The sequence below is a fragment of the Melanaphis sacchari genome, unplaced genomic scaffold, assembly GCF_002803265.2.
Source record: "Melanaphis sacchari strain LSU unplaced genomic scaffold, SCAv2.0 Contig141_pilon_pilon, whole genome shotgun sequence".
Lineage (NCBI taxonomy): Eukaryota > Metazoa > Arthropoda > Insecta > Hemiptera > Aphididae > Melanaphis > Melanaphis sacchari.
This window is the reverse complement of record NW_020270600.1, coordinates 120,463-250,382: the sequence shown is the minus strand read 5'-3', so window position 1 is coordinate 250,382 and position 129,920 is coordinate 120,463. Positions and strand designations below refer to the sequence as shown.

Below are 129,920 nucleotides of genomic sequence, written 5' to 3'. Positions count from 1 at the left end.
TGCTGCGGTCACCTTGTAGTTCTTGTATCCGGTCGTGGTCGTCGCACTTTCTCCGCGCTGTTTTCGCGTCGTCCCGTCTTGTTCTCAAAAATACCGCTCCGTACGGTCTGGCGCCGTCACCGTTTCTTGTTCGCCATTTTTAAAGTTTGGCAATGAGTATATCCAGTGAACGCCCGCGTTCATGTACGTAACGTGGTTGGCCGTTAGCCTCTATACACCGTGTTGTCGTTAGTCAACGTGTTGACCTTTACCGAACCTCACGTTCACCGACCTCATCGCCCTCGGGACCGAGTTGTTCCCTGCGATCGAGTCGCTACGTAACGAACGGCGCGGCCCGCACACCCCGCGGCCAAACGCTCGTACCGGTGATCTGTACCCAACAACTGTATTATAACAGTACATTTTTATTCTAAGATATTATACCTAATACCGTTTAGAACTATTTAATTCTTAATTATTGTTTAGAATGAAAAGGTTCTAATTGAAATTTCTCGGTTTGCCCGTTATCATTCGTATTTATATGAGTTAGAAACTTTCATTCTGAGTATCTCATTAAATAATCATCAAATCGATACGATTTTAAGATTGATTTACACAAGAATAAAATATTAAATAATATATGCAAAACAACCATTAAAAAAAAAAAAAATGATTTAGAACCTTTTCATTCTGATACGGCACAATATATTTTTGATGACTTATAAATGTAATGTTTATTAAATGACCGTATAAAATTTAATATATTATAATATATCAACTACCTGTAGGTATTAAATTGATTCAGCATTATTTGGACATTATAACTTCTTATCACGTTATTTGAAAATTTGAGATAGGTAATTTGTAAATCAGATACTTCTAAATAAAAATTTAAAATTAATTTCTTTTTTTTTTTATATGTATTATTAGTAGAGTTATGGTTTTAAATTTTTGAACTTAATTGGTAGTTAAAAATCTATAATGAGAATAAATAACTCCAAAAATAAACATGAAAAATTTAACTTTTATAATATTTTTAGAGATGATAAATAAAACTAATTATTTTAATATTTTCATTTAACCATTTAGATACAAGATGATTAAATTATTTTTGGGGAATAAATACGAAAAGACATATGTTTATTTGTTGTTTAAATGTAACAAAAAATGACATTCAGATATTATCAAAAATGGTTAATCTATGTTAAATATCCGACAGGTTTTTTTTTTTTTTTTTATGAATATTGATATTATTATTATTAATTGGTTTTGTGAATAACCTAACTAACAAAAATGCCACAAATTCTTAAGAGAAATCAAAATTTTGTGTAATTTTCTAAAATCATCACCATTTTTGACATAGACAAAATTAATAAAGTTGTAAAGATGTATGATTACTAACTAGTTACCTTTAGCAAAAAAATATATCATGACACATAATAATTTAAAGATAATTAACTGTGTATTGGAAATATAATAGTGTAATCTTAAAAGAAATTATAATCAATATTTTTTATATTATAATTAATTTATATACATAGATAATTTATTATCGTATTATAAATTATATAAGCATATTGAAATACATAGTAAATTTATTGGATTTGAATTTAGTTTTATAAGTTATAGTGAATTCTTGAAATCCCATAACAATATTGTTTGCAGGCTGACATCAGTAAATAAACAATCGTCATACCTATTTCTAAACTTTAATAATCTAAATTTAATACTCAATAGCAGATAAAATTTTTTGTGTGACAATTGAAAATTTTAAAATTGTTAGTCAATTTAATATATTTGTAGGTTTAACATCATCTGACTTATCAATTAAATGTTATACATTTAATACGTGTTATTAATAGATATTGGCCAATATATTCTAGGAATTTTATTATTTGACTAGCCATTTTCAATAATGTTTAATATCCACGGTAAAAATTTTATACATTAAGTATTGACTTAACGTGAAAAAATAAAGCAAAGTACCTACAGGCCTAATTAAAATTTAAAATTAATATTTTGTAAAAAATATGAAAGTTAAGTTATATTTATATGCTTAATAAATAAAAAACATTCATAGAAATTGTCATTACATTATTAAAATTTTACCCAATTGATATTCAATTCACATCAACGATTTTATCATTAAAGCGTTACTTAAATTATATTTATTACTTATTGTAATTGTATATTTAATTATATTTATAGTTACATATTATTTAAATAATTAAATCTAAAACAAAATATAATTTTTCAAAAAATAAATTTAAATAATGTATTTAAAGATATCTTTTTACCTAGCTTACATAGGTTTGGGTAAGGAACAATAATAATAAAATTAACTCTAATGAATAATGATAAATATCAACATTTCTTTAAGTGGTATACAATTTCACTAAAATATAAAAATAAATGCTTTTAAAGAATTATTATTTTATTATTAAGTTTGTTAAAAATTATTCACATATTATATTAAAAATTAAATAGATTTATTGTTTGCATTGATAGTATAGACATTAGACGGCATGATACTTCGGTATGTTTATAAATTGAAAATGTTTTCAATTACCATCGAGTTTCGAGTTATCTATACTGTGTACAGTGCATTATTATATTATTATAATATAAGCATACATCATCATGTACCTACAATGAGTACAATAAACCATGCGGTTATTCATAGTAAAAACAAAAACAATTAACCATTTTTGACATCGTAATTCGATTGTTGGTAGTTACCTAGTACGTATGCATGCGATGTAATACCTAGGCATTTATGAGTATTTTAAAATTCTTAGTGCTATCATTCAACTAAATATTGTTAATATATATATCACAAAATATATATATACACAAATTACCTATAATTATTATTTAGTGTATGGTATTTTTAGAAATTAATGTACGCGGCTCTGTTTATTTATATAATACATTTTTATATCAAATAGTACAATCTACAACGTGCATTTATAGGTGATGCGGTGCAGGTATTATATTATTATACATATGTAGGTATACAATATTATTGTATGTTTATTACGTATGAGATTGACACCCGAAAAAGAGTACATTGACCCGCGTGAAATGCATTTTCGTGAGCGGGTCCTTAATGACATTGACAGTGAAGGTCTAGCGCGCTTTGTCGTGATCCTTTATTGTTATTGGTATATATTATTATATAATTTATGTCCATGTTACAAATTACGAATTATAAATAAAAAGAATAGTGCAAACACATTATATCGACATATTTTAGGTATATTGACAGGTACAGTAATATTTATAAATATATAATACGTCCAAAATCTAAATGCAGAAATTATATATTTATTTATTTACCTGATAATTAAGAAATGTAACTAAATAATGCTAAAAACTGCCTATTATGAATTAGAAAATTCAAAACAAAACGATATGTATGGGATTTATTGATTTAGAATGATAATCTATGGACACATAATACATCAATAGATGTCGATATAACTTTGTTAGAATATATATAGTGTAGGCATTTAACTCATTCTATCTGATATTACATTATTCAACATAAATTAAATTGTCTTGTTATACAGTGTAGGTACGTGGTTTTGTTTCAAGACGTTTTCTGCGACGATGTAATCGAGTATAACAAAACTAATCGAGTAAGCAAAAAACACTTAATGGATATGAAATACTGCACATAAGACATAGATAAACATATAGTAATATAAATCATTTATTTTTAGTATATTATGTAACATTCATATCCATTAAACAGACAAAATTAGTTTACGTATATATCATAAATTATAATACATTAGTTAAGTAGATATTATAACGATCTCCAATAATATATTTATTCTTATTTATTACTAATGTTCGGAAGTCGAAGTTGGGTATTTATTTTTTTATATGCTCTCATATTATACCAGAAAAAGCACATACAATGAAGACTATAAAATTCAAAAATTTAAAATTTATAATATTTAATATATGTACTTTGATCATTATAAAAAAAAAAAATGTATATATTTTCATCACCTGTGCGCTAAAAGTGCACATTTTTATGTACATGTAGAATGTTCAATAAATCTAGAAACAGTCTTTAAACTAATTGAGACTAATATAATATAATTAATGAGGTTATTAAATATTTTACATTATATATGTAAAGCATTGTTATCTGCTATTGTTTCAAGTAAGTGTTAAAATATGCATAGATACAGTTATTAGAGTTTTCAAACATTTTGAACACTTAGTATAATTAAATGTTTTCCTCAAACATTTATATTTATATTTTATAACTTACGTTTTATATATAAAACATCATAAATATTGAAAGTATATATTTTTAATTTTTATTAATACTATTTACTATTTAAATGCCTATATAATTTGTTTACTTTAAGAATTAACATCAACCACCGGTGACCAGTTTTTCAAGCGTATGATTATAGATAGGTACATAAATATATTTAACGTCTATATTTTTATATTTCTGCACGATGATATGGTTAACATCAACCGATGATGAATGATGATATTTGTAGTATCCGAATTGAGTCCTAGGAGATAATAACTACCATAGTTACTGGTATCAATTTAGTCCTTTACTTCTATTAAACATAATTGCTTATTTCTGAAAATGATTTAAGAACAAATCGACATTTTTCTTACATTTTTATTTAACTAACATAAAGAAAATAACACAGATTTGAAACTTAGGTCTATAACTTCTAAGGATGAAGTTTGAATTTAAAAAACAAACGAAGAGAGGACGTGGAAAAAGAAAAAATTATTAAAAAAACAATCACTGAATTAGAAAACAAAAATACGTATATCACGTCTTGATTTCGTTCAAAAAATGGCAAACACAAATTTACCAATACAAAAATGATATATATTATATATAATATATATATATACAATTAAAGTTTTTAACTACACCATTTTATAAAATCAACATAACATTTTAAAACAATAAATAATTTATAATAAGCAATTACAATGTTTAACCACACCAACTATACAAATGACAGTCCTCAGTCTTTAAAATAGTGGTAAGGAAAATATATATATTATTAACTAGTTAATAAATTATTAACCAAGACACAACTTTACATGTCACAAGAAAATCGCAGACGCAACTAAGCAACTCGGATATCGCGATGTATATTTTCGTATTTTAGGATGCAATTCATACGCAGCCTTAAATAAATATAATGTGATTATTATAACTAAAGTTTTATAGAGATAGGTTCAAGTCGTGTTTAATGGATAGTTATGACTATTATTATTAAAATATATAATCGTTTGTTTCGTTTCAAGATTTGTCGTAATTACTTTATCAATCAAAGAATCATACATTTATATAAGTATAAAGTATATCGTATCATAACCCTAAGAATTGATATATAAAGCGTGTTATTTAATATTTTATATTAAAAATGGAAAATGATAATAAAATTTATCTATATGATTTATATATGATAATAATTTCATAATATACTATAATAGATAACGTTTTGGTTGATACACTGTTAAATTTCATGAATATATTATTATATATAGTTAGGTGTATCTAATATTATAATAAATATAAATAACAATCATTGATTATCAGAGAAGTAAATGGCAAAATTACGGAATTTAAAAATTATTTAACTATTTAAATTATTCTTCAATCGCATTTAGTTTTAATTTTAGTTTATTTAGTTTGTTAGGTAATTAAAAATAAGATTTGTATAAGTTAAATTTTCTGTTTTGTTATACATAAATATAGTAGGTAATAAATAAACAATAATACCTGCGTATAGCTGTATATACATTAAACAACGACCTGTTGATGTACATAGACAGTAAATAAATAATATTTCATCTGTATTTATTTATATTGCATATAAAAAGCACTAGTTATGTATACTAGACTATTATTACACGTGAAAAATAAAAAATAGGCTAACGTTATGTCAGTATATTTAGATGCATTCTAAATATTATACATTAATAATACTTTAGTCGTTCAGTTTTTAATAATTTTCCTTACATTGTGCACCGGTAAACAAAAATGTTGAATTACGAGCGAATACATAAGGAATATTTAAGTAATAACTGCAATGAGTGTAGATAATTATATTAATTATCTTTATCCATGCATATATTTTTAATACAAAATTAAAAAAAAAAAAATTAAATAAATAAAAGCAACGAGTCGAATTGTTTACTATATTTGTATATATAATTACCTACCTATATACACAAACAGATTACGCTTTAATAATAACGATAATAATAAAAAGAATAATGATAACGATATAATAACTACACAACTATATTTACAAGCACATTACATACATATATATAAATCATAATATTATCCTTATAGTTAAAGCAAAGAAGTATATGAGTCCATCGACTGAACTGCAGCTATATATTACGTGCAATACACTATTGTGAAATCATGAAAATTACTGTATAAATATATCTATACATACAATTTTCTTATAAATTGCCGTTTTGTCCTATAAGAGGCACGTGAGCCTAAAATAGGTATATATTAAATAGGTAAATGTACAACTTATGTGTAAATTAAAATCATGTATAAAACAAATATTATACTTACCTTTTATATTATGTATGTAGGTATAAATAATAGTTAGGTATTATAGTTCAACTTTGATCGTTGGAGCGAAAATATTAGAGTAGTATTATAATTTACATGTATACGTATAAATTTAGGAAGTAGGGTATATTCTATACTTAACTATTTCATAAATGTGTTCATAAATATGTATATAAAAAAAATTTATTAACTATATAAATTAAATCTCGTTAAACCGTTAAAATATCAATTACTTTAGACAACTTTGTAGCGGCAACATGGCAACAGCAATATTATTATATTGTATGATTTATCTACACGTGGTTTTAACGTAAGTATGTTGTATTTATTATAATTTATACTATAGACTTGACCTTGTGCAATAAACAGACGGTTGGCGCAACTGAAATGCATCTCATACAGGTGTTATAATGTGCAAATTAAATATCTGCCTTTGAAAGTTAGCATTGTACCTATTTATAATAGTTAGGTATATTAATTTATATTATATGCCATGGACGCTTTACGGACTAGTAATAAAACAGTATTGGAGAACTATTTCAGTTGCAATGTCCAGGATGGAGTAGGTACTTAAAAAAAGTATACATTTATGATTGTTTGTAATGTATGAAGAATAATATACTATAGTAATCAGAACTCGAAAAGCCGATACCCGAATAGCTTTAAATTATAATTACTTATTTATAATAAATATTTTGTTTGGTAAATAGGATTAAAAAATTAATATATTTGTCCTATGGTAGTACTGTATATCATATTATAATCTCTACAGACAGAATTGAATCCAGACAATTTCTCTAGAAGAGGGCTCACTTTTTTGTATTTGTGCATTTAATAAATAGGTACATTTTGTTAAAAGTTGTATTTGTCATGGGGTGTGAAAGAAATTTCTGGGGGAGGGGGGAATTTGGCCCCCTGCAGTATAGCTGTATTCAACACTGTCTATAGGCCATATAATATATTATACTTATAATTTTATTTTGATCTTTGAAATTTTTAAAACTAGGTAGGAAACAACTATTGCTTGTAGTATAATAATTGAAGGTGTTGAGTTTTTCAATAAAATATTAAATATGAATGACAAAAAAAAAAAAAAAATGAATAATACAATACTTTAATTAATACAATTTCATAAAAATAAGCTAAAAGTAAATTAATAAGTATAGGCCAATTAGTAGTTACAGTAAATTAAAACCTAAGATACAGAGTGATGGTATATTATTGACATTATTATAACTTTAAATTAAATTAAATAATGTATGATTAACAAAGTAGTGGTTAAATTATCCGTATAATAAATAATGTTTAAATTGATGGTAATTAATGAAATTTTTATATTATTATAATATTAGTTTTTAAATTTAAACAAAGCGTTATTGCACGATTCAAGCATTTTTTACGGCCCAAATGTTCACTGTAATAATATTATTAGTATAATTTATTGCATTCATATTTTCGTAATTATTTATTGCTAAATACTTTTATGCTTGAAATTTAATAGTAGCATAACTGTATTTATTTATTTGTTTATTCAAATTGAATAGATAGATAGTTTAATTTTGTTATGCATTAAACTTGATTTTTTTTTTATTTAAAAATTAAACTATAGTTTCAGTTATACCATATTAACTTTTATAATATATGTATACTTGGTAATATAGTAAATCATATATCCTAATGTGTTTTTTGAAAGAATAAAAATATTAGTGAGGGATTCAGGTTAAAGATTACTTCAAAAATTACACATTCTTAACAAAACATTACTATGCTTAGTTAATTTAAATATATACTTTTAAAATTTTATCTTTATCACTGATTATAATTATTATAGTACAATAATTTAATCTTCTTGTTTAGTTAACTAGACAGTTTGGTAAAAATCTTAATCATTTTTTCATAAGTTATAAAAAGTACCTGTTTATAATATTATATTGCATCCAATAAGTTAGATTAGGTTAGGTATAAGTAATTATCTGTATAATATCTGAAACGTGTTTTATTTATGACTATTGATTATACTATGATGAACTAATAAAACGATTATATTATAAATAATGTGATACTGGCGATACTGCAGCTTAGTAGGCACCTACTGGCTACTTAATATAATGTCATGTGGAAAAAGATGTAGAATAATGATGAACATGTGCGTGCGTAAGATCGTATGGGTAACTATTATATATATACAAATGTTATGTTCGAAGAGAAAAAAATGAACATTGATAAATATTTGCCGACTTTTAAATTAAGCCCCGAGGAATAAGCGTGCCACGCAGATAGTAAATATATTATACATGTATAAATACTCTTAAGCTTTCGACCCGTATATCAACTGAGCGTATATTATAATAATGTATATAAATATATATTACGTGGTACCTGTGTTCCCGAATACGCAGTATTTATTCATTCAGAGATTTTTCAAGCAAACAAACATAATAATTTAATATTACAGTGCAATGTAAACAAAGGTTTTTGCGTTATATCGTTGAAAAGCGTAGAACGTATTGTAATAATGACAGAATCTGTCGCACGACGTCCATTTTAAGTGTTTATGTCCATATATTCCTATATTAATACACATAATACAATAACACATATAATATATTGTTGTTGTCTCTTCCTTAATTAAAAAATATATTTGGAACAAGGAAAACAAAAATTAACTTCAAAGAAGACATATACTCCAAGTGATTGGCATTTCAATAAAAAAAAAAAAAAAAATAGTAACGTAAATGTCTGAATCATAAAATTAAGAATAATTAGCCAGGGAAAAAATTATCATTTATATCGCTGTATAACATTAAATTATTGTATATTGTATATTTATTTTTTTAATGTTTTAATATATAATAATAGGTGTATATGTATTAAAAGTTTTGATATTTATAATTACTATATAGTATTTTAAAATTTTTATTTCTATAGCTTTTAGACATGTGCGTATTTGTATAATAATTAAAATAATTAAAATGTATACATTATACGCAACAACTGTACCAGGAACGTATGGCAATTTTAAATTTAATATTTAGATTAGACAAACTGTTAAACAATTTTTTTTCAATCGAAATGTTTATTTAAATATTTAAGTATTCATTAATATTATTTTTATCATAATTCTATAATTTTCCATTGACAAGTTTTGTAAATCTTAAATATTAAAATTATTTTCCAATCATTTTTGAGGTAATTAAGCTGTATTTATTATTCAATTGAAGCCAATATTATACAGCATGTAGTTACGAGACAAATAATAATCTTCATTGTTTAGAGGTGTTAAATATTGTTATTATTTGTTTTTAAATTCGCACTAAACTTATATTAAATTTATTCCTGGTTGAGTAGGTATATTATGAACATTATTACAGTGAATGTATAAACTATATAGTATGAGTTATACATTTTTAATAAATTGACCATAAGTAGTTGGGCAAATGGTCATTGATCATAATACAATATTATGCATTCAATCTTCGTATCAGAAATTGCTTAAATTCATTTAAACATTATTTGATATTTTAAAATAATTGTGTTTTAGTATATAATGTTGGTTAAATTAAAACAGATACGAAACGCTCACTATAGATTACAGTCGTACAACTCCAATAAGCCGCGCTAGTACCTATATTTATATGTATATTTCATACTTAAAGAGGTAAACTACATTTATGTTCTGTGGAGTGTAACGTCCTCTCTTCACCGAGTAGCAGCGGACCTTGCGTCCGCTATACCGATGGAGTTATGTTTTTATTAACGAGGTCTCGGGGACTCGACCTCGGTGTGTAATATTAATATACTATAAATCAGGGTTACTTTATTCGAGTAAAGCACAGTGTTAAAAATGTAACGTATATTAGGTTTAACAGATAATTTGTAATTAATATATATAATATATAGAATATTCGGATTACCGATACGGATAGATTTTGACAAGCCGTGAGTGTGTATTGAAAGTGGCCGCATGGATCGTTGCAGAGGAGTCTTCTTCACTTTATGTCTCTGCTTCGTGTCGCACACTCTTTCTCTATACGTATTGGTAACAGTTATATATCTTAGACAGCTGTTTAAAGCCTTAAGTCAGCAGTCGGCCCCGTTTGCCATTCCTCACACTCAGCATTTGAACAACGTGTGCCCTACCTATAAGGAATAATGTATATGATGTCGATAGACGGCAATCGTTACATGAGATAAAAACTTGTGTTTTCTAAATGATAATCTCTCTTTTTTATATACGTTTATATTATCAAATATTTTACATCTCAAACAATAACCTTTGATAGCTTATTGTTTTTCCAATTAACTAACTACGTTAAACCGTATTTTTTTCCTATTTATATCACCAATGTATCTATACTATTTAATTTTAATAAAATATTTTTTATAATGTGTTACCCAATCATTAAAAATTAAATTAAGATTTAACAAATTACATTTTTGTATTGTATATTTGGTATATTATATATCTTACATTTTTTGTTTATGGAAATTTAAATAAAAGTAATAAATAATTATCACTGCAAAATTAAAATTAAATATTAAACTTAATAAAAATTTTATTTTACATGTTATGTATTTTTTTGCATATTTGACTTTTTTTAGTGCATTATGTTTGCATGCATATTTTACAATTTAAAATGCATACAAATTCGGTCTTTAATTATGTCTATCCAATAGTGTTTTTCGATAAGATTATTTTATTTTATAAGTTACTCATGTTTTTGTACCCATGACTTAAATGTCTACGTTAGATAATCAGAAATTCACTTCAATAGCTGATATAGCTATTATAAATTGTACCTAAATTTTAATGAGTGATTGTAATACGGGTATGCGTGTGATACAAACTGTTAAACAATTTTTTTTTCAATCGAAATGTTTATTTAAATATTCATTAATATTATTTTTATCATAATTTTATCATTTTTCATTGATAATAGTTTTGTAAATCTTAAATATTAAAATTATTTTCCAATCGTTTTTGAGGTAATTAAGCTGTATTTATTATTCAATTGAAGCCAATATTATACAGCATGTAGTTATGAGACAAATAATAATCTTCATTGTTTAGAGGTGTTAAATATTGTTATTATTTGTTTTTAAATTCGCACTAAACTTATATTAAATTTATTCCTGGTTGAGTAGGTATATTATGAACATTATTACAGTGAATGTATAAACTATATAGTATGAGTTATACATTTTTAATAAATTTACCATAAGTAATTGGGCAAATGGTCATTGATCATAATACAATATTATGCATTCAATCTTCGTATCAGGAATTGCTGTAAATTAATTTAAGAAGATAAAAACATAAATTAAAATCAAGCATGGAAAATATTTGATTATGCTGATTACGGTACCAGCTATAGGTATAATAATATCAACTATAACGTCTATAGGTAATAGATAATATTAAAATATTATTTTAACAATTTATGTGAAGAGACATGACACGTTAAAAACAATTGCGCGCAGAATTTTTTTTTATTACAGCCATAATAAATATAAATGTTCATATATTTAGATATATAATATTCCACATTACACATCATTTATATTTGATTTATATGTTTTTGTTTATAATTCGTTTACTTACTTCATTAGATAACGTATAGGTATATTTAATTCATGATGTGTTGATTTATTATTTTATTAACACCTGTGTAGATACTTATACATAATATTAACCTGTTGTATAAAAATTTTATCAGTAGAAACTGTTATTTTAAGGAATTATTTTTAAAGCTTTTATTTTATCATTGTTTATTATTTGATATTTGAATTTTTAAATAATATGTTTATCGATGATAGAATAAGAATAATTAAAAATTCCTTTTAGTATATATTATCATCATAGTTGATATTATGAGATATTAATATTTAAGCCTATACTTATACTATACCATTTAAAACAGAAAAAATATGATTCAATCATAGATTAATATGTTGATATTATCTATACTATAGGTTGAATGATGGCTTAGCTATTGCGTACCTATATGTACAAATAATATCGCAAACATCTCCTAATCATCGTCTATTATAGATTTTTTTTTTTTATACCTTTATAACATATATCTCTCCAAAGTTTTATGATTACCTATATTTTGAAAGACTTAACAATGATACTAGGTGTACATTATTGTATTACCGTTGTCTGTATAGGTTAGTTTTTAGGTGGAAATCGTATGAATGATTCGAAAAAATAATTTCATATTTTTATAAAACCTTCACCTAAAGATATTGATATTTCTCACAACCAAGATTAGCCGCTTTCGGGTTAATTAATAAAATTTGATAGAATTATCGTCCAACGGTAATTTGTGATTGGTTATATATAAGTAAAATACGAATATACATTCACATGATAAATTTATTCAAATTACAAGATACATTTTTATGCCAAATTTTATTATACCTGTTTATATTTAAATTTAGTCTTATATAACGTGTCAATGAAGAATTAATTACTGAAATACTCACTCATCAGTCATCACGATATTAAAGCATGAGACGTTTTATAGTCGTCCTGTTTTTGGTTTTATTCCAACACTCATTTTCAGATTATACTCGATTTATTAGATGTATACAATTTTAGTTTGAGCATAGATTAGTAATAAATGTAGCTCATTAGCGACTTAAGTATGATAATAATATTTAATTGTACATATTTATTTGTATATTAAACAGTATTTACTATCTATTAGACGGTTAAGTTACAAAAATGTTGAAAAAAATTGAAGTATCAGATATTACAGATTGCAATACAACGACCGGACAAAAATGATTATACGATATCTATATAGTGCGTGTCTTAAATGTTTCTACTTTTTTATCTATTATTCAATAAATAATTTTTTTACAAACTACAATAATTACGCGTGCAGAAAAATGTTAATTCGTTTTCGTTACTTGCGTTTAATATGTTTACAGGTAATTAGGTACAATACAATATCAATTATATACTTATATTCATATAAGTACATATTCACAAAATCAATATGATTGACGATTGTTTTGGTATAGACATACATTGATATACGACAAAGCTACCCATCCTACTGCTCAAAAAAAGACCTACAGTAGGTACCCAAAATAATCAAAGTGGTGAGAGTTTAGTCAAGGAATATCTAAAATTCTACACAGCCCATATAAAAATAGTAATATATATACATAGATATCATCGATCGCCTGCAAGCATGTAGTATATATTTATAAGGTATATATTATAAGTATACCTACGTATAATGCATTTGTTTATATTCCTGTGCAACCAATGATATATATTTATGTAAGCTCTGAATTTCTGTATATATAGTTGGATTTATTTTCAATAAAAAAAAAAAAAAAATTGTTTCGATGCTCGAAACGTACGTGGAGTTTTTGCAGAAATAGTAATTGCGTTATAGTTTATAATATTTAAACAATATACCTGTTACGCATATAAATATTATAAAACTTAAATTTTTTTATCGGATGGCATATTAGTTATGTATAGTGTGCACTTGAAATCTGTAAATTAAAAATTAGCGCGTAATACCTATATAGTTTATGCATATCAATAATATCGATATATACACATTTATAATTTGATTATTATATTTTATATTTCATTATTTTTATAACTATATAATACACATGATACATTGCAATATTAGCCAATATAATACTTGATGTTGTATAGACATTTTTAGGAGAAAAAATAAACACTTGTATAATAGTAATAATAATAATAATAATATATATTTTTGTCGATTATTCTGCACAAAAACGTACGTCCATACAATATAATACATAATAAATAATACATCGTAAGGCGTACAAAGTTATTATTATTACAAATAGTATTGCCGTATCTACAAAATACACTCTAAAAGATAAGGACTAGTAAATATTATCAAATGTCTTATATCAGATATTTTTTTTTGCATTTTTTTTTAATTTTTGATTAAGTCGAGAGAGAAATGTTTACGCGCATCATTATTGTACACACATACATACGCGCGTGTTTATATATAATATAACTTACAATGTTTGTATAGTATGCCTATGACAAATTATATATATAATATAATATTTACATATATTATTATATACGCACAACGATCACTGCAATAATGAATAACGCGTATCACGTGTTAAACAAAACATATTTTATATACAATAATAATAATAATAATAATAATAATAATAATAATATAATAATTATTAAAAACTCACTATAAATTGTTGTTATATTGCGTAGTACAAGATAATAAACGTATCTATCTAAAATAAACTACTCATACCTATTTACAAAAAAATATTTCACTAGATTAATATGATATATATATATAATTATATATATATATATATTCAAACACAACCTTTAATATGTAAAAACAATGTACACATAGCATAGGTATATATTAAAATTAATAGTCGTATATAATGTTTACGCGTACTTGTCTCTACTCATTTCTAAATAATATTATGTAGTATAATAATTAATGTATTCTACGATAAAAATAAAATAATAATAATGTTCTTAAGTAGAACAGCCATGACGATATAATATTAATCGTTTATAATAATATTTATAAATCGTAATAATAATAATAGTAAATATTATAATAAATATATATTAACAAAAAATGAATCACATATTTTCATACATCGTATACGTATATGTAATAATCTTAATAAAGTTTACATAATAAAAATTCGCTTCGTAAAAACTGTAGGGGTTGAGGGTGGCGGGATCACATTATATAATCGTAAGTCGAGTCGCATATATGAGTAGTATAATAATTGAGTACTTATATTATGGAATACACGCATATTATTAATTAATAACTATATTGTACATACAGTGACGATGATGATGATGATGATGTTAAATGTTTGACTTGAGCACCAGAACGAAATAAAAAAGATTGCTACGTGGACTTTACAATTAAATTCTTAAACACTTTATAAAAGTGATCGGATATAATATAAATAGTAGTGGATGGTGAATGAAAGGGGAAGACGAGCGACAGGCGAGGACTGATTATAAGAGTATCGTAATGAAAACGTATCATACCACATCAACCTGGTATGATATTATAATAATATTATATAGTTTACACCACGTTTGTGCGGCATCTACCACCACCAGGGCGGCGGTACGGGAAATCGCTGGTGGTGAGGCGCGGGTCGAGGTCACGACGTGGCTGCCTGCGCGCCAGCAGACAGGGACGGTTGCTGCTGGTGGCTGTTCTCCGCGTGAGCGTTCCGCCTGGTTCGAGAGCTGAACACCATACCGCACCCGGGCATCTTGCACCTGTGCATTTCGTGCATGTGCAGCTGTTCATAATGCTCACGCATGCCGTTCTTGTCTGGGAATGATTTGCTGCAGAACCGACATGCGTACATGCTTCCGTTCTCCTTGTCGGGTGTTGCTGGCAGATCCTCGTCGGCCGAGTACACTAGCCGGGTGGTGGACGGTGGTGATGTCACGTTGCCACAGCCGTTGGCTGCGGACGCAGCCGCCATCGCCATCGCCGCTGCAGCGGCGGGTAAGTGTCTGAACGGCGAGCCAACAGACGTGCCACCGGCGAACTGTGGCGGAACTTGCATCAGTCCATTGCCACCGGCGAACGCCTGGAATTGTTGTTGTGAATCGGCGTACAAACGGGCCAAGAACTCAGCATGCATGCCATACGGGTTATCAGCAGCAGCCGCCATGATGTTAGCCGCAGTGGCGGCGGCGCTACTGACTGCAGGCACGGGCGCTGGATGGGTCTGTTGTGGATGATGCTGCGACGACGGTGTGGGTGGTGGCAGCGAAACCGAAGGCTGTTGGAGTTGCTTCTGGACTGATTGTTGCGATGACGACAACAATGGGGGTTGACGCTGGTGAGACTGTTGACGAGGTGGTTCCACTGTTGACGATAACGGTGACGAAGTGGACAACAATTTCCGGTGCAGGTTTAGGTTGGAACTGTGTCGGTCCCGGCTCCGTTTGGATGGAAACGTCGCATTGCAGCCGTCGACTACACACTTATGCATTAATTTCAAATGTACGCGCTGGTAATGGGACTTGACACCGAAGTGGTTAGGAAACGTTTTGCCACACGCCGTGCAGGTACATGGATTTTCTTTGTCCACAGGCACGTCGTCCGTGGCCACAAACCGGCCGTTTTCGAATACGCCATATACCCGATGGTTGCCGTCGCTATCCGAGTCGCACTCGTCCAAGTCGTCCGCATCCTCATCCAAGTCGTCGTCCAAGTCTAAGTCATCATCCACGTCGTCATCCAAGTCCTCGTCTTCTTCCAACAGCCCGTCGTCTTCTTCGGATAGTAGCGAGTCTCTCGAACCACCACCTACTCCTTCTGCCACCGATTGCCTGCCACTCCTATCACCGTCACCACCGCCAGTTGCCGTTACGGGACTGGGTGATGACCGTTTCCTGCTCAAGTTTAAGCAACCGTCATCTTCGTCAGTTAGATTAGGTTCCAATTTGCATATGGCGGGAGTTACTTCGTTGTTGTTATCCTTGGGTGACGCGACCGAACCATAATCGTCTGCGCAAGACATGCCTTCATCGCTGAGGTCAGCTGCGGCCGCGAACCTTGTAGGGTTCATGCTCTTTCGTTTGTGTACGTTCTTGATGGCTACTATTGGTGGTCGATCGTTGTTGTTGTCATTGTTTATATTATTATTATTGTTTAAATGGTGATGATTGTTCTGCGATTCGGCAGCGGTGCTACCACCGTCGTCTTCGGAATCTTCAGACATTCGCTTACAGCTTCGGTCGCTTCGGTGCTCTGAGTCATCTTCATCGTCGTCCACTGCGTTACCATCTACAACGATGCCGTCTTCTTCGTCGTCCATGTACTCGTCCATATTGTCCGATGAAAATTCTGCCGAGCGGCGTAGTTCTTCGGCCAGGTGTAGACCTGACGCAGAACTGTGTTTTGATCCGGTAGCTCTCAAATCAGTACCACCGGTCAATAGTGGGAACGCTCCAAACGCCAGTTGATTCATAGCAGACGCCTGTAGTGGTGTTATAACCATCGGGTGGTGGGCTTGTGAGCTGCGCCCGTCGTGTGGTGATATTTTTCGACGTAAGTGTGGTGAGTGAAGTTTAGGATTAGGGTTAGCGCTATGCCGATTTCGAGAACGTCTAGAACTAAACATCATGTTGCACCCTTCTACGGTGCACTTGTGCATCTCACGCAAATGGACGGCAGAAAAGTGAATTTTCAGCGCTCCTTTGTCGCAAAACGTTTTCAGGCAAACGTTGCATTGCACGCGTTTTTTTCCAGTAGCCGGGTTAATGAGTTGAGTACCTAAATTTAACGGCAATCCAGCTGATCCCCACTGTCTTTTTAATGGCTGTTGAGTCTTGCGAACGTGGCCCCGGTGCGGACGTAACGCTTTCGGAGCGCTGTCTTTGCTAAGGTTCAATGCGCTCTGTGAGTTTTCTTCCTCTTCATCACCATCGTCAGAGCCGAAATCACTACTACCAGCTAAGCTATCGGGTGGACCGTACTTGTTATTGAAATCGTTTTGTTGTTGTTGCTGTTGTTGCTGCTGTTGTTGTTGCTGTTGTTGCTGCTGTTGCTGCTGTTGCTGTTGCTGTTGCTGGCTTGGGCGCGGAGGTGGTGGCAATAAGTCAGTCGATGAGTTGTTTGACCGTCGGCCTGATGGGACCTGTAAAGGCTTGCTACCACTAAACCCAGATGCAGCCGACTGCATCTTTCGGAAGTCAAATGGTTGCATGTTCTGTAACTTGTTAAGTGGTGATACACTGCTGGTAGGGCTACCGACCGGTGGCGAACCTGCTCCATTACAAGCATTATTGCCAACTGGTGGAGGCTGCAGCATCGGGAGTCCACCGGGTGGCTTGGCAAATCCAAACACTGGTTTTGGTGGTGATGGTGGTGAACTGCCTAATTGAAGACGTGGTGTAAGTTGCGGCAGTGGTAGCGGCAATAATGGTATTGATTGCGGGGGAGGTGTCCGTGTCCGGAACTTATTAATGTCGAATCCGGACTTATGGTCATTGTTCAATTGCTGTTTTTGGCGTTCCATTAATCGTTTCATGTCAGTCTCTAAGGCAGGTAAGGCTCGAAAATCAGCACCTAAACCGTGCAACAACAATTGCTGTGTAACTGCTCGGGTTTCACCGAATCTCAAAAACTGTTGCAGCACGAGTGGTTCTTCTTCCGGGCTACATATGTTCCAACGTTCCAAAATTCCACCACCAAGTGGTTCCTATAGAGATAAAATCAAAAAATGTATTAAACAACTGTAGTATATTACCTTATTAAATAGCAAATATCTGATATTTTAAAAACTAAACATAACATATTTCAATATTTACATATTGTGCATCAAGAATTATTTGATTAAATCAACTATATTATATATATTGTGTAAAACGTAAAGTTATTTTTATTTTTCGTGCCAATTGTCAATCCCAGGAGTCTGGCTCTTAAGTTTAACGCCTGCCTGGGGCACACATAGCGTAATGACCGATGGTGGCCATGTAATGAAAACAATAGTTAACGAAGTAATGTACACGGCTGCGTATATTCGCAAGACAGCTAGCCCCAGGGACTTTTAAATGTACGCGCCTATGTGTGTGTGTGTAATTCAATCATCCATTACTAAGTAACATGTATATATGTGTACATATAGAAAGAGAGAGAGAAAAAAAGAAAGTCAACTTACGAACACGACTCGTGTATTACACAAAATTATTGCAACCCTTTCAGGTTGGTTTGTTTTTCCCAAGCCCTTCACACGACGTTCACGTCACGTATCTACCAACGCCACGGACAACCCCAAAAACAAACATCGATATAGGGTCGTTTTAGTCGTTCATTAGGAATCTATCGATGCGTTTTGTGTGTTTAACCCCTTTACCATCCGGAGCACATACACTAGTTTATATAAGCACATTTCACATAAGGTACTATTACGCAATATTTTCACTATACAGGAGAGATAGGTATATATATATATATATATATATATATATATATATAAATATAACAGCATAAAAAAAAATATAAAAAAATAACTATATTACAACTATGTTTTTAGCATATATGTATAAACTATGGCCATAACATTACCTGAAGTATATAACCCCTGGCGTAATCTTCATGCGTCCAACCAAACCCTCTGAGCACGGCTGACACTTCGTCTTGACGGAGAACGCTGAACAATCGGTCTAACAAGATCTTAAGTCTAATCGGGAGTGCCTGACAGCCGTATAGCACTAGACTAGCGATGTCGAAAGCAACGTTTGGTTGGATAGGCTCCACAGCTCCATTTCCCAAGGAAGCTCCACCGAATCCCAGTTTGTCAAGAGCTGTTGAATAAAAAACAAATATACTTGTTAAAAAATATTTATTTTATACAAATAATTTTTTCTAATTTTAATTTTTAAATTATGTAGGTAGAGGTACTTATTATATTATAATTAACAAAGAAGAAATTGTCGCATCATAAACATAGTTGGATGTTATCAATATATAATTTATTGCGCCTATAAAACAAAGTTTTTGTTTAGGGTCAATGTACCAATTGTGCTTCTTAAATTTTAGGGTCAGTATACCAATTGCGCCCCTTCTATTTTAGGGTCAGTATACCAATTGCACTTGTATTTAAATTTTCCTATCTTCAGATGTGAAAATATTGTATCAACATCGATATAGTTATCTTCAAATTATAATTTACATTTTGAATGATTGATTATATTTATTTATTTATATTATATACTCGCAAAGGTTAGTTAATATTTATTTATTTTATGACTATAACTAACTAATAAATTTTCATTAAGTGTTTTAAAATGTTTTGAGCGCAATTGATATATATATATATATATACTCGTAAAATAGCAATTTTAAGCACAATTGGTTAACTCTCAATTTATTATATATAAACAGGTTGTACTAACTTATAAAAATACCGGAAGGTTTAAAATTAAAATTTAGAAATTAATTATTACTATGTAGATTACTGTTAAAACTAGAAATAATATTTTATTATTTAAACATTGGTGCTCATGATAATAAAAATCCCTCTTTAAAGATATCTTTCGATCATTACCCTGCAATATCCACGTACAATAAAATAATAAATGAAACACCCGTGGGATTGATGATGACGAGCGTGGTTCAGTGCAGTACAGATATATACTCTTACGTGCACATGGCTTATATTATTTTTATAAAAAAGGGACGAGACATAATTTTCTACCTGACCTATTCACCACATCCACAATAGGCTCCAATTATTAAATATAATAATATAATATTATATAAATAATGCATTTTCAGCGGCACGGTGGCGTTCCAACGAACGCTAACAATAGTTTTTTTTTTTTAATTTGACAACCGATCATATTATACGTATTGCGTATTTCGATTCGTTCGACCGTTAGATTGCGTTTAGTCCCAAAATCAATCGAACTGGAATGAAGCGCCGCAGTCTCAGTTAACTAATAATAATGAGAAAAAACTTATCAATTGAAATATTCTGATCGTATTTCCTGTTGTTGATTTTTTTGTATACATATATAACAAGGTAGGTATACCTACCATTATTGTTAAAACACAAAAAGATCATATACAAACCTCGCAATTTTTATATCTTATTGTTACATAATATACATTTTCTTTAGTATACTGTATTAATGTACCTGAACACAATTTCCCCACCCTGTCATCATATTTGTTCAGAATGATATTATTTAATTTCAAAATGGCTGTCGTCATGATTATAATATAATATATTACATATATTTTAGGTACGGACGACAAGACATGAATCCATGATCAAATGTTATATATATTAGGTATTATATGGTGTAATTTTAGCAGTATTGTCAAAAACAATAAATATAGGTATACAAAATAATTTATATAGTTTCGTCAAACCCAATAGTACAGTTAAACCTATTATAGATACCTACATATAATTTAAACATATTAAAATATATTATATAAACTTACGGAGCATAAAATATATGTGTGTACTAGAAAACGATCGGGTGACACATGATTAATAACGATTGCTAGCCGCGAGTATACCTATACTTATTATATACCTCTTATTTATATACTTCCTATACATATATATAAATATACCTATATTATAATTTAAAAGTAACATATGACGATGATTTACTTTCCTATCTATATAATTTAAAAATGGACTACTCGTCTACTCGTCGTCGCGGTTGTTGATTGAGTGCAACGGACTGCCAGCAGCAGCAGTGATTAAACGCGTATTTTTCTGATATTATGAAACCTGTCAACCGTATACGATGGCGGTTCATATCTATCGTATACATATATATTTATATTATATATAGTCAAGCACAGCGATGAGATTGAAAACTTCTGGACCGGTGCCCGGTGCGTATATTATTATATATTAATAGCGAGCATTGTGCTCGTCAGCCGCGATTGCAGCGTAATACACGCATACTACAGCAAGCAGTGAGTCCTCTAGTGACCGGGAAGGGTGGAACGAGGGGTATAGTCATTATATTCGTCTCGTCATTGTTGAAAACGTATATAATAATCTACCGAGTGGTGCGTATATTGTATATACATATAATGATATAATATGTAGGCATATAATATGCACTTTAAGGTCGTCTACGATGCACGCGCGATGACGCGATGACTACATCGCACACATACACAAACGTATATAGGTAGGTACTCCGGGTACTCGTGTGTGTGTATATATATATATACTTTGAGCTCACAATGCGCTAATGGCGACCAAGCGGTGATCGGTGGGGAGGTGGGTGGTTGAGAGGTGGTTTGACGACCGAAGGGAGCGCTTATATTATGTAGGTACGAATGTACGATAATATTATATATCTCGCGATCGCGAAGGGACTGGAACATAATACGCGCCATGCACAAGTACACTGCCACACTGGCACGCACATCACAAGCGACCCCCTTTAGAAATAATAATAAAAACGCGTTCTCTATATTATTATAATATATACTTATATAATACATACGACGACGATCCATTTTCGTATTATTATTATTATAAAATATAAATAATAATCCGTGGCGTGAGGACCATGATAATATAATAATATGAACGTCGGATAATAATAAAAAAAAAGCAAGCAGCTGCAGTACTACGTTCTCGACGACGAGGACTGCGCCACCGCCGTACTGTTATTGGTTGGCCACGGGGCCCTCGGTATTAGCTATATAATAATAATATATTTTGTTATTATTATTATTATTATTGTCGTGCACTGTTTGTCTTCGGACGGTCTCCCTGAACTCAATACTCAACCGTTGGCGGCGGTGCGTCCCATTGGTCGGCCGGCTGTGTCATACGCTGTGTCAACCACCGATCGGCGCTCCGCCCACCGAGCTGCGACAAATCTCCTCCCACCGACGACAACAGTGACACACGCAACGCACCGCACCACTTTACTGTAGTTGCCAGACGACTACATATTATACAAATACATAATGAAAAATATACGTTGTGGCACAATGAAAATATTTCCGCCAGTAGTTTATGTTAAAAAAAAATGGCATTTTATTGCATGTGTGAATAATGTATATATATGTTTAAGGAAAAAAGTAAATAATTTACAAATATCCCATAACAAGTCCATTATCTTATATTTCGTATATATAATATATATATATATATATTATATTATATATATATAAAGTATATACGTATATAGAAATGAAATTATGTTATGACGAGCGTATTACCTACGATTTAAAAAAAAAATTTTATTGTTCTTTGTATACACAACTGCAAACGATCATCGTTTTTCCCATCGGTACGGACGGCGGCGATAATATATAAGAGGACGCGCCAAACATCTGCTGCTGCTGTCATATACAACAAAAAAAAGACGCCGCGAACGATATTTCATAAAAGAAAAATTACGTTATTATTATGACGACCGTTTTCGATACCGTCGGTTTATACACTAATATACCTACGCCGTATTAGCAGCTATATGTAGGAAAAGGTATATAAAGGTAAGTATAGATGATACTATATACATCACTTACTTAAGTTATATTATAGTAATATAGTATATATAATATTTTTATGTATAACAGCAAGTATATTATGCGGGTATATTTGATATAAATATAGTTGGAGCATAATGCTGCGTAAATTTTTCATGGATAAAAAGTATGAAAATTAGTACAAGTATAGGTAAATTAAGTATATACATATGAATATATTCCTACGTCTAAATTCAATATTTGTACCTATATATTTTGTGTGTTAGTATAATTTTTTATTATATTATATATTTAGATTATTTATCTTCAGTGATTAGTATAGATATAGATAAATAAATATAAATATATACTCGTACTAATACTATATTGTATTTATGTATGTTATAGATTATATAATATAAAGGATATATTGTGGTATATTTTAATTTTTATAGGTACCTATACCTAATATCTAAAATAGGATTGTACGTCGCAAAGTATAATTAAAAATTAACAAAAAAAATCTGTTAAATACGTATAATTATACACATGTATGTAATATAATATAGTTAGTTTAACGTAAGTAATAGGTACATGCGTAATAATAAATTATACTTACAAGTAAAAGGTAGATTAGGTTAGGTTATGTACCTACTACAACTATGCCTGATATATTTATACCATAATTCCTGTATACCCTGTTTGTTATTAAAAGCGGTAATTAATAGAATATTATTATTTAAAAAATTGAATAGTTCTAGGCCAGTATTATATATATATATATTTATAATAAAATATTTACCATAATAACGTATCATTGGGTATTGGAATGTTGCGATAGTCATTATATGGATTATCTTGCTATGCAAATTGCAGCTGTACCTATAGGTATTTATTATATACTTATATTAAGATTGAAGTCGTGTTTACTTGCGTTATTACGAACTATATTATACGTTTAAGTATATACATAATATAATAGATATACCTATAAATATAGAAGTGAAATTTATCGATCCTTGGGTACCCAAATATACCTTTTATATTTTTGTGACCACAACACCTGTATTATCATTATTATACATACAGTACACACACACACACACACACATATATATATATATATATATATATATACATTGTATTAGGTATCTATCTACATATTATGTTGTAGTATAATATACAAGAAATGATGGTCGTGTGTCCTATGCACAGCCCGCGAGTACCTATATATATAATATAGTTCGAAATTATAAAACCGGTCACATACGTATTATATTATGGTAGTGCCTATTTATACGCCTCGTTTTCTCACGGACAAAAATTACACACACGACGTATTATTACAATTACGACATTACGCGCTCATAATATAGGACTGCAAGTTTTATCGCTGCGGTCCGATTGCGGACCGCAAGAGAACCGCAAATGAGCTGCGTACTTCAGTGGTGGAAGCAGCGTTTTTCCCATCATCCACGAAGCGACGCCCAATCTGCGTTTTATTTTGGAGTATCTACATAAAATAATATATAATGTATATAAACTATATATATTCTTTTATTTTTCGAATAGGTAATATATTATAAATATATATATAGGTTAGGTACGCTACCGTACTAGTAGAATATAATCAAAACATACATAATATATATATTATATACTTATATAATCTCTAGCTATTGTACTATGTAATATTATGTATAAATATAGCCACAATTACGTTGCACACTGTGCCAAACCAGAATTTTCCATGTACATCATTTCTGCTATAGGTATTTGCATCAATTTATTCATGCGTACCTATTACAATACCTTTTAAACGCGTTTCCGCAAGTTCTATACAAGTTCTTAAATTATTTTAATATTTATTAAAACGTCACGGAAGGGCAATTTTAATAGGCAACTATTATAATTATGGCTAGAATAGTAATTTGAGTCTACGGAAAATTATTTAGATGATTATTATTGTATTTTATGCGGTACCGCTGCGTCATGACTGGGCAAAAATTATTATTTTACGTCGGACACTGAATGTCAATGCACATGACCTGCAGGCATCATCACTGTATCAGGCGCGTAAAACGATCATCGTTACCCTGAGGCAATGATGGATAATTTATGCAAATTTAGTTGTCTTAATACTGTGTGTGCGCGCGAGTAAAATAGTAAATATATATTGCATACATCGTCACCACTAAAGCCAAGTAAATTACTAAACTGTTGACTGTATATTTATTATGTCTCACATATTATATAGGTACCCTAACCTACCTATTATATCTATTATGAACAACACGACGCGCTATACGCGGTTTAAACGGGAAAACAGCCGATAAACGCGTTCTCATTAGGTATTTATATCTATATGACCATACATGATGAGTAGATACATGGATAACTCTAAATTGTATGCGTATAATTAGGTATATAAGGTACATTCGTGGACTGCACACGTTGCTATAGAGATATGCGTCAGAGAAATCGTCGAAGACTGTGCGCGAGCGAAAATAATTGAAATATAACCGAAACAATAATAATAATAACGAGTCGCATATACACATAGTTATACGTTATATACCGACCGACCTATAGGTGTATAAGTATAGTTGTATACATCGGTGTTATAAAAAAAATAAAAATTACTGTTTTAAACGCACGAGTATATGCACATACCTATATATATATATATAATTACGATGTATGTTTATTAACTACGTGGTGTCGGTCAACGGTCAAGTAGTATAGCTAGTATGGGCACCTACACCTATATATCGTCAAGGTCGAACAAAGATTAAAATAATATTTACCATCTCCTGGCAACGACAAAGCTGAGTTGTGATTTTTTAAAAAAAATGCAAGTATATTATTATGAGTAAGTATAAGCGTTCACCGTGTTTTTTTTTTTTTTATTCACCACTTGACACACATCAACTGCCAGTCGTAAAATAATACACAATACAATATACATATTAAACTATAGCCATTTTATACATATTATTAATTAGCGAACAATATATAGGTATATAATATACCTATATTATATATTAGGTAGGTATACTCAAATACCTCAAGGTAGGTATTCGTTTGTCGCTATTAGAGTTATAATATTTATAAACTTATTACAGTAGAATATTTTCACATAAATTATATTAAATAAGTCTAATATATTACGTACATTGCAAACAAAAAATAATAGGTATATATCATAAAAATAAATTCGTAGTTATTCTCATCCAACGGTCATGTATTCAAAGTTTATTATCGATTTATACCGTACCAACTTATAAATTATATCTAACCTGTCATAACCTTGCATATGTGTTGTGGCAGTATGTATTATAATAATTTAATACTCAATTGTACATATATATATATCATTCGTATATTATATATACTATATACACTATATAAGTAATTATACTAGAGTGAAGGGGTTAATTGGTTTTTATGGATAATTGCCTGGTGGCCCTCTGACAAAATTAGTTTGCGAGGGTCGACGAGGGTAAATGACAAAAAAAAACTTATACAAATGTGTAATATAATAATCGAAAACGTAATAGCTGCGGTTAGCATTTATTTTATATATATATATATATATATACTCGTATAATGTGTACCTATTATGGTACATGAAGAGTATGGCGTCTTTGGTTCGTTAATAATAATTGAAAATGTAAATTCCAAAGGGCATTATATAAACGTGGTGGCAGCGACGATGAGCTCCATAACAAAGGTCCCTTTGCTGATGACAATGCCGACCCGAGGGCAATTGAGGTAATTTAAAATGACACCCCTTCGCGTTCGTTGCTCATCGACGTTTTCAGGCTGAGAGCTTGTCGTTGTCGCCGCCGCGGGGGCTGTATTGCCAGCCACATCAAAGGGGCAAAACGAGCGTTTTGTACACTAGCCGTCGTACATATAATCGCTAAGAGAGCGCAGAAACCTATATTGTTATATTCAACCGACAAAATATACTGCATGTATAAAGGTAATGATTTTTTTAGTGTAAAAGGAATATTTTAAATTTTCCACCTATATATGTGTACAGTGTAGTTACATTTTTGTTATAATAATACATGCAGGAAAAAGATCTTTTGGGAATTGCCGTCATGATGGGCCAAGGACGCGTGATCCCCGCTCCGTGAATAAATCGAGCGTTGTCGCCCTTGAGATGCGAATAGGTAAGTATTCAATATAGGTACGCGCAAACGTTTACGCCACGACGTTTTACATATTATATACCTACTTCCGGTTATTCGCGCGCAAAGAATATCAAATTCGTTGTTTTTTTTGTTTATTGTCGTTCCCGATTAAATAGCCGACATAATATAAATATATATATTATAATGCTGCACAGATGGTTGATGGCCGGCGTGAGAACGAATACGTATCTCGGCTGTGTAGCAACGACCAACGACGACTGCAGCAATTAGCAACACGAAATTATACACAAATAAAAATCGGTTAGCCGGGAGGGTAAACAACGAAAAAAACAACAAAAACTGCGTTTATAATAATAATATGCATTGTATCCGCAACAGTAACAGAAACAGAGAAAGAGACGGTGACTGGTTTGTGTTCCGCGTGTAAATATATAAATTATATACTACATGCACACACACACACACACACACACACACACACACACACATATATATATAATATACCGTTTATCCATCTCACTCGTATCTTTTATATGGCTCATTTTGACATTCTGTGCGGCGGATTGTGTGCTGTGTATATAATAGTCATCTTATATATATACGCCTATTATACATAGGTATAGGATATTATCATTATGTGTTTATAAGAACGTGTAAATGTGTGCGGCGCGGTCATCGAGCGGCGGTGGATGCGGTCGTTTAATAAACCGTGACCAGCAGCGGTTCCGCACGATTTCGTAAACAAATGAACCTTCAAATGGCCGTCTAAAAGCGATCAATTAATCGATTGACGAACTATACGCCGCCGCACCAGCGACGATATAATAATAATAACAACGTAATGGAATGGTCTGTTTTTCTATATTATTATTATTATTATTTACCTATCCTCCCGCTGTTGCCGTGTGTGACGAGTCCAGTCCCGTTGTTCAGATATTTTTTTGTGATTTTTTTGTGTAGGCATCTATTAAATGTATGTGTACAAGCGTCGAGGAGTATTTTTCACAGATTTATTTTAATTTGATTTTTTTTAAGGACGATGGAGACTATTTACTCAGCGACGGCCGCCGCGCGACATCGTAAAACTGAAGCGGAATTTTTCACGCCCGTCTCGAAACAGATTTATGTATATATAGACATATCAAACACACACGCCTACGCTCGCAAAAAAAAAAACAGCTATCTATAAACGTAATAATATTTATACTTAACACTTACAAAAGAATTATTTGACGTGTATAGAAAAAAACTAGTTTAAGCTCAAACCGACTAATGACAAAAAACGAATAAAGGAAGTTATAGGCATAATACGATTAATTAAATATTTACTAATTTTAACATTTAATATGAACCATACCTTATTGTTATTACCATTACACCAAACACATTATGATTAACCAATTAAGTACGATAAATTCGGAAATACTGAAAGCATGGCTTTCTACTAAACTGAAAAAAACAATAGATGCAATTGAATTTAACATAAGCAAAATATCATGTAATATTTTACTAATATAATACGTTATAGCTGTGTATATCGTTATGACGACGATGATATAAGATTATATTACCAATAGAATAGAATATTTTACGTGAATATTTAAAAAAAATCCATTTTAGTTTATATAATTACTGTGGTTCATATGCGATAAACATATTTAGCAGTACTTGTAGATTTATAGTAGATTTGCAATTAATTTTTGTCGAATGTTATTGGTGAATAGTGTTTTGTAGTCGATTACGACAAATATCGATAGTTTTTATTTGTATATATCTATGCAACTTTTTGTTGATCATTTTCAAGAATAGACCCCCAGTTTGAAGTATAGTGTCTTAAAGTTGAATAATAATACACGTTACGATGCAATATATATAATAGGTATAACTTAGGTACATAACGCGTTGCGAGTACCTATATATACTTAAGAAATCGTTTCAGATAAAACTCAAATACAATGTTAGAAGCTGCGGCGGCTCGGCGCAGAGGTCAGAGATGCGTAAATATTATACAGTTGTAGAGTTATTATTTTCGGATTCTACTGCATGGTTTTGGCCCTTAATGTAACTTTAACGAGAAAGATATATCAAGTAATATATACGGTATTTGCGACATACATATAAACACGCACACACACACATACACAGACACCAAGAAATACACATCACTTGGCGGTGTACGTCCAAAGCGCTCAAAAACTTATACACACACGTCTTACCTATATATTGTGTACGCGCATATTATGAGTCTATATATTATATTATTATATGTGTTGTATGTAAGCGCCATTGATCACTTAAACCCGAGGGGGTCCCCCGTGCACGAAGGAATAGTATATACATATATATAGACGGAACAGATACGCTCGCGTTATTATTATACACATACATACACTTGTGTGTGTCAATAACGCATTACTGCGACCATGGTTTATGTAAGGTCGTTTATGAAAAGTAAAATATATAGGCACCTCCAAGCCGCCGTGAATATACTGATGAGAAGCATTTGTCAATTTTTTTTTTTAAACCAGTCACTAATATGTATATAAATAACAATATGTTGGAACCGTACCTATATTTGTTTATAATTTTCCACAGTTATTTATTAGTAGGTTAGTAAATATATTATTATACTATAGGTAAGTACTTACATACGTATGCGATCATAAAGGTTGTCGGTTAATAACTCATAATAATATGATTCGTAGCGTTTGCGTACAACACTTAAATAACACTGAAATAAGACCCTCATATCGTCTCTGTGGCTTCGTAGGTATAACATTATATATTATAAGAGCAGAAACAATAAAGTCGACGAAGGGAAAAAACCGGCGGAAGATTAGTCGTGTAAGTGTCAAAATAATAAAAAGAAAAAGAAAAGGAAATCTTCTTTTATCGGCCTAGGGGAAAATCGCGCGTCGTAAACGTTTCCCTCGGACGGATTTACCCTCTTTTTTATGTTTTTTTATTGACTTTTTTGTATCGCGTGGTGGTTGTCGCTTGTATACGAGGGGAAATAAAGTGGTTGACATTGCCGCACACAATGGGGCACTTTTACCATTTACAACTATATGTCTATATATATACACGCTCATTTGAAGAACACTTGTTGATACATCGTTTTAGTATAAAAAAAAAACAACGACAATAATTATTGCGCAATTGTTTACTGTTGTGTAGGGACATGGTGTCAATTATTTAATGTCGAGCGTAAAAGACCATTTATATAATATTAGGTTTTACCCCCAGGAATGAGTTTATTGAGAATCGATCGTCAAATTGAGAAATCCACTCATTATAATATATTAATTGTAATATACCAGTATGCTATCAAGTACATATAGTATTCTAAATCCGACGAGCGACAATTTTACTACGACAAAGATTTATTCCGTTTACTGTGTTCGTCGTGTTGGTTAGCAATGTACTTTAAGAGACGCTTAGAAAAATAAGAAACTTAACAAAAGTAAATTATAAATGTTTCTCCAAGTATTATTATTGAAAATAAAAAGTAAGTAATACTCGCCCTCATTTAATGTCTTGAGATTAAAAATTTCAAAACTTGAATTAAATTTACGTTTATAGGATTATATGCTACGTAAGTATTTCTATCTATGCTGACATCGTAAACTGTATGTCTTTATTGTACAACATATCTCTCAGGGAATTTATAAAACGAATTCACAAAAAATGCGACTCTACTCCAGGGCCCAAAATTTTAGCATACTTGGTTTAAGCTATATAAGATATAAAATACTTGGTTATTCTAAAAATAATTCCACTTACTATCGTTTTATCAGTTCTACAGAATACAGTGCTTCCAACAATACTTTCAAACTTTCCTATTTGCCTGAAAGACCCTGCTTTTAATAATATATCTCATAACAAATAATACGTATTTTTATTTTTTGTTGAATAGTGTTTATATTATGTACCTTTAAGGTGCATATTATATCGTAATATACTATACTGATAAAAGTATATAATAATATACCATATAAATATATGTATTAGTATTACGCGGTTCGATGCAAAATTGATATGTTCTTCGCACCACTACATTATAAGGTTAAGTTAAGTTATTCTCGCGCACCATGTACATAAACGATTAAAATGTATATGTTAAATATTATTATATTAATATCGCCGCCATCGATAAATATGTGTACGTAAATATCGTATATAAGAAAAAAACCACTTATAGATTAAAAATCGTTTATTTTTTAATCAACCTCTACCGGGCAAGGATGCAGAGAGGCTATTTCGTTGGGTTTTTTTTTTTAATAGCCCGACGAGCGGCGGCGCGTATTGTGTACGCGCGTATAGTGACACCACTGCCGCCGCCGCCGTTATATTATACAAGACCCGGCGACCGTCTGCAGCGAACAGGTAACGCCCAGCTATACGTGCGCGTCCGTAGACCGAAACGACACAATATTATTAATATTATTTTATTTTTTATTTTCCATCGTCTCTCATCTCTCCTATAGTCCCTCCGCGCGCAGTCCCCCGCAACAACAACAACTGCACACGCACGCACACGCACACACATAAATATTATATAGGTAGGTAGGTAGGTATTGGTATACTCGCGCCGAGTCCTATTAATGCGGTTTCGAAACAATAAATAAACAGCGGGAATGACATGATTCCAATTTAAAAAGAAAATAGGTGCGGTCTCTTTGACGGCGGCGGCGGCGTCGGCGACCAACGGGCGCCCCCCGCAGGGTGGTGTGTCGCGCTGTTCGCCACGGGAAGTCCTCTCGTCGTCGTAGTCGTCGCCCCCGCACACCCTTTCTACTACGCCAGTGTGTGACAAGTTTGTCGCCGCATCGACCGTGAGAGACCGACGCAAAGATGCGTCGTACCTATATATTATTATCATAATATATGTGTGTGATATATACATATATGCACAGACGTTTTATTTTTAAATGTTTATTTCGCGACCCGTCGCCGCCAACAATTATTATTATACGACGAAACGTAAATCAATACATAAATATTATTATTATACTCGTTGGTATACTGCAGGTACACCGTGCACGGCAAACGACGTAAACGTGTGTAATAAAACCCACGTTTGTGTGCGTGATTGGTTTTTTTTTCTCGTGTGCGCGCGCGCAATTAAAACGCGCTTTTAGTAGCAGGCCGCTACGAGACATACCTATATGCGCGCAGTAATTACCGCGGCAAAGGCGGTGAGTAACGGGGAGACACGCCGAGAGAGAAAGAGAACGACGCGACTAGTTTTTCTTAATCTATATAATATAATAAATATATAATGTGTGTGTTGTGTCCTGCTCGCAGTGCAGGCGTAGGTATTATATTATATATTATTATAAAATATAGTGACTTTTTCTTATATGTGTACGCGAGTAATGATGACGATCACAATCACGGCCGCGTGTGTGTGATTTTGATGTGTCCGGATCGTAAAAAAATAAAAAACTGACTCCTTATACATGTAGTAAGTATTATATATAGATACGTGGTCACACGCGCGCGCGTGTGTGTGTATGTGTATGTAATGCTGCCGGGACCTGCGGCCGCCGCATTCCGAGTAACGCGAGACCATTATTATTATTTGTCAAAGTCATAACGTTAATTACACGACGACTCGCCTCCGGGGTCGTACGCATACGCACGCACACGTATATAATACCATATACATATAAATATAAATGTATGTATAGGTACCAGGTCGTCGTATGATGTGATGTGTATGTATTATTATTATTATAGGTATACAGACTACAGTGCCAGCGGTGGTATTAAAATATATGTGTGCGGTACGACGACGACGACGACGATGATGATGATGGCTGTTGGGCCAGTGGTCATCATCACGATCGGACCCGCGGACCGGACGGGGCGCGCGACGGAGGCGACGCAAGAGACGCGATAGTTCGCAACGAAGGCGAGGCGGCAAGCGTAATAATATCATGCTATCATAATATACGACTGGCGGTATACATACGTCAGCGGCGGAGGCTGTGTCACGATCGGACGATTTTCTATGCGGTTCAGTTGCTATACTTGTTATTATTATTATTATTATTATTATTATTATTATTATTATTGTAATTGTGATTACGTTTTATCGGCGTCCATACCACCATAACCACAACATGTATTTGCCACCTTCTGCCCGCGGATGATTGTCGACGATCACGCCATTATTACAATATATTATTATTATCATATCGTTATCATTGTATCACACGTATATTGCACGACAACTATTACCCGATACAGTTTAGACACGTTCCAATGTTTTCAACATGACGTATAATATGATATTATTATTAAATGATGTATTAATTTTATGAATTTGCATTAGCTAAAGATTTTTAAACATAAAAATTAATAAAATATTGGTTTTACAATAATCTTTTGGAAAAATCAAAAATTTAAAATGTTTTTTTTTATCTTTTAGTTTTTATTTTTATTTCAAATTTGTTTTAAAATAAGATTTAGACAAGTACTTAAATTATAGCTCACAGGTATACGATGTTTTATAATTTAATAATGAACAATGCTTGATATAATATTCCATATGTATGAATTTCACCTCTACTAAACATTTGATTCTAGTAGTATAAATTAATATTGTTAATATTGTATACAAATATAATATTTATTAGGTATATTGTATATTAAATAGAACGGTGAAACTTGAATCTGCACACAAATCACCTTGGTTTCATCATGTTTAATACTCAAAAATAACAACGGTGTACAATATTATTGCAATACATACTACCTATATTTAAGTATTATAATAAAAAAAGTGATTATATCGTAATTATATAATATTATAAGAGCTATCAAGATGAGTTCTAAAGACGATTATTGGGTGACAACGGCGGATGAAGTATACGGAAAATTAAAAAAATAAAATAATGTGCGATCATCAGTTACGGTAATTATTTACTGACGTTTTTTTTAGGACTGTGGAAAGCGACGTGATAAATGGAAACGTCACGAGTTTGGAGATTTTTTAAAGGAAAACTGCGTGTCAGCGGCATTGGCTAAAGCTATTCTTGAACTCTGCCGTGCCGAGAAAAGACCGGACAATCCGATAGAGTATATATAATATTATTCACTTAAAATTAAATTTTTTTGTTATTGACTTTTTTTTAACATCGGAATACAGTCACTACATTTCAAACATGGTTTATGGGCCCATATGAATTAAAAATTATAATTTGTCATTCACTATAAATTATAAAATATAATTTTTAATTTATATTAAAGGTTCATTCGTGTGCGCATGCTACCAAACAACGAGGACTTGATAGAAATCCAATCGTACCGCCAAAAGATTGAGGATCTAAAGACAAGACTTGACAAATTACGGTTGGAAAGGGGTCGGCTTTTAGAATCAAAGCTGTGGATAGAATCGAATTACGTTCGCCAGCGGTGTGACGACGCCGATGACTCGGACACGACTAAGGATGATACGTCAGATTGAAACATTATCGTTTTATTTCGTGCAATACATAGATATTATATACTCGTTCATATACGAAATGGTTTGAAAAAAAAATAATTTCAGACCCATACATGCAAAAAAAAACGGATTATGACGAATTTTTTTCTATATATACATATAATATAATACATATTTTAGTCACATTATAATATTATAATGTGTATAACATTATAAAAATTTTCATTTTGGGACCGAAACAAACGGTTTAACAAGCACGTCGAAAGATCATTGACAAAACATTACACTGCGTGGCTCAATTTGACAGCAGCGGCGGGGGCAGACAAGTAGACCGACAAAAGTAGTCCTCTTCTAATCATCTTATCGTCAGAACGACGGTGTATAATATTCGCTCCGGCAAATTACACGGTATGCGTATATATACATACATAATGTACAAGGATTGAATGTATAATCGTATATATATTTTACGTGTGCACCGCGTATATAATCTACACATGGGTGATCATCATGCAAGATAATCCATCGCAATCTGCAATTTGCGCTCGTTCGACCAATTTTCTTTATTTCCATATACGTTAGATGTTTTTTTTTTTTTGGTTTTGTTTCGCAATAAGTTCGTTTCCCTCGCGCTGGTCATAAAAAATACATTTCGCTTAGACGTTTGGGAATTTTGAGAAAGATGAAAAAACCTAACCATCACATTATATAACAATATATTATACTATACCTACTCGTACATTTGTCCAGACTGCGCTGACACCTGAGTCCGCATTATTTTGTGACAAATAATATGTGCAATATGCATATTATAAAAAACGAAGCGAACATATAATAATGTTTATTTTTATAAATATATTATTGTACCGTTATAAATAAACAAATTAGCATTATCTGTATGTGTCGTTATATATGTGTACAAATATAATATAACTATAGGTATATATAAATATAAATAGATACTATATTATTGTCTTGTGCAAACTGTTAATTATTCAACTAAAGCGTCGTTCCTGTTCGTTTTTGAATACAATTTTTGATTTTTAAGTCCATAAAATTACGTTTTACGCATCGAGGTGTAAATCGTGGCAGCGTTTACATAATAATATAACGTGCAGTATGTGTACAATGCAGTAAACGAGTTGTCAACCCCGAGATCGAAGCCATTAATAACGAAACAATAGATCTCGGGGGCCGTTAAAATACAACGACTGCAATATATGTATATATATACTTAAACATAAAAATGATGATAATAATAATAATAATTCATAATATATAGAGGTACAATGATAATATTACCCGCGGTGTACAAGTCTTCGTCGTCTTGGCATTTGTCTGTTGGCGCCGGGCGCTTAATTAAAAAATATATATATTATATCTTGCACGTTGTAATTGTAATATATATACTATGGATATATTGTTTCGACGACGTACAGCATATAAAATATTATATACAGGTAGGATAAATGCGTAGTTGGAGTCCACACGACAAACGAAAATATTGTGCGCTTTTATGATGTGATGCACCCGCCCGCCATCACCACGTCTCTGGCGTGACCGTGTCTCGCTCTATCTATCTGCGTATATAATATAATACGCGTCTCTGTCGTAAGGTAAACACATACACATACATAGGCACACGCGGAGACCTTGAGGAATGACACTTCATTAATAATATTTGATATTTTTTTTATCGTTCTTTCTTTCCTCGTCTTCCAGTGCGCTCGTGTTATAATACTTTATACGCGTATATACACCGCGTTTAAAAAAAAAATTTTAAATTACTAGTGTGACTTGGCCCCGTCTTGGCGTGTACAATAAAATAATAACAATAATAATAATAATACATATACTTACAACGTCATCTAATGACCGTATACGCGACGGCGGTGACAAATCGAGCCGAAAAGCCTTTGGTTCACAGAGGACTTTAATATTCACTCCCCCCCCCCCCAACAAAGTCCCTTCGGCGGTGATCATCAGCATCCATCGTCGATCAGAAATAGATTTCGTGACCGCAAACCGGTTTGTCCTTCAGGGAAACGAAGAAAACGACGACGACGACGTTATTATTATTATACTACACGAACCGTCGTCGTAAACTTACGACGTAGGTATATAATATACATATATATATATATTATTATACACGTTTTACAATAATGACGACGATAGTAGTATTATAATAATAATAATCGCCCCGCGGGGTGTTTTTGATGACGGAACGTCGCCGCCGCACGACTAAAGGTGCGACACGACCATCACGGTGTTTCTCTAGTCGTCTCTGATATTATTTTAAAATCGTAAATCCAAAAAAAAAATCTAGACGAGTATAATGATATCGTAATTTTTATATGATAATATATAGGTATATTAAGTCGAAAAGTAGACACGTTGTCTTCAATTTTTACACGCTTGCCATGCGAATCGTTCACTTTTACTTTTCCCGCGTGAATTTCGGCCAACCATCGTCACGACCACATGTGAACTAAAATACAAACTAAATGATCGTAAAATGATTATGCTGTATGCAGATATCGATCGAGCATTAATGCAGTTTAATTCTCAAACAATGTTTTAGAATTTTATATTTCAAAATGTATGTTTACATGATTAAATTGATAGCACTTTCAAAAAATTCGCTAAAACTTACTTTGAAAGTTATGATCAAAAATTTCAAATACTTGATTTTTCGAAAATTAATCATATATCTCTATAATATTCGTATTATATTAAACACCCTACAGTCACCTGTACTCTCGACAACGGTAGAAGTGTGACACCGTCGTAACACCGGTTTGTTTTATTATTATTAATATAAGCTCGTCCTGACCACATTTCTCGGTTAACGACAACGCCCGAGGCCGATATTCGTGTGCTGTAGCTGCCCGCCGGACAACGGAATGTTATAAATAAGTATAATATATTATTATAGCGTCAATACAACCGTGCTGGATTTTAGTCGCGTAATATTATATTATTATTATGAAGTCTGTGTATGCAACGATGAATAAAATTTATAAAAGCATAGTCATGATGCAGTGACAACTATTATAGTCATTAGTCGCGGAATGCAATAATGCAATATAGACATTATGTATTTATACTCGTGTAATGTATATGTTGACGAAAAAAATTAAATACTCCATAAGTGCGGGATGGCTGATGTTGAAAGTTTCGAAAAGCCTTTGATCGACGACCTGTGAACGCGGGCACCCGCTCTCAACGATAATATTAACATTCCACCGATGAGAGACACGTGGCACTGGACTTTTGTCCGTTTATGTATATATAATTAATTTGTTGTGTTTATTCGTACATTATACATATATACACAAATACTGTGAGTTCTAAGCGGAATAAAATTAAAGTCTCATTTTGGGTTTAAGATTTTTTGTTGTTGTTTGTTTTTTTCTCTTTTGTAGTCTCTTTGATTCAAGAAAATTCTTTGGTAAAAGTAATAATAATAATAATACACAAAAACGTCGGCGACGACGTCAAAGTTTGGGGGTGACCGACAAACCGACTGGAAACATATTTTTATGTATAATAGTAAACGATATCATATTATAATATAATACTCGCAGTATTATAATTCATAAAACTTATAATAATATTAAATGTGTACAAGACGCTCTTCGCATGGTTCAGTGCATATAATTGTATATTATTATAGTATTTAAATAAAGTATAAAGTTTATATTTAGCATATAAAATATAAATATATATAATATTTCTTAAGAACTTGATGTATCGATCAATATGTTGTGCAACAGTGCAACACGACAAATATATTATAAATCTAATAATTATGACCGATTATTTTTAAACTGTTCAATAGTTGAATAATAAATTTCTTCCCTACATAAGTTATGTTTACTGTACAAATTATTTTCCAGTATGGTTTAATATATTGATAATGCTCTAAAACTACTTGAGGTACAAAAATATCTTTCAATAAGAAATATATTAAAATTTTACAAAGAGCTTAATTCTACCAATGCGATACCTGTAATAGTAATGCATTTGGTATTTTTTAATCAATCTGGTAAAATTAGTCTCGCCCTTGTGCAAGCAAATAAATACGATAAACCGTATAACGATAGTGAAATGATGTATATTAAATTTGTATACAAATGAATAAGTATAAATATAGATAAAATTGTATTGAATAAATTTGGGTCTTATACATTTTAATTCAATGTCAACCACAAGTTAGGTAGGTACTTATATTAAAAAATATATTTTTTGTAATTTAAATAATAAAAATAATCATTTATGACCAAAATTATTGATAAATTGCTATAGTAAACCAGTAATGTTATAAAATATAAGATAGATACATCATAATATATGAATTGTAATTAATGTATTTATTATAATAATTAATAAGGTTATAGATTTATTGTTAAAAATGTAACTCTATACATATAAATTAATTAAAAATTAAAATACTTTGCGATTCTATTTATAAATGTGATTATAACGTATATTTGGATTTACTAGGTATAAAAATATATTTTCATCGGTTTTTCTTCTCCTGGAGCGCACTTGGTCTTCTATTAACTTGCTTGGATAATCCGATTTTCTTTCGGGAAAAATCATGTTGTCAATACAATACGTATAATATGCACGCGTATTTACGTATATGCTATATTATAACGTCATCGTATAACTGCGGCAACGTGACTGATATGACCGAGTAGTTTCCCACAGAAACCGGTCGTGCCGACACAGACCGCACGAAAATGATAGAAGTGAAAAAAATTGAAAAATAAAAAATACACCGTGGCTGGTACGTATATATATATATATATATATATATATATATATTGTATATACCGCGTTACAACGATATATAATAACAATAATTCGGCATGATGCGTATACGCGAGCGCGAGCGTGTGTATAATGTTATATCGTGGAGGTGACGGCAGCGGCAGTGTCGACGACGACGGCGACGATGATCGGCGAGGCAATTGTTTGTCCCCTTGGGCCGGCGGTTTTGTCGTGATACGCGTCAAAATCCTTGTCACCGTGTACACGACTACGACCACGACGAAGATGATGAAAAAAAAGGCGCGCACACACACACACACACACACACTCACACGCGTATTATATAGTTGTGTATATCTACCTGCGGCCGAGCATGCGTGACAGACGACGGCATGTCAAATTATTATTCATGAGAAAAAGCACTATATACTTCGTCGTCAACGACTATTATAATCGACTATAATATTATTATGATTTTAAAAATATTATTATTATTATTATGTGCGGGGGCGAGGTTGCTCGTACCGTTCACTTGAAAAAATCGTCGTCGTCGAGATCCGTCAGTCACACGGATTAAGTTGCGAAATTTTTTTTCACTTCTTAAAATATTATAGTCACTCGCTGTGTCCATCATAATAATAATACTGCAGTAGATTCCTATTACGTTGAATGTCGTTATTTCAAATATTTAGTAATAATTCCGAACTTTTTTTCTGGTTATTTTTGATTAAACTATAATCAAAATTGATTCGTATAATAATAATACACATAGCTGGTTTGCGCCTAATCTCGATTTATCGATTAAACGACATGGCGATTTCAACAATAATAATTTATTAACTATCTCCGTTCTCGTTGTCGTCGTTTTCCGCACGTGTGCAATAATAATAATAAATTAAGCAGCGTTGGATATCATAATCGTGTTTATAGTGTTTATACATACACGAGGCGGCGAATAACGAGTTTCAACTTTAATTCGCTCGGCACTGTTATAAAACGTTTCTCCTATGCATATATTTTTTTATTATGCACATAATAAATATATATGTGTATGTCGGTTGGAACAACCCGCAATGACGACATATACGTATATTATATATACATTAGGGTTTTTGTTTGAAATATAATTCCAATAAATATATATTATATTATATAATATACAATAACGTCGATGTGCGTGTGCGGTATGTTCAGTCACCATAAGCCCGCATACGGCCTATTGGAGATTGACAACGAACGAGGGTAAAAATAATTAATTAAATCGTATACGTATAGTATAATATATATATATATATATATATTCAGGTCTGGTGGCCGTCGCAATTTCGCATTTTCCGCGGTTATGAACACGTCTGCATTGACCCAATCGCGGACAACACAAATGCGGTCCCGACAAGAGTCGACTTGACGGTGGGTTGCCTCCTTATACCTCCTATATACTACTACTTTATAATACTATACACGACTAATACTACTACAACTCGTATAATAATACTATTATACCTGTCCACCGCCGATAAATCATCAGGGTGGTTTCTTTTGTTGTGCACCGATGTTATAATTACATACGCTGATCCTTTTCTATACACATACACACACACATCATGTATTTGTAAAAAGGACAACAACGACGAATTGAAAGACGTAATCGATAAAAAAAAAAAAGTGAAATATGATGAATAGGTACCCTATATATATATGTGTGTATATGTATATATATGATGGTACTTTGTATCAACCGTTGCATCACACACAAATATCGATTAAGAATAAATACAAAATCATAATTTGGAACGAAAATAAGGTCCTATTATCCTTGAGCGCGCCGCATCGTCAAGTGTATATATCGGGACCTCACAAAACGGGCCAAAAAATCGCGCAATTTCTCCTATATTATGATCATTGAAGTAGAAGAATGCTCCGGAAATATGCCTTTTAGATTTCCTATATGATAATTATTATTCCGCGCACCGTAAACGAATACCTCCCACGTGCACAGCACGTAAGTGGTGTGACGAGCTGACCAAATAATCAGAATTGTAGGTAGGTTTATTATAGAATACATACAATTTATGATATAGACTTTAAAATGTACAGAATGTATTATAATAACCTGGCATATTCAAATGTAATTTTAATGTAAAATTACCATATCTCCATGTTATACTGCGTATAGAATCAATATATTTATATGTAATAGGTACTATAAATATAATTAAAAGAATATATCATTACAGAAGTTTAATTTTGTACTTATTAAAACATTTGATTATGGTTTATTTTAATATAAGTGCATTATAATAAAGCACGTGCATTTTAGTGTTGTAGTATTTGGTCGTTATCGCACACATTTGACGCGATATTATTGGCTTTTTCACACTACCGCCACCGCCACTGTCCGCGCTACTATACCGTCAATAAGCTTCCTGTCACTAATGAGGTCGAAATATCATTACGTCGTATATTAAATAGGTACGCTTTTTTTCGACACAAAAAATACAACAGTCAGAGAGTGCGTGTCAAGAACTAAAGACTACATAGATAGAGGTCAACCGCCAATTAAACGTGAAAAATAAAAAGTACATTATTATAATATTATCATATCGGAGAAAAATCGAGTACGAGTCGACATTGAAGTTGTTTATGACAGCACATATTGATAAATACAATTTAATATTATAATGATATCATCATCGGACACGACATAGAACGCGATAGATAAGACTGACATGTAAGTATAAATAATATATAATAAGTGTTATTTTCGGAAAACAAAAAAAAAGTGCACATTAAACGGATATGGTGATGTAGTTGTATAATAATTCTAATCATCATTCACCGACAACGTGGTATCGGCATGCAGATAACCTTTGGCGAGTTAGGAGAATTTTTTTTTCAATCCAAGGTACGAACGCGGCGATTGGACATCGATGTTTGATGAAAACGATAAATATCAAAATAAATAATACGCATATCTGTGCGTACACACATATAGTTATAATTTGAAAATGTTAATATTACCATAATATAGCATTCGTGTATAATAATATAATAACCGATCAAACGTTCAAAGATAGTGATAAGATGTAGAGCGACACACGCGCGGTTGCGCAACAGTTTTTAATAATTAGAACGCGGACGAGAGAGCCAGCTGTAGATAGTGTTTAATATATTTTCTTTGGCGGCGACGGTAGCGTTGATAACGACAACAACAACGAATGCGATGACGACGACGTACTACCGCTACCACCGATTCAAAAGAAAACATCGATTTATCATTTTGGACATAATGGACTACTTATATGCGCGTGTAATAAACGTCACAGAAAATAAAAACTTCCCAAAAGTCGTATACATGAACCTTCAGTTCATAGATATATTTTAAATGTATAATAAATAATATAATAACGCTTAATTAACATTTTGACCTATTCATTTATATATTATATAATATTATCAAACGAAAACACTAGTGGCATCATTATACACGATTTTATTTTTATTTAAAAAATAATCTCCGAGTAGTCTATACAATATTATTACCATTATTGTACTATGAATACTATGTGGTCGTATTTCAATTGTGACTTTTCGTTTTTCTTGTCGCTTTTATGTTGAATAAGTATATATAGTCGACACTCAACGACGAGGACGATGAAGATGGGGTCTCCAACGTCGTCCCCTGCTTCAACGGGTCGCTGCCGTCTCTGCTGCTATCATAGAGTTAATGATGCATCGCTTCCTCGTAAATTATATCGTATTCGTTTTTTACTATATTTTTTTTCTCGTTTATGCTTTGCTCTTAACCGCATAGTGACCGTTAAAACGATTTCATAGAATGCGAACGCGAGTGCGTCGTTGTATTAATCAATCTCGCGCGTACGTGTCTGGTCGGTCAGTCAACGGAAAAGAGAACGAAAAAAAATATACTGTGGCTCGAAAATAGACTTGATTTAAACGACTTATAGGTATTATTATCGTATCTCGTCGTATCGACCGAATTTTATTTTTTGTTTAACGGCTTTTTCACTAAAACTTAACACAGTATATTTTTCTGTTTGCGACGTATACAATCGTTCCAACTTTAAACTGCTGTAGGTTTTTTTCTGATAGATAAATATACCGAAAAACGCGAATTCATCATAAAAATATATGTACCTACAAATATAATATAATGTAGACATGATCGTATAGATTAAACCATGCTTTAATAAATAAAAAGTTACACATATAATATTATTGTATATACGAGAGAAGACGTATATTATTGTGATCATATTGATTTTTTTCTCATATGAATAAAGTGCGCGGCATGTCCAACCGACGTAAGAACAAGAACAACATGTGTGTACGTTATAAACACATTTCGGGCTATGTTGATGGCGTTCGCCTCGGGTCATTCGTGGTTGTATTTTATTATATTATCATATATTCTTTTTCTTCTTCTTTATCGTCGTCTTGGGCACCGTTCGTACACGCAGTGCGTCAAAAATACTGAACGACCGGTCGACAGACGCGCGTGTGTCGTTATTAAGTGGCATATACGAGCGCGCGCGTCCGCTCTCGAGTAAAGTGAAACGGAGTAAAAGGGTACGCGGGGCCATAATGAGGGGGGCGGTGCTGACACATAAAACAATGCGCGCTGCCAGGAATGTCAGTCTCCTGTAGCCAAAGACGTTCTTGACGATTCGATTATACACACTTGTCCTTTTCCTCGTCCACTATACTTCTCCGCATCGCATCATGATAATGACTGTCGAAATGAATGATATAAATATATATATATATATATATAGAGAGAGAGAGAGAGAAAAAGAGATAAAAAAGCGATGTTTTAATACATTTTTTCCCTTTTCCAAGCGCAAGTTAATTAAAAATCTCTCATCTAATTGGGCAGTAGTGGCAGCGTTTTCCGTCGCGCACAACGAGTCGTATATACATATAATAACGCGCGCAAAAAGAGCGCGTCTCGCGTATACGATTTTCCCCTCAAGACTTTAATTATTATTATCGTCGTCCGTTAGAGAAAAGTTTTGAGTTATGTCCGGACTGCACACTGCAGCACCGCACACTATGTTCGCTTATACATATTATATGCCGTTCTCCGTGCACCCTTTCGCAGCTGATTATTCAACATAAAACAATTCCGTCGCTGCCTACAAAAGTTCCTCACATTTTCATTAAAATTTCAAAGTTATGTATAGACGTCTTCTAAAACTCTAAATGCGTACACGCGCGAGTTGGGGTGACTATACGGTACAAGCGGATTGTACAAAAAAGAAAACCGGTTTATCCGTATGAAAAAAAAAAAAATAAATAAAAACTGAACGAACGAATATTACATTATGACAATTTATTACATGGTCGTTGTTGTTTTATATTCGAATTGGAAAACCGTACGGGGTAGAGGGGACAACGGATTAAAAATAATAATATTTTTTTCTATTCACATACTCGTTTATAGTAGGTAACTGCAGCATAACAGCGCAAGATCCGTTGGATTGTATAATTATTATTTTATCTGTTAATGGATGCCGCGCTCGACCGAAAAGGGGGCGGTAGCAGCGACGTACAAAATTACGCGGTTATAATTAAAATCATAATGAAACACACATACTCGTTTTTTTCGACCGTGTCCCGAAAACCACAACAAATTATTATTTCGGAAATTATGACTGTGGCAGCCGAGGGGGTTATATGTGCGCGCGCGCGTGCAATTGTACAACATATATTATACTCACCGCCAACACGTGTACTTATATATATATATATAAATATAATATATTTATGTTTAAATTATACATGTATGTGTTTGCGTGAGTACGTGTGCGTAAGTGACATAATAATGTGCTAGCCACTGCCTACGGGCTAAATTAAGGGCACTCTTTGCGCACATGAAAACCACTGACGTGCGATCAAGATAATCGTCGGCGATGGTAGAAATGACATTAAAGAAAAAGTTTTTATTGTTTTTTTTTATTTTAGTTATTGTGCGTAAAGCTTTTAAAAAAAGGGTCTCGAAGAGACGGGCAGGTGAATGTCATCGTCAAAGACTGTATAATGATAATATATATTAAAGCGGTGTAGTAGCGCATGTTTTACACACGTATATTTGACGTGTCCCGCAGGAGCGAGCACTGCACGCTAACCTGTCACGACGATACACAGCGCGAGTAGATCCGATAATGACCGGAACGGGCCCCGCGGGGTTCGATATCGATCCGACGTTAACGTTATGTTTAAATGCTGTACGTGCACACATTGATATATAAATATATTTTTATTATAGTGGTATCCGTCGAAAGACTAAATAACGCACACCGAAACCATTTAAATATATAAATAACTTTTACATTTTTTTTTTTTTAAATAAAGTGGATTTTTTTATGCATACATACGATAAATTACATATCGTGATATATATGTAATATGTATATATTATATTTGTTCGGATTCGTTGGATTTTTGTAAAAGATGAACTCCAATAAGTTATTCTAATGTCTGTTTTTTCGGTCGCGTGGCCAAAATTTGTCTCTAAAAATATACACATACACACCATTTACAAGTGGTGGCGCTCATGCGTCTGGTTTGTGTTTCAATCTGAGGGGACCCACTTGTGATAAAACTACACTTGGGAGATGATCCAAATCAATTAATTTCTATATTTTTAGATTCTCGCGTGGCGTCATGTCCGATAATCGAAATTGATGGCATAGTGCCTTCTCACTTTTTTTCTTTTTGATGGATTAATTTTTCGTCAGTATACTGAAATCTTAATTGCGGAAGTCTTTGCTAATAATGAACAACGAAAAAAAATCTACGTGAATAGAACGACGGAGAATCAGAGGAAAAAGAGATCCCGCCGCCTGGGGCTAATTTCATAAGGAACCGTTTTTCTCTCTTCCGACGATTAACCCTTTTGTTAGGCCTTTTGTGTATGTATACCTCTTTTCCACTCATTGTACTGTAATATGTATAGTCGCGCTACCCCCTCTGAAAAAAGCAAAGCGATCCGATTAAATCGTCAAAACAACAGGGCATTTGATGTTTCAAAAGAAATCACAGCGCGCCCACACATTGCTGCTGAACAATAGGCCGAAATTAAAAGCAATAATAAAATCGTAAATATATAATATACAGACAAATAGTTGCAAGATCATCGTCGACTTTAGTATACTTATATAAACATAACACAACAGTATCATAAGTTTATAATATATGCAATTAAATTAGGAGGGAGAAGAATTTTAAAATAATTTTTTTTCATTCGTTTATAGCGTGCGGCGCGCGTACATTATGCTTATACCATATATTATGTTACGAATGCCAAACACTGCGCGCACAATCGACTTGTCCACTGTAAAATTTTAATTAATATAAATTTGAAAACTTTTCTTTAGGATTGATTGCAAAGTACGATGGATTGTAAATAGTTTCTATCAAACTTTCAGTCATCAGTGGTTTACGGTCGAAAGACAAAATCACATCACGTACAATGCGATACTGATAAGGGTGATGTTGATAATAATAATGATAATAATATATAGGTGCATTATGGTATTACTCAACGTAATGTTTTCGAGAACTTTTGGTTCATTTTGATCCGTCTTGGTAGCGCACATTGCTCTGACGGACTGTGACGAATGAGGGAGAATAAGGTGGCGTTTATTATATTAATATACAATATATCGGTAAGGCGGTAACGCGGTGGCTCTGCGAATATTATATACATGCCCGTGTTGTGACACGTCATTTAACACTATACATATATAAATATACGCACGGACGTACCTACAGGATCTTGCTCGCACACGGTTATATATATATATATATATATATATACGAATATGAGGGTCGTGTATAATATCGCAAGCGTGCTCACATACATACACACAACTAATGTAACGGTATAATAATATAATGCGAAAAAAGGGCAACGGCAAGAGAAAAAGACGTGTTATATATTATTATTATTATTATTATTATATATACGAGCGGTGGCAAAAGATAAGAACCATTTCCCGGAGGACCCATCGATCGTCCGACCGGCCACCCTTGCGCTCTTTCTTTTCTATATTTTTCCCAATCATGCAGATTTGACCGTCAGGACTCTTGTTCATATTATTATTATTTTTGTCGGGTAGCTCTTCGCATCATACATATATAATATGAAACCGTTGCTTGTTTTTTTTTCGATTTTTTTTATGCCGCAAAGTGTACGGCCGATATATTACACACATGCTGTACACACGCATGAAACCCGTGGCCGTACGTGATCGAAATACCGGAGACGAGATGTGCGATCACTATGAGGACTTACACGAGGAAGACGAGATGACGACGATGATGATACGCACGTCATGTAAACCGCTGACCAACGCTCTTTTTCCTCAGCAGTGCTAGATGCGCCGCATACATATAAATGGAAACTTATAGCCACTGCATGTGAATATTAATTTTTGAAAAACCTTCGGAGATTTCATATAATGTATTACAGGTGTTACGATATGATATGTATTGTGAAGTTCACGATTTTGCGGCTAAAATACATATACCTACAGCAATCGTCGTTATAGTTATTTAGCCACTACCACACCTTATTATATCAATCGATTGTTTTGTTTTCTGTAGATATGTTATTATATTATGTCTATATACGTGCAATTTTTACTTAACGGAAAAATGATACGTTTTATGTCGGAAATCAGATCGTCAGTGAGCCACGTTTTGCGGTCGATAAAGTCCCACGAAGATTGTCGAAGAAATATTTTAATATTATTCTGTAGGTTTCTTATAAAATACCACGACTATTTTGTTTTTTAGATTTTTATTCGTCGGTGACATGGTATATACTTTATTGTAATATAATTTTTTTACAGCTATTTCTAGTAAGGTGCAAGCTATAATGCGGCAATTACAATTTATACATACACGTAATACGTGCTAATTACTTAAAATATAATAAGCCAATATGACGTTATACAGTTCGTGTACAAAAACTCGAAATTTAACTCAAAAGTTTAAAAAAAGCATTAGCTTTTTTCTAAATATTTTGAATTGTTAGCTTACTGGCGGCCGAATCATCATAAGTGAGTTGATTATATACATTATAAATATTATTTTTATTGAATAATTATCAATACTTTGATTGAAAATAAAGATTAAAATACCAATATTATAATATATGCACTTGTGAATATTTGGATTTTCGCATATTAAACTGACGAATTTATCGTTCAAAGGTTTGAGTATTATAGTGAGCGCATTGGAGTCAACAAAATTAAAAAAAAAAAACAGTTATATAAGTATAACATAATTCTATCATATATTATAATATTGTTGATATCTATTATTGTAATATACTTTATTCTTATCTGATTAGGACTGTGTGCGATCAAATTGCACGTCGTTACGAATTACACTCTACGTCATACAATATAGTAATATATGTTTGTACAATTGTACGCATATTAATATACACTTTGAAACTCGTAAATTGATCTCGTAATCCGCCTGAGTCATGCGCCATACTGACCATTTGGGGTCGGAATATTATGTAATATATAATAAAATGTGTGGTATTTACAAATATCAATTACGTAGGTAGTATCTACTTATTTAAGGAAAATAAATTGGATTTTTATTGTGAATAACGCGCGCGGCTAAAACAAAGTAAATGTGCATACTGCATATTGTGTATGTAATGTATAATATTAACATTTACGTCAATCGCAATATAGTACATTAATGCACGTACCTATTTATAATAATATAATATATATATTTATAAATACATATAGGAACCACACCACGCTCAAGACGCTCTCGTGGATTATCGATTTCTGCATTGTATGTCAATAACTTTGACACTGACGATGTATATTACGTGAAATAAGTAATAACGGACTGTTGGACTTTCGTTTGATAATATTAAAATTGCGCTGTAGTCGCTCAATATCATAAAACAAAGGTCATCTTCATCGTCGTTTGTAATATTAATAAACCGGATACAATCTGTGAAACTAATGTTTACTTTTGATAGTGTGCGTGTGTAAATTTGTTTCGTAATTTTTGTTAATAATATTGACGTATGTAATATACATATTAAATATAGACGGCGAAGACGACGGGAATAAGGGAGTAAAAAACATGCTTATAGAAAAAAATATGAAGAAAGAAAAACACAAAATCCGTATATATTGCATTTTATACGTTATATTATATAATATTTTTATGGAAATGCAATAATTTGCTGAAAATAGCATTTTGCTTTAGTAATGATGGAGACGAGGTGGTGGCTGAGTGAATCTACAATGGGACGAAGACTCGAAAGTTTCAAACAGCAAAAGTCGACGGTGATGGTAGGGAAAATGTTTAACAACAAAAGCCGTGCAATTATAACGTAAACACAACAAGAAACGAGACGCTGACGTAAAATCAACAGAGAACGCGTCGTCCTCCCGGTTCGGTATGTTTGTTATGTATATAGACGGTTAGGACAGAGAGTGCAAGTAGCTTATGATAATAATAATATCTGCCGAGAATTATTATGGGAAAAGCTAATATTTGACGACGATAACGACGATGATGGCGACGACGACGATGAATATATATATGTACTATATTATCGTCGACGTGAATATAATTGAGTTATTAAAATATGATCTTTTATAAAATAGGTACAAAACATAATGCCATAATAGAACATAAATAATATTGTAATCTATAATATATTATCATTAGTTATAACGTATATATGTAAGTACAGAAGCAAACAAGGCATTTTCTATACGCAGTATACTTTTTGGCCAGATTCACCGTGTTTTCTCTCATACATTTTCTCTAACCACCCCGTCAGCCATCATCCCGGCCGGACGTTAATTGAATCTTTTTTCACTCACCACTTCCCGCATCCGCTGCAAACCCTTCTCTTTCATGGGGTCATTGCCGCGTAGTAGCTATAATATATATATTATATATTGCGTATTGTATACCACGGCGGCGGCAGCTTTTCGTAATACATTATGGTTGTGTGCGTCCAGTTAGGAACGTATATAATTAATCGACAGAATCGGCATTTGGCACAGAGAGGTAGAGTGGAGGAGAAAAGGAGATGCAAACAGTGTGAGAGGAAGTGAGAGAGATCGAAGGGGTTATGTATATACAAGGAACGGGGTAACCTACCATTAATCACGGGGCTTCTAGAGGTACGTCATCGACAGGGCCAGGCTGTATATATATATACGATTACGATGAGGTGCGTAGTTGTGCGTTCAGAGTGTATGTATATATGTATATAATATATATATATATATGGTTTATAATATGCCACCGACGTCGTATTTAAAATATAAATCGAAGGGCGTGGAAATCACTTTGTCATTCGAACGTACTGTAGTGTGTAATATTCTGCTACAGCAAGGGTTGTGAGCGCAAAATATAATTACACACATTTACACGCATTTCGGTATTCTGGTCCTGGTAAACAATAAGGAGATTTAGATGGTATCTTTTACATATATGTTGATTGGGTATCCGTTGGAGTTACTAACTGCTTTTTCAGCTTTCTCGATATACTATACGGTTGATTATCATATGGTGTTAATCTAATATTATTATAATTATTATTAGTATCATTTCATTATAAATAATATAATATATGGTTAAATTGGTGGTGTGTAAACACATATATATTATGAAAATGTATAACTCTTATAGGATATATATTTATATATACGATTTAATTTGTCGTCAGGTTTGGTCGAGAGAGTAGCTGCGTTCAGTTGCGAGATTTTAACATTTTATTTTTTTACACGGGTGGATGGGAGTTTTAATTAATAGGGAAAAAAACGAAATATGAAGCGATTTTCTCATAGCTGTGATCGCGGTCGTATATACAACAATAATGTAATAATTATACAACGCCATGGTGCGCGTGTGGCCAATTTCTTTTGTTCGGACGAGATTCGTCGTCGTCATGGTTAAGTGACGAACCGAGTCAGTCAACCTCACCGCTACAAAATAAAACGCGAAACTTCACAAGCAGAGAAAATAAAAATAATTTAGGTAATATAGGAGGTACCTACGTTGTCCATCGTATATGCAATTTACGAGAGTTAACCACACCTACAACAGCTATAAGTCTTCCGCACGTGACAAGCTTATGTTATAATGTTAAAATAGTTAAATATTATGTATACAGGTAAGATATACGCGGCGAGAACAGAATACTATGAGTACTAAATAAACTAATATTATATTAGTAATATATATATAATATATATCTATATGTTAATACGGTACAACGCACAACAGTATAGATAATTGAACTGTACGAAATTGATGTTTCGAAAAAAATAACTATCTGACCCACGGTAAATCTGTGAAAATTTCTCAAGAAGCTTATTATGTCCCGTTATAGTATTTCATATTATATGTGAGTGATACATAAAATAATATAACAGCTGACAGCCGTCTGAATAATATATATAAATAAACATTACCCAGAACACCGGCGCATACCTACTGTAAACGCGTTTTTAATCTGTCGAAACTTTATTATATACACACCGACTATATTATATTGTCAATCTTATTTTGACTTGACGGATAGGTATACCGTATTAAATTTTCAAAATGTCATTCCCTCGGCGGCGGTGGTGGTGGTGGTGGCGGATGTCCCCTTTACAATAATATAAACACGTATATTGGTTCGATTGCATGTAATCAATCTCTGCCGATTGCGCGGAAAGTCGTTTGACTGTATACATAGTATATATATAGGTATAACCTAACATCGTACTTCGTTTAATATGCGCGGATACCGCTGCGCCCAAGTCGACCGACATTTGTTTGCTGGAGTGTGTGTTACATATTCAATTGGCATTTGGCGTGGAAAACCTATACGGCTGTAAATATATATATATCTCAAACACAGTATATCAGGTATATGATATAACCTATAGCCCCTTAGATGGCGATTTATTTATTACGCACGTATATATGTACCTACGTATGTACGCTATTTCGTATAATATGTATAATATACATTGTACAAGCGCGTTTATATATTGCATATAGCGAACACAGGTACAATTCATTTACATTTACATATGTATAATGGTATATATATATATATTATTTCCCTATTTTCCTTATATTTTTTACGCCTTTTGTAACTTTTGGACGTTTGTTGTACATGTAATATGTAAGGGTTTATGGCACAGTTACGCGATGGCGGGTCAGAAAATGTTCGAGCATAAAAAACACTAAGTATATTTATGCGGTTTTTATACGGACCCAAGAAAACGTTATGCTAACAACGGTACTATACGCAGACCGACCGACGATGTGCTCATTTCCATACCGGTACCGGACCGCCTGATAGTGATAGATAATATTGCACTGTGGGGAATCGACTGTTTGTATTATAGTTTTCCATTTGGTTAATTGCGTACACCCTTAAGCCATTTCTCTCACGATCGTCGCCGCTGTTGTATTTTTGACACAACACTGCAGAGCAACGGGGTATATAATATACATAATACGCATATAAAACACTACAGAAACATCGTATGTTTTGCATATATAGTATATAAGTAAACAAAAAAAAAAAAATAAACCGTGGAAAAAAAAAACAATTGATTTCAGATTCAGGTCACTTTCATTCTCTCTCTCTCTCTTTCTCTCTCTTTCTTTGCCGCCGTTCATTTATGCTGGTATATAGGCTCTAAATGCCGAGAGTAAAATTTTGGGGGCTGGCGGATGGGTCGACTTTGGCCAAATCGATTTTCGCTTCGTCTCCAGGGAACTCGGCCTGTCCCCACCGCCCGCCATATAAACTAAACTGCATGTTTTATTAAACAGAAGCGTACATGGTTTTAGTCATAAAGCAAAGAAAAAAAAAGCAAAAATAAAAAGAAGAGAACAACGAGTGCAAAGGGTGTTAGGAAATATATTACCAGCCCCGCGGAGACTTCCGCAACCCTAAAAAATATAATAATAATAACAAAAGGGGTCTTAGATCTACGAAAAGAGCTATGGGATATGTAGGAGGAAAACGTGTCCATATATATAAGATATAAGTTCATAACGACCATTATCGGTTTGACCTAAGTCTAGGCCATAGCAATTTGTACGACGTGATGGTGTTTGAAAGAGATTATAGAAGTAATATTATAGAAGAACTTTTTATTATAATGAGATTTCTTAAAAAAAAATACTAAATGGTTCACTTACCGTGTGGGACCCATCCGTGACCGCATGCGTCGCAGAATCGTATGTGAAGTTTGCCAGGCGTAAAACAATCGCACACACATCCTGGTACCGTACATCTGATGGCCTGCAAAACAGTAAATTGATAATTTTTTTGTCATAATAAAAATAACACATAAACACAAACACACGCGTGCACAATACGAAATATTATATGAATCATTTTATAACTTTGGCTCACAAGCTCACATACCGTGAGAGCAAATGTATTAGATACGGTGATTCGTTTTTTTTTATATAACATATCTACGTATAACTATGTATACTAGCTATATACTACCACCAAAATAACAAAAGAATCGAAAAACAAACTGAGTTTCTTCGCTAGCGTATTATCATTATATTATTTTCTTTCTATCCGTTTCTCCCTTATTGTTCCAAACGTCAATCTGTCGTTTAATGAAGTCTCCCGAAGTCATTGTAGTACATACACACATATGGTTATAGATAGATATACATGTGTGTACACGGTAGATCGGTTTTGGAATAGGTGTGAAAAATAATAATAATAATGACGAAACGGCCCTCTTATACCGGCCCTTAATGTCGTAATAACAGACCGAGACTAAGATGATGGGTCATTGTCATTTGGTATGTGTTTAGGGAACCTATTGTGCCCCTTTTTTCATGTGTACCTATCTACCACTATATTTTTTATATATATATAGGGACTGTTCCGTCGCCATAACTATTCAATACGATTATTCGTTTTCGAAAATCATCATCGTTAAATAATAATAATTCGATATCACGAGTATCACCTGTCACACATACACACACACACATTATAAATGTATTCAGGAGACCAAGACACAGCGACCGTCCCGCGTAAGGCGCGCAAACAATAGCTTGTACCTAAGTATATTTAATAATATAATATATCCATAGCAAATAGGCTGTCGACGTTGATTCCAACTTACACGCTTACGATGTTTGTTTTAAATTATATACTCGTTGATTTGATTATTTATAAAAATAATTATTTATTTTTAATAATGCTTTATATTATAATAAGGTATAAAGTTTTATCAAACATAGCTTCAGAATAGGTAATATTATTTCATCGATATGTCATCATATTATCGAAATGTTTTATGTATTTACAATTTACCAACCAAAATATTATTATTATGATTTTATAATGAAAATAAGTGATAATCTTATATTAATGACTTGGTGAATAATTCCCTGGTTTATTGACGAATTTTTTATAATTTTTTCGCCAAACATCTTTATGCAATAAGCGGTGTGTATATTTTCAAAGCGACAGTATAAATAACAATATTATAGAATTATTAAACTACAATATCACCTTTCGTATAACTTTTTCATCTTACATATTGGTGTAAAATAATATAGATTTTACATGAGTTTTACAAGATTTTTCTTAAACAACAAAAACGTAATTGGCGTTAATAAAAGTTGTTATATTGTATTACGTATATATTATACATTATAGAGTTTTCTGGTTAAATATTTGGAACTATGCAGCTGATATATGATGGGAATATTATGCACAAAGGGTTGAAAATTACAGTCTGAAGAGTATACGAGAGTCCTGCGCAGGGGAGTCTGTGGCAGACGTGGAATATTGGCGCGTTACCCTCAGGCGAGAAGAGACTTGGATGAAGTTATAAAGCCAGTTTTCATCAATATATATACACATTAAATACTATAACCATGTTTATATTTTAAAGGTATATAATATATGATGCATATAATTTACACAAAAATTTAGATAAGAAATAAGAAAAACATGATTAAAACTATAATAAAAATCAAGTATCACAAGGAATCAAAACAATAAAAAGGATGGCAAATGGTTACCACTCTGCTGAACATAGTAGGTGTCGAGCGGGTTACTATTATGGGTAAAATTAATTTAAATTCAATGATGTATAATCATTATATACGAAAAATAATTCTGAATAGAAACACATTGTCAGCTTATATCACTAATATATTTCACGATTTTATTTTCGATACTTATAAATATTATCATATATTTTACCTTTAGTATTATAAAAATTGATATATTTTTCCGTAAATATCGTATTTATTATATTATTAATATTTATATATTAATATAATACATATTTATACGACATTTAATTAATCTATACAGATCAGAATTTAATAATATCTTTCTATAAATATCGTAAACAGCAAAAATGCATTCATGATATAAATAGATGTTATCCTTAAAAAAATTAAAAAAGTCAATGCATACAGTAAAATTTATAATAATATAGTATACGCAAAGTTTCCATGAATAATATTTTTAAATAATAACAAAATAATTGTTATCATTATTTATTGTTTAAATAAGTGATTTACCCAAATTTGAACTTAAAATGTCAATAAAAAATAGTTGTAAAAATTTCAAGTACGTATCTATGCTTATTCGTTTTGAATTATAATAAAAAAAACAAAAACCATTTGGGAAGAAAACCCGTTATTATATTTAGTGAAATTCTTCGTATAAATATTAAATTTAAACATTCATAAAAAATGTATTTGATCTTTTGGTAAAAATTTTTTTTTTAATATAATTTGCTAAACGTATAAAAAAAATTTGTATTAAATTTTTAAGTTTTAGGTATAAACAGAAAAATTGTAATGAATTTTTAGCTACAAAAGTATATTTTGTAATTTTCGAATTTCGTTAAATTCTAAATTTAAAGCTTATAAAAATATTAAATATTTAAATTGAATATTTTTTAATTAGAAAATAAACCAATTGTTAAGAACTTTGTATTAAATTTTAAAGCATTTTTTATCATTCATTATTTTTTTTATTGATATTTATAAAAAAAAAACCGAAATTAAATCAAAAATTTAATTTTTCTAAAGTTAGCTTGAAAAAAATCCATTTTCTAAATTATATCATAAATAGAATATGATTATAATATAAACACTTGGTGAAAATTTCAAGTTTTTGTTGTCATTAGTTTTTTAACTATAACAAAATAAACAAAATAAAGAAATTAATTTAGTTGACAACTATAGTTTATCATAAAAATTCTCATTTTTTCTCGTTTTCCTAATCATAAAAAAAAATATAGGGAATTTTTAATTTTGACCTCATTATAGTACAAACTAAATCCAATTTTCTATTTAAAACCACCGTCAAAGTTGAAAAGCATAGCATTTTATTTACTATTTATCGTGTACACATACATTAAAAAAAAAAAAAAAAAACATAACATACTTATCGCTTCGTTCTGAATCTGAAATTAAAATATCAAATATATTTGATACTTTTTTAATAGATGTCACTTCGAAGAGCGTGTTATCAATGTTAGACTATTAACAAAATAAAATAAATCGAAACAGATTAATATGTACTTTTTCACGTATTCATAATATAAATGTATATATTTTTGATGAATTTTAGTTATAAGAAAAACTGTTATATATGTTTATATATATTATCTAATATAACGTTATACTTTGTATGACAGTGGCGGTAAGTAAAATTTATTAAACACAGCAAAATAGTAATAATGCACAGTGTGCAGTATAGAGGCGGATGTATATTATATCTTTTCGTATAATGTATTATTATTATTTTTATCATAAATATAAATTGTATAAAGGTACATACGAGATATTAACGTATTATTATTATGTACAAAGTCGGTACAGACGTAAGTCAAGGGAACAGAGTCGGTAAATTAAATTCCGTTTTTCTTTGCTCTCTCGCGCATCCTTTAACCTCGCTGTCGACAGTAGACCGAAGAATATATAGGCATTAGTAAAGTTGTGGCGTTATGCGAAAGTAATAAATTCAAATATACACTTTTTATTTCTGTCTTTTCTCTCCCTCTTCTCTATCTTTCTCTTCTAACGACGGTGACGACGGCTGCTAAAAAGTATAATCGTCTCATACGCACGCTGCAGAGGGAGAAAGATTCACCAACGAGTCGGTTCATCAGCACCTCCAGCTGAAGTTATTTTATATGCAGTTCAAAGGGACGTTTTTTTATCGTAGCTATAATATATTATGATTATTGTGTTTTGCGAGAATGAGACACGTTGCTTGCTCAGTTTAAACTCGTTTATTTCTAGGGTAGGTGACGTATAATATTATATAGTATATACTATATTATATTATAGTATATACTGTTGCAGACTCGTCGTTTCTGTCCAACTCCCCACATATATCCTCGTCCTCCGACTATTCTTTTATATTTGACAGATTAAAATTACCCTCGTGGGGCGACCGTGACAGCGTAGCAACAACAGAAGCAGCCAATGTTGGAGAAACGAGAGCGCGCGGTGTAAATACGTTTATATATATGAGGTCAGTGTCAAGTAAATGATGTCTCTTCCACCGCCGCCGACCCCCAGCGTGTACGTTCCCTGGAGACTCGGCTGCTATGATTTATGCAAGTATATATTATGTGGCTATATATGTGTAGAGGTTTCCGAATATGTGTGCCTCTCGTCCTACAACTCCCGCGAAAACTATATGTCGAGACGGCAGACACGCGTATATATATGCATCATACGCATAATATACGTACGCGCGGGTGTAGTTTTTCAATTTATATTTCCGAGAGGGATTATTCGGGGATTTGCGACAATTGGCTGCAAAACGTTTTTATCGCCTCTATATATAAATAGTATAAAGAAAGGTACGCTTAGTATTTATATATAGGTGAACACGTATATGTGTATCTATATTATATAAAAGTACCTCATACCGATGGTTTAAACATTGATCGTCCTGGTGACTTATTACATCCGTGATGGCATAATAATAATATACAGCCGTACAAGAAAAGCGTTGACGCCGTTTTCCATCTGTCGTTTGCGGTGCCTATAATATACCTCTACACGATGTTATGATATGATAATAATATATATATATAATATTATAATGCATTGGGTTTGCACGAATAATGATCCCCAGAAATTCTTCACGGAACTGTGTATTTTATTTTTTTTTTTATAGCAAACTTGTACTAGGCTTTATAATTATATTTGCAATTACCAGTACGACATGTATGGTATGTCTTTACGTGTAATAATAATCGAAGGCGTTCAATGATTGAAGGTATATCTATACGACTATACATCTATTGGAGAACATATTGATTGATTAAATGAGGTATTTATTTATAAAGTAATAATGATATTTGTTGTTTAAGCCGTTTAAGAATACTGTACACGCAATTACCATCATACTATACCTACTATTGTTATTTATTATAATGACTTAGAATAATGAATACCAAAACTAGCATAATATTATAAAAACATATTCTCCATAGTTCGCTCTTTCGTGTAGTTATGGTACTAAATTTAATATTTTATTACAACGATAATTGACGAATTCGTTTTTTTTCAGCCGTTTTTGAGTGGCGAAATTAAAAAGCCATCGTCGGTCCCCACTATGTCTTGTAGAGCATTAGCATAGGGGTACGTTATTATATTATATAGTATTATATTTTCTCATAGTCTGCATTTTCCCGGGGCCCACTTGACGTGGCGGGCGTATAAAGGTATAAGCTGCACTATATAAGTATATTATGTATTATGTATATATAATATTATATTATACACAGCCACCCGTTGTTTACTGAACACTTCATCTCTACTACTTACTCTACCGGCCACGGTAGTTCAACGCTCAACCCTTCGATCAACAATGTAATTACGCCATTTTGACTTTTGCCATATTCTTCCCCCCGCGCGACGCGTCCTCACTTTTACCATCATAACCACCTCCAATCAGGGGATATAAGTTTTAACCCTATTGACGTGACGGAAAATTTGCGGTCATACAAACAAACTAGCTTTTTAATATTATAGTGATGGCTGTTTATTTTATTTTATTTTTAACCTTAACGTATTTGAGACATTTGTGTTTGGAGAATGTAATGGAATTCTTACTTTCTCAACATACTTAATACATACATTATTTTCAGATTAGCGTACATGTTTATCGTGTTTACTTAGCCACCGTATACCTTTAAGCGACAGACGCAAGTTAAAAAATAATATAATAGATATATGTAATTCTTAAATGGTAGATAGGTACAACGTGATTGCCGTCACAATCACTGATAGACGATTTAAGTATTTATTAGAATTTATAATATACGATGCTAGATAATTATTTCCGATAGGTAGTATAAATAAATTGAATAATTGATTAATATATTATGAGCAAGTCAAGAGTATAATAAAACATTCAGTTCCAAGAACGTAGTTGTCGCGATATTATAATTGCATCGGTGATGTCAACCCATCCATAATAAAATCTCATTTTATTCCCACGGAGACAACTTTTACAAACACGATTAGTTTATGATCGTTGGCCAAACCCCAAACCATAAATATATATAATAAATTTAACTGGAAATTGGTCAGTTTGCAGCGCGCAAAATATTATGTAATTACTTTTTTTTTTTTTTATGTAATTTATTTTGTGAAATGATTTTATGGTGAGAGATGAGATGGTATACGTAATACATGTAATATTTTTAAGTATAACAAAAAATGGTTTACCTTGTGAGCGGGGCAATGTTATCCGTGGCCAAGGAAATCTAGATGTGACGTTATTATATGATATCCATTTTTATATGCCATATGGCTATACGTGATAACGTGATATCATAAGAATAGTATTATACAAATATACATTAAATTTATTTTTATTTTTCAAATTTTATGGCGAATTATGAATATTTAATTATATAAATCCAACGTAATTTCACTTTCTATACAATTTAACACGAATTTTTGATGGAATATACTTAAATTTAGTGCGTATCATAATTTTATTTCTAATGTATAAGATATTGTATATATATAATTTATTAATTATTTAACTACTACACATATGTTATAAGATAATATACGTGGTATTTGTGTATAATGCGATTTTTGATTGAATAATATTATTGTCCTCATTGGATGATCTCTGTATTCAAAATCAAGAAAAATGTTTTAAAAGAGAAACAAATAATAAGTGTATATAATAGTAAAATGATGATGATACGAAAAAAATAAATACATACGACGGTTTGATGATTTTTAGAAAAATCGAAATTCGATGTGTAAAAGAATGCGAGACGATCAGACACGGCTACCATGCGACGACGACGAATTTAAGGCGAAGAGGATAGGGTAGTGGGAATCATATTTTTATACCATTATTATATTTATATATACATATACAAAAAGAGCTGACTGTCGTTCGATATTATTGCAGGTAGTACTCGCAATCATAATAGAAATATTATATTATTATTATTATCTGCGTCTGTACGCTGTGAACACCTATAACCTAACCCAAACGGTATATGTTTTAAGACGTAACGATTTGTTATTATAGGGTATCGGTGACCAGCCGAGAGCCACTCCACTCGACTGTTCGACCGTGCTACACGAGATAGCAGCGGTGACGGTATTCTTCGTTCAAGTGCATGCGTGTAACGATAGAAATTGCGGCACAGAGACCAATAGAGTCGAGTGATTGGCACATTTCTTTGTGTCACACCTATTGTGCGACAGTGCAGTATATTATGTAGTGTATATACGTACATATTGTATGGTGTACTCGTGCCAACTGACTGAAGGCCTTACAAAGGGGAAATCGAATTACTTGGATCGTCATCATCGCATTAGCGGAAATCTTCTACACCGGGGTGGCATAGATGGTAATCATATAAATATATATATAGGTACACACAATATACATTCATGCATAGGTATATATATATAACGTAGGTATATTCAGGTTCAGGAGCACTTTTGTATCCTATTATATACATTAAGGAGTGAGAGGGAGAGTGACATCGAATGTATTATATTATGCCGATGCGACCATAAAGGGATGCAAGGTAGTTGTCGACAGCGACAATGACGATGTATATATAATATAAATAAATGATTATTAGCAAATTTATAGGTTTATTTATATTATACCTAATAATTTATAATATTTTAAAACGAGTACCAATGTACGTAATATATGCATATTAACGTGAGGAAATTGTAATGGTCACGACTCAGTGAAAATTTGTATATTATTGTAAAATATATGTAGTACCCATATTAAAATATACTTGTATATTTATAAATTATAAATGTATTACAATATTGAATATACAGATATGAAATATGAGAAGAAAAGTATAGTGTACCGAGTGTAAATATAGTATAATAATATATGATACTAATTATAATATATTACCATTTAAATTCATTGCAATCTGAAGACCAAATCTCGCCCCCATACAACCTACGGGGCACATGACGAAGCTTTTTGCACAACGATGGATCTAAAGTGTACATTATACACTATGCGCTCGCGATACATATATGAGAAAGCATGTTTGCCGAAATCTGTACGACACATACGCTCACTATAGAGCATGATATATATGAATAATCACAATACCATGATATATATATATATATATTATATGTAGACACGGCGATAGCAACTGTAAAACGGAAAGACGATGACTGAGCATAAAATATTATAATAATTTGCAAGTATTATATTGTATTTGCACGCAACTGACCGTCGTTTGTTCGTTCGTGTGAACTTCTCAATTTATATTACCCTCGCACGACAGTTTTTTTCGATTACAGAGCAATATGCCAATGCATAAAAATGTATTATTAAATAAACGCAATACATTTATTGATAAACGGTAAAATTTCAGGGAAAAAATATATTTTGCATAATATAAATTATATTTGCAAAGGAAAATTGTGTTATATCATTCACCACGTGCGCAAAAATCATCGTACGCATGAGAAATAATAAATAATATTATTATATAAGTACCGCGGTATGTGTATAGTAGTCAAATTGTTTAGGCGTACATTATTGTATCATTATTATATTGTTGTAGGTATACCGCGTGTAACGCGAACTCCGCATGACACCTTGTTCTCCATAATATTCGATTAGGTATGTATACGTATATTATAATATTCACTTTTAGTTAGCTATAATTAATATAATATTATTATTATTATTATTATGTATGTCCACCCACGCGGCTACGCACGTTCCTAACGGAAAACATTTTCTATGACTGGCACGACACGCGCGACGAACATACACACCGGAATTACCGTATCTGTTTGTTTTCCGAACCGGCCCGTCGGAAGGATTTTTTTAAAGGGTGGTGGAGGGTTTTCGCGTGAGACGGTGGGCGGGACAGAGCGATAAATTAAAATAAAGATTTTCCAATCCCTTCCCTCACTCCTGAGATGGCGTGTCCTAGCGCAGTTATAACCATACTATATATTATATATAGATACGTTCATTATGTATAATATATACAGTATCTGGTTATAGGTATATAAAGGGGTACGAGTGGCTTGTATGCGATATGGTCGGTCGCCGCGCTTGACACACAACTCACTCTCTCCACCGTCGCAGTTATCTGAGTCGTATATACATTATACATTATAAATGCGCGTGTATTTATATGCAGGTATAAAGGACGCATGACACGGTAGGGCGGTCAACCCGCCCCATTCTATATATTTATATTATAGCAGATTGTGTGTATGTGTAGGCGTTAACTGCACTGGTGTATAATACGCACGTCGCCACGCGATTTCCATGTATTACACGTCGACACGACACGGTATCCGACGCCTCGTCCTACGTTCCGATGAGGCGAGAGGGTGTGTTGTTTGCGGGTTGTTGCTGAACATGTTGTAACAAAACGGTCGGTGGGCCGATAAAACGACCGAGATTATAAATACACGCGTTTCATGGTAAAATTTATACGTTTACCTATAACAGTGAGCAAGCGGACAAGTAGGTGTTGTGTGGTGGTGGTGAAAGAGTAGGGTGGACACACGAAATCGTAAAGTTGCGGGTTTTGCATTGAGAGAAATTTAATATATATATATATTCAAAAAGCGTCCGACAAGAAACCCGTTGAAAAAAAAGCATCGCAGTCGAACACGATTAGATATTACGAACGCGTAAGAATGCGCTTTGCGTGGAATGAGCGAATTAATATATTTTTTATTATTACTATTATATTATTATTTGTGCATATTATATATACAACTATACACTCGTTTATTATATAATACGATATAATAACATTATCATAATCCCGATCACGCGGTGGTCAATTAACGATAATAACACGCGCTTTGTAATAGAAAACTGAGCTCACAATAAAATAATATTATAGTTTAGATTAAGCCATTTATATATATATAGGTAGCTTATACTATGGTTTATCTCATAAGCGCAAGCGTGAGAGGTCTACGTGCGCGAATTTTTTGGATAATCTTAAATGATGCGGTGATTTTCAATGATCGATTTTACATAATATATATCATCAAAATGAAATAGTATAATAACGTTATCATAACAATGTAAGAAGAAAATTGAATGTTGTTCAAAAATGACAAGCACGGTCTTTGATGTAAAAAAAAAAAAAAAATAAAAAATTAGAAGAAAAAAAACAACCACAGTTAAATATTATATTTTTAGAACAATCTGTATGACGTATGTATTAAGACGTATTTTTAAAAATGATTGTAATTTCTTCTTTGTCGGTCATATTCTAGATATTTCTACATAAAATTGTACATACATTTCTAAATAATATGTGTATCAATGTATGTTATGGTCTTACAAATTTGTCGACGATTCATTGTTAATTACCTAGGACGTTTGGGGTTTTCGTCGTAATATTATGATCTATGTCTCTCTCGCATATGCACACCGCGGAAGATTGTTGTGTAGGATTGATTTGTGATCGTTTTCATCATTTTCTCACGGTATCAACATAACTTTCGTCGCACGCGCTTTGTGTATATATTAATATATATTATTTATAGGCCTACACATAGACACACAAGTTATTTTCACATCGCGTGACGACCGAACGTGAAACTAAACAAGAACAGCCTCATCTTCGTCACTGATATACGTTGTGTAATGCATATGCATATTATCTTATAGCGTAGGAATACCATTTCGGTAGGTTCTAGGCGTATATTATGTACATAAGTAGGTACTAAGTATACATGTAAATGTATATACTATTTTTGTATTAAAGCGCACGCGGGTTTGTAAACGACGAGATAGTATTGTATATATATATATATATATAAGCTTATACATAAATATAAATATTTCGATATCCCACGTATATTAATTGTAATATATATATATATATATACGAGTATACATCTATAAGGACTACGACACACACGACGAAGTATTCTCGGAGTGTATAAATATTTTTTTCGCTTGGCAAATAATAAACAGCAATGCTGAGTAGGTATCACGGATGCGGCGAAGACCCTTGTATAAAATAAGTTTTCCGTCCGGACTTTGAAGATGGTAGAAGTGGGGATTGGGATTGAAGGAAATATGTATGCTTGCAATATTTTAATAACAGTTATAATATTCGTAATTAATCTCTGGGAAATTCCAGTCCCAGTCTATATGTACATTGCGCATACATATTCAAAAATAATGAGCCACGGGGACATGCCCAGTAAGAGGAGTACGCTTATTATATATATTATATACATATTATATATAATAATATATAGGTACACGAAGAACCTTCGGGTTTGCTATGCGCCGCATTAATTAAAAAAAAAAAAAAAATGTATGAAAATAATAACAACAATGATGTTTGCCAGCGGAGAGTTCAAGTGGCTACGGAGTACATTTAGGCGAGTCAGATTTATACGCAATAATATTGTGAACGTATTCGTAAAAGCGTCGTTACTGCTGGTGGTGAGGGGGGTGGGAGGGACATGCCGTTTTTTTGATGAGTATACACGGTGAAAATCGTACATAATATTCAGTGCGCCTATTTTAAGCTGTGTCCATAAAAAATATATACCTACATACGGTCTACAGATATAATTTATTCAATACTACAAATTATTTTTATTTTTTTTTTTTGGAAAGGGAAAAACTCGACATATTGGGGGATTTCGAGTAGCGATTGTTAAACGGATAATGAGTGCGATGATTAGCATATAATTTGAATTGTTCCCGTTGTCGTTACGTTATAGTTAACCGAAATTCTGAAAGATATGATGTGTGGGTTTTCTGTTGGCTTAGCATCGGGTGTAGGTACTCGATTATTTCTCCACTTACAATATTGTTGTGCGGCGATGTCCAGGTTTACACGCGCCCGCACACATGCATACAGACAGACACTGACACACGCGCTCACCATTGTATCCCGCTTGGCTGACTAGTCCTGTGGTCGTGATTGTATCAAGGACTCGTCGTGAGACAACCATCTCTGTAGCTTAGGACGATCGATTTGTATAATGTTAATGTATACGCGTTTGAAATCCATATATAATATAAATATATAATAATTTTATGAATATTACTTTACGTCGCCGCGCTTGCCGTTTTTCCAATTAGTTTCGATTTGTTTTTTCACTCGAAAATACGAGACGACAATTAATTTAATAATATATCGCGTGTATCATACAAGGCACATGCAATACGCCCGCAGCGTTCCATAACCGGGTGTGGGGCGGCGGACACCACATAAATCAATCACGTGGTGACCGTGCAACGTGCGGCAATGACGCAGATTGACCGAAATCTATTTTATTTTTAAATGGATTCTTTCTATACTACAGTCGCCATGGCTATAATCACATTTTTAACATATAAAAAGCCCTGCTTATTTCATAGCTGTCGCATGAATGGAATAAATATTATTATTTAGATATAATATAGATCCCTCCTATATTATAAATGCTACTCATCAATTTGAGTTAGGTACAGAAAGTATATATGTATAATATATTATTATAAATTATAATTTTATATATTTGTTTTAAAAATATAGTCACCGTGTATTTCGTTACGATATAATATAATATTTTTGCAGTGAGGTATCTTTATATAATTTATAGTATATATAAACAACTATAATATAGGTACTGTATATTATAATATGCTCACTCACACGCATATTATAGGTATAAATAGTATGTGCACCATAAAATGTAATTTCCATATACGTAAAGGGTTGCGGACGGCGTCGCCCCCTCTGCTGACACTGGTAGGTCGGTCAACCTATATTGTAATTTGTATTATTATTATTATTATTATTATTATTATTATTATCCGTTATTGTTGTGAGCGCGCATGGAAAGAGCGTATATTAACCGATAACGTGTGGCACGAGGGAGAGGGATTTGGTAATACAGAGAGAATGATTTAGTAATACGGGGAGATGGACTTGGTGAAAGAGAGAGAGAAAGAGAGAGAGATACAACTGCGCAGAGTGACTAAAGCAGGATAACCTGGAATGATGCAAGATGGACGGTTATATATCGCTGCGATAGATTGGCGGCGCAGGAGATAGTTGGGGGATATTGACCTGTCAACGGGGACCGGATGGAATTAATGCTGAACCCTTTTGCACACATACCTAAGTATAGTATATATATATTATACAAAATACACACACTCACTGTAGTTATATATATACACACAGATACAAGCTGTAGTGGCCATCACGTGCCGTTTTACATGCGCGAGTGCAACTTTACTGTGCTGTTTGTGGTAATGGGTAGGGGTAAATAAGGGGGGTACAACAGGCAAATTATAATCCCTTCAGTTTCTATGCCGGAAGAAGGGTCTCCATACCCACTGCATACAGCGTCACGAGTTTAGGGTTTATAGTAGCCCATACTACTAATATATTATTATAATGCATATTATGTTCACTATATACGTGTATATATATATATAAACGTGTAACATATTATCTTTAACTTTATATTATAAATGCACGGTAAACTCGTTCAGATTTTAATTTTCTATCACATTGGATCGGTTTTGCGTATTAGAGTTGTTATTGTACAATAATATTAGAAGTAGTAACAGTAGTAATAATAAGTAGTAATAGAATAGTAGCGGCAATAGAAGTGGTGACACGTATAGTTAACATCACATAAAAATATTTCCGCCGTTACGGTCATAAAAGGTTCATATAGATTATTTAGTATAATATTGTAACGTATTAAACTTATCTATAAAAATGCTCGTGTGCGTTTATAGATGTGATATTATGGTCGTTGTCGTAGTGTGGCATAGGTTTTAGCGATGAGAAAAGGAGACAAAGAAAAAAAAGGGGGTGTAACGTCATATTTTGGCGGCGATAGAAGAGTCGATGCGGCAGTGGTGTCCGCCTAGAGATAATGATCTTCGAGAGACCGCGGGCCAAGAAATATATTACATTATTTATACAAAATTGGTTGCAGGTGTTTCATCATTTTTATTATTATTACACACATACCGCTTTTTTCTCCTCCTCTTGTACCTGCCTATACCAGTACCTGTATATATTGCCCGGCAGTTATACGAGAGGCAATCTGCGGCGGCCCCAGTGACAGACACCCTGTAATCAGCCCCGAGATGACAGTCACGTACCTTTTATATATGTGTGCATCTCATCTCCATAATAATATGGTACTACTACTATTACTACTACTACTACACATTCACACATATATACATTATACTCGTCGATCGATGTCCTCTAGTGTGCAGGTATATACATACTAATAATATACGTCGTGTGCACATACCGAGTGCTTTAGTCGTCGTCGTCGTCGTCGAAGTCGTCGTAGTTCGTCGTTCAACCGGTCCGAGCACGGAGCTCATATAAAAGTAAAAAAAAATAAAAAACGCCCACAGGCCTACCGGTACCTCTAATCATAATGTAATGTCCGGGCCACTCAAAATTGTTACTGTCATTGGCATACCCACTCGCATACACACACACATACATGTATATATATATATTCGATGTCATAATGTCAATTTCGTATGTATATAATTTCTACCCACCGTGTTCGGCCAGTATCTCTCTTTCTCGCTGTAGGTAAATCGAAAAAAATATCATAACCGCAACGCACGTGAATCGAATGTTATTATTATTAGTATATAATGTATGTAGTATGTACGTACGGTGAACGATTGTCATACGCAATAGACACAAGTATAATTATTGCTATACGACAATAAGGTCCTAAATATAATTGGTAGAATAACCGCAAGGTCGTCGAGTGTAATGGTGACGAGGACGCATCTGAACGGTAAAATTCGTATAATATATATATATATTTCGTAGCAAATGCACACACACACACACACACACACACACACACACACAAAACTGTCATATTATAATATTATATGATATATTTATTAATGTGGTGTATTATACAACAGACGTTAAAAATGTCAAGTGCTTCCGTCACATGTTATTGAATTTAATATTGTCGCGCATCAATTAAAACCCAACTCGATATCGTTAGGTTTTTCTATTCTATCGTTGTGTCCCCTCGTAAAAATAATAACATACACACTTGCCCAACTCGCGCGCGCGCGCCTACACACACTCGCTCACACACAACACATGCAACTCCCTCGAAAATTACAAAATCGTGGCGTTGTGCGGTGCTAGGCACGACAACGACGACGACGTCGCGACGCTGTGTAATTGAAATTGATCGAGCCGATCGGGCGCGACGCCTGTCACGGCCCATTAAAAACGAGCGTCAATATATATATATATGTGTATAGATAATGTATATGTGTATAAGTGTATATAAGTATAACGAGGGAAAACGACACTACACGCGGGGCACATACACATGTACGCAGTCAATAGGGTATTATATTTACACCGTAAAAGTGTGTGTGTATTTCTAGTGGTCGTTATCGCATTGTTATGTATTATATTATTATTATACATTTATAGTATAGCTAAAGTGTGCGCACAAGTACGCTATAATATTGTAGTGTAGAAGACGGGCGTGTAATGTAAATGTAAATGTAAGGAAACAGTATTTGTAAGTGTAGGTATATAGTTTTTTTAAGTTTTACGCAGTGAATTTAAGAAAACGCCGTTGAATTTCATTCTAGCCTATTTGTTTTCCTTATACCATTGCCACGACCTTTATATATATGATATGTTATAAATTATAATATATTTTAGGGTATACGTAACGTATCACAATTGGATTTATAATATAATACAATATACGTGACTACACGACCAGGCAGTAGTAATATATATATATATATATATATAGAGCGAAATCGAAATGGAAATTATGTAAAATAAAACGGGTATATTATTATAATATTATAACCGATGTCGGGCAGCTATCGCTCGGCAGAGGCTGTCAATATCGGCCGGCAGATCGATGGGTATTTTGCCGTTTACCGAACACTGTATAAATTATTATTTATTATTATATTATATATATGTACGCATCAGTCTATCTTCACTTCAAATGCAAATCATAAAATCTGACGTCGGTATTGATGGATGAGCAGCAGTCGAAAGGGGGGTGGAGTGTGGAACCCGTCAACGACGACTTTACGACTATTACGACGATGACGACTATACGCTATTACTGCGGCGGTACGAGCGTTTCACTCTAATAGGTCCACATTTCATGAAAAAAAATCCTTCAGCAGAAGCTATATATATGTGTGTATGTCGTGTATGTATATAACTGTAAGAAACCCGATAGCAATTATTTATTTATTGTTATTATTCGTATACACTATACGCATATAATATAATATTATAAAATATAGTATTCTAACCCGGCATGTGAATATGTGATAGTGTGATACGAATAGGTTTACGTATATAGTTTAAGTACATAATAATGGTGGCAATGACGATAACCCAGTGTCCCTATAGCTATATCTCATATAAATTGAAGATCCGTTGCTGCAATAATGCAGTGAGCGGTGTGAAACACAACAAACAACACGTTTTTTTGCACGGAAAAGCGTATAATATTACACTATGAGAATAAAAATGAAATTAATTTCGTATATCAAGCGTGTTCATCGTATGTTATATATATGAAAACGAAGACGTCGATATTATATTATACCTATTCTATAAAGTATATTTTTATCGTATCGTCTGCCGTCGCGTAGAGATAGCGATGAACATATCACTTTATTCAAATTATATACTCATACCCAATAATTCGTCAATTACTTTTTAAATCGTACGAGTACAATGTTATATACTATATATATACATAAATACCCTTCGCAAAGATAAACATAAATAAGTACGCGTCACATCAGTGGTACGTATATATTACTCTGTATGTGTATGGGTATGTGTGTATCGTAAAATAATGTTTTTTCTGTACGTACAGTGCATATTGTTGGAGGCATGGCCATTTGCGGAGGATCCGAAGACGTCCGGGAAGGTCGGATGGGCATTGGGGGTGGTTGCGGTACGATCGGCGGCACGCTGGCTCCGGCCATCTCAGGCCGCAGAAACCACGATGCAACTGAAGCCCACTGGAAAAAACAAAAAAAAAAAACCGTACATAAGTTAATTGTTATAAAAAATTATGATTATAGTAAAATTATGGAAAACAAGGTGATAATTTATAAATTTGATTTTTTGTACGTATTATAAACGGATAATATCAGGACAAATTGCTTGCGGTAAACATATTTATGTACATATATCTATAACGAATTATTATAATTATAATTATTGTTGTTTTTTTCAAGTGCGGGATACGCATCAAACGTAACACTGTACCTGTCACTATGTTTAGGTTAAATACGTATCTTTATAGAAAATATAATATGCTATATATATATAACACACATTAACAACTTTCCGGCTGTTAAAAGACTTGATTCAAACGTCGGTTAATTAGTAAAACGCATGAAGGACACTTGATAGTTTGTTATACATATTTTATTATATTATATATTACAGACTTACTAATGTTTATATATACATAGAATTCGATCAACTCTGCGAAGACTATCGACAATAATATAGTACATAACATACATACGAGTATTAAAATCATTAGCGCAGCTGATTCAGTATTTTTTCTTTGTAACCGAGCCACTTGTTCGAAAAGAAACATAAAGAAAAATTGTATATACATAATATAGATGTATACAGTAAGTACAGCGAATAGCACTACAATATAATAATTATGTAATTGTAATGTTTGTCGATGCTACTGCATAATTTATGTTATAATTTTTTTTCTTATACACCTTCTTTTCCGTGTGCACATCGAGATTTAAACTGCACTCTTAACATTACTGTTACATTGATTTTTGAGTGTTACGGCCCTTTCAAGTCCATTGCCATTAGTATCTGTGGACATCACTCATCACTGCACTCCATTAATCTCAATAACGTAATCATCTGTAGTACTTTAAATGTATTTGATATCCATTTCATATATTATGTACCTACTTATACTTAATGCAGTAAATATCGCTTCTTGTTCTTAAATATTGTTAATTATTTTATGAAATTAATAAAAAATTAGATTTTGTGACTTTATTTTTAAGCATTTAGATACCCAATTCATCTTCTCTTGTACTTATTCTAGATAGATCCAATAGTAAATATAATCGATATAACATTATATGACATTATATAATCCCTTTACATCGTATCTCTAAATGGTGTTCGTAATATTCTTAAGTAGTAAACGAAAAATTGTTTTAAATAATTCGTTAATACACTGCACATAAATCGTAAACAATAATTATGTTATCAATAAATGACTGTGGTAATTAACTTGTAGAAATTATGATTTCTACGTGATTTTTTATATTATTAACTATTAAAGTTATAATACAATATTATAATATATTATAATATAACATCAAATAATAATGGTTTTATGTATATACAAAATATGTATAACCGTGAAGATAAGTTTGAAATTTTACATTAATAGGCTAATTACCAGTACCTAATATACATAAACATACATAAATGTATACAGAACGATTTAAAATGTATAGTACAGTTATTTTATTACATACATTTAAAATATTCATAATAAAAAACAATTTTTAATATGAAAGTTTTATTTATTTAAAATGATTAGTAATTTTTATATATTTTTACCACATTTTAGGGAGGATTTAGGAGTTGGCTAAATAAATTAAAATAGGAATCTATACCTTTTTTACAACTATAATTTTAAAAAGAATTCTTAGTAGAGAGATATTTGGATACAACAAATTAAAATTTGAACGAACAGCTTATGAGATAAATATACTTAAAGTTTTAATCAGATTGACTAACTTAGCTGTAATATAAATTTCGAATATGTTGATCTGTATGTATAATTAAAAGAAACGACGTTTATTTAACTCGGGTAAGCTTAATAGTGCTTTTACGTGATATTAATAAGCAATTTTCTTGTATGTGTGCGTGTGTGTTCGTTTATTGTGTACATGTACGTCAATAACAACGGCAACGTGGCAATGGCAGTTTATCCAGTGTATAACGGTAGCGAAAGGATAGGGCGAGAGACGAGCCGAAACGTTCTCGCGAAGCAAGTGTATAAAATAATATAATAGTTTAATACACTATAATATATAAGTACTGTGCACATATAAAATGTCGCGTGTCCGATATAGGGGCCAAAAAGGTCAAAGTCGCTGCAACCTAGCAGGAGCGGCACGATAGTAACGAAATAATGACAGCAATAAAAAGGAAAAAAAATAATAAAAATAAAGAGAAAAGTATGTTATATTAAATATACGCTGGACACGCGAAAAACTTGGAGAAAATATTGTATATTGTACATTGTCTACATGGTTGTTGCTGCTATTTATGCTATTATAATGGTGCTGGCGATAGAGCACAGCGCGTGTGTATGATATTCTATCTATTTACAGAGTAACACTGTAGGTACTTATAAAATCTATGTTTTGGTTGTTGTCATGCGGAGATCGACAATCAAAATCGTATGATCATATGAATATAGGTAATATAATATAATATTCTATTAAACCAATATGTAGTTTAAGCCATAAGGAGAAAAAAATATTTGCAAGCACTCATTTTGTTTTGATTAATTTATTTATTTTTTAAGTGTGTTCTTAAAAGGTCAAATCTATGTATTTATATATCTAATTACGCGGAAAGGGATGGACATTATACAACCAACGAGTATAACATTATAATAATATTATTGTACACATCAGAGGATCGCGTGACTTCAAAAAATTCCGTATATATCAAAAACGAGACGCCTCGATAGTATGATAAAAATTAAAATGTATACCTCTATATGATTGTAATGTATATTTCCTCCGGTGTATACACATATATACATGAAGGTACAATATAATACAAGCAGGTCTATATGTGGGTACTTTACTCCTCTATAAAGTGTATTATTATTTAATTTGTCGACGTTATATAATATACCTTGTAAATAAAAATAATAATAAAACGAAGCCGATGACGATGCCGCACGGTGTGTTGGCCATAGTTCAAAAAAACACACAAATACATCTATATAATATTCTATAATATCAAAAAACGTTTATCGTCATAGCGGAAAACACGGCTGTAGCACATGGATATTCCGCGTACGTGTACAGCAGAGGCGCCGTATATTATATACACGTATATAAATATATATATACTAATCCCTGTTCGCTATACTGTTTTCCGCGAGAGAGTAGCGGTGGTTTTTCGTCTATTTTTAATCTCTCGAGACCAGAGAAATTGCGGTTTTACGACACCCATAAAAGTTTGCGGCAACGTCGACGACCACATGGCGGTATATATACAGCAGCATGTTCAAATCTATATACGATTATATTATTATTATTATTATTATTATTATTATTATAACTACTATAGATATATAAAATAATGTACACACACGCGTACATATAATATAATACATAACGACGAAGTATATACATACACAAGCTGTATATGTGATAATCGACGAGGTCATCCATCCGTGTGTTTGGGTGTGTGTATGCGCGTTCAAAGGAGAAGTATATATATATATTGTGGGAGTATGTATGTATATGTGTGTAAGAGTTCATCTGGCTAAAAGCTTCTTCCCGCCCCCTAACCTCGTCGCATAAACCTCGAGTCTGACGTATGACAGCGGCCGGAAAAAACAGTTCCGAATTAATGAGCGAGAAAAATAACGACAACTATGCCGCCTTCGCCATCACGACCCTGTGCGCGCTCCATATTATTATTATTATTATACATTATATCATTTATATATATATGCCGATTTATAACCGAACGGTTCCCTGTAAATAACATGTAAACCAATAAACGTTCTGATAGCACGTATATAATCTGTAGTTATTCTTTCGTTGCTGTGTTCATATAAAATACGCGGGTAAATCTATGTGGCTCACAAACATTAATTAATATTTTACACCATCCAACAATCAGCAGTGGCGACCTATAGAGACTGAAACGCACCCCAGAGGGATGGCTATTACATTTACGCAGTCCCACCAACTATATAATATGATATTATTTTTATTTTTTTTTTTGATTTAATTGAAAATTATTACATATTTTTGTATAAACCGTTTTATTATTATAAACCTATAGTAGGTTTATTATACATTATGATACCGTCGTCGTACATGTTCAACACATTCGTCCCACGTTATAATTTATTGACGCCCCGAAGTCAAAACACACATAATATGCGTACAGCTGATACGTCTTTTAAAAGACCGACCAAAACGAAATAAATGTGCTCGCAAACGATACTAAATCGTAACTGCGATACCCGAAGTAATAATAACAATATTAATTAATTTTTCTAAGTGACAAACGGCACCGTAGTACACTCGAGGTTGGGGTTACTCGAATTCCATTATAATATAATATTATATGGTAGATTACTTGTACAACGTGAAACCGTTTTGAAATCAAAGTAATTATATATAGTTTTTGAGGGTTATAGTGGGCGCGATTATACCTACAACACGAAAAGGTTTTAAATTTAAAGAAGAAACGTGAAAGTAGTTATTACTGAGCGTGGAGGGGTTCTGCTGTCTCGAATATATAAGTATATATCAGGTAAATCTTAAATATATATACGCACACACATTGTTAAAAACCGTTTAATCTTTGCTAGTCTCCAGATATTAATTAGTTTATCGATATGATTACGCGATAATTTATACATAGAGACAATTTACATATGTACATTTGAAATGGAAAAGCAGGTATATACGTATAATTTTATATTTTGCAGAACAATATTTATAACAATAATCTAATAGCTGTTACGACTGTTTAATCTGTGTATAATAAAATAAAATATATTAATGTATATGAATATATTATACACAAGACTTTATCCTAATTCAAGATATTATTTAAAGATGCTCATTTAAATATTTTAATATAGTTGTTACAACTTCACATTAGCACACATAATACAAATTAGGTAAATTGTAAAGTATATAACTATAATATTATATAAATATTATGTAAAAATATTTAGAATACAAACATTGCAAACATTATATAATTGTCGCAAAAAGTTATGAATTAGAATTGTAGCAAGTATCTATGTATATAATAAATAATAATATTACCTACGTATGAAATTATCGATTACATATTTTTAGGTGCCTGCAAAAAATGAATCGTCCGAAATGAATTTTCAACGAAAAAAAAACAGTAAAATCCTCATAATATACAAATGCCGGTATAAAATGTCATGTGAATAATAATATATTATATAGGTACTATGCTAAATATGATTGCTATAATTATATATTTTTATATCGTCTTTGCAAGTACGTTGATCTGTTAATAAGATTTTTATAAAATGGTTATATACTAGTTGCGTTTCATTTTGGAGCGCAATTCGACTATGTTATATTTTTTCCTACCAGTTATAATGTCGTAAGTGAATTGCGTCTATAATATAATATTTGACAATACTATTAATTATATTGTAAGTTATGTCTATCATCTAAACGTATTAAAATCATTTTAAATTAGCATTTAGATACCTAATTATTAATTTTAAATAGATATAATAGAACATTAATTATTGAAATAAAGAAATTAAAAAAAAAAATTCCACTTTGAAGTATTAATGAAACGTTTTACTCAAATGTCAGCTCACATTAATTTAACTAAGTAATTAATGATCTTTTGTGTCATGACTTTAAAAAAATTCAAACTTTTAAAATATTTTATTGGATAATTTCTAGTTTACTTTTTTTATTTTGTATAATTAAAAATTAATTTAATTTTTAATTTTAATATAACAGATCTATAATTTTTTTTAAGTTTGCCAATTCACGATTTTAATATAATACGTAATAATAATATTGTTAAATCTATTATATATTATATTTTTTACGAAAAATTTATGAAAATATATATTATGCAAAAAAATTGTAATATGTTTATTTACATTTATTTAAAAGTGTGATTATAAAATGTACCTAATATAATTATTAATCATTTTAATGATGTAACAGTTTTTAATATATAATTTATGTTATAGTAACTATCGATTACAACTCGGTTGTCTAAAAAGTAACTATTAAACGGAAATAGAGGCTATGACCTTTTTTAGTGGGACACAACTCACTTACTGATAATAATCTCAGACACAAGTAGTATGCAGTGTATAATATAAGTATGTATCTGTGCGTTGTAATATGTATAATATGATATAATAATAATATATGCATGTTTAGGTATAACGATGGGCCGCCGCCGCCACTGCTAATGGCCTGCGATACCTCCGCGCGTACTCTGCAAGTCTCTTTAAGGTCAACCATACCCCGAGGAGGCTCCTACTTAAGTCGTCTTGTCATATCTGTGTGATTATTATTATTATTATTTTCAATACTTGTTACTCGGTCCGCGCGCAGTCGATCAGTGACAACCGGTTCCCCCCTACACACAGAGACCTCACCTAGAGGCTAGGAGACGCGATAGCCGCATGATATATAATATATATTATACACATATATATATTCAATTCTATACTATACATGTACAATCACTAAAATAATCACTATATATATTATAATACTTAACAACAAACAAATAATATATGTTTATTTTTATTATATCTTGTAAGTTATAATCGTATACAAAATAATAATTATTATTTTACGGATATTATAATAACATTTTATGAACCAATAAGGCGTATAACACAATATGATATATGTAGGTACGTCGATTATAATGTTTACGATATTATATTATATAGTGCCAAATGTTGTTATAATATTCGTTTATTTATAATGAAGCACGCGCATGTACAATATGTGAATATTTATTCGAAAAATGACGGGCAAACGGCCGCCACTGTTGTTGGAGGGGAACGATCTGTTACCTAGGAAACTAATTAGCGGATCTCAACCCTATCGTTTTACTTCACTTTTCATGAATATTTATTATAACGAGCTACCGCTGCATCTTCTCCGTATCCTTCTTCTTGCTTAGATGGGGTGAGTTCCACCGCAGTGACGACGGCGGCGGCGACGAAGTCTCAATTATTATTATTATTCAAAAGAGAGCCGTCTCGTCATCGTATCTCTCGTACTATATATAACATTATAATATAATATTATATGCATGCGAAATCGATACTTTGCGAGTTCCCTCTATGTGGCTGTATCTCTTATATATATAATAGGTATATATATGTATACTGGTATACAAAACACACTGTGTTACTAAAAATGAAGAAAAATAAAAAATAATGAATCAAGGTGGGACGCGTTATAAATGATCGAGAAAAGAGGGGGCGTCGTTTATATTTACGCACGACGACGTATATTATATTGCTCGTTGATATAAAAAATTGTGCACCCTTTCCACCACCAGCAGCAGCTGCGCACGGTTCCGAGTGTTTTTTATTTATTTTTTTCGTGTGTACACGCGTCAACCAAGCGTAAAATTCTTCAAAATGCTAATATCGGAAAATGCACGGTAAGCCTGGAGTCCGGGGAACAAAAAGATCATAACGCCCCGACGGCGATACTTTAACCCCTTTTTTCACTCCAAAACTAACACAAAAGGAGGCTGTACCCCGGTGGGGTCGAAGCATCATCGATTCTAATTGGCCGACCGACAACGACATTTGCACAGCGTCCCCCCCCCCCTAATGTCCAGGTCGATGCACAGCACTTGGGGAGTGGGGAATTTAAACGCTAAATAATAATAATAATAATAAAAAAAAGTGGGATGGACCGAAAGTTTGGGATTACGCATAAACACTGAATATATACGTATATATTAAAGGATATTAAAAATTGAACGTGGGGAACTCCATTAATTAAATCGTTCGCGTGTGCAGTGCTGCAGGACGACTACATTATTATTATTAAACTTGTTAAAACATAACGCACGCGTGATTTCATTAAAATCGAGGCACACTGTATGTATATAATATTGTATACATGTTAGCGCGGCGTCGCTGAGTTAATCTGACGATCAACAATGAGCGAAAATGAATCTATGTGCACGTGCAGTATCATGTACCTACGCGCACGTATAATAATATTACCGTATGTACGTTATATATCTTTATATATGTGTATATTTTTTTCAATAAGATGGTTGAATTTAAGTACAGAATAATCTTGTAAAATATGTTGCTGTCTGTTCCAAAAGTATTTTGATTATAAAAATGAAAAAACTAAATCAAAGAAACATGAAACAATAATATAATAAGACACTATAACCACTATATGCACGGAAAAAAATATATTTTTTAGTATAATGTAAAATTGATACGCACGCATGATGTTTCTAGAAAACGACTGTCATCGCAAAAGATTAAGAACATGGATAATGAAATGATCCAAAAAATATTTTGAAAACCTCCACATTATTGGATATAGACACCATAACAATTACTGAAAAGACGGCTCTAAGTATCAGATACTATTTAATATTTATACATATTGTCAGGTTATATAAAAATGTACTATATAACTTATTGATTTATAAATTACAAATTTTAATACCTAATATTATAAATTTAATCGAGCTTAAAATTTTAAGGTATTTTTAATGCAAATATAATCTAAAAATATTTTTTAAACATTCTATTAAAAACTGGTAAAATATGGATTTATTATATATATATATTTTTAGATTGAATCAATTTATTATTTTATTATGTATTTAAAGTTTACTATATTAATGATACTTAATAGTTTTATGTACTATTCTAAGATTGAACCCAGTTTAAAAATCAAGTCATTGATAAAAGATTTGGTCGAACACATAACTCATAAATATCAATAACACAGACACCCATGAGACGTCAAGAGTAACGAAGATTATTAGAAAAACTGAAGTCAGGTTTCGAGATAATTTTTCACTTAAATCAAACACAAATTGGGTCCACGGTGTATTTGATAAAATACTTGAATTGGACCTGCGGTAATATGATTTGAGCTTAAAATGTTGTCGATAACGACGAAACCGGACGGTTATTTATACCGCGGCCGAACGCGGTCAGAAAATATAACTGAAATTTATTGAAAAAAAAAAAAAAATGCAATAACAAGTTAAATATTTTTATAATATTTTTATAGACGAGTAAACTAACAAATAAAAAATCAATTTCTAGTCACTTAATATGATGTTTTTTGAATAATGTCTATAGGTTGGACTATCTCAATTTGAATTTTCCAAAAATAAATGAATATTTCGGAACCTAATTATTAATGCCGTTTTTTTAAATTTGGTACCCAAATTAAGGTTATTCAGATAGTCAATTTCAAAAAATTTCAAATTATAGAAATGTATAAACAATAATTAATATTTATGTTTTAAACAAGTATTAAACGATTTTAATCTGCATAATTGTTTCATATTTTTTTTTTTTTTTTAATGAATTGTTATTTAGGAAATGAACAATTATTATATTTTTTTTTATACAGATAATATATAATAAAATATAATAATAATTTAAAATATGAGAAATAAGCTAAATTATCTTAAAAAATGCTTAAATATGCAAAATACAAATTTGTTGTTTATGAATTTACTATTTAGTAATCAATAAATCATTCACGTTTTTTCCCTATTAAGCTGCATAGGCCGGATAAATATGTGTATGAAAAATTAAATAAAATCTATTAAAATTAATAATTTATCAGTGTATTAAGTAGTATACGGTAATAGTCACAATATATTGATATTTATTACATTTATACATGTATGTACAGTAATCACTCATCATGCAAAATTACCAGTAAATATCTACAGCACATATGTTATAGTACATAGTTGAAACTTGCAAATTACATAAATATATTATGTTAATTAAATTATTCTTGTACACGCATATATACACCAGTGTTATATGTATATTTTATATATATTATTATTTTTTGCATACGAATGTATGACAAATGGTAGATAACGGTTTCAACACATTATTATATAATAACCGTTTAAGAAAACGCCACACCTACATGTGTTATATCCGTCATACAACATAGCAAATTTTCGTTCAAGAAAATATATTTTATGTTGTTGGCTTTAATGTTAGAGTAAATTTACGTATTATCAAACTTAAAGGTTAACATTTTATCTTGACCATTTCATAGATTTTTAATTTTTATTGATATTTAAATTTTATACTGAATTAATGTAAGATATTAATAACTCACTTTAAAATTATAATATTAATAAAATCTTATGTGATGACCTAACTGAAATACTTACATTTAAGTTTGGTAATAGTTAAATTTATTCTAATATTTAAGCTAACAACACAAAATTAATTCTGCTGAATGAAAATTTGCTATATTGTATTCATGTAAGACTGAAATAATATTTGCAGATGTAAGTGTGTAACGTCCTTTTAATTACGGAAATGTCAGCACGCGCGTTCATTTCAACAATGTCTTGCACTCTTTTGAAGTTGCGTCCGTTGAATTTTTTCGGCAATTTGGTAGGGTAATTGCCGTGAAAATGTACACTTGCATGATATATACCTTATACATAATAACAAAATAATATTATAATATTGTACACTTCGCTTTTTTGTTTACAGCAATGGATAACGCGCGCTTGTCTACCATCCATGTATATATTTATACTTAAGTAGATACATGCTTAGATAGATGCTTTAAAAATACATCCAAAAAGAAATTCAACATACGGCAAACACATTTTGTTATAAAAAAGTAACTCGACCTTGGTCACGATATTTTTGATTGGAAAAAATGTTAAGTATAAACATAGGTAATGCTAATATTGCCCGGTACAATTGAGATTCACGAGTGTCATAAAGACAGAAAAAAGAAAATTATAGCAAGGTCAAATATGACCAAATTTAAAATATTTTTATGGTAAGAAAAAATATAATCTGTCATCGGTTTTGTACGCATCCATTTTTCGGCCTCCACACGATGATATGTACAATACTAAAATTTACACCATATATACACGTCAAATATGTACTTCTATATACAATATAAGTGTGAAAACAACTATAAAACTACTGTTGACGTGCGTTGGAATAACGACGACGATGATGTCTATATATATATTATTACAATGCACACGTATATGCATGTAAGATTCTGTCACACGCACAATGTAATACTGACAATTTGTTATCATATATCTATTGTTTGAGAAAAAAAAAATAATAATAATAAATAAATAAATAAAATACCAGCGGAAAGAAAGGATAACACCGCGTTAACGCAGCAGGTATTCTACGAGGACGCGTGTAAACACGACGGCACGGCGACGGCGGTTATAATATATTATTTAATAATAATATAATACCTAACAGCGGCGTTGGCAGTAATATAGTTAACTGTCGGGTTGTGGCTGTTTTAATACGTTTATATACATATATATTATACATTATTGTATAGGTACCACGATTTTGTTTTAAACGGTCATCATAAGTATATTAAAGGGTCGCACTCACAGTTTAAAGGAAAGCGGTTATATCATTTTTTTTCGAAAATTACGCATGTGTAAATGCTTATTGTGTACAAATATAATATGAAGTAAATTGTAGGTAGACTCACTTGAACAGAAGAAAAAAATATAACGCGCGCCTATAATTTAAGAAAAAACGAAATTAAATCGTTCGTTGTATGATTATTATTATTATTTTAATATATACTTATATAATAAAGACAATGAAGGCTTTTTGGATTTATTTAATATTATTATTATTATTTTTTTTTTTGTAGATCCGTGAAAAAGAGGGTTATTATATTATTATTTATTAGTTTATATATATGGCTATTATATACACCACCATCATTGACGATGATGCAGTCGTCGTTTATGGTGGTTATATACCAAGATAGCTAGTATTTATTTTATTAGGTATCCTACGTATACATCGCAGCGTATACACACAAAATCTGTCATTGTTCGGCTACAGAGTGCAATGTAGTCCTATAATATTATGGAAAGACATCGTCGTTTACGGTGCACTATAATTTTAGAGTATCAAAAAAATAAAAATAAAACCGTTTAACACGTTGAAGACTCATAAAGTTTTATATATAGTTACTACCCTACAACTGCAGTTTAACGAATTGTACAAGAGAAAGAGATACACGAGTATTGTGAATTTATATCTATGTACAAGTGTACAATAATAATGCAAGGATCGTCATCATATACATTCAAATCGCATTGATTTGATTAGTGGGAGGTGGCGAAATTACACGGTTGTTGGTTGCGTGAGCGTGTCTCTTTCTCTCTCTATGTATATTATTATACAATATAAAAACTAATTCTTTAGACTGTTAGGCGGTGGCGGCGTCGTCGTCATCGTCGTTTTGAACACGACACACTATATTACATTATTACGTATATACAGCGGCAGCGGTGGCGGGGGGACCTTGGCTGGAAAATTATAATGATAATAATAATAGAATACCGAGATAATTTTAGGAGTTTATAAAAAAAAAAAAACCATTTACGGACATACCCCTCAAGAGACCGCCTTCTCCCTCACGTGTAATTACACCGTCGCTGGGAGAAACGTTTAATTTGTACAAAAAAAAAAAAAAAAAAAAATGAATAAAAAATAAAAAAAAGATCGTGACACAGAGGACGGACGACCGGTTTTTCATGTACGTGTCTACTGTACAGTTCACCTCCCCCGTTGAACAGCCGACCGTACGACTGGTGTAATCTCCTCACACGGCGTGTAAAGGATTTGGGAATTTGTTTTTACCGGCTATGTATTAAACATATAGAGAAACATGGATGTATTCGTGACTCGTCGACGACACTGCTGAAGTGTATATGTGTGTGTGTGTTTGACTGTTTTTTCTAACACGACGTTAGATATATCATATAAATATACAATATACAGCAAAGCGCTGTAGTGGTGAGTACACACGTTTAGACGGGTTGTCGTGCGGATGCGATGTCGTGACCGGCGCCCATTACCATCGTCGCCGACGCCGCCGCTGCTCCGCGTCGAATAGCCGACCGAAGCGCATCGATCGTTGCACGGCGGTTAACTATTTTAATATATATATTATCATATACATATTGGTATTATGTATACGACTACACATATATTATATATAAATATATCTATTATGTACTAGTAAAGTGACGAAGACGACGCCCACGACACCGGATATAGAGTCCATTAATATATAATACGAAGAATTGCATCCCCTTCGAGTAAAGTCCATTAATACACGACAAATTTCATCCCCTGAGTTTATATGTAGGCATAATATAGTCTTTGTTCTACAATACACATTGGTTTATATATAAGCGGCGTTTATATTTTATATTATTATTGTATCCGCCGGGAAAGGTAATAATACGATAAAAGTACCTACGCATATAATTAGGTAAACGTATGAACAAACGGGTATATACCATATAAAAATTATAAAGGGTCAGTACAGGGGCTATATGTAGATATATGTATATGTATATTTACAAGAGTACTACATCAAGCATGCTTAACTCCTTTTTATTTTTCAATATTGCAATTATTTAAAAATCTGAATTTTGAAACTTTTAATTATGATATCATTCACAAAGGCCATATTTCAAAATTCTTGAATTTTTTTTTTTTTGTATCATTCCTTAAAGAGGTGAACAACATTTATGTTCTATGGAGATAAAAACTTGTGTTCTCTAAATAATAACCTTTCTTTTCTACTGTAAATTATTTAGTAGATATATAATTATTTAAAAATTTTAACGTATAAAAATAAAAATTTAAACAATAGTAATTTTTGAGGTATTTAACTTTGTGTATTAAGAATGAAAGGTCTATCGTCTATGATAATGGGTTTGAGATAAACAGATCTGAAGGTTAAAATCATTTGAAACGTTTTATTATTTATAATAATTTATCGATAAATATAATTAATTAGTATAAAAATAGTCTGAATATAATAAATATTAGATCAATAGATCCGATAATACGTCATTTATATTATAAATATTTTTATAAAACCATTTTTATGGAAAAATTATTCTTAATATAAACATTTCAATAATTGAGAAAGAATTTGATTCCAAAAATTAAAAATTGTATGTAATTTGGGACTTATAAATAAATAAAAAATGGGGTAAGCATACTTAGTGGATCGCACTGATTATAATATTAAAAAAAATATGTTTTTATTGACGTTTCTAACAATTAGCAAATAGTTGTATAAATAGTATAGAACTTTGTTGTATCAACCACTATAGTAAATAATTATCATGATTTTTGTGCATTTCGAGAATCTCAATTTGTACTTCAAGTCAAGAAGTTTAATGATCTAATTTTTTCCATTGTTGACAAAACTTAGATTGAAAGATAACCGTTCAATACTTTTGTAGAAGAGATTTTGATATAAATATTCCTAACATGTATAATAGTATAATATATAAAATTATATCTTAATATACAATATAATGGTATGGTAAGTAAATTTCTCGATTTTCCACAAATTATGTAGGAATTCACTATCTTTGTATATATGCTAAATAACTATAGTAATATAGATATAAATATATAATATAAGTTATATATAGGTTTACCACATTCGTCTAAACTATGTTTTTAATGCAAACCATAAAACCACGCATAATTCAAACATAATATAATATTATGTTTTTTGTTTATTAATACGCGAGGGGGCATATAATAAATAGATTACTAATCTGCTTTATTTATAAAATATGAGTATATACCTACGCGAGTATTGAGACAATTTTAGAACAAAACAACCTATTTTAGTTGATTTTTCTACATAAATGTGTATAATACATAACTACTTATATACATATAAGGTTGACCTTTATAAAAATTTATGGATACAAATTTATCGTGGAAAATGGCCAATGGCCATTAATTAAAACACATACAAATATATTTTTATATTATTCTATACCTACACGAGACTGAAAATATAGTTAATTTATATTTATTTGTTTATATACATTATATATTTCATATATTTGTTTACATGCTGATATCAATTTGCAATTTCTACAGTTTAATGTTATATAATATTATATTAAAGACTCTACAGATTACAATGTAGAGTATATACACTTATTTGACGAAATTTAAAATAAAAATATGTTTGCTATGCATAATATTTATATCTATACTTATACCTGTGGGTAAAATTTATGGTAATAATAGCACCTATGTATATATCTCGTAGCACGCACAAATTACAGGTGTATCATTATTTTTATGTTTTTTATTAGATTATAGATTTGATAACAAATAATTCTATATAGGGTAGTTATATATACACAATAGAAGTGAAAATGAAAAATTTATCGACGGTAAGTATAATTCCACCCCAACGCGATACAATTATATATACTTATAAAATTATATACCATTGATTGCGTTATAATATATATATTATTTTTATCATAAAATTAACCGTACACTAGTTATATGTAATATCTACAACTATAAAAAAATAAATACATATCATAATTCGATACGAAGTTGCCATGTTTGGATGCGCATCTAAGTATATTATTTAGTGTTCTGCAGTGTGGTAATAGTGGTGTATTATAATCTTTTTAGGTAAAATACAAATATATTATGCACATTTAAATGATTACGGATACATAAATGACTACAGATATACTGTGTATTTTGGTAATAAATATGCTTCTTGTGTATAGTAAAATTCATATTCAATGACCTGCAGCGCTATTTATACATGTACAATTCTTAACTATAGCATTATGCACTGACAAAGTATCTCCATTAGGAGGTTTCTTCATTCCGTCATTCCTGTTATAATATTATTTTATCAATCAAGCTTATTGTTTTAGATTGTAACAGATTACTAAATAAAGAATTAAGTTGAAAAAAAAAAGCATTATGCACTACAATAATATTGTATGTGTATATTTTTCCATGGTATACATTTTATGGACTAAGAACTTGAAAAAAAAATACGGGAAACAATTAGTGTCATTTTAGAGCTTTTTCTTAAGTTTTTTAATTATTTATCGTATAAAAATACTTAAATGTTGGTATGAGTTATTTAATTATCAAATTTAAATGCAGCTATATAAAAAGCTAATTTTTTTAATTCAAAAACAGTTTTTTTCTGATATTTTGTGGAGTATAATTTAGAATCTTCCAGCTGTTATGTAAATATCATACATTTAAGGAAACTAGAAATCTCTGAAAAAATGTAATCTAATTTTAATATTATACCTAATAAGTAGGGAAACGAAAATGTATAATTTATATATCTGCTTGTCTTTAGGTCACTAAAATAATCTGAGTAATAATAGGTAGGTACTGCACAAGTATAGGTATATTGGTAACTGGTATACACACGCATAAGATATTTTGAAGATGATTATTGACTCAATAAAGTATTACTTATAAATGCGTTAATGTCAAATGAAATGAAAAATTCTAGCTAAGATTTCATCTAATCATCACACAAACTTTTTAATCTATCAAAACGCTTATAATGATGTGGTGTATCTATATTTATATATTACATTTTATATAATAATCGTACATATTTTTATACGTTATGGCATGGTCGAGTATGTTGGAGGTAAGGGGAGTCCTCAAAATATATATATATTACACATATATGTTCTACAAGCGAATCTATACAGAATGTCTTACCACCTCCATCATGAGTCCGGCACTAGCAGCGCTCGGCGATTGGTCTTCTGGACGGCGCATGCGTAGCGGGGCACCGATCACTCTGCCATTACCTGTGTACAACGACAACGGTGAGTTAAAAAAAATATATATATATAAAAAAATAAATAAATAAAAACACACAGACAAATATATATCCCCATACCATAACAATGAAATCATATATAATATAGTATAGGCGTGTCGTGTGCGTGTGTCAATGTAGATACTTATATGTTTTCGTCATATTTATAAAAAAAGCCACCTAGACTTACTAAATATATATATATTTAAAAGATATTTTATAGTATATTGTGTTAAAACTGTAGTTACTAATAACCAACATTATAAAATATATAATTTACATAAAAACTATAAACGAATATATTAATAATATATATATATGTTATAGGTATATATATATACCTAATGAACGATACCATGTTACCACACTTGCATTATAGTATAGCTGGTTATAAAGTTTATATTATACATTTTCAATTTTAAAAACTCTGTTCTTTATAAAATTAGTATTGTCTATATACTATATATACCTAATAATATTTATGTTGTATAAACTATAAGTAATTGTTTAACAATATAAACAACCAATAATTTTTTCGGTTGAATTGTATGATTTTTAATTTACATAATGTACAATAAAAATTTGAAACAACAATATATGATAATATATATTTGTATATAAAGTATTTCATATTACAAACGCATAGTATAGCCACTTATACATTTAAATTATATTTATACCAACGATTCTAATTTTAGGAATGTTAGAAGCATTTTAAGGATTTCCATATAGCGATTAAAATTCTGGAATATAAACTATATAATAATTAATAATATAGCGTAAATGTATGAAATATATTTATATGGCTTCTTGCTTATTAGTATATATAGATATATATGATATAATACCTACCTCCTAATAAATAAAAAATATTTATTTTTTTTTTTTTTTGTTAAGTTACAGTTAGTCAAATGAATCTTTTATTGATATTTAAGTATAAAATTATAAAAAGATGTAACTATAAAGAAATTTCTCAAGCTTTTAGCGCCCTCTCCGCTCCGCCATTATCTAAATTACTTGAATCATAGAACCCCCGTGGTCGTGGCGGTTGCAATTATTTATACACCACCTGATATATATCTATATAATATGGTACTTAAGTAGCTATATGCGCATGTAATATATGGTAGATATACAAATTATTTCATATTTACGCGCACCTATAGAATAATATACATTTATATTAGGTATACTCACCTGTGCACGTATAAAAGTCTCGTCTCAATTAACGAGCTCTGTATATTATATACCGCATCTTATACTAACTTAATAACGCATTATATAGACTATGAATACGTATATATGATATAGATACACTGTAGCAGTGACAGATGCAATCATAAACCACGGCATGTGTATAAGGGCATTGAACGATAACTTAAATGTTATGATTATTATACTTATAATAAATAGATAATGCAATCGTTGATCAATGTTTAGTATAATTTTATTAATACTATAATTTAATATAGATACAGACTTTATTATACCTTATATTTTTCAATTTTTTTTTATAACTGTTTCGCGAATGTCACAAGTTATTCATTATTTGCGTCATTTTAATTATAAATATGTGATCCCGATTATGGTTATAATTCTCGTTGTTATTATTACACATGTAGAATTATTACTCATAAGTATATCTACCTAAAAAACATTGATAAAGATATTGTATGTATTATATTTGTAAGCATGAAAAGTACCAATAGGAATGAAAATTCATTTACATATTAGGTATACCTATATGCAACTATACTTATTATTTTACTGCGCGGATACCTAACCTAATGCATTTGCTATTGCTGATATTAGCCTTTTTTTTTTTTAAATAAAGTTATCTCAAAGTGATACATTTACCTATATTTTAATTAATTTTATAATGTTACGCAACGTATTAGAATATTAAATTTGTATAAATATACACGCAAATTAATTTTTATTAAAATACATATGGTATTTATTAAGTACCTTATACATTTATTCTGCATAAAACAATAAGTTAATAGGAAGAGTAAAGATAAAATACCTATATAAACTACCTTTACTATTATATATTATATAAGCAGTACCTACCTACATATTAAAGATTATCAATTACATAATTTTTCATTTAAAATATGTAATATTGCTATAAAATATATAATAATATGTATTATTGTACAAATGCATATACATTAGGTGTGAATGACTATATAAATATATAATATTATATTAAGAACAAATATTTGTATTTATATATTCTACCTAGATCTAAATTTTATATAATTACTTAAAAGTTAAGACTTTATGTATGAATAATTTAAAAATTTAGTTTGTAAATTACAAATGAGATTATATTGAAAGTATATCTCTGTAATTGGTATATATAGATATGATAAGCTCTATAATGCAATATTTTATAAATTTTGATTTAATCCGTTATCTTTTGCAAATCATATGGAAAATCAAAACTGTAGATGAGATTTGCAAATCGTACATGCGTAGTCTTATATCTATCTATCACTATCTGTGATAAATGTAAATGCAATCAACCGTAAAAATAATAACATTTGCAGTCAATCAAAATCTAGTTATAAATGTAATATAACAGTACATTATTCGCATATGCATAGTTAAATTATTGCAATATTTTTTTCGTTTCTATTTTTAATGACATTTATCAATCTACGAAGTATATGACATGAATATATACTTACTATTGAACCTATATAATAGATACATACGCGTGCTATATATAGCTATATTAGGAATATTATACAAAATCGTTTTATGACTGTTATATGGATAAAAACTTATAATAAATCGTTTATGTTGTATTTATATATATATATGAGCTTTATAAGTATGTACAATTTATACAAGGCATTACCAGCTATACTATATATATATGTATATATCATACAAAATCAAAATTTTAACATATAATATAGAATGTATATATGTGATATATATGTATTTGTACTGCTATAAATAGATATGTTTATAAATTATAATTTGAAATTTATACTTGAAGTTGCCTACTTATAGAGAAGGAAGTCGTAAATGTTGACAATGTAATCATTAAAATAATGTTTTATATAAAATAAAATTAGATGTGATGAATGATTAAAAAATATGTATGAATTTGATAGTAATATAAGAACTAATAATATTATAATAATTTGTTTCAAATTTAAATTGTATTTTATGTATCAACAGTGTTAGGTACCCATGTGGTCATGTCTTATAATAAATAATATAAATAAATTATAATAATACGTTACAGTGTACGACCGTTAAATAACACGTCCTGTTCTATACAAATGGCGATAAACGCAGATAATCGAAACGTATTTAAATATTAAAAATGCGTATAAATGAGTTTCGGTGATGCGACGCAAGGGGATATTATACTTAATATACATAATAATATTTAAATACTTAACGCCGTAGGCGCATTTAAGATTATTATATAGTTATTATAACATAGTAGGGTCTTTCTATACATATTACATATCTAAAATATTATAAATATATGCTTATGCACAAATGTCTGTATATATATATATATATGATCTAAATGAATAATAAAAAAAAGATGTTAAAAATAAACTCGATCTTCACGTTTGGATTCATAGCTGGTATATTTATACAAGAAAATCACCGTGTCAATATTACATAATTTTTAATTTTTAGAGAATATATTTCTAATACACTTCACATTACCTATATAATATATATATTTAAGTATATAGTATAATATGTAATAACAATACATATTTTATGTACCTATAATGATATAACCCTCTTAATTTCGACAGGGCAGCTGTCGTCTTTCGTAAACAATGCACGTATATACCATTGTTGTAATAACCGGCCCCGGTTGCCGGTATAGTCATCCTCCGTATAGGTAGGTACCTAAACTACATATCGCTATATGTATATGGGTTCAGGGTAAAAAAATAATATATCAAATTAAAAACTGTAAACACAAATTTCGGATTAGTCGTCCGCGAGTGTGGATGTTGCATACTCATGGGTATCTACGTATATATTAAACAACATATGCGTGAGGTAAACTGTAGGCTGTGTAATAGTAATAGGTACGTGTGGGTTTTGATAAATTACGTGAGATAGATAGGGGCGGGGGGATGACAATATTAATTGTCATCCTCGTTCGACACGCAGCAAGCGAGACGATGTGACGGCAATGATGGCGCCGAAAAATCCATACTCACCACCACCGAAGTGGTACGACGGCCGTGGCCGCCGTTGCTGCTGCTGCTGCTGCTGCTGCTGCTGCTGGTGCCATTGCTGCAGTTGGTCCATGAAGCGGGCGGCGCAGGGCGTGCGCCCCACCCCCGTCCCCCGCTTGTTATGCCCCCCCGGATTGATAGCGGTGTGTCCGTAAAAAGGGGATGGAAGTGGTGACGACTATAATACGGCGACGACGACGGAGGCGTTGTCCGGCAAAGTGGGTCAATCGATCGAACGCCAGGCGGCGGCGCTATAGCGTAACGGTGATAGAGAACAGGTCCGCTATATAGGTGAATATATATATATATGTATATATAACATATATAGATGTGTGTGTGTGTGCGTTGTGTGTGTGTGTGTGTGCGGGCGGGTGGGCGCGCGCGCGCACATTTATAAATATAATAATATTGTGTAGAGGGCGGTTGTCGCAGTGGCGGCGAAGACAGAGCGACACGGAACAGCCGCACGCGGAAAGCGGTGGCGGCGCGATTCGTTTTCGCGGCGTGCGCGTTGTGCGTGTGGCGGCGTTTTGTTCGTTGTCGTCGACGGCGACGGCGGCGCTGTTCTCCTGCACACGAGCGTCACGCGACAAGACGGTTACCGAAGTGTCGCCCGACCGGGATACTGTCCGCGCGCGCCAGGTATGTCTCCGACGCCGCCGCGTCCCCGCGAGCGATTCGCATGCGCGCGCGCTCTCGTCGCTTGCAGGCGTCCGGCCCCCCGCGTGCGCTCGTCGCGTCCCGGACCGCTCGTTCGACGTCTCCCCCGGGCGCCGCGACAACGCGACACCGGACCCGCCCGTCCAACGGGAGACGCACGCGGCGCATCCGGACCACGCTGCGGGATCCGCCCACAGCTGTATATAGTCGCGTGACAATCGGGCGACACTGGCGGCGGCGGAGGTAGAGACGCGCGCGCACCGGCCTCGCTGTCATTGTGCGCGCGGCAACGCCGGCCTCCCCTTTTTTATATTCTTGTATTTGACGATAATATATTATAAATTATATTCTCGTATAATATAAATACTATCCTCTGAATTTAGATATATGTATACTCTGACAGAAACGATTTTTTTTATAATAAAATTAAGATAAAATATCTTATATAGTCATTACTATAGCATATTATGATTTATGTTGAGTGTAGACTGTAGATATACCGCTATGTATTATACTTCAAAGTTCTTTAAAATATTTTCCAAATTTTCCGTTTTTTATCAATTATCTTTAGGTATGGTTGTCTTTCTACATTTTATAGAACGCAGTAAGAAATTTACAATTGATTTTGACCTATATAAGTTCTATGATTTTAACAGAATTTAAAAATATCAATATTTAATATGAAATAAAATTTAGGTGATAATTGGTTGTTAAACATACCTATATATATTCGTTCCTAGAATTATTAATTAAAATTTTCCTGATAACTATAAGTTCTCATCACAATATAACCAAATATTTTATAGCAATAACGTCATAAAAACTGAAAAGTTATTTATTTAATATTTTTTTGTGTATAATTATTATTAATGATTATGTATTAAATAGTATTATAGTATATAGTGTCGTAAATAAAAGACGTTTAGATGTGTTCGCTTATTACTATTATACAGGTAAATATAAATTTAAAATAAATAAAAATGAAATCTACATTTTTTTTTCTAAAGAAATAGTTGTTAACATTAATGAATTATATATATTATTTATGTACCTATGTAGTAAATACATTTTTAAAAGTCAAATATCAAAAAATATAAGTCTAATAACCATATCATATAATACAGATATATACCTATATTATAAATTTTCATGATAAAAATATTTTGATAACAATGAAAACTTTATGTAATAATAGAAAAACTATTTAATATATAAGGTTATGAAGAAATAAAATAAAATAAAAATGAATCCTAATTTAAAAATAAACTTTAGTAGGTATATTCTTTATATCTATATTGATTATAGAAGTGTATTATAGGTATCTACGTAATAACACATTTGTATTAAAAACCTAAAAATTATTAAATTTAAATAAATTTCTATCATGAGAGAATTATTTCAAATATATAATGAATCTGATAATACATATTGTTACACGTATATAAATATAGGATACCTAACTATTATATAGTTATGTTATATAATATATTATATACATATAGCAAATTAATGCAGGACACATATACTATTTTATTTGTTTGTAGGTCTAGATATACTAATAAGTAATAGGTACATTTAGTATATTTAAAGAAAATGTGGAATTTTTTATTTTCATATAAATATATATATATATAATATTACTGTAGGTATAATATGTATTAATGGTTATAAGACACTTTAAAAATACATTTTTAATTTCTTTATTTTCTAAAAAAAAATTTAAAAAAAATAGGTGTTCAATTATTATTATACCTATAGGTACCTATCTATATACTTTAATATTAATATATTATATACGAAATGCCTTTTAATTGTATGTTTACATGATATGTAGGTACCTACATATGTATCTAAGTAAATTTTTGACAACTGCAGGTGTATAAAAAAAAAAACTATCGGAAAAAGCATAATATTATTATACTTCAATACACTTCAAAATAATGTTGTATGGTAAATTTTGTGGAAATTTCGTTGGACTTGGCGTGTGATATACTTATTTTTGTTACACGCCATTTTTGTCATAGATCCAATTGTATTTAGCTTAGTGAATATGTAATAGTAGATATAGATAAAGGTTAAACAGCAGTGTTTAAATTTTGAGCGAGTTCAAAAAATCACAGGTCGATATGCCAATACATCTTTTATATTTATTATTGTAAATCCTAAGTTTATATGTATTTACCTATTTTATAAATTACGAGTATATCTATATTTACACCAATATAGGGAAATTTGTTATTTAGTTTTTAGTGGTTATGTATGTATATATAGGTATCGCGATAAGTCAAAACTCCGTGTCATCTACATTATATTTGAACATATTATAAATTCGCTTGTTTTATAATATAGGTACTATAAACGTGTGCAGGTAGGTATATTATACAAAACAATTAATAATTACCGGTGCCTAATAGTTGAACACCGATATACCTACTAATATTAATTAGCCTAATTAGCCAGAGCCCAGAGGGAGTACTTCGTCAAAATTTCAACACTTATATACCTATTCGTTACAACGATAAATAGGTACACTGTATACAGTCGCGATATATAATAAAATAATAATTAAACAAAATAATAATATCAATGCATAGAAATGTGTGTATAAAAATTTAAACCTATATCGGCTAATAAATAACATTAAATTTATATAATTATGATGTACTATATAAATTGTATGTATATCGCACTATCCGCACCAATATTATAGGTATGGGTTATGTAAATATTTCATACTAACCGGTATTGAATAACGATTCAGTGGTCCGATGAATGTCGGCTGGAGCGATTCCCGTGGCGGCTCCGTGTATAACCATCAAACAGTCGAAATCAGAACACGCGCGCGGAATTCGAGTGGAATTTCACTAACAATAACTCGGAATTGGACCTAATTTTTTTAACTTTTAACCGTTCTGCGGCACTGATGTGGGTGGTCGGCGTCGGATGATTCTCATTAGTGTGGGTAAAATGGGTTTAGGTTAATGTACGACAAGTGACACGGCGTCAGAATAAAACACACTTCCGAGCGAAACACGAGCAATTTTTTTTTTAACGTAACAAAATAACTATGGATCCAAAAATTGTATTTTCTTTAATTACCGCACAATAATTGTCGAATAATATATAAATAACGAATTAATATAACATTATTATACACAACAACGAACGCGAATATCGAAGATAATATTATTGTTTCCTCTGAGTAAACGGAGGAGGAAACGCACTGAGAAAAATAATGCGTGACAACGGAAAAAACAAACGGTGACGACGACGCGTTGTAACGACGTACGGCCGAACACAACAGACGGCGGACCGCGTACTGAAGCGGTGTGTGACTGCTGCGCGCGGTTCACGGTGGCGGTTAGTTGCTGACACTCGCACACACAGACACAGACGTGCGCGCAAACGGGCACACAGAAACGCGGACGACGACGACGACGGCGGCGGCGGCAGCGGTGACGTCGTATGGGCCGTGCGGAGAGCGACGAGACGGTGCGATGCGGCAGCGGCGGCCGGTGTGGCAGTGCGGCCGCAGTGTCGCTGCTGTTGCGGCGGCGGCGGCGGTGTCCCCACATAGTGGCCGGACGGCCCCGTACGACCGATGTCATTTGTCGCTGAATGCCGGATGGGCGGGGCGTCGTGTGTCACCGCCGCCGTCGCACAGTTCACGACGACGCCCAGAAATAATAATAATATTGTCGTCGTCGTCGGTCGAATTTGAGGTAGGAGTCAGGAGGTACCTATATTATAGTATGCAATATTATCGTTATACCTTTACCGTATACTGTGTATATTCGATACATTATTAATTATTATCGTTATACGTTTATATACGCAAACACAGCCGAAGCTATTCACGGCGTTTTTCGTCGAATTCAAAATATATTGTTTTTTATTCGAGTCGAGCTATACACGACAGATAAGATACGCGACAAAAAACGCTGACGATTTGCGCTTTAGCAGATAAACACTGAAATAATTAAAACGCAAACTCTTAATTTTAAATTAGGAGACTTTACTAATGGCGGAAAACGCTGTCTAAGATGATATTATAAAAAAATAATTTACAATGAACCTATTAAAGGTACTATTGCACTGTAAATATAGGTACGGCAGCAACGTGGTATTGTTTTTATTTATATAATTATTATTTAACTGTTTTTAATTTAGCGAATGTGCTGTGGCTGTAGCGGTCATTATATACCGCTTTTCCGTGAAAACAAAATCCCGTTAGGAACACGCGCCTGATTGCTATAGGTTTGGTATTAATAATGATAATAATCATTATTATTAACAATATATCAATAGTAATATACAAAAATATATAAAGCATTGTTATTGCCTGGTTATACGTACTATGACGAAAATACTATAAATGTTCTAACAGTTAAGTCAAAATAAATGTATATTTACGAATTCAAAACTTGTTCAACAGTTATAGAATATTAAAAGCTGGCATCAATTCACATTTTAAAAGAAAACAGCTACGGGTTTGACATTATAAAATAAATTATAGTTATATTTAATAGATGTATATATTGTGAATATAATATATTTGTATCCATATATATACATATATATATATATATTATATAAGTACCACGTGTAACAAAATATCACTGCTGCGGGCGAGCAACGGTGTAGATCTGTCTCAATGGTTGTAGGAAAAAATTGACTCATATTAATTATATGATTCGAAATGTATAGGCATACCTATACTGATGTTAGCTCACTAATGTATAGGCATAGACGTGCGCAGACTTTGTCCACAGGAGGGGGATCTATAAAAGGCTCAAAAAAAAGTCTGAATCAAAGATTCTGCGTCTATTCATAAGCGAATAATGCTTGATAATATGGCTTGTTTTTACAGAAATGAAGCTTAATATACTATGTAAAATTCAATGGAATCACTTTAATTTTGCACTTTTTGGTAATTTTTGATTATACGAACATTTTTACTGATTTTAATGCAGTTTTTGCATTTTTGTAGATATATTTGCACTTTTACATTTTTTTTTTTTATATTATTTTGATAAAACTAAATATTTCAAAAAATTAACGTATTGCTAGTACAGCCCAATCATTCAATTATTTTTCGAAAAATACCGATTAATTATTTTGTATTACTGACATTACCTATTTCTTATCTTCGTCTTAAATTTAATTTAGGCCCTGTATCTGTAAAAAAAACATATTTAATGCATAAAAATATTAACATTATTTAAATTCAGATAAATAAAATAATAAATTAATGATTAAAAACTATTTATTTAAAAACGTAATTTTTGAAAATATTATGTAATTTTTTGGTATTTTTAGGGTCATTTTTTAATGTTTATAAATTATTTCAATGTTTTTTTGAGTGCATTTTTTAAAGATTTTTAGGTCATCAAGTTCCGGGCCCTAATAATTAAATATTTAATTGTTAATTTTATAAAATATTTATTAAATACAATATGCAAATATAAAAATAAATACTATTGAAAGTTATTAAAATACATATTAATAATATATATAGATAATTATAATAAAAAATCATTACTTTTTACAAAATTTATACCTATATAAGTAATCCTTATTTACATAGCTATATATTATTATAACTCCATCATTTTGTCCACGGGTGTAAACATTTCGCATGTATCAATTACATCATCAATTTTTGTAGTATATGCAAGTTTTTCTTTCACTCATTATAAAAGTTTTTTATTTACTAGTTAAAACCGTGAAATAACATAAATATAAAAATAAAGTAGTTGATAGTTACACTGTGATAAAAAAAAATGAACCGCTAGCTGATATCAGAATGGATAGTATAATACTCTGTGATAATAAATCATTTGGTTGATGATAACTAATTAAGTAATACCGTTATTACATTTATTCACAGACATCTATACTATAAAATTAAAACTAGCTTCATTTTTTTCATTTAAAATTTTAAAATGTTCGCTATCTAGTATAGTATAGTTATCTATGCATTTATTAAAGGAAAAGTCAGAGGCCAGAGGGGGGTTCGCTGCCTATCCACCCCTCCCCCGTGCGAACGCCTATGTGTATATAGATACACGTGTTTTGTTATAGTTTATAATAATCATGATGCATATCATTATAATATATGTCTAGGTATTATAGTATGCTGACACACGCTGAAATCAAAAAGAATATAATATAATATGTGTAGATATATTATTGGATGAAAAAAGTGTTTTAGAGTTTAACCTTTGTCCAGTTTTAATATTCTAACTGATTATAATATGTATGGAGATTATACATCATGCATATACATTATTGTTTTGGTATTTTACATTTTGTTTCAAGTTACTACTTTTGTAAATTTCACACTACTATAAAAAACACTGTGGTCTGTGGTGTATAGATGCATGTATTGTAAGCATATAGGTATAAAAATGCTAGTATTTTACACTATTTTAGTCAATCGATAAAAATATTCTATTATATATTATATTTATGTAGGTATACTGTATACCTCGCTATTCATATATTATTATTTAGGTCGTATAACCCACATTTTTTGACTGATATTTTAATATTATTTAATAACTTCCGTATGTGTGAAAATTTAAAAAAATATTCACTTTGCGATTTAGATAAATATATATCTATGCCCTAAGCCAATTATAGCTTTAGATTCATTATCATTATAATATTTATTATTTATTAATTATTATTACCACATAATAAATAACTCATCATTATATAAGTAATACAGTTTATAAGACTCATATAAGCCATCGGCTACTGTTTTATAGATTTTTAGATTATAAAAGGAAACTAATTTTATTCGTTATTTCAGTATTATAGGTATTATACATAGGTACACTGCTTAAGATTATTATAATAATAATTAATATGTATAGTGTAGACATAATACTTATGTATAATGTTTACATATATACTTAATAACTATATTTAAAATAATATACAATATTTTATGTATAAGTATGTTTAGTTATTGGTTAATTTTATATACATTTAGACTAAATATAGTATTTTATATATAAATTGTGTATTGATGTCATTATAACAGATTTGTACTCATAGATTATATTATAATATATATCATATTAGATTGCAGCACAAGGATATAAAACATAATATATTATATTAAAAATGTACTTATAATATTATAAAAAAAAGTTATCGTTATCTTATGTTAGAATAGGAAGAATAATGAAGCAGATATAAATAATTGATTGATTTCAAAACAATTATCTGACACTATAACATCATACATTATAGGTACTTTTATACGCTACGGCTACATTCTATTATTATGGTTATAATTATTTATACTATATGTTTATATATTATACTTATATTTTTATTTTTATATATGTGTATAGATATATTGATTTGAATGAAAGAATAATATAATATGATTCAATCAGTTTTATAATCGGTAAAACTAAAATACCTATCTCGTACAGTCGTACGTATAATTCTGAAGATTAATATAATATTTTATATAATATAACATTTTTTTAGATATACACAATTGTTATTTATCATAAAAAGTCTTAACTATGACAAAAACCATGCATATATTGAACTAGAAAATAATTTTAATACTGATGAGAATTGATTTGGATATACTATACAACATACGGCTATACCTATTTACCTACTTTTAACGCTACGTGTAAGTACCTATATAGAATACAAAATCATACATTATAAGGTCTTATAAACTTATGTTATAATAAATTAATAAAAAAAAAATAAGGAAAATAAGTTGAAATTCACCCTATTTCTTACCACGCAATATATAAATAAAAACAAATGTATAAAGTGTATAAAATATAAATATTTTTTTAACTAATTTCCTAACTTATATTTATTGCACAAAATAAACAGTTTTTGAGTTCAAAAATAAAGGTAAACTACGCAACGCTCGACTTATAGTATTTTTAAATTTTGTTAGTTTAGTTATTTAAGTTATGACAATTTTTGCGTTACAACCTTCAAGTCATTGAAATGGATATCTGCTCCATGTCGCATAAAATCATGAAAGCGATTTCCAAATATTTAAGCTGATACCAATAAAATTATCTAAATACCTAACATAGATAAATAATAAATATTTTATTATACAAGTAGATACTTTTCAAAAACCATGATTCTAAGTTACAAGATAATCTAAAGTTGCAGATTTCACGAGTTACATGAATAATTAGGTACTATCACCTCTGATGATAATAAATCGAGTATGTATACTAAAGGATAACCTCGTGGTATGATTTTTAATCATGAGATAAAACTTGGGTATAGATATCATATATCATTTTTTTATACAAAGATAAAAATGTGGGTACGTAGATTACTTATAGTTTATAAATAATATACGTTTGTATATATATATATATATATTATTTTTAATTTATAGTAACTGTTTTAAACTACTTAGGAGCGTCTAAAATAAGAAAATCTCAGTAACCTAATAATTGTATTAATAATTGGGAAAAATTAATAAAATACATAGGGAACGAGAATTATAACAAAACGCCAGGTTTCAACAATAATTAAGTTTATTTTTTAGTAGTTTAATTCAAAATTAATATCTTTGTAGAGGTTAATAAAGATAATTGAAATTAGGTACCTAAATTATAGTAGCATGTACACTGTGCAGATTTATAAAAGATTAATTATTACTAGTATATATTCATAGTGGACATGGTGGTATTGTTAAGTTGTATACTGTTTTGATGAATAAATATGCTATTCTTAGTCCATTTGTCGAAACTTATACATAATAACAACTAGTAAGTGACACTTGTAGCTATAAAAAAAAGTGCTAATCGTAAATTGGTGATTCAACTGATTGTAACAAAATATTTTAATAAAAGAGGTCAAGTTGATTTAGTAGATTTTAAGTAAGTTTCTGATAACAAATTTAAAAAAGATATAAAGTTATTAGGATCATAACAGTAAATTTGTTTTTTTTTACGTTCACTGGAAAGTAAACTCGCTACTAATAAAGTACCTATAGTGTATAAATTATTCTCAATTTTTCTAACATTCGAGAACCCTCAAATTTTACAGATTGATAATATAACAGAATTTGTAAATTCTATAGTTAATAAGTTTAAAAAAAATTGGCCAGACTGTATAATTATTAATGGAAGACCTATAAATCTAAAGTAGCATCATATGTATCAATTGTGATATTGAGAACATGCTTAAGCCCTGGATGAAAGACAATAGTTAAAAAAAGTCGTGATACACAGGAATATTATTGAACACTGCTAGATTTCAAAAAAATGTATCGTACCATTGGAATATCAAACGGTCTGCATACGAAGATCTATTTGGAAATGAACCCAAGTATTGATTTGACTTCTACAAATTAGTCATTAGATTTAATTAAAAAACTGTCTACCAAAGAAGAGTTTGAAGAAGTACACCAATAAAATATTATAACAGCTAAGTTTAGTTGTTTAGTTCAACTTACTCAATTTATAATTCAGAAATAGTTGTTGAAATTGAATTTACAAAAGCTATAACTTGCGATTTATGTAAAGATGATGAACAAATTTAAAAAGAATGTCAAAAATTCCACGAAGGAAAAAAGAAAGCAACAAAAAAATAATTACAGGTTAAATTGAAATAATTAAATATTTTAATTATTATTATTAATATTTAATAATAAATGTCTTCGTTTGATTATCTATCCTATAGATTCTAAAGAATAGCAAAGTTAAAATTCTAGAATATGAAATTAACAACCGAGTGATTATTCCAGTTCTAAGAGTAAACAAAGGATCTTTAGTAGTTCGTGTAAAAAAAAAAAGGAATTCTAACCATATCGCATGTTTAAAATCGAATTTTAAATATAATAACTGTTGTCTACTAGTTATTTTAACAAATGAATAATTAAATTTAAAAATATAAAAATTCAATGTATTCTAAACTTTTCAAAATTTCGAAATAATTCATAATTTCAATTAAGACATAACTGTATTATGGTTTATCGTATTTATTTTTAAAAATAGCTTATGCATTGCTTGTATTATAGTCGTATCGTATACTGTATAGGTAATATACAACCAATTATGGTAATATATACTATATAATATTATTATATATGTATTATATTTTGTTTAACCAAGTGAATGGCCATTTGATGAAAAAAATTACACGATATCAAATTTTAGCATCCATTTCGTGAAATAATATCCACTTTATAAAATTTTTAATTATTTCACTAAGTAGAAAAAAACTGTTTTCATTGCATGAAATTAATAACACTCTTTATGAAATATTAATAATTTTATCAAGTGGATGTGACATAAACATTAAAATTGATTAATTTGATTTTGTTAGTTTATATAATATAATAGGTAATACTAGCCGATAAGGAGAGATATGTGTTATATTTATGATTTTTTAAGTTACTCATAGATATTTAATTTATATTTGTATAATAGATCTATTATAAGGTTATATTATAAGTTCATAAGTGTTATATTTATCTCTATCCTTTTTTCGTTCCTAGATCTACCACTGAATCGGTAGGTATGATGGTAAAAATAAAGGGTACCTAATACCTACCTATATTTAAGTAAATGTAATAAATGCGTGCAACATTTTCAAATACATATTGATTAAAAAATGCTCATTCGCGTTTTTATTTTTTACCTATTGAGCTACTTGGCTATTATAATATCATATTAAATCTATCAAAATGGAAGCGACTGCAGTAGATAAAATACGTTATCTCGTGTCAAATATATCATAAGTATACATGTATAGTACATATATATATTGTATAGATCTATTTTCACATAAGTATTTTAACATATAGAACCTGTGTTATGATGTATGCATATATAATATATATATTTAAGTATAGACGAAACTCCTACGTGCGGGATCCGAACAAAACACACAACTATGTTATATATAACATGGGAAGAACATTTCAATCCAACACGCATTATGCGCGTCTAAATCCGACAACAATGCACAACGCTCGGATGTAGGTAGTACGTCGTGAAGGACGCGGCTCGCGAGATGAATTCATCTAGACTCTAGAGCATCGCTATACACACAAACACATACACATTAATGTGTATACAACATATATTATACGTCACTATCATGAGACATATCATGTATATATAAACACGTTCAAGCCGTTGACGAACAGAGTGATGGTGATTTCATGTCCCCGCTATCTACTCCGCGCTGAATCAAAATAATGAGAAAAAAACTACTGTGGTACTTGTGGCAGTATACAGGCAGTTGTTTTTGTAGTGGCGACAGTAATTTTTATTATTTCATATAGTATACACAATATAGGTAGGTACCAATACTTTTTTTAATGTGCGTTTGAACACACATTTTGCGTAATTCTAAAGAATGTGCAGTGAAAATTTAAGAAACGCGCTGTAACTTATTAGTTGAACTAATTTTATTTTTTAACACGAATTATCAAAATAGTCTATATCATTTATTTTATATATTATTATTATTATTATTATTCATTATTAAAATAGATTTAGAATATTGCTATCATTCACAAAAATATATCTACTCGTAATTTAAACCAGTTGGATTTCTCGGTATTTTAGATTAATGCCTCGCGAGTTGCAGTGTTATGAGTGTTATGACACTTATTTTTTCACTTATATTCGTAATAATACTACCTAATATTATAAATACGACGATTGTATTATATACAATTTATAATTCTATTAGGATTGATAGTTTATTGAATGGATTTTAAAATTATTTGTTTTCATTTGTCATCTGGTTTATATAATTTACGGTAATGCAGTCAAGTTATATACACAGTCGTCTATTGAAGACTACAGAATTTCAATTATTTAATATTAACAGGTACATATTATTGGTATAAAAGTTATTTTTTTCAAAAATAAATGTAGTGCGTGCAGGATTTTTATTACACTTCTATATAATCTATGATAATAATTAATTAGACCGTCGAGTTCAAGATACACTAAAAGAAGCAACAAGTCTGGTTCAAGGGCATATTCAAAGAAATTTCAAATTTCAATAAAAATTTGTAATACTAAAGACGAAGAGGTTTTATCGAAAAAAAAGAAAATAGGAAGTTGTAATTATTAAAATTTGCAAGTTTGTTGTATTCAATATGTTTTTGCGTGTATAAAAATTAAAATGCTTAAAGGCATGAGCATAATAATACATTTTATAATATATTTTTTTATAAGCAAGAAATAATTTTTATTTTTGAGTGTGAGGAGGGAAAGGGTTAATTTTTGAATTTTTAAGAAACTTTAAAATAAGTCTTGATAGATACGAATACTATATTTTTAAAAACGTGTGCCCTACTTAAGGAATAATGTATGATGTCAGTAGACGACAATCATAACAATAGTACTTAATTATAGTACATATATATAGATAAATAAATAAATAGGTACATGGATATGTGTAACGTGTGGCACATATCGCTTATAATGCAATTCAAAAAACATTAATTATCATTAATTAAAATATCAATTATGCTTCCGGAATTTAAAATCTAAATATTAGATATTAGGTTTTAACAATTAATTAAAGCATTTTAAATACAAAAATTTAGTTGAAAAAGTATGGCATATATGTTTATACCTGCTTAATTACCTATAATATTATGTTTAGGTTATGCTCACGGATAAATCGTAAATTTTAGCATTAAGTTTTTAATATAATATATTTATATGTAAATCCATTATAGCTCCGCGTGTAATTGATAACTACCTACTTGATATATAAATAGGTAAATTAGTTATAGCTATAATTACTTACATATAGGTATGTATAAAATGTACCTATACCTATATATATATATATAGTATAATAGTAATATATGTTTATGTGAATTGTTGAAATAAAGTGTAATATAGAATGGCTGAGTATTATTTTTTTATTCAAGTATGATTTTATTATTATATATACAGTACAATAATAAATTGTTTACCTACTATATTATATAATACGCATACTATAGAAAACTGATTCAGACTTTCCGTATTCCTTAACTTTTTTGTTTGTTTTTATGGATTATAAAAAGTACTAGTAATTTTTAATTTTGGCCTTTTTATAATACAAACTAGATCATCTAGATCTAATTTTTTAATCTAAAACCACTTTTGAAGTTAAAAATTAAAGCATTTAATCGAATACTTATGTAGGTACCTATAAAGATAAAAATAAACACATAATATTATAAAATTAATACATCCATTGCTTCACTTTGAATTTAAAATATAAAGCACAGCTCATGCCATATTTATACAAAGACACTATAAGCATTTTTTCAGGGCCTAATATGTGAATTAGCAGGGGCCCAGCACCTGCTGGATTTAATTATTCTATTAATTTTAACTAACAACGCTGTCCGTTACCGCATAAACATGACCTTATACTAACACAAAATGTATAATCCAACAGCATTCATAAAAATAGTACAGTACAACACAGCTTTATTAAAATCAAACATATACATATTATCTTCAAAAATAATACATAGTATCTAGTTTGATACTATATCAATAATATCTTAAAAATGTGTTACATCAAAATAATTAAAAATTAATAAAATAGTAAATTAAATATAAAATATGCATGCATATAATTATACTTACATCAATCTAAAATTTAAACTTGTTTTTAAAATATTCTATAATATAGAAGTGAGTAGTGATGTACTAAATTGTCTTCTCGTTCTCGATCACATTTCTGCTGTATAGTATTACATCAGTTTCCTTCTTGATTTCTAGTGTTTTTGTTTCATTAATCACTTGTTGATTTATCAAAACATCAATCTAAAATATCCCGAACTTTTATTAGTTTTAAAATAACGAAGTTATATAGTTATAAAAATTATCAAAATTAATTTCCATTCATTCAATAGTTCCCAAATATCAAATTGCTAAATTGTTGAAGTTGTATATATTTAATTGGGAATTTTTATGTTTGCAGTTATATACACTAATTTATCTACCTTTTCTTTTCCTCTTTTATACTTTGAAATGTTAAATGTTTATTTTTAGAAAAAATATCTTATGTTATGAGTATTACTTGAAATTAATACAAATAAATATAGATACATTATAGTAGTATTACTGTATAAGTAATTAATATTAGTAGTAACTGTAGAAACGTACTATACAATAATGTAATCAATTGACAATTTACCATTAAAATTACCTATATATTTTAAACACACAAGTCGTAAACGATGCATTTTTTGTAATTTGTTAACTATTATTATATTTATTATATATTATACACTTTTCTTTTATAGTTATGTATTATTTTGATAAATTCCTAAATAAATAATGATACAATATTAATAATATTATACTAAATTATTTTACCATAAAAATCAACAACACAATTAAATAAAAACTTAAATGTTACATATTATTATATTATACTCCAATATTAATTAAAATTGTACAAAAAGTTTCGTGTTGATATACCTAGTACATATTATAAGGTTTACCTATTATAATTTTAATTGTTATTATATTCGTATAATAAGTATAAAACCTTTTATGTGTTATATTATCTATTTTTAATATAATTTAAAATTTTTAAAATAGTTAAAATCGAAAAATAATTGTTCTAAATAATTTTTGATTATGACCTTCATGATACACTGCACAACTATAGTATAATGTAAATTAAATTATTGATTATAAATATTATGTTGTGATAAGTTATAATATGTTATGTACTCTAAATAGTTTTTAATGAAAGCACAGTTGAAGACTTTGACATTTATTATCATTATTATAGAGAAGTTATAGAATAGTTATGAACATTGGACTTAGCATATTAGTTGGGAGGTGATACATATAAATAATGTATAAGTATCATACAAACTATGCATTGAATTAGCATATTCCTACATATAAATATATAGAGTGATTATTTTAATAGAGATAATTTATTACTGTTATCTCGAAAATTGTTAGTTTTAAAAATATTTTTTTTCTTTTTTAATATCACGTATACACTTTAAGCAAAAATATATTATTTTTTTTATGTTTTTTAGATTTTATGGTTTCAATAGATTTTAAGGAATACTTATGAAGTGTCTTATATTATATTTTTCACATTTATATATAAGTAGACATTTTTATGTAACTCTCTGACTACAAAATGGCTTATAATTATTTGCAATTTTGATGAATTTTGTTAAAAATTCTAACTTAAAATGAATATAAAAAAATTGTTACTAAACATTTTTGATATTTTTCAATTGAGAAAAAACAACTTATTAAGATTCTTTTATACATTTTTGAAGCGTTTTTAACCATTCATAAATTTTTTATCGGAATTTATAAAAAAAACCAAAAATTTTTTATGCTTATAAATAGCTCAAAAATATTCAAAATATAATTTTAATAATATCATGCGTAGAAAATAATAATATAAACACTTGTGAAAATTTTAAGTACTTATAGTTATTCGTTTTTAAATTATAACAAAATAAATAAATCAATTTATTCTAAAATTGATTTCTTGATTTCGTCTAAAATATTTAGTTTTCCTTTGTATTTTTGTTTGTTTTTTTTCTGATTAAACAAAAATTAATTGAAAATTTTCAATTTTTACCACTATTATAATACAAACTATAGATCCAATTTTCTATTTAAAACCATGATTAAAGTTTGAAATTGAATCATTTTAATAATTACTTATCGTATACACAAACACACAAATAAAAAATAAAATTAAACACATCTTTAAAATCAATAAATTTATTTTCAACAATTATTATTTGTTTTATAAAAGGACTTTAAAATAGGTATGTTAAAAAATACATAGTTTCAAATTTGAAGTTCATTATTTTTTATGATATTAAGTGTTTAATATTGTAAACGGATCTCCATGAATACCTTTCAATTCCTTTACTGCATAAAAATGATTATTATATAACTCACTCTATAAAAACTATTTATATTTCAGCGTTTATCTAATTAAAATATGACAATAAACTTTTAATTTTTGTATAAAATTACTTGATAAAATGGTATAGTAAGTAATTATTATACTGTAAGTTGTAAGTATATTAATGTCATGCATTAAAAATGTTTACACATATATAAATTGATATGTATAAAGAGGTACATAGATTATTAATAAAATACTAAATAATCCAAGTTTTTCAAGTATTTATTTTATTGGCTATATAATTAATATTATAATCCATTAAAAAAAAAAAAAAAAAAAATAATTAAATAAATAATAAACTCATTATTGATAAACTATTTTCATACGGTAATTCATAAAACCGTTTTTAATTCTACTAAATTTTTCAGTCGTATTATGTGTAAAGTTGATAATTTGCTATAGCTATATATACCTAGTTATATCGCTATTTAAAAAAAAAAAATGTAAATACTTGCTTTTTAGTAAATACCTTTATTCGTTTGACTGAATTAAAAAGTAGAAGTACTTAAGTACAATTATATACCTATAATAACTGTTTAATCTTATATTTATTGTTCGCTCACTATATTGAAATACGAGTAGTTAGTAAGAATATATTATTTCATAAATATGACCATGTTCTAAAAGTTATAAATAAAAAAAAAAGTCTAAAGTATGTGGTTATTAACTAAAAATGTATTGTATATTTTTATATACATATTATTAGTATGTGATGTGAACGTATTATCATAACCTTGAGCAGTCAAGGATTGCTCTTATCAATCATAAATACAGTCACAACAAAATCATTACTACGTCATCTTGGAAATTAAAATGATAATTATAGATTGTGGTATATAGGGTGTTTGATATTAAAAAGACTTAACCATTAATAAATTCCTAAAAAAATATTTAAAACAACAAATTTCAAGTTTTTTTAATAGTTGGTTATATTATAAAATATAAAAAGTTGTACTCATATCCCATGATAATAGAATAATGTATGTAATACATAATAACTAAAAACTAAAAAGTTGGCAAGAGGGTAACCGCTCTACTGAACAGTATACGTTAAATGTAATTTAAATAAGTCACTGTATTGAATGCGTTAAACCTGAATTCAATGATAAACATTGCACAAAAAAAAAATAATAATAATAAATTGAAAAAAAACATATTAAAATATTGCATTCATTATATTATTAGTATTTAATTATTATAATCTTGTATGTTTAATGTTTATATCATTTGCTAGTTGATCCGGCAAACGCTGTTTTGTCAAAAAGGAACTTTAAGCTTTTCCCAAATTTTTAAATATTTTAAACAACTTTTCCAATTTTTCTTTCCATAAACACTAAACATCTTATTCAAGCTATTACAAATATTTAAAATTATTAGCTCGATTGGTCTATTCATTTTGAAGTTTCACGCTTGCCAATAAACATCATTTAATTTATATATCTTCCACATAAATTATTAATATTGATGTTTAACTATCTAAATAAACATTGACTTATTGAAGACCAGTGCAGTGAATAGGTGTATTGTACAATTAGATAATAGTTAAAAATTAATCTAAATATTTAAAATGCCATAGTGTGTATAAAATAAAATAAAAAATATTGGTCTAATTTATTTTTAATATTTTTAAATTTATATAAGAATTTAAACAAATACCAAATAAATAAAATATTAAATTTTAAAGATCTTAAATTGAACATTGAATTAAATAATTTTTACTCTTACATCTTTCTTTTAGAAGCTTAGACCTAGAATATAAACATTGTTAAAATACCATATCGATACTTTTGTACTATAAGTAAAATTACACAGTCAATAATATGTGAGTGACAATCTAAAATGTACACTATTGCTAAAAATTTTAATATTGAGTTAGGTATACATCAAATCGAATTAAAAATATAACGGAAAGTCAATCGGTACTGGATTTTTTTGTAAATATATTAATAATCAAAAATTATTCATGAAAAATTGAACTGCAGTTTTTCTAAAAAATTATTTTTTTCGTGATTTTTCATCTAAATTAAGATAAAAAAATCGTATAAAAATAAATAAATAATAATACTTAGAAGATGTGTTAATATCATTTATTTTACATATTAATACATTTATGAGATACTAAAAACTATAATTTTGATATTTTAATATATGTAAATAATTTTAAACATTAGTTTACTAATACAATTAATAAAAAACAGTACGTTATAATTTATGTACTATACTCGTATATATTTTTTCATGCAACATGTGAAAATTCCCGGTAATAATGCATTTTATATCAAATGCAAGAAAATATATAATGAATAAAGCATTAAAGAGATAATATAAATCAGTAAAATTTTGATATCGAAAAATACATTTTTTTTACTAAAAAAATATTTACAACCTATGTAATAAGACATGATAAGCAAATTAGAAAATACAAATAACACATGATAATTATATACATGAGGAGGGAGACTGTCCAGTGATGAAACCCAACTTTAATTTACATTTTGTTTAGTAATAAAGATAGGATACATACTTGTATAAAACTTATTTTGAAGGGTTTTTCCGCCATTTGTGAACAATTGAAATGTTGGTACGTTATGGTACGAAATATTACGTTTTTGATTGTCGCCCCACTGATTATTCATAATAATATATACGTAGGTACATGATGCTGAGTACAGACTTTTTTCAATATACATATGATACGAATAGATTGCATACAATGTTTGAATTTAAAAAAATGTATGATTCTATAAAGTATATAAGTAGATGTTATAGAACCGCAACAGTTTTCGTGTGAACAAAAAAAAAAAAAAAAGATGCCTATAATATATTATATTTAGGTACGTTGTAAACGATTTATAGGATAAACACCATACCTACCCATGTATATATAAATAAATATACATGTGTTTAAGTACCTAAATGTCTATATTTATGTTTAGTATATATATATATACTATATATAAATATATATGTACCTACATTGTACGTGTAACTGTGATCAGCACACAAGTGTAACGCACGTATGAATCGGCAATAGGCATGCCGTTTGTCCACGGTTCATACACTCATTATCGATAAATCCCGGTGAGTGTGTGTATTCATGCATTTGTTCGCGTAAGGAGATACATATATAGTTTGGTCCCGGTCGATTGACTGCCGATTATGCTAAGTCAGTATTTCGAATTCGTTTCTTTACGGAATATGAAATTTCATCTTGCTGCCCGCGCCGCACATATATATATATGTTTAATATATGTATTAATTTTTCAATGATATGTTTTTTTTTTTTTTTTTGTGTGTGTATGTGCTCGTGTACACGACAGTGTTCGATAAAATGCTTCAGTTTTAAACTTTGAGAATAGTTTTTGACAGAAAATTAGATCTAATTTATGGTTTAAAGAGGTAAAAAAACATACCAAGCTATAATATATTAAAATCATAATAAATTTTGTGGGGATGTTTACAGAAAATAAAACATTAATGTGTTTCAAACAAAACAAATCAGCAACTAGAATGTATGAAAAAATCTATTGATTTATCAGATATCTAAATAAAATCATAATAACAAGATCTTATTGATTTGTCTTTTGTTATAAATCATAATTTTTTTGTTACGTGTTCTAATTTGACATACTATTGTACAACATAAAGGATATAGATTTACGTTCAATTATTGTTTATATTATAACTATTTTACGCATGGTATATTTCAATTTTTTAGTTTTTAGTTAGAAATGTGGTTACAGCACGTGATCATATTTTCATCATATTACTTTGTATAATTATTTATTATACCATTCAACATAAAACTGTTCATCATAAAACAATTTTAAGTATTGATAATAGTTTTTTGAAAAGTTACGAAACAAATTTTTTTCGAATAATTTTTATTCAGAATTGAATTATCATTATTATTATTATTATTTAACTATATTTTCTTAATGTATTGAATTAAAACGACTTCAAACATAATACCGCTCGCTTAATGTGTATTAAATATAAATACAAAACTGTAAATATCTGTTTCTGACCATATACCTACGGTATAATACCTACCTATGTTGTTTTATTTACATGTTTCATTTTCATTTTAAAATAATTTTTTTTTTAAAAACCGAAAAATATTTGCAATATAAAAACATGCATAACGAAAAATTACATAACTAAATACGTGTAATAATGTAATGTATCCTATATATACTTATTAAAACTGAGCTTTAAGATATTTTAATCATATACAATTATACAATATATTTTAGTTCTAACTACTTATGAGGAATTTTGTAATATATTTTCAAACCTAAGCAAAAATTTTTTATCGATTTTCATAAAAAAAAGAAAATCAAAAATCTCAAGTGTATATACAAAAGAAAAAATATATTAAAATTATATCATACGTATAGAAGAAATATTAATATAAAAAATTGGTAAAAATTTCAAAAATCTATTGTTATTTTTTTTTTAATAAAGAAGTTTAGTCAAAACCTTGTTTTGAGTAAAATTTTTCACAGAGTTTTTTAAATGTTTACGACACTACATATTAATCATAACATAACTAATTTTCCTCAAATTATTTTTAATATTTTGATATAAATAATAAACGAATAGCTGTAAATACTTGAAATTCTTACCTAATGTTTATAATATTATTTTCTATGTATGATAAAATTATTATCATAGTTTTCTTTAATGGATATTTTTTTTATAGGCATTTTAAATTGAAATTTGTACGAGATTACATATTTAAAGTAAGAATAATTGATATTCTCTATATTATATATTCTTTAACCTTTGTGCCTTGTGGAGACATACATATTTCACGTATATTATCATATTTTAGACATATAATGATATTTTCAAATTTAACGTTTTTGATGTAAAATAATTAAACTGGCTGTATTAATAATAGTAAAACAAATGACTTTACTTATAGTAATATCGAAAAAATAACATAACATATAGATACTTGATGATGAAGGCTGATACTGACAGATCGTCTCAGCTTAGAATCGTTTTTCGTATACAATTATATATTGTTGAATTCAAATTTAACACATTTATCGCAATTACAAACTCGACACCTATTGTACAACAAAACGATATAAAATAATTGAGAATTTTTTAACTTTTGACCTTCTAAAGTACGTACCATATAGATTCACTTAACTACCAAAAATTATTTTAAGTTAAAAATCTAAGCATTTTAACAACTTTACAAGGTGATAGACATACAAAAAAAACACATACACACATACACACATCACTGTAAAAAATCAATACATTCATCACTTTTTACTCAGTCTAAATAATAAACATAAAAAGTTGTTAAAAATAACAATGCATATTATAATATATCTTTTATTAACGTTATTGAATGACATTGTAAAATTAATTATAAAATAACGTTTCATTTAAATTCATATAGAAGGTAGATATATAATAATACTTATTATATTAACCACTTATTTTAAATATTCGAAAAAAATATGTTTTAAAAATAAATAGATATACTATATAATATATTATAATATTATTTATAAAAAAAAAATATAATTATTTACTTTAGATAATTTAACTACAGTAGTACAGTATCACTAAGAATAAGTGATGTATTTAAATATACTTATATATTTATATAATGTTTTCAAAAATAATTAATCATTAAGCTATTAACATTTCTTATCTCTCTAGTACATTTTTTAATCAACATTTATTTTAAACCACCTTTGAAATAACAGGAAACGTAAATAATGATAAAATGATAATACTATAAATTTTAAATTTTATTAATTCAGTCTATCTATATGTAATTATTTTTGATTCATTATTTTCGTACAGTTCCAAATCGATCTTAGAAAAGTTAAATATACCTATTAGTTATTACTCATAGTTCACTATCCTTAAAATATATATGTATAGATATATACAAAATTTTGCATGATCGCCAATTCATTCACTTTAATATATACTGGCAATGTTATAATTCAATATACAAGAAACGCAGAAAAACTAGAACGAATGAATTTAATACAAAAATATGTTGAACAAAATTAATATTTATATTTATTAAGCCAAAAACGGTTTGATACTGTAAATAGCATACCTATATATGTATTGTATGTTGCAAAGCTGAGATTTTTGCTTTTTTAAATTTTAACATTGTTATTGTACATATGTATATATATTAAATTATTAAAATAGTTAATTAATTTTTTTGAAAAATTACAACAAATGTATTTACATGTTTGTTATATTATCATAAATAAATATATGATATAATATGATCCATGTAAACTATAGCTATTGTAATAATTATGTTATTAATAGGTAGGTACCGTGTAATGTAGTCTATATTAATATAGACAACAGGTGGTAGAGATAGTCTTAGAAAATATATAAAACTACACTTTATAGTGACGTTTAGTTTTTGTATGGTTACTTATTCGGTTTTATTTAAAAAAAAAAAATGTATTTTATAAATATATTACTTACTATTTGTTGAATTATATTAATTTATTAAAAATGTATATAAAGCCGACACAACAGTAATAATTATGTAACGTTAAAACGTATACGACAAAACAAACACCTGTTATATAGAAGATACAAGTATATAACAACACATGTTGAAGGGTTTCCGCCGGATCAGCTCTTTGAATAATGTTACAGACAAATGTCATTGTGAAAAATTTGGCACTTTTATTTTTGTTTTTAATACGCATGTCGTCACAGAATCGTTGGATTTTATTTTTCTTTTTATAGAATTTAAAATAAGGTTTTAAATATATTATTATATATTATACAAAATACTGCACCTAAATACGTTCCCTATATGTTATTCAATTATTTCTATTCTAAATCAAAATGATGATTAATAAAGTTACATATAAAAAACGAAGAAAAAATGAATTTATATAAGAAGAGGTTGTATTTAATTATCTACAATAATACTTACACGATATTATAATTATATATCTAAACAATAACTATAAACTACCCCCACGTGATACGTGATATTAGTATATAATTTAATATTTATACTAAATTAGAACCCATATACATCTATTATATTTGTAAAAATACTGTGTATCCTATTATTTTGTCCTCATAAATATTTTTGTAATTTACTTAAACTCAAAATAAAACTATTTAAATAATTTTTTCTTGGTATTTCTCAAAACCTGAGATAATAGACAATAATATTTATATAATTTAAAATAATATTTTATAAGTTTAATAATTAATTGTCATTTAGAATGAAAATAGTTGTATGGAATTTTAAGCATAGGTTGTAAGATTATGTAGTTGATAATATTATGTAGAGGGTAATAATATATGTGAATAATAATATTTGTTATGAGAAGTCGTTTATGTATCAAGACTAATATAGTAATACGGACGACACTACTTTATAAGAACGAAGCTAAAAGAGCGCACAATAAATAGTAATATTAAATAGACAATAATAATATACAACCTATACTGTATGTTGTAGGTTAATATACTATATATATTTTCATGCTTATATAGATTCTGATTAATATATTTTCGGTGATATATATAATATATTATATATTATTATTATGACAACGATTCAGTGCGAGTATTTAGCCGCATATATTATAGGTACCTATATTGGCTTCATTATAATATGGTATGAATGATATGCTTTCGATATTATACGTATGAACATGACAAATGCATCAAATGCATACATTCACACTATCATAACGATGGATCTGCTGATTAATACGTTCACTATATTCGACTGACCGATTTATACGCACACGCTGTGTATATATTATCATTTAGGTGTCGAGCCGAATATATACATGATATAAAGTCGACGTGCCCTAATTAGCCATTAATTGGTCGTAAATTTGTGATTTTAATGCTGTAATCTTCAATTTCAACGTTATTTCCACAATACATCTTGTATTAATTTTGTATAATATACCTACTGGTGTATTTCAAAATGATATATTATTATATTATGAGGTGAGATCGACGGTGGTTTAATTTTGTTTGCTCGTGTTAGTTATAATAATGATTATTATATGGTATATAGTAAGTATACGCGTGGTCGCGCGGATACCGCGTCACACACAATGTCAAACGAGAGAAACATTATATAAATTTATAATATTATTATATTATATAGGTTTAGCCTTAGCAAATTCGCTTTTATTAGCGTACCGATGTAAATATTTCTTTTTTTGTCGTCATACGTTTATGTACGGTTTTTCAAAACTCAAAGTACGCCGACTCCTACTATAAAGCGCGTCGGCTTTTATTTTTATAACTACACACACTCTAATAAAACGATTAAATTCGTGTTTTTATTATCTCGTCGACAAGGCACGCATGTTTGTATGTACGCATACACAGTAATAATAATAATAATAATTGTCCGATGTATAATAACAATATTAATACAACATATAATAAACCAGATAGGATTGACAAAAGAAAAAATGTGAAAAAATTGATGTCTGGCTATATATAAAGGATGATTTACAAAGAATATTTAACCCCCACCCCTATATTTGCTTTTAATAATGAATTTATATGCATTATTCTTAAAACTTTTAAGTATAATAAATTATAGATCATATTTTAGATTTATTTATAAAATTCCTTTCAATAAGTGTACTGTGACGTTACAAATTAATTTTCTTCAATGGTTATCCAACGTTATTTATTATAAATTATTAAAAAGATGATTTTTTTTTTTTTTAATTTTGATATATCTAAATAAACTTTTGATCAAGTAGTTTCTGAGCTATTGAAATTTATATTTTTAGGATAATAAACCTTAAAAATATAAATTAGAAGTAATATTTGATCTTGTATTTAATAATATATACTTGCCGTTCAGACAGTTATTAAGAATTATAAAATATTTATAGATTATTTATTACTAAAATTAACAAATTATTATAGCCTTCTTTACAGTTTTCTAAACCCATTATCATAATGGATCAATATTATCCTTGGTAAATAAAGTTATATAACCCATAACTGATCGTTTGAAATTTAATTTAAATACCTATATTATAAATTTTCAAAAAAGTTATTTGATTATCGATTTTCAGAAAATTAAGACGATTATTATTGGTAAGTTATTACCGACACAGAACCCTCCCTATTAAATAGTATTCAAATTATTAATATTTAAAAATATCATCTTAGAGTATATTTAAAAGTTTCAAAAATCAAAATTTGAATAAATTGTAAAGAAAATATAGATGTGATCATGCTTGGTGAATCACTCTATATAATAAAATAATGTGTACTAAAATATAATTGTAATATAAACTTACCTTTGTACAGTATAATGAGATGAATTTCTGGATAACTTATACGACTTATCTGTATTTATATATTTAGATGCCAGGATGCAGTACACATTTATATATTAGTATAATAATAACATAATATGTATTATATACTCGTATAATAACGTTGAACGTGACGCGAACTTAGTAAGAATTTCGAAATAAAATCAAGTGTATATTCGCGCGTTAGTTTCGTAGTTAGTATGGGAAAAAATGTCTTAATTTATTTTCGTCGTGCCTTGTGCGTTTTGTTTACGAAATATGGGTGTATTTACACTCGCGTATACAGTACATATAGTTACCTACTATAATATTATATATATTTGAATTATTGTCTTATGATTTATGTCCGGAGTTGAAGATATAATCGAACATTAAAAATGCACATATATTAGTGCAAGGCCTATTTACCGAGTCACGGTTCAGGTGTATCGTTTCACTCTGCTGGCGAATAATGACACGGTGTTCCATTTCATAACGAAAAAATTATACCGATTTTTTTTTCATCGCTTACAAATATATTATACTTACGTTACATGTATTCCGTCAGACTGATGTTACTTTTACGGAGACAATGCGATATTTTTTACTTCCTCGCAATGACTTTGGAAACATTAGAAAGGTGATGGTATATACCACCAACATAAGAATAATATAGTTAATATACTTATGTATTTATATTTTGAGAACATTTTTTTTATGATTATGTAGGACTAAATAAGCTATCTAATATTTTCGAAAACAGTAAGCACATTAAAATATAATATATTTTAATACGATATAATATATTATATTTAAAGTGTATTGTACATTTTATTTTTCATCGTTGTATAATATATACAATGCGATTCACTGAGCTTAATTATACCCTTCCCCTTTCCGTCTAATGATAAATTTATCCAAATTTTAGTTTTTCAGACTTTTAGTATACATTATTATGATCATATTTAAATAAATACAACTGTTGTTAGATTTTACTCTGTTAAGTAAATGTTCTGTGATGGTACAAACCTCAAACTTCTTTTTTCAAATGATAATTATCAAATTGTTTACAGTTAATTGTAAAGCTGATGATTTTTTGTTTTAATATTAATACACCTGATTATTCGAAGGAATAGTTTCTTAATTTATTATTAACCTTTATGTACTAACAGTAGCATTCAGACAGAATATCAAGTACTATAACTACATGCACCTTCGAACGAGGTGGGTGTAAATTGCAGCTATCACGAGAATGCGCACATAAAAATTATGATAATTAATTTACATGAATTATAGTAAATTGATATCTTTTAAATATTTAATCAATATGACGTTAGGCTATCTTAAAATATTTGATTTAAGATATGTTTTTAAATACATTTTTTGTTATCATAATGGTCCAGCATAGGAAGACAATATTTTTACAAAAATAATAGGTTGAGTGAGATAAATATACTTTTACATGTACTATAAAATTATTTTGTACATCACTGACTGCTGTGTTCTAAATTATATGATTTGAAAATAACATTTATTCATTTATACTAATCTACTAATGTTTTATAATTTATTTAATAGCTATACAAGTATAATAATAGTACTAAGTTAAATATTACATATATTTTAAATTGTTTATTTTTATTTAAAAATCCTTTAAGCATAATTATCAATGGATTCTTAACTCAGACACTAATCGTTTGAATTACCATGTAATAGATGCATCAAAGTTTAAAAAAAAATCATAAGTTTCAGAATTTGTGAAAAAAAAAAATGTTATATTCAATTAAAAAATGAAGCTTATAATACTAATATACAGTTTTTAAAAGATTAAAAATTCAAAACATTAAAAAATGTAGTTTCATTATTTTTTTTTTTTTTTTTTATTACAGTGAGAAAACTAATTTATTTGGAAATATATTATAAAAGAGTAAATTAATGAGTATGATTGGAATACCATTCAGTATGTGCAATTTTAAAATAATTATATGTCTATTTATAACATTTTTCTACAATTTAATAGATTATATTTAGAGGTTCATTTTTTTCTATATTTATTTATTTACTATTATTTGTAGGTACCCATACTTATACCTAAATTATATTTTACTACTGTTAGTATTGTGATAACAATATTTGTTTAAAATATAATGTCACTGTTATCAATAACATAAACATCAACCACTTATTAAGTATTTCGAACGGTTTTTTTTCGAGTGAAATTTTATTATATAGTGAAAGTTAATGCTTCGGTAGGTTTTTATTGTTTTCGTGGGACAATCCAGAGAAAATAATTTACAATATTATACAGTGATGAAACAATGATTTAAACAATTCACCCACAATCACAGTAATTCAAATACTATTAATAATAATTATAGGGATTTAAACAGAATTATTATAAATCAAAAATAAAAACTTTCAGTATTGTTAAAATATAATGTATATCGTATATATCTGGTTAGGTTAGGTGTATTATGATTCAAAAAATAATAGTTTACAATGATAATATTGACAGCACATATATTAAAAAATAATGAAATTTAACATAAAAAAAAATATTTGAAATATTGCTTATATTATAACATATATAATATAAAATTAACGTATACGTGTACAATAAAAATAAAATAATTTATAATTAAAGGTCGTGAAGCGCTCATACAAGTTATAGGTAGATACAATGATATTATTCTATAATGTCCTTATTTATGAACCATATAAATTATTTGACATGTATTATAATATCTGGTAAATCTATTTTGATTTGATTTATTCCGTCTATATGAGAAACATAGGTACATAGGTATATATATATAGATGTGTATAAAAAAACGTAGTAGGCACTTAACTATACTTATTGTACGTGTGCGCAAGTGTACACGTGTACATGCGTGCGCGCGTGTCTGCGTGTGTGTGTGTACATAAGATATTGTAGCCACCAAATGTAAATATGAATTCACTAACTCGCTGTAATGTATACGATGCGAAAACTATTGAAAGCAATTATTATAGAATTATAAACAAACCTATGATTTTTTAATACTGAATCTGATAGTGCGCAGTCTAGTCCGACAATGCATGTATTTCTTCGAAACCAGCTTTTTTGTTACGGCAACACGGCAACACGTATACGTGTATACCACTCACACAAGTATAATATATTATACATTATTTTATACTACATTTTAGGAAGTAGACTCGTCGGAAAATTTCAACACAACATTAACCGTATATCAAATAATTTATTTCACTATAGATGCCAGATTAAAAATAAAAATACCCAAACACGAAATAATTTTATAAGAATTATAAATTTATTAATCAACACATCGATTACTATAAATATATTAAACGTACATTATGCAGAATAATATCTGGCGTGTTCGTTTAAAAAGCGAAATCATTATCTCATAATATATGCAGTTACCTATGAATGCAACCTATGAATAATATACTTGCTATTAGTACCTAGTACCTACATCTCCATATCGATGTATATCTACCCGTATAGGACATTGGAACAAATATGATTATAAAAATATTCCATTGAATATATACATATCATATACGCATGTAAAATATATTAAAGTAAATATAAATAATATATATCTATATCTATATATATATATATTATAACAGATATTATTACTCTGCGAGAACACATATATCCGATTACAAGACTTGTGAATACTCGAATATTATGATATGCGTTATAATATCAGTGATAAAACATTTTTTTTTTTTTATCCCATTCATCTGGGGCTATAAGCGGACGCAAATAACTGTATTTACTTATTATAGCGGTGGAAAAAGGAATACAAATTTGAACACATCATTTGGTATTATAATACCACCTATATATTGTAATATGTGCTACAGAATGATTTGTGCAATTTTACACCGCGGCGAGTGATGGAAATGATCGACATCGAATGTAGTACATTATAATATATAATAAATATTATATTTATTAGATTATATTTTGGACAACGATGGCATAAACTATATAGTATAATACATGATATGCAATTTAACTATGTTTATTAAATAAAATAGGTACATTATTCTATATATATAATTTTATCTTATAATAATATGAGATTATGTGTGACAGTAACATCCTGAAAATTATGGCACTGAAAAATGATCTACACTCAAGTATAAAGTAATGAAATTATGATCCGAAATCGTATTTTAAAGAAACAGTATTTATAAATTAAGAAAATAAATCATAAGAACTGTTAAAATAATACAGTAATTTATAATAAAATATACACTAGGTATCAGTTTAAATGAAAATTATATCATGAAACAATATTGAGACAATATTTTATTAAAAACTATACGACGCAGAAACATAGGGTTTGTTCTGTGCTTCTCAATAAACAATTTATTCAATACTGATCAAACTAAATTATAACTTGCATAGTTAAAAAAATAAAATCATTACTACATAGATATATGGCTATATTATGTCAGTATGTCATGGTAATGTATTTTTACTAATTATATACATTTTATTTAAGTAATCAACATAATAATATGTTGAGTCGAAACAAGCTCCTAGGAATTATAAAAAAAAAACTACGACTTATGTAATTCACCAATATTGAAGCTTCCAAAAAAATAATTTACTTTAATACAAATAATACTAAACAGTTAAATAAACAGCTAATAAAACTATAAAATACTGAATATTTATATACATAAATGTATAGATTTAATTACATGATTTACGTCATGTTTAGATTATGGAAAAATAATAAATTGCTTGGTGTCCTAGTATATATCTACCTATTTCTATGGTATCGTTTTTAATGATTTATGTCATATTCACAAGTCACGACGACTGATACAGATACATATTAAATAATATAGATTATTTTAGCGAACAAACACGTTGCGATGTATACTCGATGTATAATATATCGTCAATGTAAATAAATGTTTGTAAATATTATAAATACAATATTGAGAAATGTAATTATTATGAATTACACACTAATTATTTAATAATGATTTATAATAGTTATACTATAGTTAGGTACTAGTTAATATACTTATAACATCCGTTTTAATAAGTTTAATATAATTGGCAATAATCCAACGTCTAAAATACCTTAAAAAAGTGTGAAAATATAATATTATCACGAAAAAAATAATTATAACGCATGGGTACGTAATCCTGAAATACTTAACAGTACGGTACTGGTAAAATAAGTCTGTGGACTTATTTAAGATGATTTTAAAATTTTAATATTTATGCAAGAACATTTATGTGATTTATTACCAGTGAAAAGTTATTATCAAATGATAAAATTATTCATGTACATTTTAATTTAATATTTTCACAAAAAAAAACTTAAAATTTCTTCGATAGGTTATAGTAATGATTGTATTTTCAAATTTCAATATTTATTTATAGGATATATTTTAGGTTCTGTGTCTTACGTTTTTTTTTTTTTTTTTTACAGTGAATACTTATTGTAGGTAATAAAAAAAAAATTTTAATTTAAAGTGAACCCCTATTTTTTAATTTAAAATTTCGTCGAGCTATTACTTTAAAGAAGAAGTAAATATTTGACTTTTACAAAACAAAAAAAGATAGGAAACATTATATGTAAATACCATGTAAAATAATGAAATAACGAAAGCAAACGGGAATCTTATTAATCAATATAAGTATAAAGATATTAATAATAGTTTTTTTTTTAGTATAATTTGATAAAAAATTTACTAATTCAATATTTATTTATGATAATTTCATGATGTACAGAATATACAATGTATTATTTCTAGTGACTCAATTAATTTTTACTATCTCGCTAAATTCTTTGTACTATAACAAGTATGAATAGTGGCACATATAAAATCCCCTTTCTTAAGATTTTTTACTTCAGAGAAATGATTTAATTCAACATTTTATGGCTTGTATGACTTATAATGTATTATTATACGCACAATCCCTCCTAAAAAAAATCCTTTGTGCGCTACTAAACACGAATCTAAACAATTTACGTTATTTAAGAATAACTTAGTAAAATTATTTTATTAATTACCTTTCTACGTACTCTTTACTATGACGGTATAATGATTATATTCCAAATTAAATGTATTTCATTTAACTAGGTGGTGTTAGTTATAGTGGTTAATAATTACACATTGAGGATGTAAATTAATTATCTTTAACGACTTAAATCTATTAATAATGTAAGAACGGAGTTAATTTTGTAAGAGTGAAAAATAATTTTAATTAATTAATTTAGGTTATGCGGGATCTATAATGCAAAAAAAAAAATGTTCAATTTGGGCATATCTAACAGTTTTAATAATAAATAAAACAAAATATAAATTTGACGTTTTGTCGTTTTGACCACTGGCAAAAAAAAGGGTCATTCTGATATTGTGTAATCGACCGTTTATACCATTACAGTTGAAAGCATTTTTTTATAATATTAATGATTGCGTATGTATAATTTTTTGTGTAAAGCATGAAAATTGTACAGTAGCGTATAAAAAAGTGAACCCTTTGATGCTTGGGAACACATTAAGAAATTGCATTTCCAAAAGCCGGATGTAAAAAATAATAATAAATAAACTCATCTCTTTCATCTGTTTAATGACAGGTGTATTAGTCTAAATTGAAATTTATACTAGCGACTGTATAATAGGGGGGAAAATAAATAGTTGGATATAATATAATATTGTATATATAGGTACATTTGTTCATGTTTTGTGTTCATGATGTTCTGTGGGATTTAACAAAAAAAAAAAAAAATCAGACAAACAAACGCAATAGGAAATATCATATTGCTAAGATTAAAGGTTTCGAGGTTAAAAGCCAATTTTCATAATTGGCCTCGTCAACAGTTGTGAATAGGGTCCGATAAAATAGGGTTTCGAAACCACGGCGCGTTACAAAAGGCATTCGCGTAGCCATAGCGAGCATATGATATGTATTTGAATATTGATAACTGCGGCCGCGCGTGTGGCCAAAGAAAATATGAAAATAAAAATGAATGTTCTCGTATGCGATATTATTACTTACACACACTGCATGAGAAAAAGAAACATGACCAATTCAATCCAAACTGGAGAAAAATCACAATAATTAACTTCATTAAAAAGTATTAAAATTTAAATTACTTTCCATCATATAAGACTATTTTGCTTATAAAATTATAAACAATGGATTAAAATATTATAATGAGTATATAATATATATATATAATAGAACTATATATGAGAAAGGCAAAATATTCGTAATAACTGCTTTAGGTTATATGTGTATATAGACATTTATACATTTTTTATGATTAAAAATATATTCTTTCATATGTAGACACACTAAAAATATAAAAATGTATTATCAGGATATATATTATAATATCATGTACATAGAATTAGATTCGAAATTAGTTTTAACGAATATTTTAAAATTTCTATTTGATCTTTTTTTCTATTTTTCTATAGATTTATTATTTTAAAGAATAATGCGTTGTATAATTTATGAATATCTTAGGTTCTTTATTAAGATATTATGATGAGAGTAGAAATAATATTTAGATGTTTAAATAGTCTTAATTTTATCGCAAAATATGGCTTAGATGTAGGTTCATATCAATGGTATCCCTAGACCCTTTTATAGAGGTGAGCGAACTTCATACATCACCTATATATATATAAAATACACCAATTTATAATAAAATAAATAAGAAAATAGAGGTCATGGAGGGGGCGACTGCCCCATTCGCCTCCCCCCCCCCCCATGAGGACGCCACTGGTTCATATAATATTTTGAATATTTTTATAATATTATTAAAAAAAAAAACTTTCGTTTGTAATATTTCAAATAAACCATAATTACTATGTGTAATAAATAAACATTTTAAAAACTTATGTGTATTATCATACTTGTAATAAAAAAATTTTAATTAATTTAATAACAAACTAAAATATTTATTTTAAAATCTAAATTTTCCTTAGTTTGAATTTAGTTTTTATCGTGAAAAATTACAATATACTTGTACGTTGTTGAAATTCATTATGGTCATCCGCTACATAATAATATATTTTAATGGCATTTGACGTGATTCATTTTGATATTTGACGCAAAGCGTCACTCACTATATGCAACGTTAAGGTCCTATACAAATCGAGTCATGGTTTTTCTAATTCAATTTAAACGAAGAAATTTAAATTGATGAACTTGCTAAATTATTAATTGAATGCTAAATTGCTTGTAAATGTTTTACGAATGTTGAACAATATATTAATATATTTACATTGTTTATTATTTAAGTGTTGTATTTCTAAAAATATAAAAATTATACCTACACCAATGTAATATGATAAATTTTTTTTCATTACGGTTCGTTTTAACAAAAACATGTTAATAAAAAAACTTTTCAATATTTTATTTTTTTAATGATTTAATTATTTTATAGTTAATATCTCAATAAAGGAAAAAATATTTTTAAATAAGATTGAGTACTTAATAATATAGTCATTACAATGGTGTATATATTAATGTAAAATGTATACTTAAATATTTTCTGTACTTAGCCTATTGATATTATAAATTTTGAGTTTTAGTTAATAAATTATTTATACATCTGGTATTTACTTTAAAATACCAATTATTATTAGTTTTAATTTCAAAATTATTGATGTTTGTACTCAAAAATATGGATGTTTTTCTAAATTTTCAATACTAATATATATTTACCAAATAATGTATAGAAATCAAAAAATGTTATCTCGAATAAAAATCAGTATTGTAAAATACTAAAATAATATTAGTAAGATATTTTTAATTTTTCTTATTATTAATAAAATATGCTCAAATAAATCTTATTAAAATGCTTTTATCGAATTTTTTTTTCTCGAACTTTTTAATTATATTTAATGTTTGATGTACAGATTAATCTACTTAACACAATACTTATTATTTCATAGAACATTAATATATTTAATATTTCTTTTAAATAGTTTCAAGTTGTTACAAAACAAAATTTTCGGAAAAAAAATATATTTTTTATCAATATTATTTTTGTGAGTTTATACTCTTTTGAATTACAATATACATTTTTAATTTCATACTCTGAAGCAGAATATTATTCAAAATACTTCAATTTATAAACATTAAATTTTGAATAAATAGTTTATTAGTTTCAAATATTTAAAGTTTAGATGAGTAAAGTATAATTGACTAACATTTTTCGGGTTGCCCCTGTTACAATCTACTCCGCATATCATTTGATGCTCGTAAATCATAAACTCTTTTTTCAATGTTCGATATCCATATTTTAAAGAAAGTTCTCCAAAAAATAGTTAATTTAAGAAAAAAAATAAAAAATATATGATGTTATTATTAAAAAGTAAACATTAAAAAAAAAACTATAATAAAAAATATAATTTTTGTAAATAAAATGTTGTTTTTCAAATATATAGAATTATACAAACATTTTTTATATTTTAAAAACATCAAAAACTTTTTTGAAATAATGAGTATTTTATATTAAGCAAATCACCCTATGTCTTATTTTATTTTGATATTATGTTCTTTAAAACCTAATTAGTCATTCACTTCAAACTATGTACAATATTATAGAAATGTTTTACTACATACCTAATCCAGGCCTCATGTATATGAATTCACCAACAAATACACATAAAAAATATTAGGTATGCCTTGAAAATTACACATTTATTTCAATCTAAGACTTAACGAAGGACAAATTTAATGACCTCTGAAAGTAGTAGATCATTAATTGAAGATTATTATTATAGTCATTATTATCGTTGGTATATATGTATATATATATATATATTATGAATTAATATGTATGAATTTCTAACCACATTTTGCAGGACAAAATATTTTAGAAATTTAAACAACAATAAGACGAACAATTTTGTGCTAAATAATATATTTATCAAGGAAATCACTAATAAGGTATCCATCATTAAAAAATAAGACATTAACTTCATAATCAAACAAATTAATTAAACATTTTTTTTTTAAATATATATAAATAATACGCTGAATTAATACTATGAAATTAAAGTAAAATATAAAATTATACCAGATTATAAAATTACCTAACAAGTTCATGATTTTATTAAATGTTTCTAAATATTTTAAATTATGTTTACATGTTCGTACAAATTGTATAATTTAATTAAAGGGTAATGAATTAATTAACGTTCCACAAATATTCATCAGTCAATAAAAATATCAAATTTCTAGATATAATTTTATTTTTAAACCATCTAATATATCTAGTAGTTGAATAATTAAATACATTTTGGAAAGAATTTTAATCTTTTGTATTATTTATAATTTACTATTTTTAAATTACATGTTATGTCTACACTAAGATATACAAAAAGTTTTTTTAGGTATCTTATCCAGATTTATTATAAATAGTTATAATTCACTATCATAATATTATACAGAATAATAACTGTAACAAGTTTTAGATAACAATTCAATGTTTTTTTTATAAACTTCCCTTTCCGATTAACTGTAGGTATTTTAAGTTAGTAAATGACCTTTAATAAATAACTTTATTATTCCTTAAATAAAATATTTCAAACTTTCATAATATTATGGAACTAGAATGCTATTTGGTTATTGATTAGACAAATAATATTCAACAAGTAACAGTAGTAACACGCTATTTAAACTATGTATAGCATTATTATTTGTACATACCTATATATTTACTGTTGATTTTTGTGTCTTCTTTGAAAGTTTTCAATCAACACTTGTGGTCTAAGATACTGTGATTCAATTTTCAACCAAATTGCTTTCACCATAGTATGAACCTTCATTTATTAATAATCACGAATCGAAATATTGAATGCTTGAAATGTTAATATATTCATTTGCCGGACGTGCCTGCTTTATAAACACAATTGACACCGATGCGGTTTCAATGTTCTAAAAACACGTATCTCCATTATTATATATATAATATAATATTATAAATTGAAAATGTTTGCTATTCTACACCCTAAAATACGCAATTGTTACATCAAAAAATATAGATTGAATTTTGAAAAATATATATAAATTACAATAAGACATTTTTTTGTTTTCTAAAAAGAGCAATTAAAACATTAAATTATTTCATTAAAAAATACTTATTATTTTAAAGTTATATTTTATATTTTATAAAGACGTATTTTATTCATACTATTATATTAGCACGTTGGGAACATAAAATATATTGTTCATATGACTATATTACATTTATTAAACATAAATCAGATTTCACCATTAGTCAATTTCTATGTAATTGGTATACAAAAGATAGTTATTATAAATGATTTATTTTCTATAAGATCTCAATGTTTGGACAGTTTCCAACTTAAATATCATGTACCTATATATTTATAAAGGTGCTTAAAATATTATAT

At 29.6% G+C, this 129,920-nt stretch overlaps 1 protein-coding gene across 2 annotated transcripts; it reads right to left on the bottom strand.

Moving 5' to 3' along the window:
* Positions 1-15,219: 15,219 nt before the first annotated feature.
* On the bottom strand, positions 15,220-96,334 carry LOC112591744 (zinc finger protein basonuclin-2-like). Of its 2 annotated transcripts, none has more exons than XM_025335661.1 (6): positions 95,963-96,334; positions 88,225-88,316; positions 71,465-71,614; positions 54,229-54,331; positions 19,699-19,937; positions 15,220-18,832 (listed from the first exon to the last, which is right to left on the bottom strand). In XM_025335661.1, exons 1-6 carry the CDS (start codon positions 96,036-96,038, stop codon positions 15,770-15,772), a joined length of 3,723 nt encoding a protein of 1,240 aa, XP_025191446.1. In that variant the 5' UTR covers positions 96,039-96,334; the 3' UTR covers positions 15,220-15,769. The 2 variants fall into 2 exon arrangements, with proteins under 2 accessions (XP_025191446.1, XP_025191447.1); XM_025335662.1 differs by having other exon boundaries at positions 88,228-88,316.
* Between the last annotated feature and the right edge of the window lie 33,586 nt (positions 96,335-129,920).

What these genes read in the sequence shown, in the direction of transcription:
- LOC112591744 (XM_025335661.1), bottom strand. Translation starts at nt 96,038, where the DNA reads ATGGTTATACACGGAGCCGCCACGGGAATCGCTCCAGCCGACATTCAT. An exon ending in CCGGACTCATGATGGAGGTG is followed by an intron (nt 71,615 to 88,224) that starts GTAAGACATTCT and finishes TGTTTTTTCCAG; the next exon opens with TGGGCTTCAGTTGCATCGTG. An exon ending in CCAGGGGTTATATACTTCAG is followed by an intron (nt 18,833 to 19,698) that starts GTAATGTTATGG and finishes TTATCTCTATAG; the next exon opens with GAACCACTTGGTGGTGGAAT.